The sequence below is a fragment of the Cinclus cinclus genome, chromosome 21 (genome assembly GCF_963662255.1).
Source record: "Cinclus cinclus chromosome 21, bCinCin1.1, whole genome shotgun sequence".
Lineage (NCBI taxonomy): Eukaryota > Metazoa > Chordata > Aves > Passeriformes > Cinclidae > Cinclus > Cinclus cinclus.
The window spans coordinates 4,504,205-4,645,162 of NC_085066.1; the positions used below are offsets into that span (position 1 = coordinate 4,504,205).

The 140,958-nt window shown below is 47.2% G+C and overlaps 4 protein-coding genes across 6 annotated transcripts in view; all 4 read left to right on the top strand.

Moving 5' to 3' along the window:
- The window catches only part of PCNT (pericentrin), a 69,433-nt gene extending 62,306 nt beyond the window's left edge, over positions 1 to 7,127 (top strand). Inside the window, exons 49-54 of the mRNA XM_062506669.1 lie at positions 1,512 to 1,676; positions 2,427 to 2,665; positions 3,775 to 3,863; positions 4,559 to 4,721; positions 5,228 to 5,355; positions 6,718 to 7,127. Coding sequence (XP_062362653.1) covers positions 1,512 to 1,676; positions 2,427 to 2,665; positions 3,775 to 3,863; positions 4,559 to 4,721; positions 5,228 to 5,355; positions 6,718 to 6,761 — 828 coding nt within the window. The 3' untranslated portion in view covers positions 6,762 to 7,127. The remainder of the gene's footprint in view (positions 1 to 1,511; positions 1,677 to 2,426; positions 2,666 to 3,774; positions 3,864 to 4,558; positions 4,722 to 5,227; positions 5,356 to 6,717) is intronic.
- Positions 7,128 to 10,232: 3,105 nt separating this feature from the next.
- Positions 10,233 to 83,281, top strand: DIP2A (disco interacting protein 2 homolog A). Of its 3 annotated transcripts, XM_062506592.1 has the most exons (39): positions 10,233 to 10,329; positions 28,925 to 28,996; positions 36,919 to 37,038; positions 42,190 to 42,309; positions 46,955 to 47,200; positions 50,622 to 50,750; positions 51,316 to 51,435; positions 52,319 to 52,516; positions 53,337 to 53,428; positions 53,709 to 53,819; positions 54,562 to 54,685; positions 54,940 to 55,049; positions 55,459 to 55,561; positions 56,494 to 56,558; positions 56,872 to 56,965; positions 57,390 to 57,509; positions 58,237 to 58,351; positions 59,263 to 59,402; positions 65,576 to 65,712; positions 66,168 to 66,248; positions 66,433 to 66,560; positions 67,548 to 67,662; positions 68,923 to 69,124; positions 69,250 to 69,359; positions 69,498 to 69,578; positions 70,619 to 70,742; positions 71,010 to 71,131; positions 71,448 to 71,559; positions 71,775 to 71,884; positions 72,000 to 72,130; positions 73,063 to 73,231; positions 74,436 to 74,606; positions 76,666 to 76,695; positions 77,114 to 77,175; positions 77,936 to 77,993; positions 78,685 to 78,759; positions 79,334 to 79,508; positions 80,831 to 80,954; positions 81,298 to 83,281. In XM_062506592.1, the coding sequence occupies exons 1-39, from the start codon at positions 10,233 to 10,235 to the stop codon at positions 81,548 to 81,550; spliced, it is 4,746 nt and encodes a 1,581-aa protein (XP_062362576.1). In that variant the 3' UTR covers positions 81,551 to 83,281. The 3 variants fall into 3 exon arrangements, with proteins under 3 accessions (XP_062362576.1, XP_062362575.1, XP_062362577.1); XM_062506591.1 differs by lacking the exon at positions 76,666 to 76,695; XM_062506593.1 differs by lacking the exons at positions 50,622 to 50,750; positions 67,548 to 67,662; positions 68,923 to 69,124; ... (14 more) ...; positions 80,831 to 80,954; positions 81,298 to 83,281 and having other exon boundaries at positions 66,433 to 66,564.
- Positions 83,282 to 89,239: 5,958 nt separating this feature from the next.
- S100B (S100 calcium binding protein B) lies at positions 89,240 to 89,998 on the top strand. Its single transcript, XM_062506720.1, has 2 exons — positions 89,240 to 89,380; positions 89,858 to 89,998. The coding sequence occupies exons 1-2, from the start codon at positions 89,243 to 89,245 to the stop codon at positions 89,996 to 89,998; spliced, it is 279 nt and encodes a 92-aa protein (XP_062362704.1). The 5' UTR covers positions 89,240 to 89,242.
- Positions 89,999 to 92,906: 2,908 nt separating this feature from the next.
- Positions 92,907 to 100,950, top strand: LSS (lanosterol synthase). Its single transcript, XM_062506721.1, is given in 21 exon segments — positions 92,907 to 92,985; positions 93,069 to 93,177; positions 93,574 to 93,695; positions 94,004 to 94,100; positions 94,835 to 94,994; positions 95,208 to 95,316; positions 95,631 to 95,749; positions 96,148 to 96,245; positions 96,354 to 96,381; positions 96,983 to 97,039; positions 97,228 to 97,299; positions 97,983 to 98,033; positions 98,193 to 98,342; positions 98,606 to 98,645; positions 98,648 to 98,773; positions 98,964 to 99,069; positions 99,295 to 99,360; positions 99,780 to 99,860; positions 100,118 to 100,288; positions 100,598 to 100,676; positions 100,759 to 100,950. Coding segments are annotated over 21 exon segments (2,112 nt in total).
- The last annotated feature ends 40,008 nt before the right edge of the window (positions 100,951 to 140,958 follow it).

The window sequence follows — 140,958 nt, forward strand, 5'->3', positions numbered from 1 at the left end:
TGCAGTTAGTTATATATCTAACTGCAGTTAGATAACTCTTGCAATAGACAGAGATCTATGACTGACTGATGGGTGAAAAGGTTTTTGTATCTTCTGTTCACAAGTCTGATGTGTGACAAGCTGCCTTGGCATGTTGCAAGCTTACAAAATGCAGTTAGTATTTTCCTTCTGTCACCTGTGCAGCCACACAAGTGGTTGTGAAATGGATCATCTCCAGCCTTGAGGAGGAGGATGCAACCTCTTCTCCACGGGATTATTGTGATTAAGCCTTCCTCTCACACACCTTTGGAGCTGTCAGCTGTAGACAAAACTGTGGTTGGAGCGGAATTCCCTCCTCTGGGGACTGTCCACAGAAAAATAAATGAGCTCAAGTTTACTGACTTAAATTTTGTTTAACAAAAAAAGCGTTCAGTTGAGAACTTTAAAGACACATGCCTTTCTAGAGTTTAGGAGCAAGAACTCTACCTCAATAGCTTTTCTTCTGTGGGCACAAACAATCCCTCCTCTCTGCTCTCTTTTCAGGCTTTGATTTTTCTAATTTCTCCTTCCTTTAAGTTACTGAACCAAATGCTCAGGAAACCAAAGGAATTTTCTGCTGTTCCCCCCTTGAATTGCAATAAACTGGAGAGTATCAGACAGGGAGCCTGGCAAAATGTCAGCATGGAAAATCTGTGTCTGGTCAATCAGCTGCCAAATGGTGCAGTGGAAGTCAAGGATGTAGATGAGTCATGTAGAACTCCTTCAGATACTACAGATTGTACTGAAATGAGTTCCTAGGAGAAACTGAGGTCAGTTGTTTGTACTGGCTTCCCTAATGTATAGATTTTATTTCAAGGGATAAAACATCGACTACCTTAAAAAAGCAACTTCTACTGCATCATGCACTGATGTAAGTGATGACCAGTAAATTTGTAGTTGATACAAAGAGGGTTACAAAGGCAGAACTTCTGTGAAGAATTGGAGCTGGAGTCCTGGGTGTCATTCCTATAAGGACGACTTAGCACAAAACTCAGTTTCACAGAACCACAGCATGGTTTGGGCTGGAAGGGACCTTAAATCCCATCTTGTTCCACTCCCTGCCATGAGTTGGGACACTTTCCACTATCCCAGGTTGCTCCAAGTCCTGTCCAACCTGACCTTGGACACTTCCAGGGATGTGCCAGCCACAGCTTTTCTGGATAGCAAGACTGTCAGAATTGAACATGTGATTTTTTTCAGAATTTTTCACAACTTGTTTTTGTTGTATGCATAACTTGTTTTTGCATGTACACAGGCACCTTCACTATTTCTGTGCTGCCTGTGGATGTAGATGAAAGTCAGAAGGGCTTTTTATGCATTTCAGTTTCCCATTGTGCTATTTAGTACCTGATTGCCATTGCTGGTTTTCAGGGTCATTGTTATTATGTTTTAATTTGTCATAAAGTTGGGTTATTACTCGGTTTGAGATGTTTGATTGTGAAAGTAATGTGCAAAACCCATTGTGGCTCACTTCCTTTAGGTTTTTGTTTTAGATGAGATCTACAGGTGATGTTGACCCTGTGCAAGAGCTGGAAAGAGAGGCTTGGCAACGAGAGAGGAACACACTGCAGAACATGGTGAAACAGGCAGAATCCCAGCTAGCTAAAGCCAATGCTGAAATTGAAAACAAACCAGTGACAGAAACTTCCAATCCTAAGGTAAAGTTGTGGGGAGACCCAACAAAGGAGCTCTCTGGAGCTTGGAGAGCCAGCAGAGTTACAGCCAGGGGGTATCATTTGAATCTGGTCTGCTGGGGTAAAAAGGATCTGTCAGATTATGGCATTCATCTTTCACTTACTGCTGTAATCTTCAGTTGCTGTTTTAAAAGGTTGATTTTTCTAGATGAACAGTTTGATAGATTATTTTAAATTAGAAAGTTTCCCTGTATGTACCTCATCAGAGACATTCCTTTGGAATTTTCTCAGTTTTAGACAGGAACTTGCATCAAAGGTAATCTGCATCTTTGGAATTTCTTTCCACTCTTAAATGAGAGGGAGACTTGGATTTCTTGTCTTAAGCATGAAAATAGAAAACACTGATTATTTTTAATCCTTCCTGACTAATCTTAAATACTTTTTATTTTTCTGGCAATTTGATTGTAATTAAATCTGATAGGCATCTCTCCCACCATGCTTTCTGGCTAATATTCTTTTTTATTAGATGTATTTTCTTTAATAAAGAGTTAAACTGTTCTGGAGTTTTGAGTATGACAATTTTGCTTGAAAACATTCAGGAGATCTAAAGAGTTCTGACACTCCAAATCTGAGTGGGTTTTAGCAGTGTACAGAATTGTTTTGGCTGTCCTTGTGTCCTCAGTCTGGACATCTGACCTGAAGACACCTTGTTTGTGGCTGGGTTTTTGCAACAGTAACTGTGAAAAAATTGAAATTTTTTTTTTCTTTCTGCAGTTGCAGAGATTATATCGAAAGTACATTCGAGCAGAGAGCTTTAGAAAGGCTCTGGTTTATCAGAAGAAATACCTCCTGCTGCTGCTTGGTGGGTTTCAGGACTGTGAGCAAGCAACTCTCTCTCTCATCGCCCGCATGGGAATCTATCCTTCTCCTGCAGACCTGCAGCTCTCTGGATCACATTCCCGGCCTTTCACCAAGTTCAGGTGTGCAGTCAGAGCCATCATTGCCATCTCAAGGTAAACCCAAAACACTTCCTGTCTCTTATATGTGGTATTTTCTTGGAAACTTAAAAAATGTCTAGTTCCTGTGGCTTATCCTGTGTTAATATTAAGCAGACGCCATCTCCAGAGCTGGTTCAAGCATGGCTTGTTAGCTGAGTTTGAGCTGTACTAAAGATTTGAAACAAGCATCTTTAAGATGAAAGAGGGTAGATTTAGATGGGATATTGGGAATAAATGTTTCCCTGTGAGGGTGGGGAGGCCCTGGCACAGGTTGCCCAGAGAAGCCGTGGTTGCCCCATCCCTGGAAGTGTCCAAGGCCAGGCTGGACGGGGCTTGGAGCAGCCTGGGATAGTGGAAGGTGTCCCTGCTCTTGGCAGGAGGATGGAACAAGGTGGGCTTCTTTAGGATCCCTTCCAGCCCAAACCATTCCATAATTCTGTAAAAAAGCTACTTGAGTGGTACCCAATATAGTGCAATGTATTTGCACAGCATTACAAACTGGATCCCTTTGGGGCTGACCCTTATCTCCTTGGTCTCACTGGGTATTCTGCCTTGTATCAGAATGTGATCTGTCAGGAATGGTTTTCTCTGGAATCCAGTAGCATGTTTCATTGAGTGTGATGTCACTATCAAATGGGTTTTGCTAGGTGTACATGGAACAACATGCCATGTCCCAGTGGCTTCAAGCCCATTTAATAAAAAACAGCTTTTTTAAATGTAATGGGTGGTAATTTCTGAGCAATTTTGTTGTCCAGTTAAAGTGATAACTAGCAAGTTTCTATCAGGAGATGACACAGAGTCTTTGACATGAACAGCATAATAGCAAAGGCTGCAGGACCTCCAAATTTGTGCAGTAACCTCTAAACTCCTCCTCTCAGGTAGGAAGAGCTCTCTGGAGAATAGGAGCAGAGCCAAAACATCCAAGTCTTTTCAGCAGTTCAAAGATCATTGCAGGGTAAAATGGGATAAGCCAGCATTCCAAAGACTGAATTTGAAGAATTCTCCTGTCATTCCCACAACAATTATTACTTATGTTGTTTAAAAGATTCTATACCAACTAATAACAAAATTTCATGTATTTCTACTTATTTTTAAGTCTTATACAAATTTGTTTTCTTACCAAGGTTAAAATTTTTGGTGAAGAAGTGGAACAGAGTTGGCAGGAAGAGCACACAGGGTGAAAGCATCTCTCACAGTATAGGAGGTAACACAGGTACATGTTTGGACATGTACATTGGTTTTTTTCTAATTTCTCTTCAGTGATATGCTTCATTTCAAAACAAAAGTGAAGTGGGAAAATCTGTTTATTTTGCCATTCTCCATCTATAGAGTAGATGGATAGATGGTCTGATGCAGGTCAATATGGGCTTGACTTAGTTGAGGAACACTTGAGTCTTCCTTTGAGTTACTGGTGTAAGAATTCCTTTGTAAGAATTCCAACAAACATATTAATGCAGCACCCAATACTGGGGAGCTGTTTCCCTTAATGTAAAATTCCATTACTAGTGCCTTTTCAATGCTAAACAAAATTCAGATTAAATAGTGTCTTTTTCATTACCTGGTACTATGTAATTTTCACTGTTTCTAAGTTACTGGAAATACTTTAAAAGAAACCACCACCTTTGTACATAAACCCACTGTGGTATGATTCCTAAGAAATTTGAATCCTCAGATGCTGAACTTTTTACCTCAATACAAAATAGCATCACAATTCTGTTAAATATGGTTAAAAAAAACCCCACACAAACCAAAAAAAGGAGTTAGCTGTAGAAAGTGTATTTACCTGCATTTGAAACCCAACTTAAGCATGCTCTGTTGTCATTTTCTTGGGTCTGTTTGATGTGTTTATGATAGCCTGCTCTCCGTGGTTTCTAGTGCATATTTTTTAATAATTCATGTTTACCACAGCCTCTGGTGCTAGAACAGAAGTCCTGAAAGAGCAGCAGCCCCCAGCTGTTCCTGTCAGCTCTCCCCCTACCCAGGACAAGGACACAGGGCTGTGCCACAGAACCAGCTGTGCTGCAAGATTCATCAGCATCTCCCCACAGTCCTCTTCCCGTTCACACAACAGGTCAGTGCAAAGATGGGAGATGCTTCAAATTATTGTGTTGTATTGTATTTTTTTAACTTTGCTGAATGGTTTGGGGGGGACAGACTGCTTGTCACAGACAGCTAGGTAGTCTTCTGGTTTGCATGGAATTTAGCAAAACATTTTGGAGAGTTTGAGACCTCCAGCACTTCGAAAAGACTTAATTCTACCCCACCCTATTCCTCTGTCGTGGCATGTGTCTGTTTCTGACAGCCTTGCTAAGAAAAGTCACCTGTGTGATATGGAGCAGGATATTAATAACAGCAGCCCTGACTGGTGCTCAGTTTGACTGCACTAGTGGTGGCTCAGGTCTGATGTAGATCCAAGGCAGGCTAAATGATGCCTGCTGCTGCTCTTGTTTCCAGGAACAGCTGTACAGATGGAAGGGGGGATTCTTTGCCCAGAATTCCTGACTATATGAATGTAATTTCTGGATATATTTGAGAGTATAGCATGAGAAGTAGAAAATGGTTTGTTTTCTTTTGAAGATTGCATCCGTCCCCAGGTTCAGCTCCAGGAAAGTCCCTTGTGCCACCTCAGGATCCTGACCAGTCACTCACAGAATATATCCATCGCTTGGAGGTGATTCAGCAAAGGCTGCAAGGGCTGCAGCCAGGTAAGAGCCACTTCCTTACCCCTCCCAGCTCCTGCAAGTCTGGACTGCTTTTCACAAGGTTTTTTGTACCCGTTGCCAATAAAGAGCATCATTTTAAGGAATAATTATCATTATTTGGGGGGTAACAACAGTCAGTGTCTGAAAGGAAGCCTTTCTGAATCTAAGACTACTCCAAGAGTGGCATTTCTGGAAGTTCATAGTGAAAGAGATAAGATTGGATAATTTCATGTGATTTCTGCCCCCCTCCTGTTCCCAAATCTAAACAAGCAAGTGTTGCAATTTAAATGAAGGTGTGTATAGAGTTAAATTTGCTTTAAATTCAAAGATAGCTGTTGCAATAGCTGAGCAGGGCTTTCTCTGCAGCACAAACTGTAATGCTTCCCTTATTTATCACTTCCTTATGTTCATAACAGATTTTAAAAAATAAATTTGGAGGCTGGTAAATACAGCCATCTAGTTCTAAGATTTATTAAAAGAGCACACGAAGTATTGTAGTGGCACTTAGCTTTGCTATTTAAAAGAGTTCCACCTAATTTCTAGACCAAATTTACTTAGTTTAATTAGTCTAATTACCTCCTCTTCTTACATGTTGGTTATAGCACAGAAACTCCTTGTCCTAAGGAGGAACTTGGAAATTGTCATCCTGAAATCCTGAAGAGTTTGGGAACTTTGACATTGTTCTCAGCAGGACTTGACCTAGAAACTTTTATTACCATGACTTTGTGGGTGTTTTTGTTTTGGGTTTTTTCCCCAAATACTGCAGCTGCATGGCTGATACAGATAGACAAACAGATTCTAGACTTGAAACCTGTCAGCCTTTATGGAAGTAACACATTTTGCTTGATTCCTAGTGTGGAGTAAGTACTCCACAGCTGGGACACCGTGAAAACAACACTTCTATGAAAAGTGCATATTGTTTCTGTCATTTCTTTCCATGTTACCAGGACAATAATGTCCAGGCATTACAGAATGATGCTGCAATCTTTAGAACAGTGCTGTCAGCCCAGTGATTTCCCAGTTCCTAATGAATTTTAGGACATCTAATCAGTGGCAAGACCTTTTCTAGCAAGGTCTAGGAAATAACCACAGGAGTGGCACAATTGAGCTGCCACTGGGGGTAAAGCAGGCCTGTGATGGAGCACTGGTCCCAGGATATGAAGGTTTGCTTTGGCAGATGTTTAGGCTTTCAAATCCTGTTTGGGATTGCTCCTAGGTGCCTCATGAAAATGGGAATTGCTTTCAGTGTTGCTCATATGAAGTGTTTTGAGGAAATAACATGCTGCTAATTGTGCACTGTTGCTTCATAATACAAGCAGTTTTCTAATACTGATCTGTTGTTTGTTTGTTTTTTTTTTAATTTAGGGCAAGTGTTAGGTTCACCTCATCAGAAAAACCTTAAAAAGTGATGGGAACACTTATGGAATCTGTCCTGCAAGTTCCTGCTTCTTCTGAGTTGGTCCTCACTCGACAGAGGCACTTGCCATCTCCCATGCAACTGAATAAAGGGCAGTGCTTTTACAGCAGATTTTTATATGACTCTTTTTATTATATTTTAGTACTTTAAGAGGGACTTACTTTTCACTAAGAGCAATATTTTACATTCTCATGTGAAATTAAGTCAACAGCTGAAGTGTGCCTGCATTGCTGTATTGTAAGCTGCAAAAAGTCTGTGGTGTTTATTTTTCTATAGTGTATAGATGGATTCCTTGTAAAAAAAAGTTATTAAAAAGGGCATTTTATTAGTGAATTCTTACATTGTGTAGTTGTTTATTTCTTCCATACTTATTTATTTCTTCTGCTGTTCCTAAAATTATTTGGGTTTTAATATTTCTGTAGGATCATTCCAATTGAAGGAATAGCTCAAATACTCTCAAAAATGTCAAAGATAATCTGTGAGTTTAGGTTTTTCAGTATGTAAGTCCTCCCTCAGTCTGTTCTATTTATTCTGGACACTTTCAGATTCATTGTTCTAGTTCAAAAGGTCCATAATTTTGTTTAACTCTGTGCATTTTTGGCAAACCAAACGAAACCTGTGAACTCCATCTGCTCTAAGTGATCCTGCCTCTGTCTGGTATCTTGTGCTGCAGCTACCTTCAGAGGGGCAGTTCCAAATGTGTATTAAGTTGCTGGTAGGAGAAGAGGAAAGAGGTGCTCTGGTGGTACACTCATTTCCAGTCACCATGTCTCAGTGCAAAAATGAGAGAGATCCTAGTATCATACTAAATAAGACCTTTCTGTCATATTTCTGTATTTCTTTAGAAAAGGCATAGGAAGAATTATACTACCAGAATATTTTAAACTTCTAGACACGTGAAATCTCCACCTTCAAAGCAGGTGTGGTGGTTAACTTTGGAGCGTGAGAAGAATCTCTTCTGGAGGCAACTTGTTCTGCTGCATCCTATTAAAACATTTTTCTCTGCTGGGTATTGAGAATTATATATTTGCTTTCATCTAAGATTGTTTTATTACTTATTTAACTGCTTTTGTCTTTAGGTGGACTCATCTGTCAGGTAGATCACCATTTGGTTCTCTGGAAAAAAAACTGTGGTAGAGGTAGATCTTGGCACATGCACAGATTTATTAACCCTTAACAGCTATAGGAGAGCCCTTGAATGATTTGGCATAAATTTAAGAGAGCTGTGAACAAACAATACTTGATTTGGTGTAAAAGCTTGGCAAAAGTAACTTAACTTGTCTAGAGTTCCAAACAAATTTGCACTAAGTATGAGCTGGCTCAGTGACTGTGTCGTATTTCTTTTAAAAATCAGATACTAAGAGTCCTAACACTCGAGCCAACATTGTCAGACTGCACCCACTGAATGGTGCTGGTGCTCTTTTTTGCTTAGCATAGAACAAGTTGATCCCCTTTTGGGAACAGTGTATTTCTAGAGCAGAGTTCAGAACTGGCACTAAATCCAATCTGTAATAGCACTCTCACAGCTGGATGTTCCATGTTGAGTGTAAGCAGGAGGGCTGTGAGGCCTGAGGGCCTGTGCTCAGAGTTAGCCAGTCAGTACTGACACTGCAAATGCAAATTCATGCCTAATTTTAAAATCTGGCCCTTCTAGGGTGGACAATTAAAACTACCCTTTAAAGGACAGTTGGCAGATCCTAGGGATCAGTTCTGTTTTAAGGGAATTTGGCTTTGCATTGGCACATTTTAACATCAATCTGCAAGGGCTTTTTTATGTCCCAGAATATGCAGGACTTTGCAGTCAGAGGAACTTTGCTGTGGCAGTCAGTGCTTCTCTGCCTCACCTCCCTATGTGCCCTTCCAAGAGTCTCCTTGGGCAGTCACTGTTTTCAGGAACAAAGGTGGGATATGGGGGTAAGAAGCAGATGCTGCAGCCTCCTATTCAGAAAAGAAATCTGCAGAGAACATGATGCCTTGAGAGACTACCTCGAGCAGAAGCCAGAGTTAAAGGAATAAAGTAGGTATTTATTAAAAATGCTTTCAAAGGATGCCCCTTGGGCAGTACAAGAGCCTGGCCAAGGCTACACCCAAGATGGACAATGGGTCAAGAGTTTTCACACTTTTATAAATCTTGGTGCATTTCCATACTGGGGTTAATTGTCCAGTTACAGCTCCAGGTTATGAAGTCCCATCCTCCCAGTTTGCACTCCTCAATTCACTGTTGTTTGCACTTTTTGGGCCTGAAGCTGTAATGGTGTCCTTGGGCTGGAAAAGGATTCTTTTGTCTGACTAAACTGTGAGAACTTGCTAACACTTCACATGAAATTCAGAGTTATATACTAATGCAGTACAGAATCTGGAAAATATGAAAGCTAAAACTTAAGGCATCAAAGGAATCCAACCCCATAGGATCTGAGCTGCAGGTAACATGTTCCTTTGTGCCTATGGTTGCCATCAGGAAACAGGAGTGTTTCTGGTGTAAAGGGATGACATTTTAAGCAGGATGGTTTTCCTAATGATGGTCTGGTGTGTCAGTGCCCTCGCAAGGGCAGCCACATGGGACACACTCTCCTGTGATATGTTGACCTCAGTAATGTGAGCAGAGAAATCAGAAGCCCCAATATGAACCCAATCATCCCGAACGAAAGCGGTATATTGGACAGAAGCAGTTGTCCGCAGAAGACTACTCCCCAGGTTTCCCTATTTTCTAGTTCTAGGAAAGTTGCTACTGCCAGAGCAGTTTGGGTGGTCAGGGCTGCTGGCAAGGTCCTGGATTTGCCTCTGCCCGAGCCTCTGGGAAGCTGCAGGAATGCCAGAACAGAACATCGGGCCCTGCCACACACTCACCCTGGAACCCATAGCTGAACAGGGGAAAGCTATTGCCTCAATACTGCCCTTCGAGAGGTGGCCGGCTTTAGAAAAGACACCCTTAATAATTTTTTTATTATTTTATGCAGTCCTGGACGCCACTTTACATCCAGGCTCTCACAGAGGAATCGTGTGCCATGGAAATGTCCATGCCCTATCCTGGGACTAACGGTGAGCTGGGTGGGCCCCGCGGGCTCAGGCTCGGCCACAGTTCCTATTTTCCGCTGGGAAGAAGAAGTGGGGAGTGAAAGAAAAGGCAGCGTCGGTGTTTTCAGGAAAGGGGCCTCAGCAGCACGGCAGGTGCCAAGGCAACGAGAAGCGTGAGGAGAGGGAAGGGAGCTGGAGCAGAGCAGCGCTCGGAGGAGGAGCGGGCGGGCCCCGCTGCGGCCCCTCCCCAACCCCGGGCTCGGCCCCGTCCCCGTCCCGGGCTGAGGCTGCGCGGGCCGGCGGGGCCGGCACCGCCTCGTCCCTCCTCCGCTGCCTGCCGGCCGGCCGGGCCCGCCGCTGCCCGCCCTCCGGCCCGCCCCCGGCCCCACCTGCGGCAGCGCTGGGCGGTGGCTCCGCCGGGCCCGCTCGCTGCTCGCCCACCCGCGCCATGGCGGCGGAGCGCGGGGGTTGCGCGCTGGAGGCCGTGCCGCTGCCGCCCGAGGTGCGCGAGAGCCTGGCCGAGCTGGAGCTGGAGCTGTCGGAGGGTGAGTGCGGCCGGGCTCGGGCCGCGGGCGGGTCTGTGGGGCCGGGCACGGCCGGCGGCGCGGCAGGAAGGCCGCGGGTGGCTGCAGAGGGCGCGGTGCCGCTCAGGAGTCTGAGGGCGGCGGTGTCTTCGCCCCTCGGCGCAGCTCTCGGCGGGCCCGGGCTGCGCTCCTGCCGGAGCCCCGAGCCGGGAGCGAGCGGCGGCGCCGGGGTCGGGCGGGCCTGCGCCGTCCCCGCGGCTGCACCGAGCGCCCGCGGCCCCTGCGACTGACGCCTGGTGGTGGCCCCTCAGGAACTCTTCCAAACGGACAGTTAGCGTGCAGATGGATGCTCTGGAGAAACTGTTTTGTTTCAGTTTTAATATCTGTTCCTAACTGTAGCTAAAACCTCAGGTCTCTCCCTCTGTATCTGTCGTTAATTTCCAACTTTTTTTGTGCTTCGCTGTATATACAGGCAGGAATATGATGATGCTCGCTCCGTTTTTATAAAACTACAGATTTATAGAATGGCTGGGGTTGGAATCTTAAAGCTCATCCAGTTCCATCCTCCTGCTAGGGGCAGAGACACCTTCACTAGTCCAGGTTGCTCCAAGCCCCATCCAGCCTGACCTTGGAACACTTCCAGGGATGGAGCAGCCACGGCTTCTCTGGGCAACCTGTGCCAGGGCCTCCCCACCCTCACAGGGAAACATTTATTCCCAATATCCCATTTAACCCTGCCCTCTTGCCAGTGGGAAGCTATTCTCCCTTCTCTTGTCACTCCAGGCCCTTGTCCAAAGTCCTTCCAGCTTTCTTGAAGCCCTTTAAGGCACTGGAAGGGGCCCTAAGGTCTCCTTAAAATTTTCTCCAGGCTGAGCTTCCCCAGCTCTCCTTGCCTTCTCCAGAGCAGAGGGGCTCCAGCCCTGTGCATTAAAGAGGTGACTAAATGTAGTCATATAATCAGGCAAAGGGTCACTGTGACCATGTGATGGATTTTCAGCCCCCAAAAGGAGACATCCCTTCCACCTGCAGGTCAGTGTTTGGTGATAACTGCCCTTCTGTGATCCCTGCGGGTGTTAGTCATGCTATCTCTGTTACAGAGCTGGGGAAGGATTTTCTGCATGCTGATTCTCTGACACAGCCTGTCCTGCAGACAGGCAGGTACAGGAGGGCATGCTGGGGTGGAGGTGACCCAGGCAGCATGTTCTGGGAGCAGCTGCTCCTTGCATTTTTTTCCCCAGTTACACGATCAAGCTGCACCCTTGCATAGAAGAACTACAAACCCATTAATACCACCTGTGGGTTTGGGATTAGGAGCATTCAGTGTCTTCCTCAGATACTGCAATTTTCAGATCAGCAGGTTCAGGTGGGCACAACTGGGGCTATTTCACCTAAACATTCTGCCTGTTTCAGGTGACGGTTTCAGAAGTTATTCAGAGGTCTGCTGTCGTCATCTCCAGTGTGGAAGCTTTGGTGCAGAGGCAGGGAAGAAGTGTAGGATGGGTGACTGTTGTCCAAGTGTAGCCTGTTGCTGCAAGTCTGCAGGCACAGTCAGAAGCAGTAGCTGGCATGCCCTGTTGCATGGGCATGCATTGCAAGATGAGTTTCCTGCGTGTGAGCTGGGACCGCGTGCCGTGCTGGGCGCAGTGGTTCTTCCTGTGTGCCTGCTGACACGTGCAGGGATATCCTGGGGCTGGCTTCTCTGCTGTGTGACCCGACTGTGTGTTTGTTTAACTGATAAAATACTTCTTCCATAGGTAGATCTGCAGTGGGTTGAACCCGTGAGATGCCTGAGGTGATTGCACACTGTCCTAGTGCTATGGGTCCGATGTGGAATGTGTATTGCTGTGTAGCTGCTGGACTAATGGAGCGAGCTTAAATTTCTTGATCGCTCTGAAGACTTAGTTTATGAGCTTAGATGTGACTCCTTTTTTGTCTTTCCTAAACTGGAAAACATTTGCAAGTAGTTCTTCAACATCTGGAAATACGTTACGTGCTCGTATCCTGCCATTGCTTGATGTTTGTATGGGCAGCTTTTAATGCAGCCCTCCATCATTAATGCTCAGAACTTGCTTACTTGGAGAGGAAGGAATAGCAGTCTAAGATTTCTTATGCTTAATATGCCTCAAGTTAGAGGAGGTCAGTACTTGGGCGGATGTTCCCATCATTGGAGGGGAAGTGTGAAGGGAGAAAGAGAAAAGGAGAAACATGAGATCAAGTTCCTTTCTACTTTGTGTGCTTTGAAATAATGTGTGTGTTACTATGAGGCAGGAGTAATGTCTGCTCTCTTTGATTTTGGTACTTTCACCTGTAAAAAATTAGTCAGGAAGATGATTAATCTCATTTGGTTTTGCTTCAGATGATCATAGCAAAAGTTGGGAAAAGTGTTTGTGTTGAGGTGTGGAGAAAAATGAAGACATTAGTACATTGGTGCTTTCTAAAGACATCTCAAAATTCTAAGTAGAGCATTCAGCTGAGAATTTTGGATGGGGATGGAATGCCAGTTCATACTACAATTCCAGTCATGTGCACTGTTAGGAATCCTTCAGCTTTACAAGATCCTAATCTCTTGCTTGACATTGTATTCTTTGTGTACTAGAAAAATAATCGTTTGGGATAAAAAGTGACCTTACTATGATGCTACTGTGTTGCTTTTTTATATCAACACTAATTTCTTTCTTGTTGAAAAAAAAAAATGTGAATCTTGTAAAGAAAACTAAGAGATCTTCCACAAACTTTTGGGGAGATAGGGACTTTTTTGAGACCATGCCTGGCACCTAAGCTGAGTTTCAGTTGATGGATCTGTGGACTAGGCTTGCTTATCTTAAGACTCTAAGATGCTGCAGCTTTCTAATATAATGGAAAGATGCAGAGTTCCCTAATCAGACTGGCAGGTTCTGTGTCAGAATATGATGGGGACACTGTGAAGCTCCAATACTTCAGATTGTTTATTAGCAACTATAAAACACTGGTGTTTTGGAGTTTGTTTTGGAGGTTTGGTGTGATTTTCTTCCTTGCTCTGAAAGAGAACTAAAGGTTATAAACAGTTCTTTAAAAAATTCTTATCTGCTGTGGAGATTCCATAGGAAAGGCATCAATGTGCATTTTAAAGCCTGTATTTGTTCTGTGATATTACATCATATATATGTGTATATTTTTATGTACCTAAATTTACCTGTACACCACTTTGAAATTGGGTTGTTTTTTGCTTCTTCTGGGTTATCTCTGCGGGAAGATACTTCACTTGTTCCTTGATCATCTAAGGACAAGACGTATAGAAGCAGTGAAAGATAAAATTGTGTGATGTATCAACGAGGACCTGGTGTCAGCTTGTCTTGGCTTTGTCTTCTAGGATTGGTGGTGGTGGCAGTGCCCTCAGCCAGCAGCTCAGGGACTTATAAGAACATACCACTACATTTGTTTCTTTTCTTGGGATTTTTAGGTGCTTGTTGCTATCTGGTTCCAGTTAGTCTGGGCCATTTGGGTGCACAACACTGGATTTGCGTTTAGCAAAAATCAGGAAAAAGAACTGCAGGAAGAAAAACACAGTTGTACCAACTTTGAGGTGGTGTTTGACCAGTGTGTGATGATACAACATTTTCTTGGTCTGGATTTCTGCAGCTTGAAACATTAAATATATGGATTTGGGTTTTCTTCTGTTTGCTAGGAATTTGTAGGTTGATCTTACTTTGGACTCAGTGATCTTGGAGGTCTATTCCAACTTTAATGATTCTGTGAACTAAGATGAAACTCAGAACAGAGGATAACTACAGTAAAGAGGCTGAAGAGATTTTTTTTGCTAGTTCAAATCTTCTGTTACTCCACCTATTGATAGAAGGAGAACACTGTTCTCAATGGCTTCTACCAAACAGGTTGTAGGATTAGTTCAGAGAGAGAAAAGTATTTCATGTAGCTTGCCATCTTAATTATAACCTCAGTTATTTCCCTGTTGATTTGGGGAGAAGCATTTTCTGCTTTCTGCCACATTGCTCGTAGGTTTCTTCTGAGCTTTAGTGGCAAAGGATGCAGTTTTTATGTGGAGTGGTCAGTGGTTCCCCTTCAGATGTTTACATCTGTCTAGACTGAAGCTGACCCTCATGTTATTTTTATCCCAATTTTTTATTTCCCTTTTAAGAAAGGCAGAAGTTGTCTGTATAACAAGGAAGCTTTCTCTGGGGTTTTATTGTTTTGGGGATTTTTTTTTGCAAGGGTTGGGTGTTTTTGGCACATTTTGAGGTACTGCAGGTAATTCCTGACTGGAGGAAGATACCAGCTATGAAGTATTTCCTGAAAAAAGTAAAGGTGTTTAATGTCTGACATCTTTGGCTACTGCAAATATTTCAGCAAATACTTTTTGTAATTAGTTTGATTGTTTTTTTAAAAAAATAAATTGACAACATAATACTTTTTGTCAGAACAATATAAAAATATTTTCTTTATAAAGAAAATATTATTTCTTTATTCTTTCTTATAAAACTTGTAGTGGTCAGAGCTGAAAAGTTCAGATCCTTTTGTTGCACCAACAGTTTTGATGTGGTATTAAATTTCTTCCTGTGAAATCGGGTGAGGAAAAAACAGACACACACACTTGTTCCTGTTTTTCTTGTGATAAATCATGATATTTAGGAGTTGCATTTTTTCTGGTCTTAAAATGTAGTTTTCTGTAACGGAAATCTTGGAAATACTTGGGAATAAATATGATTTGAGGCTGTCAGTGGGAAGAACTGTTGTGACTGGAGAGACAGATGGTGGTCTGTGAAACTTGACCTGCAGCATCTTCCTTGCTTTATTTCTGGGCTCTCCAACAGAAACTGTTAATTGTGCCATGGTACCTGGGGCTTGCCAAATGCCCAAGGGGACTGAGGAACTTTTCAAAGCTTGTTCTCACACGTTAACACCCGGCTTGTGCAGGTCTGGGCACCTGGCTGGCATCCTTCAGGCTGTCCCCTCTGATCCTGAGAGGATTGAGGAGCTGAGCCCAGCCAAAATCTCCTGCCCTTCCCAAGGGAAAGCCCCTCAGCTACAAGAGTGCAGCCAGCCGTACCCCTCCCTCTCCTCCTTAGCTACATCTTTTGTCTATTTTAAGTACAGGTCGTTGTCATCTCTTAGGCAGCAGATGGCAGAAAATTCCCTGAGAGGGGGGGAAAAAAATAAAATCCTAACCTCTATCCACCCTGTTTTTTTCCCATACCAACATTTTGCACCAAACTTAAACTTCTAAACTATATACACACGTGCATTACCCCAGTTATATACATATATACATCTAGATTTAGATACAGGCACAGTGTGACTAGAACCAGGTCACCCTAAAACAAGGTCCCCTTGAGGGATGCGTCATGTCTCTCCATCCTTTTGCACCACCACGTCCAACCTGGTCCCTGAGCAAAGACAGCCCCATGGATGGGTTTGTCTTTGCTTGAAGCAGAATTAATCCAGTTTTTCCCAGGATACCTGTGGTGTGTACCACTGGAGCCTGATCTCTGTTGTTCACAAGGCTTCAGATTGGGCAGGTCCAGCTCCCTTAGTGGAGTGAGGTGTTAACTAGCCAGGAGGTCTTTGCTAAATGCAGCTCCCAGTTTTTTAAATTCTCCCTGCCCAGTGCCTTCAAGGTGGTTTTAAGCAGCCCATTGCACCGTTCCACTTTCCCAGCCGCTGGTGCGTGATAAGGAATGTGGTACACCCACTCGATGCCATGTTCTCTGGCCCAGGTGCTTATGAGGCTGTTCTTGAAATGAGTCCCATTGTCTGACTCAATTCTCTCAGGGGTACCATGTCTCCAAAGGACTTGTTTTTCCAGGCCCAGGATGGTGTTGCGGGCAGTGGCATGAGGCATTGGATAGGTCTCCAGCCATCCCATGGTGGTTTTTACCATGGTCAGCACATAGGGCTTGCCTTGGTGGGTTTGAGGCAGTGTGATGTAAGCAATCTGCCAGGCCTCCCCATACTTAATTTGGATCATTGGTATGGGGCTTCACTCTCTTGGCTTGCTTGATGGCAGCACACGTCTCACAGTCATGGATAACCTGGGAAATGCTGTCCATGGTGAGATCCACCCCTCGGTCTCATGCCCACTTATAGGTAGCATCTCTGCCTTGGTGACCTGAGGCATCGTGGGCCCATCGAGCCAGGAACAACTCTCCCTTGTGTTGCCAGTCTAAGTCTATCTGTGACACCTCTATCCTTGCAGCCTGATCTACTTGCTCATTGTGTTGGTGCTCCTCATTAGCCCGACTCTTGGGGATGTGGGCATCTACATGATGGACTCTCACAGGTAGCTTCTTTACCTGAGTGGCAGTGTCTTGCCATTCGTCAGCAGCCCAGATTGGCCTTCTTCTATGCTGCCAGTTGGCCTTTTCCCCCCTTCCTTGAGCTAAAGCCATGTGCCAACCAAACCAGGCTAGGCTAGACCACATGGTGCTGCTTAGCAAGGCTTCTATATTCAGCACACAAAAAACAGGTTACCCAGGAACTGTTAATTCCTTTTTCTCCCTTTCCTCTCAATGCCCTCAGGCTTCACACTGGGTGCCAAGAGTCCTCTGAACCTTTATACACCGTGAAGGTAGAACAAATTGATGCATTTTATTTTTCTTGCCATGTCTGCTGTGGTAGATGATCAAGAGAAGATTTTTTTTTTTTTGTTCTCCTCTCTATTTTGGAAGGTAATAAGCTGGTTAAGAGGTTCTTGTTGAGTTGACCTAAAATATTAGCAGCCATGTTAGAAAGCACTGTTTTAGTAGTGCAACAGTATGGTAGGCAATGGTTTTCATCTGTAATGTGCCTTCCCTTTAGCTCTCCTTCCCACTCCCCCATCATACTTATTTTCCATCATTGTTATTCTGCTGTCCTGGCCTCCTCTTTTTTTTTTTTCCCTGCCTTCTGGAGCATAGGAGGATAAGCAAGGTATCTCATTTGAGGTGAGAGCATCCTTACACTTCTTAGCTTTAGCTGTTTCTAATGAAGTAATTTTGTGAGCGGTGAGGACACCCACTCTTATTTTGTTGACTCTGGCTTCCAGCTTAAGAATGATGGTGATGCACTTAAAGGCTTGCAGAAAAAAGGACTAAATGTACTATTCTGTTACCTTTATCACTGTGAGGAAACAGAAGATTCTGAACCACGAAAACTGGGTTTACCAGGTCATCAACTTCCTTTCCCATCAAAGCAGAATTTCAAACTCAACCAGTTAGGTGGTTGAGGCTTTTATTGGTTGTCTTCTGGATTTCTGCTGTAGTTAACCACTGTTTAAATTAATCTCTTCCTTGCGTTTGTGTAGAAATCTTGTTTTTTTAATACATTGCTTTGACAGGGAAGGTTAAAACATGGTGAGAAACAAAAGTATGATGGCAACCTGTACATTAAGAAAATTAAAGGAAGTACTTCTTCCAGGTGTTCTTGTGCAAAAATAAACTTCCCTTAAAATTATAAGTACACATTTATGAAGTAAATAGACCTTTATAAAATCAGCATTGAACACTGATATATATCTTCTACCATCCTATCCTTCATCTAAATTGAGCTCTGCCAATCTTGAGATCATGAAATGACTTTTTATTTTTCCATTTGCTAGTTAAAACGCTGTTGGGGTGATTTTTTTTTCCCTTTGGGTTAGTTTGTTTTTTTGAAAGTTTAGTTAGTTTGTTCTTCTGAAATGTGATTTCATTGAGGATGGGCTATGGCATCTCTTAGACTAAAGAAGGTGCCTGCTTGATGACATTTTATAGAGTTGGGTTATCATCCAGTTCTGTAACTGAAAGACAGACTTTAATATACCTGTATGCAAATGGGAGGGAAAACATATCAGTCTCTCTTGATTACATGACAGTCATTTGGTTGTTAAGAGCCTTGGTATTTACCTTGGAGTAAGTATCAAAGTATTTGACAGTTTCTTGGCACAAGGTTTGTAGCTCTCCAGGAAACATAAACTTGGTGCATTCGCCTGAGTTTTCTTGATGTGATGATTGCAGACCCAAATTCAAAGATCATAGATTTGTTTAGGCTGGAAAGACCTCAGAGGTCATGGAGTCCCAACTGTTAACCCACCATGATGTGCAGTAAAATACAATGTGTGATTTTCCTGTGCAGAGGTCTAACAAAGCAGTTCTGCAATGCAGAATTCAGGCGACCAGGTTGAAATGTATGACTGAATAATTAAAGCTTCCAAATCTAAGATCATCATATCCTCCTATCACTTTCTCACTGCTTTATTATGACCTTTTCTCTTTCTCACAGTGTTTCTCCAGCAGTGCTCCACAGCACACAAAGATTTTAAGCTTCTGTGGATTTTTGTTGTTGTTGTTGCTTCCCTGTGTTGAAGCTCGTGCCTTGTAGCGGGTGTCTGCAGTTTTCAATTCAGTGAAGAAAGAGGCAGCTGTTAACATTCTATGTCTGTTGTTCACCTTTTAAAGTCCAAGACATTTTTAGTTGATTATCTCTGTGTACATCCCTTTAAGAACTTGAAGAGAATTCCAGCACCTGGTGAATCCAGTTGGGCCTCATCCCTCAACCAGCAGGAAATTTTTGTTCAGTGTTCTGCTGGATGCCAGGGATATCTGACAAAAATCTGCCTCTTGTTGGATTTGCTATTTATACACACTGAAAAGACACTAATAGCTGGTGTTGTGTTATTATGAAGATAGATGCAAATAATTTTTCTGGCTTTTTGTTATAATTCACTGTGGCTCAAATTTTAATTTTTTTTTATTTTTTCCTTTTTCCTACTTACAGCCAGATGGCTTCAGAACTGGATTGGGTTGAGGGCAGAAGAGTGAAGGAGGGTGCCAGTACTTCATCTTAGCTTCAACATGAATCCATACCCAAAATAATTTTTTTCAGAGTCTGCCTGTATCTGTACGGCTGTTCCTTCAATCTGTTGAGGATCCAGCCTCAAATGAAATATAGGACTTTCTGATTGTAGCAGCATTTTGTTCTAGAACTTCAAATATGAAAGGTCCCATAAATCATAATCACTATGTTTGTGTTCCACAGATCTGGGATTCATCAGATAGAGGGAAAATATCAGCCAACTCAGCATTTTATCAAATAGTGTTTGAGAAATTATTTGCTTATGGAGAAATGAAAACTTCTTTTGGGAGGTAGGTTGGATATAACTGGAGGGGCTTCAGCTCCATGTGTACCAGCTGCCTGTGTATTAAGGCAGAATTCTGTCAAAGTCCCTCATTATGAGATTTCTGCCCTACATTGTCAGGAGAATGAAATGTTGACAAAAGGGTCAGAATGTGTGGATGCAAAGAGAGCAGATCAGACAGGCCATGTTGTGGAAGCACAAAGTTTGGTAGGGTTAAGGAAAACATGCTGCAACTACAAAACTTTTGTTGGCAGTTTTATGTTGTCAAACAAAATTACCGAAGTTTCTCATTTCAGATGTGTGGGTATAATTTTGTATTTGGTGGGAGTTACTTCAGCTTGCAAAGTTTTCAGAGATAGCAGCTCAGTAAAGACTTTTTTTCCTTTGTTTTTCTTTCAGAAACAGTATTCATAAAAGCAATTTTAGGTGTGAGCATCTTTTCTAATATATTTTTACCTAAGCTCTCATGTGCTAAGTAAAAATCACGAAGAAGCTTAAAATTTTATCAACCAGCTAGTTGAGGTTGTGTAGTACACCTTGTAGGAATTTAAATGGTTGTACCTGGGGATGCTTATTGTTGCTCTTTGCCTTTTTTCTACTGCCTCTGGGTTAGATGTCTGTGTAGTAAAATGCATGACCTTGAAACTTCTTAAACAGTCAAGCAGGTGACCCCGGAGTCACTCCTGGCAGGAGCCTGAGCTCTTTTTCCCCGCTTCCCACCCCCCAGCTTGGTCTAGTGCCAGCATGTTAAGAGCTTCATTCTGGAGGTCCTCCCAGTTTGACTCTGCAAAGAATATTCAGTTTTCAGAGATAGTAGCTCAGTCAGTAAAGATTTTTGCCCTCCTTTTGCTTTCAGAAACGCTATTCAAAAAAGCAAATTTGGGTGTGAGCGTTGTCTCAGTTGATTGTGTACACAGAAGCACCAGTGAGGTCAGGATTAGTTTGGCTGCTGTGAGTTTGTGTATTATATATATAGTTTTTTTTGCCATGTGTTTGTCTGCCTTGAGCAGTTTGGGAAACTGGGAAATAATATATTCTGTAGTGGTCAGATCCAGATCCGTGGCTGAACATACCAGTTTGAGCAATAGCACAGGAGTCAAGGCAATGGATACTGTTGTCCCTGTGCTCACTTTCCATCTATAGCCTCCTTGTTAGAGAGGATTTGGGTTACTTTCCATGAATAATTGAATAAACCAGTCTATTTAAAAGCATTATTTACACTAATCAACCAGTGTGATCGTGCTGCAGATGAAGGAATGTGTTAAGGAAATGGGTATTTTTAAACAGGAAACTCTTCTCATTAACTTAGTGGTTGGAACAAATTATTAGACTTTTCACAGTTGTGAAGCCAGCATTAGATGTATCAGCAGCTATTGCCTAAATAAATGCAAAGTCATAGTTTTCTTCAGATTTAGGTTTTAGCAGATATTGACAGGGCTCTGATTTCATTTGATTTCCACAGGACATCAATTTATCAGTGCCCAGGACTGACCGTTAGCAAATGAGGCTCTTCCATTCCTAGCAGAAGGTGTTTCAGAATGTTTAGATTTTGCTAATTGAAAGAAGAACTTCAGATGCAGGGAATATCTGTAACACAGGTGTTTACAGGAGACAGGGGCTGGGACAAAGATCTGCAAAAGGTATCACTATGGATATTGCCCTTTTCCAATTTTTCCAAATGATTTTTATTTGATTTTTAACTCATTGTTACTTACAATGTCAGCAACTTGTGGCACAGCCCCAACAAAACTACAAAAAAATCTTCTTTGACACACATATTCTGTATTTCTTTGTAGCTGTGGCTTGATATTCTAATCTTAAATTACTGTTAAGATTATAAATCATAATTTAAATTGTAAAATGTCTGTGTATAAAGCCTTCTATATGTTACTTTTATCCTAGCAAGTTATATGGGTCTTAAACTGAGAGGTAAGTTTGTGTTGCAGAGTTGTAGCATGGTAGTTGGGATGAGGTGCTTGCAGGCTGGTTTGAGGCACAGGAGGAGTAGCAGAATGCCTAGTGAAACCAGAAAATGGTAGATAGTAGTAGGAAATAAATAGTCCTATATTTTTGTTTAAAATGGAAGCCATATAAATTAGATTTGACAAACTCAGTGGCTGAGTATGTACTTACATAACTGCTATATTGCTGTTCCTTCTTCCTGGCAGGACCAGTGTTCCCTGGACTGCATCCAGAGTGGAAAAAGAAAAAGAAATTTAAACATACAAAATTTGTGAATAGCTAATAAGTGACAACTTGTTCTTGTGATCATTACATGTTTTCTGTGCCCTAGAGCACTGCATCTTCCAGGGGCAAGCTCTTGCATCAGGGTTGCTTGTACCATTTATTTTTGGCTTGTTCCCCTTTTGGGTTGGGGCCTTTTAAGCCACTGTTGTGCTTCAAACAGGTAGAATTTTCCTCACTGTGTAAAGAGCTTTTTCTTGGTTTTATGCACTTCTGCCCACAATAACCCACAAGGCTTTTAGGAGGATTTTCCTTTCTTCAGTGAATATTTGTAAATAGTGAACTGATGGCCACTTTATGCTTAACTTGGAGCTGTATTCTGTAGGGCTTCAGTCACATGTTGGTGCAGCTGGTGCAGTTTGGGAAGCCCAATAAACTGACTCGTGACAAGAGGTAGCCTTGCTGTGTTCAAACAAGCCATGTTTTGACACTGCAGAATAAAGAGAGATTCTGAATCGGTATGAGATAATTCCCTGGGGTGATTGAAGGGGACTGTGGGATAGATTGATGACTCATGCAGTACTGATGCTATCAAAATTGTGTTCATCACATGAAATAGGTTCTCAATGCCCTTTCATAAGGGAAGCTATGAGCTGCAGAACTTGAGAACTTTGTGGTCCTCATCAGTCACATTTGGGAGAATGATTGCAGTGAAATTGTTACCTGATGCTGTGTAAAGAACATTGCCTGATTTGGGGCTAGAAGGACAGTATGACCCTTCACTTGAAGATAATGTTGCTCTTTTGTAATTAGTAAAATTATCTTCAGCAAAACATGGTTCATATTAATTTAAATACAGTTATTTCTGTAAGCACAATGCTTTTACTTTGTGACCAGAAAAGGGTCACCTGCCCAACCATATCCCCCCCCACCCAAACCTCCAAAAAATCATGGTGACATACTACCTTCAGAGGATAAACCTGGTGATTGTGTAGTAACTTCTTCAGATTTGTTAGTTTGTAGACCTTTTAAAAGTGAAGTAATAAGTATTTCGTGGAATTAGCAATTGGTATTTTATGGTAAATGCAAGTGGGTTACATTTTGAGACTGAGGAAAACTTAGCTTTAAAGGAAATCCAGTTGCTGTCTTTATAGGAATTGGTGTTATGCCTTTGAGACTCATCTTCAGGTTTTTTTCTTTTAGGTGTTTCAAGAAAGTTTCTGATGTCTGGGCTTTCACATGACAATTCTGGAGAGTCATGAATACATGAGTTTATTAGCAAAGATCCTGAGCAGCAGGTCCTTGACTGAGGGCTATTGAAAGTGACCCATAAACATAGAATCTGAAACTAGATGAGCTGTAATGTCCCTTCTATCCAAGCCATTCTCTAATTTGATAAATGTGACCACCTCCAAAGTGACAGCATTTTTAGTGGATTTCTCAGGTTTGGTCCAGTGAAAGAAAGGTGCTTTATATTATTGATGTAATTGACAGTCAACTACTTTTTATCTTACAGTAGGATTAGTAAAGGCAAATAACCAAGTAGCTTGGTAAGGACATTTAGAGGCAATGCCATCAAATACATGGATACAGGTATCCAAAAGATACCTGATCTGCAAAAGATACGGACAGAATCCATATCCATATGCATATTTTGGGAAACAGCAATTGCATAGATTAGGCAAAATTGGTAAGAAAGAATAAGTGACTTAAGGTACTGCCAACCTGTCTCTTCCAGGTCATCATTAATGCTGGTAAGGATATTTTACTGCAAAAGAATATTTTTCATGCCTTTCACTGCATGGGACATTCAGGAGAATGTTTGGTATGTACTGGAGTTGGTTCACCTTTTCTCCCTAACATGCTTTGTTCTTAAGCAGCCAATTTAAAAATAATTCTTGTGTTCAGTACTTTGTTGTGATGAAGATGCATTTCACAAATAAGGTTTTAACAAGCCTTACTTCATAGAAAGTACTGCTGCTGAGTTCCTGCCTTGGCAGCAGCCTGGGATCAGCATGTTATATTCAATCTCAAACAGGTGCTGGCTGCAGGCTGGAGCATCTGAGACTGCAGATACCAATCCTGGCTTTCCTTTGGGTCTTTTTAACAGATAAACAAGGAAAAAGGTGCAGTTGGCAAAGTCACAGTATCACAGAATGGGCCAGGTGGGAAGGGATCACAATGGGTCATCTGGTCCAACATCCCTGCTCAACATTTTGTTGCCAAGCTTTGGTTCATGCTGTTCATGGAGAGTTCCATTTCATCAGAAAATACACCTAATAAGTAGTGTTGTAACTGGAAATAAATTGTAAATAAGTTTAGCCACCACAGGGATGCATGCTGGTCTTCCCAAGTGTGCAAGCTCTGAACTGATCTGGTGCTAATAGGGATTGATGGATTTTTTTTCCTTCCATGAGAGGATGTCTGTGTGCACCAGCTGGCTTACTTTGCTGCCTCCTTCTGTGAATAATTCAGCTGGTTTCTTTTTTCTTTTTTTTTTTTCACTTTATCATTCTGTAGTTCAGCCAGGATCTCTGAATCATTCATCTGATTCTTTGTGATCATGTCAGATGACTTCTGTGCACCAAATATATTCGTGAGGTCTGATTTCTTAGTAAAATTATATTGTATTATGTTCTTTATGTAGCTTTAACATCAGAACTGATAAAGTTTGTTTTTTTCTAATATGCCAGTGTTTTATTTTAAGAAGTCAAAGTGTCTGCATTCATCATAAAATTTTGTCCAGTAGCCACCCCACCTCATCCCAGTTATTTCAAAATTAACTGTAAATCTTTTCTTTAAAACCATGGTTTTACAGTGCATATGAGGGCATGGTAATGATGTGTCAGGAGACTAATCAAATCTGAAACTGAGACCTAGAAATCAATTGAAAAAGTTTTATAATTTACAAATTGAAATAACTTGTGTATGGAGGTTACAGACGTTCTCGTTGTATGTTTTTAACATACTTGGTGAATTTTGAGTATTGTGCTGCTGTTTGAGTGTTTTGGGGTTTGCTGGTGAGTTTTTTAATGATTTTCATGGTCTCATAAATGAATTGGATATTCCCATTGGTCATTTCCAACGTCTTTTGTTGGCTTTTGTGGAAGCAGACAGCACATTCCCTATGGGCTAGAGGATTCCTATTCCTTCCTCCCCACGTGTGTAGCTTTCCTCAAAGGGGATGGCAGCATCACTGATCTCCATCATAATGAGAACTGGAAATGGTTCCTGGTGTGATAGATGTTGTTCACCCACAGGTGTACATATAGCTGACATCTGTCACTCTGTGTCTGTATTCTGCAGGGAGCTCCAACAGCATAAAAGGGAAGTGGTGGAGTTGGAGCTTTTCCTGTCTCCCTGTGGACCAAGCTTAAGGAATTACTGCAGCAATGGAAGAACAATTCATTAATTTGGCTTAACTGAGCCTAGAAACTGCTGCTAAGGCTGCTTTTGTGATCTGGTTATTTACCCTTCTTTTTCACTGTCAAATGCTGACTCCTGGCAGATGAAGCAAATTAGTGTTTAAGCCAGGCACTTCCAGAGTTTAAAAGGAGCAGCTCTCTCTTCTCCCTAGGTGCACACACAGTTCACAAGTATGGGTTGTGTGGAACAGAATAACCTGGAATGCACTGACTTTGCACATCCTCTCTGAACTGCAGGATTCACCCACCTTGGCTTTTTGAAGTTGTAAAGTACGAGTAGTGCCTTTGTCCTGCAACTGCTTTGGAGCTTCAAGGTGAAGAGGTGATGTGTAAATGTGTCAGTATAGAATTTTCTTATTCTAATTTCAAATTTTCTAATTTGAAATAATACTTTGCATTACTTTGCCAATTGCAAAATTCCTAATGGCTTGATCAGACTAAATTTATTAGTTTTGATAACTCCTTCTATAATTAAGCAATTAATGGTATTGTAAAATATAGTCTCACTGTGTAATTGTGAACAGAGTGGAAGACCAAATCTTTTGCTATTAATATATTGGTCAAATTCCTTCCCTTTCTATCATTAAGATACATATAATTAGCTAGTCAGTATTTGCCTAGTGTCTAGAACTTGATGCTTCAGTGATGGTTGTATGTGCAAAGGTTTAATGCAATTCTGCATTTATACAGTTGTATATCTCCATGCTGTTGCTTTTATCCAACAAGTTTTGTACTTTGGTAACTTAAATTCCCTCACAGGGATGCAAGTCCTGCTGTAAATTAAGAATTACCAGTAACATATATTTTCAGTGAAGTCGTGCTAAATTTTAATACTGCTTCACAGGCATGGTGATGCTTTCAGGATGTTTCAAATAGGGTCTTTTAAATAGAATTTCTAATGGCTTAGTCAAATGCATCACCATATTAAATGATCAGGTGTCATTTCCATTTTAAAGAGATTCCTGTAATATGAAAGATTCCAATCAAGATGTTTTCACACTTCACTTAGCTCATCATATGCAAACTAAATTAAGGTATCAGTCAACCTACCAGATGTGGTAGGCACAGCCTTACCAGAGCCTGTATCTCAGGGATGGCAGCAAGTGTTGGCTGCTGTATAGTTTGGAGATCCAAAACTCTCTTTGATTGCAAGTAATGATTTTCATCTTTTAGTTCCTTTATTGCCTATTGGCTTTTGCCTGATTTACACAAGTGTAGTGTCTGGGAGAACATGTACCAGGTAACCACGTCTTGGCATGGGTACTAGTAGTAGGTTTGGAGGAGTTGTTCTGATTCCTGGATTTAGGTGGTGATAAAAGCTTGTGGGTTAAATAAAAATGATTGTGAACTGTCGTGGGCATAATCTTTTGGTGGCACACCTGTGTGTGTCTCAGCTTAAAGCTCACAGGTGTGCATATGGAGAAAATATGTCCCAAAGCACTTCCAATTTTCTTGAGACTGTTCAATTTCTGCCGTTGTTCCTTAACCTTCTCCCATCTTTTCCCATGTTTCTGTAGTTTATCTTAACGGTTTTGTATTTTGATCTTTGGTTCCTCTTCAGGGACTTTTTAAAAAAGGTTGTTGAAGATGTAGAATTAGCAATGAAGTCTGCTGAAATGATTCTTCCACTTCCACCAACTTTTCAAATACAGTGACAGCCTATCCCAGAAACGGGGTATGCTTTAAATACTTTTCCAGATGACATGTGAGTTATGTTTTAGACTGGCAAGTTGCCTGCCTTTCCAAAACCACCCAGGAGCCACCTCTGCAAGCAGAAGCCAATGTTCTTGCCCTTGACTTTATCCTGAAGGAACTGGCAAAGGTTTTTGCAGTCAAGGTGATGGACCTCTGGTTGTGGCTGTGCTCACCAATGGCCAAACAGTGCAGTTCTTAAAGGTTTCATCTTGCAGAGCTGATCCAGCTCATTGGGTTCATCCACGTTTAATGTACAGTCAGCTAATATAAAAATGTTTCTGCTCTTGACCTCTGCAAATTGAGCATTTCCCTATCTTTAGCAAGTGCCAAGCTCTCACAGGTCCATTCTCAGTTCTGTTTAGTGAATTTGACATTAAGATTCTGTTAGGTCTAGTGCTAACATGGTGGAATAGAACCATGCCTGGGCAGAATCAGGGTAGCTGCAGGACAGATCCTTGTGTGCCCTAATGAACAATATCTTTTAGAGGTCATTTTAAGAAATGCTAACACTTTCATTTCTCTCTAGATGCATTTTCTTGGTCCCTCTGACATATTTTAGATGTCAGGTATTTCAAGTAAAGATCTCTTCCATACAGAGCACTAACAGCTCAGCCCAGTGTCTGGCTTTATCCAGGCTTCCCAGCTGCTTTGCTGAGGTCGAGGAACCTCAGATTGCTTTTGTGTAATCCAGTAACTCAGGAGAAAGTGAGGCTAAATGACAGCAGCTGTGGCCCCGGTGTACCAGATGTGACAAAGTGGCTCTTTTTGGAAGAAATGAGGGATCACAAAAACCCCATATGATGGGTGAATCCCCCTGAGGCTCTGGGGGCAAGGGGGGAGCAGTTGTCAGGACGAGCCCCACCCCCAGGCTTTGGAGAAAGAACAAAGCCCAGCTTGGCTGGGCAGCACAGCTCGACCTGCCACAGCCCTGCAGAAAGCCACAGAGATGCTTTTGACTTCATCCTTTCCTTAACCTCATTCAAGGAAAGTGCTTCAAGTCAGCATTCCAGCAAAATCATAACAATTTCCAAGTGCAACAGGATGCCAGCGTGTGAAGTACTGTGGTTTAAATAGGACTCTGTCTGCAGCCCTGCCTTTTGATGAGTGCTTCCATGGCTTACCTGTGCAGGTGGGTGGTACCTGGCAGAGGCTGAGCTGCACAGAGGGTTGGGATAAGGATTACGTGGAGCGTTTAGGAAGCTGTGCAAATTTATGTCTTCACTGAGCTTACAGTGCAGCACGTTTGTGTAAGGTACAGTTTTGATCCTTAAAGAATTTGCTGAGCTTTAGTCTTCTAAATTATTTCTGGTTTAAGAAAAACTGGTGCTTCTTGTCTATTGGATTGGGTTGGTTTGGGTTTTTTTTCCTTCCAAAACTGAAAATGATGCATCTCCTCTGATATCCTTTTTCCTTTTTTCATAAAAAGTGTAGCTTTTCATTTTGACTGACTCTTCCCACGCAGACAACTCTGCTTGGACATTTGTGGTGTTTTGTTTTCGTTTGCTCTAATTTGCATTTTCATATAATAACACTATATAAACATAAAAATTATATTTCTGTGTATTTCTTCTGCTTGTTGTTTTTTCTGCTCAGCAAAAATGGTAATTTCTGTCTTGTGTCCAAATTTTATATCTAATATTTACATGGGTTTATGAAGAAAAACTGGCAGATTGTAGTTTGAAATACCTGAAATGATTGGAGCGCTCCAGGATGTGCATTTGTTTTTCTTACCTGTTTTGAACAATGTCTTTGAACTCCCATTGCCTTTTTTCTAGGGTGTCAAAACTTTAAATTATGCACATTCACTTGGATGGAGGCTGGGGATGGCAAAATGAAATTATTTTGTGTGTCTTAGTGTTCTCTGGTATAGGGATGAGGAGAATATTTGAGGAAATGTTAAGCAAAAAAATTAAACACAATCCTTATGGATTAAGGAAAGTATTTGAGAATAATTTTAAAATACAGAGTAAGAATACTTCTGTGTAAAATCTAACTGAGTAAAAGGGGTTCTACTTAGCCAGAGGTAGGCTTAATCCACAGACCCATATATATATCTATATCTATATAGATATAGATATATAATTGTCTTTCTTGTTGTTGGTTTTTTCCCTGCATAGTTTGCTTTGTTAAACTCCTTCTGCAATATGTTGCTGACAGAATGTGCTTGATGCAAAGATTTAAATGTAGAATTTCCAAATAATATGTATTTATTTCTTCTTTTCTTTAGGAGACATCACTCAGAAAGGATATGAAAAGAAGAGGGCAAAGCTGTTAGCACGGTACATACCACTAATTCAAGGTGAGAAACTGCAGATTTGTGCCTAATCTGTGAAAATATAAAATGGAGAAGTTCTCACTAAATAGACTGGATGAATTATAATAGTGTTTGATATGACATCTAACCAGCAGTGGGAAGTGACTGTCACAGAGCAAGGAAAAAGCCTGAAATATTTTTTAATAGTTTTATATGAAATGTTAAATGCTAACATTTTTGTCAGCAACCTTCAGTTTGACAACTACATCTGAGGCTTTTAAGATAACTTTAGAAATGAGTGAAGTTATTACAAAAAGCAAATTGGCTGCTTTCATTGGATGAAAATACTCAGTAGTCCTCACTATCATGCTTTAATGTGCTGGTTTTTGCATTTGCCCTGTGCCTCACCCCATTTCCACAGACTCCCTCACCCCCTCTGTTTCTTCAAAGTACTGACTTGTTTTATCATGAACTATTACTTCTGAAGCTGGTTATTATCAGACTTCATCGTCCACAGGCAAACCAAACCTAAGTGCCCAACTTTTTTTCAATTTATTTGATACTAGGACACTGAAATCACTGCCACTGAGCTTTGGTGTTCTATAATCCCCCAATTTCCCACAACTTGAGAGATTTTAAGATAAGGGAAAATGAGAAGAAAACCAAGGTGAGTGGAAGCACTGTAACTGTAAACTGAGACAGTGTTGAACAGTCAGGATGTCATCTGGTGTTTCATCATGGGGGTTCTTAGCAAAGGTTCCTTTTTTGTGGTTTTGTTTTTTATTTGGGTTTGGGGGTTTTTTTTTCAGAATAATAAAAAATTTGTAGTCACTGTATGCCAAGCAGAGCTAAACTCATCTCTTTAAAATGGCTTGTTCCTTGCAAAGAAGCAGTTTGGATTTTTAGGATGACTTTGACAGTCAGCAGCAAGCTTTAGCCTCATCTGCTAAAAAAGAAGCTCACAGCTTCTCCTCTTTACAGCATTTTTCTGGAAAGAACTGTCTCAGTTTTCTGTCCTCTAATCCTGTCCTCTAACTCTCATCCTAGTTGAAGATTTTAAGACCAGGTAAGGTATGGATTTTGACTGAGGATTTACAATTGATAGACTATTCTGTCAATGCCCTTTGTCTCCTAGAAAGTCATGTCTTTGGATTTCTGTCTCTTGTTTAATCTCTGATAACCTTTGATTTATTCTGCCTTCACTCCTTTCTATTGACATTGAGGGGTTTTACTTTATATTTTTTCCTTCTCAGCTCTCAAAAGACTGTTTGCACAAATACTCAAGTACTGAGCTCTCAAGCATAGCTTAGACAACTGCAGTACTTTGTCTGCCATACTTGTTAAAGTAAGTTGAGATTTTCAGCTGCTTAAAGATTTTTCTCCTCATTCAGCTCTATTTTCCCTAATCATCTTAAGCAGTAGTTTAATGAGTCAGCGAATACTTGATACCACATTTTCTAAGAAATACCAGATTACCTGATATTTTTTTACCATTTCTGCCTAGTTTAGCATTAAGCTGACAGGAATCTAGCTTTAATATACTAAGAAAAAATGAATAGACTGCCTGCCTCTGAGCACAAAGATGATGCTCTGGCAAAAAGATAAAATTTGCTTAAAACATGAAGCTAACTGCCTGTTTCAGTTTTCTGACATATGTTCCATTAACCCAGTTCTAACTTGAAATTTGCTTAATTGACACAGCTTCAGCATAGCTCAGAATAGTGTGTGGGAGTCCCAAAGGCTTTGAGCCTGCAGAAATTTTGTATCATTAACAATTTAATTGCAGCATTCCTGATAGAATTCATACGGTTCAGTATCCATCAAGTTTTTGCTGACTGATGAATGTCAGCATTTTACATTTGTTGAGTTTTTGCTCTGTGATTTGATGTCTCCAGAACCAGTAAATCATGTCTTAAAAGTGTGCTTGCGTGCCCATAGCTTTGAGTTCTGGAAGTTTAACTTCCCCTGTTACACCTCATCAGCTCTCACCTACAAACTAATCATGTTTGATTAGTGCAAACTCCTCTCATGTTTGAGAGAGCAAAACTCCTGCTCTCTCAATACCATGTAAAATGGATTGGAAAATGAGTTATGTTCTTCTGCACTGTGTGTCTGTATAGCTGAATCTGTGGGGAGCCAAGTAATTACCCAGACAGTGTTAACCCCACAGAGGGCTTGGTGAACAGAAAAAGACAGAAGTGGCTGCAAAGCACATTTTCAATTAACAGGAAAATTAAGCAGAACACCTCGTGATTCAGGAGTCTCGTTCCTGTAGATTGGTTTGTATTCTAAAATTCTAAGTCTGCAGTGATGAAGAGTTGGTGTAAATGTAAAGATTTTGCTTAGGAACCATAAAACTGTGTAGTTATATGGAAATATGAACTAGAATGAGTTATTTTTCACTGATCCAGCCAAGTGCACTGTGCAAAATCAAAAACAAGTGTTGAGTAATAGCAAGCATTAAAGAGTAATTAATTATTTTAATGAAGTAAAATTTAACAGTCAGTAATTGGCTTCCTCAGTCAACCTCTGCATGCAAATTACAGATAAAACTCTGAGGAAATAATTAATTGTATCTGTAGGCAATCTGGCATGCTGCATGGTGAAGCTTCTGAGTGATAGATAACATCAGATACATGGCAGAGGGTGATTTTGAATGAGGGTAGAGCTGGGGTGTAAAAACATTCAGAAATATCACAATAAAATAAGCAGCATTTACAGTGAGTATCCTGTCCTGGTGGGCAGGTGATGGTCTTAAGCTTCCTTTCTAACACCTCAAGTAAAACTTCTGCCTTGTGATGGCTGTCTCCTTATTATACTGGTTTCTTACTGATCTTTTTAGAGTCTTACTGGTTATTTTCAAGTTGCCTCTTTGGCTGCCTAAATGAGGTTGCAATTGTAGTTAGTGTCCTGGTGCTGCTTTACAGAGCAGTTCCTGGAAATTATTTCACTGGATTTTGTTAGTGCTAGATAAACACCTTGGTGAGTGACTTCATTTCTCCTCTGGTGTCAGAGTGATTCCACTCTCAAATTATTTTCTTTTATTATTTTCATTCTCTGTTCTTCCTTAGCACTTCTGCTCCAGCAAAATTGAAATGTTAACCATTTTCAAATTCTCATTTTAAGGGAAAATGGTGATGAAACCTCCTCTAATTTTGGTTGAGGCTGGCATGTCCCATACTGCTTTTCTTCTCAGTTTTCATGGTTTTATGTCTCTAAAAAATGTTTCTGCTGCTACCAGGAATACATATGCATTCTATTCCTGGCTGGACCAGGTATCTTCAAGGTCACTCCAACCTTGTTCTGTGATTCTGTTATAACTGTGAATTTTGTTTTTACCTCTTTGTGGGTAAGAAGTACCCACAAATCAGCTTCTCATTCAATTAGACTGAGATGAGTTTTACATACCCCTATAGCACTTAATACCCATAGTTCCATTTTTAAGGAGTGTGCAACTTACTCTGGTGTCTTGAAGTCTACAAAAACTATAATTGCTTATAATTTAAAGGAGAAACATGTACGTACCTCTGTTGGTGCTGTGGAGTTAAAATTCCTACTTTATGCTATGGGCATAATGGCTATGATCAAAGGATGTCCAAAATTTAATTGGCTAATTTGGTTGGATCTTGGTGTACCTGGTTTAAATGAGGTATGTGAAAATGCAACGTGTTTATATGGGCTAGTTGAAAAAGCAGTTTCATTGAGCTTCATTGCTCACAGTTTCTCAAAATATCAAGAGACTGCTATTCCTGTGTCTTTTTAATTCAGTGCACATTCTTTTACATTAGGAGTTCTGGGCTGTTTGAAGCATCTCCTGAACTGTTGCTTAAAATGGACTATTATTTTGAGAAATTAAAGTTCTGGCTAATGCTGTGTAGGTGTTCTGCTTACCAGTCTGCCATATTGTCTAAGTAAGTGTGCCTCTTGCTTGTGGCTATTTTCATTGAAATGGTTTAGTCAGTGTTTGAATTCTCTGAATTGAATCCAAATCCTGGCTTGTAGTTGGTTTCATTGAATTTATAACAAGTGTCTTTTATGCTTTTGTATTCTTTGCTGCTGTTTCATGCTTCCTTGAATGAAAGTGTTAATGCCCTTAAAATTCATAGGGTTAAGTGGAAGCTCATAAGCTTGAATTTACTTCCTTGAGTAGTGGAAAATGTTACAGAATCATGGAAGATTGTCAAACATAATGCATGTATACGATGCATTTTGTTATCATTATTGTTTCTAATCTCTTGAATTTCTAGTACTTTGTTCTGGATAATAAATTACATTGGGTTAACCCTTGTTCAGTCCCTCTAATCTGGAAGGTGTGAACACTTCAGTTTTGGATCTTGACTGAATCTAAGACAAAAAACCTGTGTACAGCAGGTAATATGTTCTGAGATGGAATATGACAGTAAAGGATGATAACACTGAACTGTGAACTTGAGTGAGGGCTGGATATTCAGTAACTGTCCCAGAGCCAGACCTCTGATTTTTTGGATTTTCTGCCTTGTCATACCTTTTCCTTTCTTTTTGCACTTTGAACCTGGCTGCTGTCATTTGTTCCTTTCTTATTTACAGACCCAGTTCCATAGCTGCAGAAAGATATGATAATGTACAAGGGGTCTGGAGTTTCCTCTTCAGCCTCCCTCTTCCCCTCTCCTCTCTACAGAGCTCTTTAATGTGTTATGTTTTGAAAATCTGATCTCTGCCTACCTGATGTCTTTAGCTGTGCATCCTGCCCAGTGATGCCAGCAGAGAATCTTCCTTGTCCTGAGAACTCTTCACTGCTCTTACAGTAAAATCATTTTTGCTTGTATAAATGAAAATTGCATGAAATGCCAGTATTAGTCTTGGTTCTCCAGTGCTTGTGAATGGACAAATACAGGAATAAATCAAGTATTAATTTAAATTTCATCCTGTAGAAGCAAATTGTTCGGTTAGTTGGAGCAAGCAGCCACTTTAAGGTGACTTCATTCTTGCTAGCTTTGGGCAAGTTAGAAATGGAGAAAATGCAGTGATAGTGGATCAAGTGCCTTTAGTCTATGTCTTTTCTGTAAAGGTGTTGGTGTGAGTGGAGAGACTTAGCCTAATTGCCCATCTGCTTTTGCTGAAGGCTAAGATAGTTATTTGCATAGTAGGAGAATAAATGAATATCCTCACCAGGCTTGTGGAACAGCATTTTACTGGCACATAGTTATGCAGCAAAGAGTCAGGTGTACTATCTTACTATTTTTACCAAAAAGTTACTTTTTTTGGATTCATTGTTGGTGTTTTTGCACTGTGGTATGAAACCTACTTGGAGAAAGCAAGAGGGGAAACTTAAACTGAACAAACTGAGTTGTAGTTTCTAACAGTGCCAAGGATTTTATGCCTCACCCTAATTTAAAAGGACCTTCTGAGATGTGCTGATACATACTTCATCGCAGTAACTCTGAATCACAAAAATCTGATCTTAGTCTGGAGAGGAGGAGAGTGTTCTGGTTTTGGAGCTGGTCATGCACTCCTGTTGTTATGTGTGACCATTCTTCCCTGCTCCTCCTGCCCCCAGTATTGGTGTGGCCAAACAGCAGTGCTCAGGTTGCACATGGCTCAGGACATCTCACATGCAGGTTGTCATCTGCTGATGGATTATACCAGTCAGCTCATTTTCCAGATTATTTTCCTCCGACAGGGGATCACAGAGTGGAAGAGGGGCTCTTATAAGTCCTGATTTCACAGCTCTGTAGTTACTAGAAGACTGCAAATGGGAAGAGTAAGGAATTAGGAAGAACATTCATCTCTTTTTCTGCTTACAACTAACAAACCTTCTGGAGGAAAAGAAATGGCACACCAAAAAGAAATTCTGGTTTTCTTTTGCTATCTTTATCACCCAAGGTCTCTTTTGACAAGATCACTCAAAAATGATGTAAATATGCTGTTTTCTGAAAATTTCCTAAGTAGTCTTAGTTGAGGGAGCCTCCCATCCCAGCTGCCTGTTCTCTTTTGTACCATTGTAGTTATCGTGTTGTCCCTTTGCCTTGGCTGTTTGCTTGGCTCAGGCTTAAGGAAATTACTTGCCTCCACCTCCTTAACAAAATCTAAAGTTGTTGATCTGGAAACAATAAACAACAAATCCCCCTGGACTCTTGACCTGTGGTTATGAAAAGCTTGTGTTCAAGTGAAATGTGGAATAGAATTCTGCAGTGTTTTCATTTCTGACTGTCAGATCTGTTGAATCAATTCAGTTGGCATTTGTTTTTCTCTTACAAACAGAATTCTGCCTAAGTGTTTCAAGGAGTGTTAGGTCTGTGTATTGGTAAACACACATTCCATCCTGCTCCATTAAGGGTTTCTTTGCTGGGCTGTCTCCCATTTATCCCATTGGCAACTGCAGTTGATGTTAGATACTCTGTCATCTGCTTAAAACAGGAAAAATTAGGTGAGAATGTGTTTGTTCTTTTTTAGAAATAGTAAAAGAGAGAAGCATATCTCTGGAGTTGGACTAATTTCTTAAAACTTAGATCTGTGTGAATTGTTAAATGTTCGTTAGTTTTTCTTTTATTTAGGCTCATTTTTTCCCATAAACCTCTCCCTGAACCCATATCTAGTTCAAGGTTGCCTCTTCAACATCCAGAGATGTTCACTGGGGGGGTGGGGAAGGGGTTATGGAGTGCATTCATCTTAACAGATACCCAAGAAAGCTGCAAGATAGTAATTTATCTTGTCATGAAGATGATAAAACACTTTCCCTGAGTATATTCTATTTAAGTAGAGTATTTGAAAGTTCTTTTTCATCCGTTGAGGTAGAAATGGGATACTTAATCCAATTACACTCCTAATGTAAAGACTATATCTTACTGAAAGGCCTTCATAAAAATGTCTTCTAATTCCTAGATTTGTTACTAATTACCAATTTCTTTCCTGATACTCACTTTGGAACAAAGGGAACAGAAACCCCATGAGAGAGAAAGGAACTTTTTGTTACTTGTTAAAGTCAGATCTTTCCTTGCAAAGGAACTGACCCAGATTCCTCTGGAATGATGTCTTCAGTTCATTGAGAGCTGCTTTTGGTAAATATTTGCATTTTGAAGATATGGTTTTCCAAATGCTTTGTTTCCAAATTGTATTATTTTCAAAAGCAGAAGCTCTTCAAGGGAAGGACGGAATGAAAGATACATTCAGCCCTGTGTGGTACAAGGGCTGAGTAAATACAGTGAGCTTGATGCAGCAGGTCTTACATGCTGTGTAAAACACAGCCCTAAGCTAGATTTATGTCAGGATTGTGCAAGAAACCTTCCAGCTGCATTGGAATTTTTACATTGCATTTTAAAGTGTAGATGTGTAATAAAATTGCAAATGGAAGTTCCTAGTCCAAATTTATATAGTCCTTGATGGATCAAGAGCCAACAGGGAGTCCCCTCCTTTTGGGGAACAGGAAGCAATAGTGGATATTTAATGATTACTGTCCACCCCTTTGATTTTTTTATTCCTGTTGTGCTACAGTTGAAAATTGTGATTCATTTTCCTGAATATTAGCCAGCCTAAATGTAAGCAACTGCTCTGGGTTAACTAGAGCCCTGTTCTAATAAGGTGCAGAGCATACAACTAGAATGGTTCAGTTCCTCTTATTTTTGTTACCTTGTGTGGGGCTGGGAAGGTCTGTCATTGTTCCAGGAGTACATGGAAGCACCCAGACATCCTAGATTACAGCAGGAGCTTTTCCACAGCTGAAGCTGACAGCAATTCTGCATTAATATCTGCAAAGGTTTTATTAGAGAATTGCAGCATTTTTGTAAAATGTGAACCTTCTGAGTATTTCTCCGTTAAATGGGTATAGATTAAATTGGATTAAAATGCAGGTAGAAGAGGAGTCCTTTTCACAGGTGCTGTCTTGCACCAGTTGAACTTGTAAGTCTTGAGGGTTGTGAAACAACATAGACACGGGAAGCATATATGATATTTGCAAAGCTTAGTTTGTACTAAAATAAACTGTGTTTCAGGTGTGGATCCATCCCTGCAAGCAGAGAACAGAGTCCCAGGTTCTTCCCAAGCCACTGCTGGGGTATCCAAACAGCAGAAATCCCGATCCACCAACTCGAGGGACGAGCGCTTCCGATCTGGTAAGGGACAGAAATACAGCTGAGACATCACACGTCCTAAGAGGATAAGTACACCTGCAAAATGGTACCTGCACCTGCACACAGAGCTGGGAGGGCTTTGGGAGAGGTGAAGAGATCATGAGTGCCTTTCAAGTGTCTTTTTGTTTTGATACACATGTGGTATTGTTTGAATCCGGCCTGGAGGAAATGCAAGCAGGGAAAGAAAGAGATTGTTGACCTGTCTTCTGAAGTGTTTCTTGTGAATTTTACCACGCTCAACAGTTTTTTCATATTTGCTGAAAAGACAAAATTGGGTTTCCATTCCATTGGGTAGCCATTCCAGCTGTAGAATGGTTACTTAAAAATTTTGAAGACTACATTGTGTGAATTTAAAGGGATTGTTTTGCTTGCTTGTTTGGATTATTTTGTTAAAGCGATGTTATGTATTTATTGTAGCATTCTTTCAAATATTTCCTGGTTTAAAGCAAGTGCACAAAAAAGGGAAATGTCACAATGGATATTCTACTTCATTTTTAAATGGACACCACAGTGACAAACCTGTTTTGGAAAATTGTGTGAAAATATTGATATCCTCATTGCATCCTGTTCCCATTGTTACTTTTCAGGAGGTTGAAGTGCACTGTTTCCCTGTGAAATTCCTTGTCACAATAGTGAGGAAAAACAGGTGTTTGGAAGCTCTTCTCTCCTAAATACTTTTAGACTTCTAGCTGGATATTTTTCTGTCCAGAGTAATTCCAGGTCTTAGGTTTGGGGATGAGAAGTGCAAGTGATGGCATGCACTGCACATCCTTAACAGGAGGTTGGTCTTGGGTCACCCTGTCTTGCCACTGCCTGGACAGAGTGCTTATTACATCATATTTGCCCTGCTGATATGTAAAACCTTGTTCCAGAGTTGGAGCAGATGTGCCTTGTACAGTCCTTAGGGCTAATTAAATGATGAATGAGACCTCTTAAATATTCTGTGGATATATGCAGACTCCTGGGGAAGATGCCTGTATTTAACTACCCAGAGAAGAAACTTCTGAATGCCAGGGAATATTGCATAGTGTCATAATTAGCTAAATGACATGTTTAAAAATATTTTTAAATTATTATTAAATTATAGAAATATGTTATAGAAAATTATATTATCAAAAATAATTAGAGTAAGATGTGGCATTGTTAAACTAACAGAAATAAAAATCTGCAAGGGCAGAACTACAGCAGGAAATCCTTGGGAGGTTCTCCTTGGTGAGGATTGCAATGTCCTTCTGTGGTTTTCTGTCACTGCTCCCCAGACTAATTTTTCATTAAATATCTTCGCTTAGAACAAATTCTTTACTTGGAAATTTGGAGAGTTCTTAGTTACAACACACAAAATAGGATTTCTTTCTCCCATGAGTGATATATGACAAGGCTTAATGTGCTTAGGTGGTATCAAAGCCAAATAGTGGCAGTTTTGTTTGACTTGGTTTAGGTTAAACTTATTTAGGTGTGTGCAAGGAAATGTAGATATGGCTTTCAGATTCCAATATCTATTCCCCTTTTTTTCCTCTGTAGTTTAAAAAAAATACTCTTCAGTTTCTTCATTTTTCTTTCCTTCCACTCTTTATTTCTTGTTTTTCTTTCTTCAAATCAGTTCTCCTATGTCTTTTTCAAGAGTAGTTGATGAGGGGAGAATGCACCTTTTCCTAGAACAGGATCTCTTTCTGGAGCAATTATAGGTACTTTAGAACCATCAACGTAGATTACTTAAAATAAGCAAGGAAATGAAACTATTTTGTCTTTTTATACAATTAGTCTGTCATTTACTCTCTGTAAGCATTTTTTTAATAGTTTCACAGAAGAGCTGTGTATTTAAATCAACTTTGTTTTTATCATCCCCAGATACTTGTCTCCATAAAGTATTATCCCAAAAGTTCCAGCAGTGAATACTATTGATAAATACAAGCCTGCTGTCCAGGCTTCAGCTGGAATAGTGTTGATTTTCTTCTTAGCTGGTACAGTGCTGTTTTTTGGATTTACAATGAGAAAAATGCTCGTATTTTATTATTACTGTTCTGAGTCTATTATTATTTTTATGATCATTATTATTACATTTTTATTTACTTCATATATTATTGTTCTTAACTCATGGATTTTACCTTTTTCCAGGTCTTCTCCCCATCCCACCTAGATAGTGCTTATTGCTTTACCTGTTGGTATTTTGAAACCTCTGAACAGCAGCAGGGACACTGGCCAGCCCATAAATGTCTTTTTTTTTTTTTTCTTTGACTGACTGTAGAAATTCTTCCTTCTCTGCCTAAGGCAGGGACAAGAATCATAGGCTGATAAATAAGCAGAGGCTACAAATGGGAAAGAAAAATGCTCTTCTAATAGCTGGCCAGTTTAGGAGGTATAAGAGTTTAGGTGATTTATAGTCCACAAACTATTTTAGTTTTCCTCCCTTATCCTTTTTTAAGGACACATGGAAAGAAAATGAGAATAGGTACAAAGAATGGGAGAGAAGATTATGTTCACTACAGCAGAAAGAGAAAGTGTTTATAATAAGTTATTAATTATTGATGGTTGCTTAATTAATTGCAGAAGCTTAGAAATACTTCTCCAAGACTTTTTATTCTGCTTTTGGATGGCCGCACCTATCTTTTTTTTCCTCATTTTGGTACATACATTCTTTGTGTTAATGAAATGCTAGGCTTGCTGTTCATCACTTCCAGTGATCACTGTTGAGCATTTGTGATCCCTGTTCTGAAAAATGTTACACATTTGATTATAAGTGTTTAATTCCCTGAAGAAAACTGAACTCCACAGTTCTTAAATGGTGAATCACTTTCACAGTAAATTTTGAAGAATTTAAGTGAGTGGTAGAGGGCTTCTTTTTGCAATTCCAATGTCCATTTAAAATTTAATTTATACTAATTTATGAATTTTTGTACCCTAAGCCTTCTTCTTCTTTAAAATAATTTCATTCCTTTTACTTCTTTTATCGAAGTGTGTTTCATCATGTAGAAAAGCTCTTAAAGTAAAAGTGGAATAGGAACAAAGTGTTCCAGGGAAGTGAAAGCAATTACTTCATTGATTTGGATGAGAGAGGATGTTCCTGCTCAGCTGATGTCCAAGGACAAGATATTATAAGAAAGATTTCAAGCCAGGAATAGATCTTAATGAGTATAGAGGGAATGATGAGTTAAATTGGTGCTGTAACATGGAACAGAATAAAAATTCATCCTGTTTCCTGGTTGCATTTTTTATCACTTAATCCAGTCTGTTCCAGGTTTTGGGGTGGGAGTTAGGACTAGAGGAGGAGGTGGTGGTGATTTTACCCTCTGGAAATGGAATAAAAAGTAGTTCCCATGCTTGCTCCCACAAATCTGTGTGATGTTATGACCTGCCCTGCTCTGCTTTGTTAAAAAGCCCCAGTACACCCTTGCCTCCAAAACAGGCCTTTCCATTCCCAAAATGCACAACTGTCTTAAGAATCCTTTCTTTTTATCTGCCACATTATTTAATGACTTAATGTATTTATATGCAGACTACAAATATGGTGGGTTATTTTGCTCTTTGGACGACCTTTTCTGGAGAAAAGCAGTTTATGTTCCCCTGCTTCCTATGAGATGTTAATGTAACAAAAATGTCTTCTAAATTGTATGTAGATGTAGGCATGGTGGATGTGACTGCATCTCACAGTTACTGTCTCTTTCTAGAAATATTCCAGTTTGGTTTTGACTGGAAGCTCTGCCAAGGAAATGTGTCTTGCAGAATGGGCATTTTGCCCCTACTTTTAAGGCTGCAAAAACAGCCTTTAATTGATGTTGAATCCTGCTTAAACTTTCTGGAGTTTGGGGATATGAAAGGTTTGTTTCTAGGTATTTGTGGGAATAAACATCATTGGTGGACAATTACAGCTAAAACTAAGGTTCAGGAGAAACCAAGACTTGACAAAAAGCCTAGATGTGGGAATGGAGAACAAGGCAGGTAGACATAAGAAAAGGGGAATTTTTAATTTATAAAACATCTGTTATTAAGTCCTTGGTGTGAAGGACAGCAGCAAAAATCTGACAGGAGGCTCAGGACAAAAAAAAAAAGGTAACTGTATTAAAGGGTAGAGATTTTACTGATTTTTTTTTTTCTTCTTAATATTTTTCTCCCATAACATCATCTTTGAACCTCCCATGTTGGTTGCACAAAAAATTCTTCTTTGAGATAAGCATCTCCTTAGTACATTCCTGAGTCTTGTAGGAACACACAGGTGGGATAGTGTATTTACATGTGTACATATTTTAAATATTGCTCTGAACAGATTATCTGCAGGGAGCTACAGACTGAAAAGTGACTTTATTGCTGTGAAGAACTGGTTGGTGTCTGGGGCCATATGCTCAGGGATTCTTGTGATTTTGTAGAATCCATTTGGCCAGACTGAAGGGCCTGTTCCTTAGGAAGGGCCTCGTGCTGAGCATGACCAAAGGGGGTTCAGGGTTAGCACAGAAATGGTACTTAAAGAAAAAAAAAAGACAGAAAAAGATGCTGAAAAATTACTGGAATACGTGAAATTTTCTCTGCAGTGAGATCTTGATTGAACACTGAATTCCTCTTTAATCTTAGTTTTGTCCTAAAACTTAGAAAAGTTAAAATACAGCCTTTGAGCCTCTTAGGGTACAAGTGTGTGTATTTTCTCATTCTTCACATAGAATCCCAGAATTTTTTTAGAATTGAAAACTGCCTCTAAAATCATTGAGTCCATTCGTTGCCTTTTTTTCTGGTTTTTATTACTTGCATTGTTTTGTGAGAACTTCAATTATGCATGTACTTGTACTCCTTTCCTTTCCTGGATTTTGAGGATGAAGAGTCAAATGCTGTTGCAAATTTACAGACTCTTCATTGAAATTTCCCTCCCCAAATGAAAATAACTGAGAGTTCAAAATTAACATTCTGGGTACTCTGTAACTGCAGTGTTTATTTCAGGGTGGTTTCTGAAATGCTGCTCACAGAGCATTTTCAGGCTGGTTTCTGAAGAAAATGTATCAGCTTGCCCCTGCTTATATTCTCCCTTGGCTTTGGAAACCATTGCTTGTGCACTGGATTGGAGCTGGAGGCAGTGGTGTTGATTCAGTCCTCCTGATAAACTGAAATTCTGACCTGGTTTTTTTGTTTGTTTGTTTGTTTTCTATACAGATGTCCACACTGAAGCAGTACAAGCAGCACTTGCAAAATACAAAGAGAGGAAGATGCCCATGCCCTCGAAGAGACGCTCTGTCCTGGTGCACTCTTCAGTAGAGACATACACCCCTCCAGGTATATGTCAGTGAACACAGAGAATTAACAGAAGCTGTGGCTCTCCATCCCAGAAAATGTCCAAAGCCAGGTTATACAGGGCAGCCTGGGAAAGCAGAAGGTGTCCCTGCCCTAAGTTGTTAGTAGGTTGTACTAAAGTTCTGTATCACGGATGTATTTCCCAATAATCAGGTCTTGGTTGGATTTATGCTGTGATGTTTTTCCTCGTGGTTTTTAAGTGTCTCATCTAGAGGTGGTGTAGTTGCTAAAGGTCCACATGAAAGCAGTCATAGAGTGAGCCAGCTGCCCTTTATGCATTAAGTATGTTCTCTTGTATCATATCTCACTCGGAGGAGATAATCTAGGCAACCATGTCAGAGCTGAAAAAACCTCATTTCACATTGCAGAACATTCTTTTAAAAGTTGAAGAAATACCAGAGCATTAAGTTGCTGCATTAATTGCAAAGCACTTGTCACATGGTTTCAACTATTCAGTGGTGAACAGATTGAAACAGTCAGAAAATCATACACTGTAATTCAGATTGGTTATGGCAGAATGCCTTCTTGAATTTTTAGGGGGAAAAGGTAATCTTCTGTTGTCTCACAATGAATTTTCTGGAGAATAAGAAAATCATACAACATACTGTGCTAGCAAGCCATGTGGTTTGATGCCAGTGTCTTGTATACAAAGAAGAGGGATTTCCTAAGATGTTTTAATTTCAAGAATGTGCATGTCTTTTGTAATGTGGCCCAGGAGCAGAAGCACTCTGACTTCTACTGCCCTTCTCCATCATTTTTAGTTCTTAACTGCCTTCTCTAAAAGAAGAGTTCAGGTATGCTGCCCTCCTCTATTCTGAGCTGTATTTCTCTTTGTTCTTCCTATTTAAAGAGAATTCCACTTTAGTTTGCTAGTCACGCACTTAAGTATTTTATTTTTGTGGGTTCTCCAATTATCTCATTAGTTAATAAACAATAATCCTCTGTGTTCCTGTATATGGTCTTTCTTGACCCTTAATGTTTTTGCTTAGAAGATATGCTAAATATTTTTATTAAAGTATCTTCTTTTTCTGAGCTACTACTGAAAAGAAGCTGAGATGCTGTGGAGAGAATGTTAGGTTGTGTGGTAAAAGCTGCCCTGCTTACCTGCAGAGAGGAGTGTGGGCCATGGCAGGTGGGGCAGCCCAAATAAGGCCCTTTCCCAGGAGCCACCAGCCTGACCCAGACCCATGTGCACAAGCCCAGAAGGGCACTGGGAACAGCAACAGGCAGGAAGGCAAGTTCAGGACTCTGAGAAGGATCACCCTGTCCAGCCCTGTCCCTGGAGAGCCTCAGCCCTCCTAGGCAGCTGGGAAGCCCATCAAGACCAGTGAGCACTAGAGCACCTTCTGGACTGGAGGGAGCACACAGAGGGGTGAGGGACACTGTGGAATGCAGGGCAGGAGTATTCCAGAGCTGCTTGTTACGGGATGTTAATGTGAGGAAGTGCAGACAGGCAAAGGGGCAGACTTAGGGAGGAGTGGGTGTGGGGAAAACAGCAGGATAAGAGGATCATGAGGGGCTGGTGGTGTGCAAATGGAACACATGCCTGGCCATGTCCCAGAGCCTGCACTCCATGCTGTAGGTGCGTGTACAGAGCAAGATGAGGCCATGGGATCTGCATGTTTTTTGTGTGTTTGTGCTGCTGGAGTGCCATCTAACATGCCTGGGCACGCCTTGGCAAAGAAGCCAAGTGTGCTCACACTGGGATTGAGCAGGGTGCAGTAGCACCTTAAATAATAGGAGCTGAAAGCTGGTGGTGTGACCACCACAGGGATGTGGTCATGACCACAGGCCTGCTGGAACTCATGAGCTATTTGGACAACACTCTTTGGCACGTGGTGTCATTCTTGGGGTGCTCCTCTGGAGGGCCTGGAGTTGGACTCAGTGTTCCTCAAGAGTCCCTCCCAACTCAGGATATTCTGTAAAGAGTTAAGTGCCTCTAGAATCTGTCAAGCTGTTTCTAAGAGAATGTGCTCTGAGATCCCCTTATCTCTGTAAGAGAATGGGCCACTGGATGAGTTCTGTATCATGGGGAGCCAGGACATTCAAAAATATTCTAGGTACTTTTTGCGGCTATATCAAATCATAAAAATAGTTGTCTTTTTATGGGCCTGCCTTTATTTGCAAAGTTAGTTCAGCAAGAAGGATCCAAAGTTACAAAAACCTGAGTAGTGCTGAGCATCTAATCCTGAGTCATTCACCCAGTGCCTTAAGTCCTTGTATTAGCAGGAATTAATGAAATTCAACCATGTTTCGATAGTAGTTGCTGAAACTTTGTTTTGAACAACTACTATCAGGTACCAGGAAGAAAGCATCAAATTCACTTTCTTTACACTGAGGGTGGTGAGCAGCTGTGACTGCTTCATCCCTGGAAGTGTCCAAGGCCAGGCTAGACAGGGCTTAGAGCAGCCTGGGATAGTACAAAGTGTCCTTGCCTATGGCAGGGGGTGGAATGAGGTGAGCTTTAGGGTCTCTTCCCACTCAAACCATTCTGTGAATCCATCGTTCTCAGCACAGCGTTAAATTGAAATCCAGCTCTTGACTGGCAGTAAAGGAGCTGCTTCTGTCAGTCATCCATCCAAAAATTTGATCTTACTTTTGGTTTTGTCGTGTTGAGTCTCTGATCCTGCCCACACAGATTTCCTGTGATCAGAACTGGAGCTGAGCCTTCCTGTAAGTCTGGCTCAAAGAGAGGGGTGGCTTCTGTGGCTGTCTTGGGTCAGCTCCCAGCCAGGAAGAGCTGGCAGCCAAGCACACAGTTTGCTGTCACTGTTCTGTCACCACGCTCCAGGATGCATGGATTAACCCATGCCACTGCCACAGGGCTACTGCTGGGGTGACCTTGCTACTTCATGGTGGATTTATGTTTTGGTATTGGAATGCTTTCACCATGGAGCCTCCATTTTTGTGCACACACTTCATTTGTTTTGAATCTGGGTAAGGAAATATTGTCAGAGTGTGTATTCTGTGAGAAACCTGCTTTTTCTGTAGTTTTATTTCTTACTCTGAAGTTATTATAAATTGCAGACGTAGTGATTTGGTTTTTTTGGTTTTTTTTTTTTTTTTGTTTTTTTTTTTTTTTCAATCCCAGGCTGTTCATAATCCTGTTTTGTTCCATATTCCTGGGATTGTTTATTTTTGCTTTCTGCCAAAATGAAAGGGAAGGTAGCAAGGAATATAGGATAAGTTTGGCTTCTCTCCAGGAGCAAATGAAGTCAGCTGCCAAAAGCTCCAAATGTAGTAGCAGACTGGAAGTAACACATGAGACATGGACCCAGGAACGGGGATGTACCACAGCTGAATCTCCTCAGAGATCTGTTTTTTGGGTATTTTCATTCAAAATTGTCCTGTTTGATAAGGGAGGTTAAATAATGAGATATCTACACTTTTAACTTTGAAAATGCCATCAAGATAATGGGATTTTTATGGAATGTTTGGGTTTTTTGGTTTTTGTGATTTTAGACTCTGAAGAGAAATTGTTCTGAAGCTGTTGGAAATACATGTATTCTTGAAAATCAGAAAATTAAAGAGCTGCTAACTGAAATGTGTTGCCCAAGATGAGGAGTAGCTTTTTTATGAAAAAAACCCACCTTTTTTATGAAACAAAATTATTTTTAAAAAATGTATATGGAATTGTATCTAGCTGAACAATTACGTGTCCAGAGTATTTGGAAAATAGCCCAAATTAAAATTACAGAATTCCTGATGTAACCCACCCCGGATTTCCATATCTGGGACTTTAAGAGTATAGTAACAGACACCCTACCTTATATAAAGCATGTAAAAGATCAAGTCATTAAAATTCAGCAATTACTTTATGAAGGTAAGATTTTTTTTCTGTAATAAGACTTTCTGTTTTTCACTCAAAATCACGAGGGACGCATTTTCTTGATATTTAGAATGACCTTTTTATTTTTTTTTTGATGTTTAATAAATAAGGCAAAGGTTGTATGCCAAAGAGAAATGTCTGAAAAGTTATAAGTAAGTGGATAGAAATTAAATTAGGATCCCTTTGTCAGACTTCTAACAGCAGAAAATATATGTCTAGAATGAAAATATGCTTTACTAAGCATTTCTGTGTATTACTCATTAATATCAGTTCATGTGGTTAAAATGCATGCTTTGTAACTACTCTTTCATTGAACTTCCGAGCACCGTGAGTTTTTTAGGAATCGGTTCAAAACAATTTGTCAGAGGAATCAGAAAGTGAAGAATTCCCTTCCCCTCAAAACTAGTAAAACAGGAAATAAACAGGGGGAGAAAAGGGTTTTATTCAGGTGTGATGGGATGAAATTTAGCTGTTCAGAACAGGAATATTTTTTCAGTGGAATAAGGACAGGATGGGATGCTCGCCGATCCTCTCCTGTAGATAGAAGCCTTTTTTAACTTTCACATCATTACAAATGTCAGAGATAAACTAAAACTTTGCTCCGAGTGCGTTCTGTCCCTAATGTGTAGAAGCTGTTAACCCAAAAACCGGCGGCGAGAGGGATTGATCTGTGTGTGTGACTATCCCATTCCTTCAGTAGCGCACGGAGCACGTGGGACACGGCCGAACGCCGTGTTCCCGGTGCTGGGTCATTCCCATTCCCACATTACAGGCCTCTCATCATTATTTTGACCACAGACACATCGTCAGCATCAGAAGATGAGGGCTCGTTGCGGCGGCAAGGGCGGATCGGCTCCACTCCGTTCCAGAGCCATTCCAACGTAGAGCCCTGGCTTAACCGGGTCATTCAGGGCTCCTCCACCTCATCCTCTGCATCCTCCACCTCATCTCATCCTGGAGGGAAACCTGCTGCTGCTTCCAATACCGCTCCTGCCACCACTGCTGCCACTGTGCTTGCAGATCTCATGGCACACACGCAGATAGGTCAGTAAACCTGCCGGTGTGGTTGGAATGAAATCAGATCACGAATCCCAAAGCAGGGCTAAACACAAAGGTCTTCACCAGGAGATACCTGTGAATAGCTTAACAAGTGCAATTCACAGACCAGGTAGGTATGATGTATGTGTATTTAACCCAAGCGAGTTGCTCATGAGATCTGAGCGTGCATTCTTCTTGGTAAAATGCTTGCTTTACCAAGAAACTGAGGTTCAGTTTTAGTGGATTCCAAGGCAGAATTTCAAACGATTCCTGGTTTTGGTGCATGCTTTCCAATCTGCATGTATTTACCCTAAACAATGTCAGATCGTGTATTTCAGACATGAGTCAGTTGGTAAGATCCTAAAAGGCAGAAAAACACACAGAATCTTTGGGAAAGTTATGAAATCAGAGGTATTAATCATTAGGGAAATTTTTTGCTGTTTGTACAAAACCTTTAAAGAAACCTGATTTTTCATATTTCCATTTCCAAGCTTATTGATAAAGAGAAATTTGGAATTTTGTTTGTCCTTGGATGTAAGAAAGAGGTAGTCTGTCACCACTTCACTTTGAGCCATTCTGGACTTCATATTATGAATTGATATTTATCTCCTTGAAATTGCAAAGTCTGTTATGGCTAACCTTTTAAGCTTAACTGGGATTGATGAAATTCTTAATATAGATGTAAAAATTTGCAAGATACATGAAATGTAGCACAGCATACATTGTCTTGTTATGTCTCATGACCCAGGCTAGGTAGACCTGTCTTTCAGGACTGTTTAATCAACAACACTGTATGCAAAATCCACCTTACTATGAGTTCAGAGTCCAGCATTTAAGCAGCTGAATGTTGGGCTATATGCAGGTTTAAAATTTCATTAATAGGAAATAATTATAGTATCTAGAAGGAAGGAAGCTCAAGGATCATCAAGAGCTGATCTGTTAAAAATATTTATAAAGATAAAATTTCCAGTGTCTTTGACAAATAAAAAGTAGATGCATTTTCACTTAAGAATGGTCTCCCTCATTTCTGCAATGCTTGCCATATCAGTTTTCATTCCTAGCTTGGTAACATTCATGCATGGCCAATATCAGTTCAGCTGGGACATTTTTCCTGTCTGCATGTACTTCTAGCTCACAAGGATATGAAAACTTACTCAGTTCTTACACTGCAGACTTTTATGATTCTTGATAAATACTCACATACGTTCTAAAAGGGGCTTTGATTTCTCATAGAGCATAGAAGAGTTTATTTATTTTTTCAGATAGTGCTGATACCAGCAATCTGAAAGGTATTTTACATATCCTAATTGTCATGCCCTACTGAAATACTCTGCATTTTGGTTGTGTACCGCATAGTTAATCACAGTTTTGAGATGTTGGAGAATATAAATTTAGCAGCTTGTTCCCTTGCAGATCATCTTCTCCAGCCTGCATTTTTAATGGTGAGCTCGAACTAGGTTCCCAGGCAATAAAACTGCAACCTTGGAAATGCAAGGTTACAGTATTTAATGGAGTCAGATAGGAATGTACATTATTTTTAAGAGGTTTGTTTTTCACTTAATAGCAGCGAGGGCAGCCCTTGTAGGAGGGCTTTTTTTCTTTTGTATAATTTTTATTATTTTTTTTCTTTTAACAAATAAGGCTGGTGGTATGTCTCAGTTTTTTTCAAGATCACCATATCAACTGTGGAGTGTTTCCCACCTAAGCTCTTAGAGCAGCTGGAAATGCAGATCATCATGGTGACTTTAAATTCTCTGTCATATCCCATTTGTTCTTTCTTTGGACACAGCTCTCTTTTATTTATCTCTGTCATGTCATCACTAATGGAAAGGTCCTTCAGTCTGAATCCAGTTAACTTTTCTTCCTGAAGTCAGGTCTGCTCACACTTTTTTTTTAAACTCCTCACCAGTTCTCTTACCTTGCTCTGCTGTGGTATTTCTGGATTATACAAACTAATAGCATGGGATCACATGGGCATTTATTAATAAAATGCTCAAATTATTAATTAAACTAATGTGTTTTTTTATCTGAGCATAAATCCTGAAAACTGAACCTATCCCTTCTCCATACTTAGTGAGATACTGCTAGTTCCTGCAGGGTTTGTCAGGTGGGAAGTGGGAATCAGGTACACTTGTCTCTGTGGCCAGGTTGTATGGTGCAGGAAGCCTATGGTTTGGGGCTTTGGGAAAGCCAAGGGAAAAAAAAAAACAAAAAAAACAAAACAAAACAAAAAAAAAAACCCACCAGAAAGCAGCTTCAAAAAGATATAGAACAGAGAGCATATACATGAGGCAGGTGTATACGTGGGCTCTCTATGGGTCCTGTGCAATGGTTGCATGGTCAGCTTTACACAGTTGTCATCTTTGTGGTTACTGATTCCAGGGCATTTTTCTGAGAGATGAAGTAACACTTCTTCCTTCATGTACCTCACTCACATGAAAGGAATTTAGTCTCTGCAAACATTGGCATTGCAGTGAGGTCCATTGGAAAGGATGGGAATGGATTTAAATTTTTCTTCTGGTGATCCCTCTAAAACCACTTGGATCTGGACTTGTGACTTGTGTGTCAGCTCTGGAAATGTGGGACCAGTGCAATAAGCACTTGCTGTCCTGGGGCTGATCACTGCTTCAGAGTGGGGTATAATGTATGTATTTCACAGCATTGCCCAGATCTCCCTCTGCTTGGAGTTTTTCTGGCAGGATTTGTAACATGCTGAGGTTCTCCAAGGGCTGTGTCTGTAGAGGCAGCTCCAGCCCCCAGCCCTGGGCAGCAGGGTTTTCTCCAGCTCTTCCCTGCTGCATTCCTATTTTTACTCATCAGGATTCTGAGTATTTCAGTCCTCCTATTGTTGTTGTCCATTGTTCAAACACTTCTCAAAAACACTGCCATTTCCTAACCCATTCCATTCAAAACCATTCTATAACCTCAGGTGCAGTTTTGGAATGATGATAGCAACTTCTGACAGGGGCAGTTAGTGATAGGACAAGGGGGAAAGGTTTTAAATCTTAAAAAAAAAAGAGTGACACAAATTAGGAAGAAATTCTTTCCTGTGAGAGTGGCGAGGCCCTGGCTGGCCCAGGGTGCCCAGAGAGGCTGTGGCTGCCCCATCCCTGGAGGTGTCCAAGGCCAGGTTGGATGGGGCTTGGAGCATCCTGGTCTGGTGGAAGGTGTCCTTGTCCATGGGAATAGGTGGGAACAAGATGAACTTTGAGGTCCCTTCCAACCCGAACCGCTCTGTGATTGTGACATTCCCCAAGCATTGTATTACAGCCAGGAAATGGGGCACAGCTCCCAGCAGCCTTGTGCCTCCTGGTTGTAAGGAGGTTCTCAAGGCCCTGTGAGGATTTGTGAAATAGCCTCATGTAAGAAGCAGTATTGATTCTTAAGGTGCCTGATGAGCTCCTCTACGTGTCTTGCGTTTCTTCAGAGAACCACTCTGCCCCCCCTGATGTGACCACTGGCCTGGTGGAATTCCTGCACCACGAGCACCCGCAGGTCGCATCCGTGCGAGGAGTGCCCAGAGGCTACAGCAGCAGCATTCTGGAAACTGCAGATGGTGATTGCATTACAGACCTCCTACCTTTCCATGTGTCCCCTTGTATATATATCTTCATATGCATCTTAGTCTTATACTGACTCAGAGCTTTACGTTTTGATAAATATAAAAACATGTATTTACTTTTCGTTTAGCATACGCAAATGAAAATCGGCATTGAACACGTTTTGTGTTGTGATTATTTTTACGCGCCCTGTAAAATATTGAAAGATTCACTCGTTTTTTTCCAAGCATTCTGATGCTTTCAGAATGGAATGAATGTTAAAGTGTAGTAAATACCTAGATTCCTGGAAAAAAGAACATTCTTCATGTTTCAGTTGAAATCTCATGAAGGGGTCAGTTTCTTGAAAAGCTAAAACAAAGTGTGAGAAGGTGTCTGCATCAACCAGGTAGGCAGGGAAGAGCATTGTTTGAAAGCAAATAAATCCATGGTGGAAACTTACTGATTAAAGCTGTTTTCTTCCAAACATGGTACTCATCCTGAATGACTTTTCCACCTGAAAATTGTGTCTTTTAGTGTATTTTGATAATACATCATAAATAATAAATCTTTTCCATTTGGCAGGTGTCCCAGTGAATAGCAGAGTGTCCTCTAAAATCCAGCAGCTGCTAAATACCTTGAAAAGACCGAAGCGCCCACCTTTGAAGGAGTTTTTTGTGGATGATTTTGAAGAGCTACTAGAAGGTTAATTTTCTTTCAGTTACCTTTTTTTACTCCTTGTGTAAATAGTTCATGACAGAACTGATACTTAGCAAGTGTCGGTTTATTTTTCTCTTCTTAATAGAAAACTAGTCATGGTAAAATTAATACAGTGGAGCAAGAAAGGGAATATATTACCACAAGTGGAAATCTTTCAACTCAACCCTCTGACTCAGTGTGACATTTCTGAGCAGCTACCACTAGAGTTCCCCTACTATTGGTGTGATACTTGTAAGATACAAGTTTTTGTGATTCTGCTCTTTTGGTGAAGTTTTGGTGAAGATTAACTTCCATTGAGGTGTATGTAATTGTGTGAAGTATCACTTAGAACCATTTATTTTGTTGGTTGTCTAAATGGAGTGTTTGCTAACTTCAACCAGGACTTTGCTAACTAAGATCAAGATACTTCACTTTCTGAAACAACTTGGAGCAGGATTTTAACAGAAGGCCTTTCTTTAAAAATACATTGTTAGACAGGCACAATGTCATTTTCATCACCTTTTGAGAATTCAGTGCAGCAAAAATCAGTGTCCAGATGTCACTGAAGCCACTGTCTCTGATAACCCTTGACTTGTTGGAGCCTTTCATTGAAATACATGTGGAGAACAAGCAGCAGAGAACAGCAGCTTTTCAAAGTAGAAAGAAGTGACTTAGAGATTCAAATTCTGGTCTTTCAGTAATGTGGAATCATAGCTCTGAAGTGATGGTCACTGCTTTTTGGGAAGCCAGCAGATGATTAGCATAGCATTCTCATAAAGTAGTGATAGCTGTGAGGAAGAGCTGAATGGTTCACAGAATAGCCTGTGAAGTGTGACTTACATGATTTGTACTGACTGACCATTCCCCTATTACTGTGCTCTGCTTTTAGTGCAACAGCCTGACCCAAATCAACCAAAGCCTGAAGGAAATCAAGTGAATGTACTTAAAGGGGAACCCTTGGGGGTTGTGACCAACTGGCCTCCCTCACTGCTGGCTGCCCTGCAGCGCTGGGGAACCACCCAGTGCAAAGCCCCTTGTCTGACAGCGTTGGATACCACTGGGAAAGCCATTTATACCCTGACCTATGGTACGTGGTGGAGCCAGCTCTGAGGGGCAGTTAGGTGTTCAGCATGAAACAACAGTTTGCCTTACTTCAGAACAACTGCCTGTGCTTGGAACACGTGGCTGGAGATTGCTGTAGGAATGTAAAATATTAATTTGTTGTATATGAAAAACGCTTCTTAAGAAATTAAGGAAGAGAAAATGCTTATTGCAAAATGTGTTGATTCTTCCCAAGTGGCTGTTTGTAAATCTCTTAGAATTGTGTGGTTTTTTCATAAAAGAACACTAAAAATAGCACAGTGTAAACTGGTAGGTAGAAATAGATGACTAATAATGCACTCTGCAGATTCCCAGAGGGGACATTCCATTTTAACATGTTCTTGCACAGCATTATAAAGAAGACTCATACCTCAGGAGCATACTCAGGATGTTAATGGTGGGGAGTGAAACTTGCCTGTATTAATGAACTAGAAGTATTATAGTAAATTGCATTTTTGGGGAAAATAAGTGTGTCCTGCAGGGTAGCTCACTGCAGTATTTCATTGTATAATATGTTAGAATGTTAAACTTCATTGTTTGCATTCTTACAGATGAAGGATGCAGGAAATATAGCTAAGCAGCTGCAGGAATTTACTCTGCAGTGAAGCTTTGAGTGTTGTTTAGAATATCATGTTTAATTTTACATTTAAAATTAAAAAAAAAAAGGTAAACCAAAAAGAAGCCAAGTTCTAAATTGTACTTGGACTCAGCCAGCTGTTCTGATACCGTCGTGCTTAGTGCATGTGTGAGGGACCAAGTGTTAAAATTTTAGTTTCTACTTCTTAATTTCTTCTTTTATTCTTTAGGCAAGCTGTGGAGTCGAAGCTTGAAGTTAGCCTATACCCTGCTAAACAAGCTAAGCACTAAGAATGAGCCCCTGCTGAAGCCTGGAGACCGGGTAGGCTGCTGTTAGAAGTGGTCCCTATGGATGAAATAGTGAGGAACAGCTTTAGCTGAAAAAAAAGCCTTGTAATAAAATATTGTAATAATATATTGTGAAATAATCATTACTGTGACTTATAATAATACATTGTCTCAGTACTTAGTATTTTTCTGCCTGGTTATCTGTGAACCTGGACATTGTGAAAATTTCATTCCACAAATTAAAAAGCAGTCCCCCCCTCTTTGCCAAATGGCAAAAAATATATTTTTTTTCTTATTTTACTATATTTTTGTAGGTAGCTCTCGTGTTTCCTAATAGTGATCCAGTTATGTTTATGGTGGCATTTTATGGATGTCTCCTGGCAGAACTTATTCCTGTCCCAATAGAAGTTCCACTGACAAGAAAGGTAGGCAGATACAGTCAACATTTTTATGGTTTGAGAAATAAATAAAGTGCTTGTTTGTGTGTGTTATATGTGTGTGTCTAAATCCTGCAGTCCTTACATGGGGTCTTTCAGAGCCTACCCTTTAGAAAGCATCAGGTGGACTTCCATGCTTAGAATGATACTCAATATTTAGTTAAAGAAAGAGGAAAATAATATTAAGCTAGTGATTTAAGTATTTTAGGATATGTAACTGTAGAAATTATTTTAATTCATTATTTTTGAAAAAATGTGTGGGTGTATTTTTCTGAGTATGTCAGAGAAAGGTTGTCTTTTCAGCTCTCATGCTGAGTAATGAGGCAGGCAGAGACACACCACAGTTACTGGAAATACAGGTATAATCCTACACACCTGGAGATTGTTAGGAAAGAGCTAAAAAAGCTACAGGCTCTGCTACTCAGTGTGTCAAAATCAGCATCAAACCAGTCTTTTGTTTTAGCAGAATTTATTTAAACATCCCTGTTGGTTAAGGAGGGATGTACAGCCATTGCTTCTGACACTGTTTTCTTTACTAGATCTGCTGCAAATTTTAGCTAGCACTAAGCAAAACTAAATTTTCTGAGTCATTTCAAGGTCTTATGGGATAGGCTTTTGTTTTTTCCTGTGATATAAATTGACCTAATGTTTTCTAAACATTAAGAAGTTACAACAAACTTTCCAAAAGCTTTGTTATTTGTAATTTTGCTATTTCTTTGTTTCTCTACAGGATGCTGGCAGTCAGCAGATTGGGTTTCTTTTGGGCAGCTGTGGAGTCACATTAGCTTTAACCACTGATGCCTGTCAGAAAGGCCTCCCAAAAGCTCAGACTGGCGAGGTGGTGACATTCAAAGGTGTGAAGGGGGATGAAAAGGGATGAAAAACAGACATATTCACTGTTGCTATCAAACTTCAACTTTTGGATTTGCTTGCATGGTTCTTACACATCAGGAGCTGCCTTGATTGTCATGGCAGTGCTTTGTGCTGTTTAGTCCTCTCCAGCAGGGGATTTTGCCTTTGCTTACCTCCTGTCATTATCCCTGAATACTGGGGAAAAAACTCTGATTTTGGGAATTGTGGTGACAGTAGCTTTTATTTTTCTTTGAAGGCTGGCCTCGTCTTATTTGGTTTGTGATTGATGGGAAGCATCTGGCAAAACCAGCCAAAGACTGGCACCCACAGGTCCGGGATGCCAGTGCTGAGACTGCTTACATTGAGGTGATCCAGTGTAATGTGAGAACTTCTGTGGATACTCTGTCATAGTTTATATGATGTTTTCTTCCTTTAAACTCTCGGTGCAGTAAAAGAGAGGGCTAGAATATTTTATTCTGTGAAACAAGAATGTTGCCATCAGGGTGCCAGGCAGACTGTCAGCTCAGTTACTGTGTGGAGTCAGGTTGGAGATCAGGGATAATCAGCATTTTGGGGTCCCCAGGACAATTTAATTGGACTAGAGAAATAGATTATTTTTTTTTTACTGTATTAGTGTATTCTCTGGACATAAATATATTTTTATGCTAGCTTTTTGAATTTAAAAGAGGTGGGGTTATGTAGTATGTTTTCAATTCACTACTATAAAGTTTCTTGGTTTTGTTGTTGATCTAATGCTTGCACTTTCTTTTCTCAGTACAAAACAAGTAAGGAGGGCAGCACAGTGGGCATTACTGTATCTCATGCCTCCATGCTGGCACACTGTCATGCACTGACCCAGGCATGTGGTTATTCAGAAGGTAAGTTAGATAAGTGTAACTTTAAAATTATGCTGATAGCTTGGCATCTTCAGACAATTTATGTTACGTAATAATGTCTGCTGTTTTCAGAGAACTTTAGATACAGAGTAGTAGCTTCAACTGCAAAGGGAAAGACAAACTCCTCCATTCATAAATGGTGTGATGTATGAAAGAGCGTTAAGCCACCTGAGAAATCATAATCAAAGAGGGGATCTTCCTCTTGCCTAATCATGTCTCACAAAAGAGCATTTCCCCAGGGATGTGACTATAGTGAGAGATCTGCTTGTTTGCAGTCATTCTTCCAAAGAACAGCCAAGAACTGCACTTGGTTTTGACCATCTGCATAGAGTTAATCTGTGCTACCATTTAACCAGGTACTTCCCTGCATACATACATCCTGCATCAGTGATAAACAAGTTTCACCTAATCAGTACAAGATAACCCTCAAAAATCAGGTTGAATCCTTGGTTTAAAATCTTTGATTCTTACTTGTTTTCTTGAATCACGTAAATTGCTCAGATTCCTCAGAGAAAATATTCAAGAAAATTTAGTAGATCCATGGTGATACTTCCTGCTGGGTCTAATTCAACTGCCTTTTAACTTCTTCATTTTAGCTGCAGAAGTTTGCTTGAAGACTAAATCTTCAGTCTGCCTAGTTCTTCGGCAGATGTTACAAACACACATGGAAGGGATATTATAATAAATCAAGGTCTTGAATACCTTGTAATATTATAGTGTAGTAATCATAATTCAGAGATGATTACAATAAGTAAAACAAGCACTTGGAGCTTAAGTGGCCTGTTACAGGCAACAGAGCTTTAGTTTCGTAGTAGTCATGGAAGTTTCAGGGTTGCTTTAACAAATATTTGTCGTTCTTAAGTATTTTTATAAATATGCTTTTTAAATTTGATATTTTTCTCCTTCACTTTCAGCTGAAACACTAACAAATGTCTTGGATTTCAAAAGAGAGGCTGGCCTTTGGCATGGAGTGTTAACGGTGAGTATTGCACGAAAAGCAAAAAACTGCAGCCATTTGCTTCTTTCATTGGTAGTGTACTGGTATCAGAATTAGGCTATAAACTCATCAGTTCTCTCAAATGGTTTTTGTTTCAATATTTATATTTTTCAGAATAAACTGTTGCTTTTTCAGTCATTTGAAAGGCATATTTTTAGAGAGTATACTCAGTTTTCACTACCAGTTAACTGCAAGAGTTATGCTGTAGCTGTGATGGTGGGGGGTTTATTTAAGCATTGTTACATGTTCTGTATTAAGCCACTTGGAAGTTTATTTTTGGATCTCTTTCTTGTAGAGTGTTATGAACAGGATGCATGTCATCAGTATTCCCTATGCATTAATGAAGGTTAATCCACTTTCCTGGATACAGAAAGTCTGCTCATACAAAGGTACCTTAAAGGTTGTTTTAATCCACCCGTATATTTTTTGATTTTTAAAAAAACTTAAATTGTTTGTGCAAAATGTCTTTGTACCCTACTGAGTACCCCATTTCAGTATTATGTGTGCTCACAGTTTCACTGATGGGTGACATTGATGGCTTCTTCTGAGAGACCTTTAAAGAAACTGTGTTTCTTAGTATTTGAATTTATAGCAAACATTCAAATTCTATGATCAAGTCCATCTGTAGACCTTGAGTATACACGTTACAGTCGTTGAATATTTGGCATTTGTATTTCTTTTCCACATTTGTGGTGCCAGCTTTTGTGTGTAGTTTCATAAATCTGTGTAAATACACAAGAACACTTACAGAATTATATAGTTGGTCTTTATTTTGTTCTGCACATGCAGTATAATTATTGTTTTGATTTCCAGCCCGTGTAGCAGTAGTAAAATCCCGTGATATGCACTGGTCACTTTTGGCTCAGAGGGATCAGAGAGATGTCAGCCTGAGCTCCCTAAGGATGTTAATAGTGGCAGATGGAGCCAATCCGTGTGAGTATGGATGTGATTGCTGAGTGTCAGTCTTGCCAAGGTTCTGTTTCTTGTAAACCCTGTGGCAGAACTGATGCCTGGGGAGTTAAGCAGTTTGTTCTGTAGTAAAATACTATTGTATGCCAGTGATGCCACTGCTTTTTCATTGCTGTTTGCATTTCTTGACTGTATTTACCAGTGTAAATTCATTTTTTGAACTACGTGCTTTCATTAGTGCTATACTCTTCCATGAATTGACTTGAACTGATACCTGTAAGATATAAATATAGATATAATCCACTTTGTGTCAAGTGCTAGAGGCCTGATAAAATTGTGAAAGTATGTCAGAAGCATTTGATAATTTAAGTGCTGTGACCTCTGTAAGAAACAATCAGATAGGAGCTGTATAAGAAGTTGACATAAAGTTACCCTTAGTTGACAAAGTATTCTGATCCCTGAAGGACTTTTCCATGGTACTGAGTGCTGGTGAGTGCTGCCAGAGGAAGAGTATGCAGCTGAGAATTTCATTCAATGTAGTTATTAAGCACTAGGAGTTCTTCATCCAAATCTACTCTCTTACAATAAACTGGAATGCCTTTCAGAGAGTTTGAAAGAATATTTGGTTTGTACATAAATGCAACAGTATTGATATAACTGAGCTGAGAGTGAGCACAGACTTTGAATTCCTGCAGCTCAAGCTTTCCTGCTCTTAGAAAAATGTTTCTAATTATGTGATGGTTCTTTCTAGGGTCAATATCTTCCTGTGATGCATTCCTGAATGTATTTCAATCCAGAGGTTTGAGACCAGAAGTAATCTGTCCCTGTGCTAGTTCTTCAGAGGCACTAACTGTTGCTATTCGCAGGTAATTCCCTTTCCTGAGAAATGAACTGAAGCTTTTCTTGACTGTTGAAATGTGTCACAGAATCACAAAATGCTTTGGGTTGGAAGGAGTTCAAACCCCCTGCCATGGGCAGGGACACCTTCCACTACACCATATTGCTCCAAGCCCCATTCAACCTGGCCTTAAACACTTCCAGGGATGGGGAATCTCATGTAAAGATGACAGTCAGAAAATAAACCATGACCCACAAAGAGATGCCCAAAGACCTAGGCAAAGGAAATAAGAAGCTCACAGTGTCTCCTTCAGTTAAGGATGGGTGATTTTTGTTTGGTTTCTTTTAAAAGTTTAATATTTTCTAAGAACAGTCTGGCAGAAGGTGTTTTTTTCATGTTTGGGAAAGCAAGGGCTCATTCTCACTGAAGTTATTGAAGGGCCTTTTAAAATGGCCCCAAAGCAAAACTTACTTTTTGGGAAGAAGAAGATGGTGACTCCTCAATAAATTGCTTATGCATGATGATTTGTAAACAGGGCCCTAAAATGAAAAAAATTATTTGTAACTGGTCTGAAAAATACTGTTGGATTTTGGAGATAGCAAGGGATGCTCTGAGAAAAAGAAATGTTTTAATTGTTAATAGACATACGGATGGGATATGCTGGAATTTTTTTATAGTGGTTCTGATCAAAATGTGCTTTTTCAGAAAGTCAGCTTCAAGAAAACTTGGGAAAAAAAAACTTTGCCATTTTGGAGAGTTTTGTTTCATCTCGTTCTTCGTTTAGTTATTGTATAAGTCTTGAACTTGTTTATTCAAAGTGAGAAAACCATTCTTTTTCTTGACCTTACCAAGCCTGAGAAACCAGCACAGTGTTTTTAGTGACCCTATCACCAGTATTGGTCTGTTGATTCATATCTAACTGGACTTTCTGTCTTGCAGACCTTCTGAATTGGGTGGGCCCCCTCCAGGAAAAGCAGTGTTATCCATGAATTGTCTGAGTTTCGGCGTGATCAGAGTGGATACAGAGGAGAAGTTGTCAGTGTTAACTGTGCAGGATGTTGGGCAGATTATGCCTGGAGGTAGGAAAGCATTTTGTGTAGGTTTCAGCATATTCCAAATAAGTAATTTTTTATTATTACACTTATGTGCATGGAATAAATAAAAATGTTAAATACCTTTTAGGTAGTATGAGTTATGTTTTGACACATTACCTAATAAACACATGATGGATTAGAGATTCAGGCACAATAAATCCAAATGACTGGAGATTTTGGCATGGGCAAATGCTTTTGGCTTGTTGCAGAATTGGTTTTGGAATAGGATGCAGTGGAGTGGAATAGAATAGAATACTTCAATTGAAAGGGAGCTCATCTCAAACCCTGCAAAGGTGATGGAACAACTAATTCTGTATTTTCTCATGCCCATGGAGAACAAGAAAGTGATCTGGAGTAACCTGAATTAACCTATTTCCTAATGACATTTGCTTGCAATACTGTGGTTCCTGAATTAGGTAGAGCTGAGTATTGTTCCTCAGCCCATTGAAGCAAAGAGACTTTGTCTAATCCTTGTTCTCATTTGAGACTTGGCTACATTTGGAGAGGAGAGCACTCTGAAGAAGGTTAGTAGAGAGCCAAACCAGACCTAAGACTGTGAACAGTGGGGTGAAGGACTGGACACTTGGTGCCATCTACTCCAGCTTTTAGGCTGGCAGCTCCATGGCACTGTCTGTACTTCTAGCTTCAGGCCCTGTCCTCACCTGCTCTGGTGTGCTTGGAGAGGATGAAATACAGATTTTTTTTTAGATATCAAACACCCTTCAGATTTATTATGTAGTTACCAAAGAACCTGATTGATTCTGGTCATGCCCTTTGGCTTTGCTGTTTTTGGTCTCCTTATGAACTTCCTGCTTTGCAGAGCTGTGGTTATAAAGCCCTGCTCTATGTAGAGCATCTGCTCAAGGTAAAGAAAAAATGGAGACTCAACTTGTGTGATTTCAGCAACAACCTCTTCTCTGTACACCAAAGCCCTTGATACAAATAAGAGGAGGTAGACAGCTTCCCACTCTGCTGATGAAAAATACAGCCATTGTGTGCAAGTCTCATTGGTCTTGTTCAATTGTCCTTATTGTCCCCAGAAGCCCTTTGCCACCCCTAAAGTCAGTGGTTCAGTTGTTATTGAACTTAAATGCAGTAGAGCTTCTTTCTGCTGAAGAGTGAGCAGAAGCTCTGCACTTCATACTGAAAGAAAGCAGGGAAGTCTCTTGGTTGTTGTGTAGCTTCTCTCAAGATTTTGTTTTGTATTAGGACCGTTTGAAGCTGTTTTGAAAGTCCATAATAAATTCTGAGAAAGGCAGTAGTAACTTCAGCCTCACAGCTGGACTTGATCTTAAAGGTCTTTTCCAGCCTAATCATTTCTCTGATTCTGGGACTGGCATCAGTGTCTCAAAAAAAAAATAGTGATTTTTGTGCTTTGACTGGAATACAGATGGCACATATTGCTACTGCTGTCTGTTTGGGGTGGCCACACTACTGCTGTCCCCCCTGAAACCTCACTGAAATTCAACTGTGCTCACAGTGTTTTCCTTAGATTATAGGTTGGACACGGGGACACTAAGGGAGTGAGTTTGCATGCCCTTCAGGTAGTCATGAATCATTTGATGAACTGACTGAGCTTAAACTCAGCTTAAATGTTGCTTCTGTTCCAGAAAGTGGTATTAGATGCAGGATCAATTGAAATCTTTCTTTGGATCAGTTTATCTCATGTGGCTCCCCCTCTATGGTCCCCCTGCTACCAAAAACCAGTCAATGCAAAACCAACACAGGGAGGCTCCTGGCTTTGCTGTAGGCTTGCTGTCACAGCAGAGTGTGCTTGACTACACTAGGGCACAAAGCTGCCTGCAGCTACTCTTCATATTCAGTTGTTGGAGCTGTAAGTCCCCTGGGTTAATTTTCCACAGAGCATCTGCTCAATGACAGGTTCAAGTCTGCCTTAGGATGTTGGAAAAGATCCCTGTATGCTTATGGCTAAGTAATTTCACCTCACTGTGAGTTGTGTAAAAATAGGTCTCTGTCCTTGTGAAATGCCTGATTGAGCAGTCAGAGAGATCTGTGAAAAAACCCTTCTCCTTTGTCAGAATTCCTTGGAGCATTGTCTAGGGGACCCTTCTGGATTAGGGGGCCACTGGCAGGTAGTGATAACACTACCATAACTTTCTACATGAGTAAGAAGTGTCAAGTGACTTGTCTGATTGAGGGAAGACCAGTTAAATGTGTACTATTAAGTGCCTCAGAGTGATATGACTTGTAATTGATGGCTGTTGCTGTTTGAAAATACAGTAGTAAGTGGTAAAACTACTTGAAGGTTAAGCAGAATTTGGGCAGCTTAAATCATTAACTCCTTTAAAACTAGCATTGCACTATCAGAATCTGGGTCAGATTTGCTTCAATTTATCCACATGTTAAGAACTGCAGCAGAAATTTCTCTGTACATTCCTTAAGTCAGAATATACATAATGGATTTCATTATAAAGGATAATTGATAGCTTTTGTCTCTTAAAAATCCTCTGGAGTATGAAGGAAGTCAAAAGACACTAGCAGCTACTTACAGGGGTGTGCTAAATGAAAAAAATTAACGACTTAATAAATTAACGACTTCATTTCAAATGGGTCTGCATGTACATTCTAACAGTGGAGATACTTGTGCCTTATTTGGTAAGATTTATGCTTTTTCCTGTGTAGTATTCATGGAGGGTGTGCCCTTGTCCATTCTGGCTTGATGTTTGGCATACAGGAGAGAACATACCACCACCTTTTCATTGCCCCTCTGCTGACTGATGAGTCCTGCTCTTGATTTGCTTTTGGTTTTGCATTTCTTTCTGAAGGCTTTGTTCCATATTCTGATCCCAACTGAACTTGGAAGTCTGCTCTAGCCTTTCATATACTTTCTGACGTAGGAGCTCACATTCCTGAATTTCATTTGGAAGTGGTCAAGCCAGGTGGTTTTGATCTCATTACCTGTGAAGATCTCCAGCATGCTTTGTTCTGGAACTACCTGGTTAAAAAGTCATGGATAAAATGTCTGCTTGCACCCTCCTTTTCTTCAGATCTTGCTTTTTTTTCTGGGATGCTGTGCCCACCTGTTCAGGGGGTGTTACTCAACAGGATCATTGGCACCAGGGTCATGTCATGTGTCACTGCTGTTTAACCCATGGGCCAGTGATGCCACATTCCCTTCACATTCATTACCTACCATGAATACCTATCACAAGACCCTCAAAGGAAGAGCCAGCATCCACAGAGAAATCTTCCCCTCAAAGATAGCGTGGGAATTCTTAAGAGAAAATCTGGTATGCATTCCCATGGAATCCTGTCCTGGAGGAATGATTTTTTTACCCCACCTGTTGACCACCTTGGGCTCTTTTGCGTAGTTTCTGTCTGGGACTGGCATTGTTAAATTTGGCTCCTCACAATATTCAGTTCATTTTTTCAAACTGGACTGGTAAAGATGGTAGGGAGAGTCCCAAACCTCTTCTGCCCACGCTCAGCCTCCAACTTTCACGTCAACTGGAATGTGATTGCTGTGTTATCTGTCATCTTGGAAGCACATTATACCTTAAGTTTGAGCCTGGATTTGTTGCTTAGTGGATATGTTAATTTTAGTTGAGTTTGTCTCCCTTCTACTTTCTAGCTAATCCTTTGCATTCCTTCACTGGGATCCTTCTCATGTTCTTTCTTTGACAAGAGCTGACACTCTTGAATCCCAAAGTTCTAAATCCCTATAACCTCTAATTAAGCCTTATATAGCCTTAAGGATGATGCTAGAAACCAAAGTGCTGCTGCAGCAGCTAATTTCTTACACTCAAGCAGAAGACTTCAGTTTGGCACCAAATCCTGGGCTTCTGCAAGAAGATCTGCCATGAAAGAATGATGTTCTGGATTGTGACTGCGTCCTGTATCTCTTCTGGAAGTTTAGGGAGATGGTTCCAATTTCCTGAATGTTGGGATGCTCATACTGTCTCCAGCCCATAGATGGCTTGTATTTCATTGTTTCTTCTGTCCATGTCTGAGCAAACATTTGCCTAGGTTCTGGTAGTTACCACAACACATCTTCACTGCAGAGGGATCTGGTTCCTTTACCTCAGTGGAAACAGTTGTTACAGAACAACTTGGTGAAACTTTGCTTTTTTTCCCTTAGATTGTGGGTTAACAGCACCTCTTCTCCACTCAGCCCTTAGAATTTATCATACTCATCAGTTCTGTGTTCCTCAGGGCTTCAGTCTGTCATACAGTGGCACAACAGCCACTGCAGAACAACTTCTCTTGGAGACCTGTGCCAGTGCACGCTTGGGATTAGATGTTTTCTTCCAATTTAAGTGTTACACTTTGGATGCCAATGTTCACTTCTAGAGTCTAGATTTATGTTCATCCTCATCTAGGAAGTTGGCTTGTTTTATGCCTATTGCTCTTTCCAGAGGAGCAGGGAGAGATTCAGGTCTGCATTTGCTATCCCCATATGCTGTTTTTCTCAAGGATGAGGTTTCTCTGGAAATCCTGGAATACCTTCCACCTCTGTGCTTCTAGAGGCATTTTATCCTGGCATTTTTCCTAAGGCTTCATGCTTCTAGAAGAGAAGTTGTTATTAAAGACTGTAATGCAAGAGTAGCCACTGTATATGGATCCACTATGAAATGGGAACAAGAGAGCACTTCCTGACCCTCATCAGTACCTTTGGTCACAGCCTTCTGCTGTGCAGGCCCCTGGCATTCTTACATTCCTGCTGTGCTAGTCTTGAAACATCCAGGGCTGAATCCAGTCTTTGGTAGGGCATCAGCATCGTCCTTTGAACAGCAGGATTCTCATCTCCTGCCAGGATGCTCCTTGGCAGGTTTGACTGCTGCGAGTCACCTTCTGTCAGAATGTACATGTGGACTCATTTGAAGAAAGAACGCTTTCTTAGCAGGAATCTGTGTTCTTCGTGACGTGCAGTCCACATGTACATTCCTATCCCATCTGCTTTTCCCTTCTCTTTAATTCTTTTTCAGATGCAATGCTGTTGAGAGAGACTGAAATGGTGGTAGATGCACTCTCTTGTATGTCACACATGAAGCAGGAAAAGAAGGAGAAGCAAGAGTAGAGGCTCCACAGATACTGCAGAAGGGCAACCTTGCAGTATAACCTGGCAGGACAGAACTGTGCCTGCTGTTAGAATGTACCTGTAGACTACCTGTACCATACATTGGTTACTGGTAAGTATTTTTTCTTTTACTTGATCAGGGTGATAGGATTGTCCTTTTGCTTCACAAGTGGAGCATCATTTAGGGACTGCAGGCTGATCCCTTGGTTTTTCCATGTTTGTGAATGCAGTGAGGGCTGTACATTTATTAATGCCCACAAACTGTGGTTTCTCCAGTTACTCACACTTCTCTTTGCATCATTGTTTAAGTGTTACATAGAGAGTTCTGATGTTTGCTCAAGTTCTTTCCTGTAGTGATAAACTATTTCATCAGTTCCAGTTTACCACTGAGTTTTATTTTTTTCCTCCTAAATTGCAAAATGTGAGGTTTAGCATGACGGATAGTTCATACTGTAGATTTTAATTCCAGACATCTAGTTGACATATAATATCCAGCAAGTGTACCAGAATTTGAGTAGCATCTCTTTACTTGGCCACCCAAAGTTATCATTGCATGGTTCCAAACAATTGCTAATAACTGCTAGTTGTTCTGATAGGTAATTTTTATGAAACCAAGACAATTTAGAGGTTGATCTATTGGTAGGGTGAATGATTGTCTCACCTGTTCAGACCTAAGATATTGGCAATTGGAAGGCCTCTCTCAATTGGAAGGTTTGAAAATGTACCCACAGATCTATTTTACCTGCAGTTCTTGGTCCATGCAGGCAGCAGAGTTGGCTTTGCCGTGTTTATTTTGTATTGACATGGGTAGATTTATTGATTTCCTTCTTGATCTTGAGTCTTAAACTCCCTTGTTCCATTGTGCCTTGGATTCAGCTGCAGCTGATGTGGAGGCTGTGAAGTGCTGTAAGAATAAAACATTGCATTTGTGAACTTAATCTTGGAGAACAGATTGCACAGTCTGTCAAGAAACTAAAGCAAGCTCTCTTACATGCTGTGTTTTTGCTGTAGCTGATGAATAATTGATACTAAAATCTTTTATCGGTCAGTGGCAGAGCTCCACATGTGTCAGCTGCTGGAGCAGACTAACACTGTGATTCTGTGTTCTTCCTCCATGCAGCCAGCATGTGTGTTGTAAAGGTGGATGGGACTCCTTATCTGTGTAAAGCTGATGAGGTTGGAGAAATATGTGTGAATTCAGGAGCAACTGGGACATCATATTTTGGCCTCCTCGGAATCACCAAGAATGTATTTGAGGTTTGGATTTCTTTGTAATTGTTATATTTCTAGTATTTCTTCTTGCAAATAGACTTATTTATGCCTTAAAGGTCCTTTTTGTGTGTGTGCCTGTGTGTTTTATTCTTTGGTTTGCTTTGCTGTTTTAGTTAGTTAGAAAAAAGCCCTGGCCACGAATACTTAGCTTCATTCATAGAATTTTAACAAGACATTCTGTCTCTTACAAGCAGAAATACCAAGTGTCATCTGCAGTCAGTCAGCTGCTTTTGTATTCCAGTCCAGTGCAGTGCCTGTGTGGGCATTTATCTTAGCACTGAATTAACACAGCAGTCTTATGTGTAGCTATGTGAAGGCATTTCAGTCTTTCTGCCCATATTTTTCTTTGCAGTGGTACCCTATTTCATGTATTCTAGCAGTAAAGGAATGAAAATCCTTATCAGTCCAGTGAGTGTCTGAATCCTTCTGTGTTCTTCCAGGCCATCCCAGTGACAGCAGGTGGCATGCCTGTATCAGACCAGCCCTTCACAAGAACAGGATTGCTTGGCTTTGTGGGTCCTGTAAGTGTGAACAAGCCCTCAGGGCCCTACTTTGTCCTGACTCCCAACTCTAAAGTGATGCCCCTGACTTCAGCAGGACTTTTTGTCAAGGCTTGACCTCCTATAGATCTCAAGAGTCAGGCATGCATTGCCAGTAGTGAGGAGTTCTTTTTCTGCTCTGTTTCTAATCCCTCCTTCTTTTCAGGACTATTTGGTGTTTGTGGTGGGAAAGTTGGATGGCTTGATGACAGTCAGTGGCCGCAGGCACAATGCAGATGATGTGGTAGCCACAGCGTTGGCAGTTGAGCCCATGAAGTTTGTCTATCGGGGAAGGTGAGTGCATTAAAAACTTCAGCACTGCTGGTTGGGCTTTGTTGCCTTTTTTTTTAAACTCACAGATGGTCATCAAGTGACACAGCATACAGGAGCAATGCACATGAACTTTTGCATGTGTGTTTTCTAGCAAAGTTGGCACTAGGTTGTTAATTTAGTTGTTCCTGCTAGCTTGAATGACAAATATTGACACCCTGCTTCATGCATTAGAGATTTTAAATTACTTTCACACACTGTAAAGGTGAATCTTAAAGTGTCTGTTTAAAACTTCTTTCAAAGCTTCTCTTAAGACACTCAAAAGAACGTCATATGCTGGATGTAAAACACTTCTGTCCCCTGAATCTTTTGGGTGGCTGAGGGAGGAGCTGTGCAGCCTGTTCTAAAGAACAAACTAGGCTGCTGAAGGACCCTCAAAGATAATGCGTTGTATCACCAGCCTGAGTGTTCTTCAGTGGTCCATGGCTCAATGTCCAGATGGAGATCAGTGACAAGTGGAGTCTCTCAAGGTTCAGACTGGGACCAGTCCAGGCTGAGGCATTATTAATATTTTATGCTAGAAGAGGTAAGCCTAAAAATAAGGTAATTCCCCAATGGGAGTTAAGTATTTTTCAGTGCAAGGATCTGGTGGTCAGTAATTTGGCATAGTTGTCTTCCAGAAGGGACACTGTATGTAGGGGCTACAAGTCTAATGTGCATGATGGAGTTCTGTTCTGTTTGCACAGCCCCTGCATATATGAAACTTGCCTGTCAGACACATGCTACATGGGTGACTGCAAATCCACCTGACCCACAGCAGAAATCAATTACAGCAAGGAACCCACACGCACTGTCAATTTTTCTGTGACTTTGTGATGATCTGGCACAAATAACACTTGTGTGTACAAAAACAGTGCCATGAGAGGTTGCAGCCATTCCCTTGTGATGGGAAGCCATGCTCTGTTCACCCTGTGATGCACATTGTCATTCTTCTGTCCTTTTGTGTTTTAGGATAGCAGTGTTTTCTGTGCCTGTTTTGCACGATGATCGGATAGTGCTGGTGGCAGAGCAGCGCCCTGATGCCTCAGAGGAGGATAGTTTTCAGTGGATGAGCAGGGTTCTACAGGTACTCAGTCTGACCTTTTCTCTTTCCAGGTGAATAAGGCTGATGCATGAAATGAGAATATTAGAGCCCCCCCCCCCCCCCCCCCCAAATAAACAAAATCTATCAGTGTAACCACATTGTATGTAATAAGATATTTTTTTCAGGGTTGAGAATTAACAGAATTTTGTAAAAAGTAAGACTTCCTTTCAGAATGTTTTTTTTAACTTCCTGCTACTGGGATTCTCAAAGTCCTAAGGGTGATGGGTTTTGTTTGGGATAATGCTACCTGTCTCTTCTGTTTTCATACTGAGAGATACCTCTGAAAATATTCACAAGTATACTGCCAAGTATCCAAACAGCCCCAAAAGCATTTTGTCACTAAGAACTTCACTCTAGATCAGCAACAAGAAGTATTAAATCGTTTTCCCTTAATTATTTTGATGTTTCTTTCTTGGGGATGAAGGGCAGGAGGAAAGGGAACTGTGGTAGATCTGCATTTGCAGATGTTAGAATTAATCAGTTCTCAGGAAGTGCAAATGGAGAGATAATTATGGAAGACTCTGGGGACTACTGAAGTGAAGGATCCAGAGAACAACTTAAAGGAAGTTTGCTCTTAAGAGTGAGGGAGCTGGATAATAATGGTTTCTGTCTAATTTCAGCTTGCTTATCTTTTTGGAGAGTTTCTCTGGTATTGGGAGAAAATATTTTTTTTCTTTTTAGAAGTTTCATAGCTAAAAGAGACACTTAAGATTTAGGCAGCAAAGATGCTTCCCTCCTAAATTTTGTGAGTTTTATGTTCTACTGTGCTTTTGTGATTGTGCCATACATGCTAAATTTGCTGTGATATAACTTTGGCTTTTGAAAATCTCTGCACTTTCTGCCCACTTTTAAGAGGCTTTCCTAATCCCTGATGTGCAGGTGGCATCCCCTTGGTAGAGGGCACAAGCAAAGTCCTGGGTCTGCTCTTGCTCCCATTGAAGTCATGGCACAGCTTCTATGAGTTCAGTGAGTGCAGAATTGGACCCTTTATTTGCAAATTGTGGTGCAAGTAAAAATGTTAATGTTATAAATGAATTGAATTCAAATTCTTGCTCTAGCTACATCCCAGTTGATAATGTGGAATGTTTTTGTTTGTTTGTTTGTTTGTTTGGGTTTTTCTCTTTTTTTTTTAATTTTGTTTTGTTTGTTTGGTTGGTTTTTTTGGTTTTTTGTGTTTTTTTGTTTGTTGTTTTGTTTGTTTGGTTGGTTTTTTTGTTGTTTTTTTTTTTAATTTCTGTGAAGGCAATTGATAGCATTCACCAAGTAGGTGTGTACTGCCTTGCCTTGGTGCCAGCCAACACTTTGCCAAAGGCTCCACTGGGAGGAATTCATATTTCAGAAACGAAGCAGCGCTTTTTGGAGGGTGCTCTGCATCCCTGTAATGTCTTGATGTGTCCCCACACCTGTGTCACCAACCTGCCCAAGCCTCGGCAGAAGCAGCCAGGTGAGGAAAGCAGAGCACGTGCTAGTTCTGCCAGATCTGTGTTATACAGGGCACTTGCAGGCTGGACTGTTGGTTGTTTCTTAGGTTGTTTTTCCTCACTTTGCACTGTTCTTTCCAAAATGCAGATGTTGGTCCTGCATCAATGATTGTAGGAAACCTCGTAGCTGGCAAGAGGATTGCACAAGCCTCGGGGAGAGATGTTAGCCAGCTGGAGGACAATGACCAGGCAAGAAAGGTGACACTGGGGTCTTGGTATTATTAAACATTTGAATTAGCTTATTCAGAATGAAAGAAGTTCAGATATGATATTCTGCTGAAAACAAACCTGAGCACTTTGAGTGAATTTGAGTGTCTCCTTTTTCTTCCCTTTCAGTTCCTGTATTTAGCAGATGTTCTTCAGTGGCGAGCTCAGACAACTCCAGATCATCCACTCTTCCTTCTGTTGAATTCCAAGGTAAGATGCACTTGAGGTCATACTTGGAGATAAAGACCAAAACAAAAGATGATTTAGGTTCTAAGAAAATTCCTTCTAGAAGTCTTTTCCTGAAATGCTGCAGATTATTTTAATAAAGCAGACAAAAACTGCTAGTTTAGTAAGCAGCATAAATTTTTCCACTTCTGGAATTTTGCATCATATGTTTTATTCTGCATCTGGAATTTGAGTATGCATTCTGCCTAGCTTAAAACATTGCAGTAATTGCATTTCCTGCAGGAACACAACTTTTGTCATATTAATGAAAGCCATGATTCTGTCTTCATTCCTGAGTACGAGGGTTGATTTTAAGTCTGAGGATTTCCTGATTAGAAGATCTAGAGCCTAAGTAGAGAGCCCTTGGGGAGACAGCTTTGGAGTCAAATTTTCCAGGAGCACTGTCACACCCTGCAAGGGATACTGATGCCTTGCCCTGGGCTGGGCTCTGCTCTCAGTAAAGATGGCACACAGAGTGATAGTAACAGCCTGGGGACAAATTGGATCTGCCCTGCACTGTGCTGTACTGCAGCCAGGAGTCTTCCAGAAAGTCTGGCAGCAGTCTTTGGAAAGTGAAGGATTTGTATGTCTCATTCAGAAGGGCGAAAGAGTTTAAGACATTGTTCAAACTTTCTAACTTTTCTTTTGAGACTGTGCTTTAGCAAAAGAAGTTGCAACATTGTTAGTGTTAAATTGGTTTATCCTCTCAGAGTAAAGAAGGCTTTGAGGAAAGTTTTTCTAGTATGAAGCAGCCCTTTCCCAGGTCACTTTGTTCAGGCAAGTTTTACCCTTGACATGGGAGACTCTGCAAAAGGAACCACTAAACTTGGGCACAAAGAATTACCTGTTGGTGAACACCTGTCTTAAATAGCTGGGGACTACTGAGCTACGGTGCTGTGTATTGGTGTGTTCACATGTCTGCAGGAGAAAACCCTTTTGGTTTACACCTTTTCATGTCAATACCCAAGGCCCTGAGCTGCTGCTGTTCCTTTCAAGGTTTCTGCTGTCTCTTGTCTCCTGGCCAGGGTACTGTAGCCAGCACTGCCTCGTGCATCCAGCTGCACAAGAGGGCAGAGAGAGTGGCAGTCGCACTGATGGAGAAGGGACGGCTGAACGTTGGTGACCACGTGGCCCTGGTTTACCCTCCAGGTAAAGCAACACACACAGCAAAAACCACAACCACATAGCACAAGAAAAGAAGTTCTGTCCATTAATTGGATTGGGATAATTTTTGCTAATTTTACGAGCTAATTCTAAACTAATTTTAAAACTAATTTTAGAAGTGCAGATTTGAAGAGACTTGTGACAAATCTTTGCATCTTAATAACATAAATCAGTGTGTATTTTGATTGTGGTGAAAGATTCAGCCTGTTGATCAGATTAAAATGGCTTTAATTTCACAAATGTCCTTTCCAGGAGTAGATTTGATAGCAACTTTCTATGGCTGTTTGTATGCTGGCTGTGTCCCCATCACTGTCCGCCCACCTCATCCACAGAACCTTGCTACCACTCTGCCCACTGTCAAAATGATTGTAGAGGTAGGTATGAGACATTCCTCTCCTTGTGCTTGTGGGGAGTGGTGCATGGTTGATGCAGCCTGATGAATTCCTTTGCCATGGTCAGTGAAAAATAAGCTCAAAAATAAATATTCAGTGTGCTGTGGGTGAGTCAGTAATGACTTCTTCAGAAACTCATTTAAAATGGTCTTTTGTTGTCGTGATTTATTGTGCTTTGTTTCCTATTATTTTCTTTATCTCTTCATCTCACTGGTTATCATATCTGGATGCATAGGACATGACTTTGAGCATGCACTCTCTGATTTTATCAATGATTTTAATGCTTTGCCTTTTGCAGGTCAGTAAGTCTGCGTGTATATTGACCACCCAAGCTATAATGAAACTGCTCAGATCCAAGGAGGCTGCAGCAGCTGTAGATATTAAAACATGGCCCACTATTTTGGATACAGGTACAGTAGCCAAAATGGAAATAGTTTGAAGAGTGATATTATTTTGAGTGCACCACAACTGCTTGATTGAGTGGATGTGTTGTGCATTGTGTTAAAAAAGCTGTTCAGAAACTATAGGGAGGATTTGATGATAATGCTGTAAAGATACATTTTTTGTCCTGTGCCTGTTTCCTAAAATAATAAGGTACTCTCCTCTACTTATGTATTTTAAATAGATGATATGCCTAAAAAGAAGCTGGCTAATGTTTTCAGACCTGCATCCCCAGATATGTTGGCATACTTGGACTTCAGTGTGTCTACTACTGGTATATTAGCAGGAGTAAAGGTACAGTAACAAGAGATGATCATGTTTTATTCCTTTACATTTGTAAAGAAATATGTAAAACCCTTTCTCTAGGAAAAGGGAAAGCTCCCTGAGAGGTCCTGTTTTCCTCTTGCAGATGTCACATGCAGCTACAAGTGCCTTATGTCGCTCGATAAAGCTCCAGTGTGAGCTGTACCCATCCAGACAGATTGCCATCTGCCTGGACCCCTACTGTGGCTTGGGCTTTGCACTCTGGTGCTTGTGCAGGTAAGGCTCTGGAGCTATGGGTCTCCTCATGTGTGCCTTGCCTTCTCTAGAACCCCAGGGTTTGGAATTTGGGGTTTTAGAATATAGTAATAGGTACGGGACAAGATGGAGGTTCTTGGGCATTGTCTCTTGTTCCTTCTTCTTCATGATTTTGGGTAATAGTTTTTGGATTGAATAGAAAATCCCGCAGTGTGGGTCACAGGTGTTTGGTTATTGGATCAAAAGTATAAATAATGTAGATGTTAGCTTTTAGTTGGATAGTTAGTCTTTAAAAGACCTTATAACTAGCTAGATACACCTCCATTTTCTCACTTTTGACTTGCTAGGTAGAAGTGCTGAAGAACTCTCTGTACTATAGATGAGAATTAATAAACAACCAAGTCCAAACAAGAAAATCCATCTCGAGTTTCAATCCTGACTCTGAGTGAAGGCAGAGGAAAAAAGAAGATAGTCACTAATATGTGGTGCCACTAATAGAAACTGTCAAAGAAACCCAAATTAACCTTTTTATCAGTAGTTCAGAAAATGCCTTTTGTGGTAAGAAAATCCATGTAAGTCAGTTGTTATTTGAGTAACTTCAGGTTTTTCAAGTAGAATTAATTGGATACTAAATTCAAGGAAGAAAAAAAAATGGGGGCTCCACTGTGTGTTTCACATTGATTAAGTAAATCCTTTTAAAGTCTTTTGAGATTAAACCATATGTTTTGACAAGACCTTTAAAGTGTTCACTGCAAGATTGGTATGCAGTAAGAAATACTGCTAAAGGAAGCAGCTAAATGTTTCTTAAAATGAGTGAGTTTTGACTCGATTCAACCAGGTACCTACTCTAATGCAGTTTATCTCACAAAGCTGCAGGTTTTTTCAGCCTTTTAAAACATGCCATATGCGTGAATTAATTGAATTTCCCTGTTCCTATTGCTTCCTCTCCCCAGTATATATTCAGGTCACCAGTCCATCCTGGTGCCTCCTCTGGAGCTGGAGAGTAACGTGTCTCTGTGGCTGTCTGCTGTCAGCCAGTACAAAGTACGTGTCACCTTCTGCTCCTACTCTGTGATGGAGATATGCACCAAAGGCCTTGGGACACAGACTGATGCTCTCCGGGTGAGTGGGCTTCATTTTTCCACATACTGACATAAACAGACCTGTATCTTTCTAAAAACTTCATTTTGGCTTGGAGAAGATGAGGTTTTGAGTGTTCCCGTGAGAGCCTTCCACCATTATGAATTTTGGGGTGTATTGAGACTGCTGGAAGATTTCAGCTTCCATGTTTTTAGTGGAGGAAAAAAAAAAAAGAAGTCTTGTATTTTCAGGTTTTGTTATTTGTGCCACCTCTGTGCTGCTGGCTGTTTTTGAGTTTTTGGGCAAAACACATAGCAAGGCTATCAACTTGTTTGTGCCTGAGACAAGAAAAAAACCCAATGCCAAACAAAAAAAAAAAATCCTAGATAAAACCCACACCAAGAGAAGGAAAAATCCCAAACCCCCACCAAACACAAAGAACCTCACCCAAAAACAGCCAAAAGAAAAAGCCCCCCAAAACTCAGCAAGTCTCACTTTCAGATATCACTTGATACCAAAAGTGTTGAGTTTTAAAATAGATGCAATCTTGCCCAGTCCTGGAGGTGTTCCAGGCTAGGCTGGATGGAGCTTGGAGCAGCCTGATTCTAGAGGAAGGTGTCCCTGAACATGCAGAAGGGTTGGAATGAGATGAGCTTTAAAATCCTTTCCTTCCCACTCAAAGCATATGCTGTATGATTCTTTGATTCCTAACAACATGAGTTACACTCTAATACATCTGTTTTTGAGGGAAGTCTCTCAACTCAGATTTAATTTCCTTAAAGAGAAAAGAACATTCCCACAGCTGAAGTAACTCATCTGCTCAGGACTTCCACTGGGCATGTGTGGCAGCTCCTTCACAAAAAAGTGGTTGTATTGTGTGCTGTCAATAGAGACAATAAAACTTGTGCCTGTGTTCCACTGGACCTCACCAAAGGGAATCCTGGCCCACAGCCAGGTACTCCAGGCTCACGTTCACGTAGAGAGGAGCTGATGATGTCTGGGACACCTGAACTGTGCAGTGCTGGCAGCCAGAAGGTCTCTGGCAAGCCCAGCCCTGTGGCAAAAATGACATTTTGTGAGTTTTTCAGCCCAAAATGCTGACTGTGTTGCAGCTGCACGATGTCTGTAGTGTTGATGCAGTCCATGTAGTGCTTTTAAAGCCGTTCTGTTGCACAATAAAACCATTTATTTCTAGAATTGCTGCCTCTGAAGTTACAGAGTTTGTTCTCTCCCCCTGCCCTCCCAGATGAAGGGGGTTAACCTGTCCTGCGTGCGCACCTGCATGGTGGTGGCAGAGGAGAGACCAAGGATCACCCTCACCCAGTCCTTCTCCAAGTTATTCAAAGACCTGGGCCTCTCTGCTCGTGCAGTGAGCACCACCTTTGGGTGCAGGGTCAACGTAGCAATTTGCTTACAGGTGAGATTCAGCTGCCTGTTTCTTACACAGACTCTCTGGGAACTTGGTAGAAAATCATGTTCAGCTGAATGGATTTCTTTCTCTAATGAGCTAGAGCTCCACTGCTTGCTTGTTTCATCACCTAGTTAAATTAAGCTTTTTAATAAGATGTTCAATATTATGTTGATTAGGTTAATTTCATTTCTCTGTACTCATTGACCAATTGATTTGCTTTTCTAATCCAGAAGGTCAGTACTAAGAAACTTGTTTCCTTCCTACTATGCAGAAGAAGTATTAAACAGCTTCCTGTTCTTAAATATTCCATGTTAAAAGCAGTGCTGTTTCAGCTTTTGTGTGATTCAGATCTTGTCGTGTTTTGTGTAATGTGGAATTAGAATTTCACAAATAAGACCCAGGAAAATTGACACAGTTGGCAGGGTTTTTTATTTTTAGCAATCTCAAATGAGTATTAGCAACATGCAGATATTTTTGTCTCACCTTTTGTGAGAGCTGGACTTTTTTTTTTTTTTTTTACTTAAAACTGTGAAATTGGAAGCTTTGAGAGGGAAGATACACCTATGATATGTCAGCCATGCTTCACAGTCTGGAGATAATGACATGCTGTGGGCCAGAACTACCTTTGATAATTTAGTATTTAGCTGATAATCTGTTACATGTAATTTAACCACTGGAAGTCTAAATTTTCATAATGAGGCATTTCTTTTCCAGTCAGGAGTTTAAAAAAATACATACATAATATATATGTATTCCAAAACTTACCTGAAAAATCAGGTATTAAGTAAGCATGGACTAGAAAATGGAAAAGCACACTGGAGTTTGGAGGATGCTCAAGTTAGTAAATAAAGTGCTCAGGTTTCAGATAAGTCTGTATAGTTTTGTATGTGGGGAATATTTTAGGGGAGGCATGGATTAAGTATGTGTAATTGTAAATTTAATTTCCAATTTTATTGGTATGGATCACAGTTAATAAATTAGGATTCTCTGAAAATTGCTACTGTACTTCTGCAAAACTTTGTCCTTTTTTTTTTCTTCCTGGTGCCCACTAGAAGAGGAAAAGCCTTTTTAGCTCTCAGAATATATTGCAGTGTTCAAAGTTTCCTACAAGAGAGATATTCTGGGACATGAGTTACTTAAATATGTTGCCATTCACAATTGTTTCCTTAGTTACTATAGTTTCTTTCACAATTAAACAAGAAATTATTTTTAACAAGGCCAAGCTAAATGGTTATAAAGAAATTATTTCAGAATGAATAGGTGGAAAAACAGGAAGGATACACATGAAATCAGGATGACTGCAAATTAAGAATTTAAATTCATTGAATTAAACATTTCAGCTGCCAAGTGTGAAAGAATAGCTTTCCAAACTGCCTGTGTGAATAAAAATTTCAAAAGACAGTTTGGGATAAAGGGGTGAGGAACAGTTTTTCTGCAGAATACTGAATGGCAATAAAAAGTACTCAAAAAAAACCAAAAAAAACCAAAAAAAAACCCAGGGAGGAATACAGGACTGCTGGGCAGTTAAGCTTCTCCTTCCTTTTGCCTTTTTTCATCTCTGTTTTCCATTCTTAAGCCCCTTTTTAGTGGGAGGGGTTTTCTACCCCTTTTCCCCCATTCTTTCAAAGTGATACCTCCATTAGACTTTTTTAATTGGATTTAAATGAATGACCAAACTTTTGATAGAAATTAGCAGGCAGATAAATGCACATCTTCCACCCCTGCTGAAATGGTTCACTGAGAAGGTGTTTCTGAAGCTGCAAACAGTCTTACAGAGGGAGAAAGGATTTATTATAAAACAGTGTATGAGTTGCCATAGCCCTCCTTTGTTCATGATCTGAGACTTGCATGTGTCCAAAAGAACTGCCTAAAAGTGCCAAGCTCTTAAAAAATCTGAAATGGAAATTTTCTTTTCATTCTAAAACTGTGAGTTTTGTTTTCTGTCTTACTGTGTGTATCTTATGTTTCCAGTGCCTCTTTGTTTGTATTTTCTTTTTTTCCCCTTTCTCTCTGTTTCCCACACTTTGATGGCCTCTGTTACTTCTGTTTGTGGTCCTGCTGTCAGCCAAACAGGCTGGGCAAGCTGGCTGAACAGGTATAGTGATGCATGTGTGCTTGTCACATCCTAAAGTCCATCTGGTTCTGCAGTGTTAGGGACCAGCCCCACATAGGTTTGTGCTTACATCCTTTTGCACTGGCTGTGTGGGCTTTAGAGCAGGTGCTTACTCAAATAAAATCCTAAAAGCTGAATTCTAAATGTAAAAATTTTGCAAACGTAGACTTAACCTGTACTACATACTTCACTTGTGCATTCATTGACTTAATTCCATAAAAAGCAAAGTCTCTACAGTACTCGCTGTAGAAAGGGGGGCTGCTTTGTTTCTTGTACATTAGGGAAGTGCTTTGTAACTGTCAGAAAAAAGGGAGAGAAATTTGTGAATTTATGTGGCTGTGAGGATGAAACCAGGGTGTTGTGGCTTCTGTTTAATTTGTTTCTTCCTCCTTATTCTTAGGGAACAGCAGGACCAGATCCAACAACAGTCTATGTAGATATGAGAGCACTTCGACACGACAGGTACGGTCTGTATTAAAGCACTGACTCTTCACTGCTGTGCAGAAGAAACTTCAGCCTCATTGCATTGGTTTGTTGAAACATCCTTGGCAGCAGCCACCTGACTCCCTGCCATATTCTATCCCTGTGCTGTGCAATTCCAAGAAATCTGCTCTCTAAAAATCCTTTAGGTAGTGGAAATAGCACAGTTAGAATCTCTCTTAGTCTTTTTATCTTTTCCCTTCAAATTAAAACAGCTCTGTTCCCTCAGCCTTCCCTGGGCTACACTGTGTCACTTAATGCCACTCAGTCTGCTTGCTCTTTACTGTTTGTAATTCCTACTGGTGCTCTGCATGACTCACTGTGACAAGTAGAGATCCAGGAGAATCCAGAAAAGGTGAATTAAAAATGCTGATGGGACTACAACTTTCAGGCTTTGTTGGGAAAAGTTACTCATTTTTCCAGAGAGCAGAGTTACAGATTCTTGAAAGAAAAGTGTTATATGGGAATGCTAATAGGGAAGTTTTGAAGACAGCTAGAAACTTGTAAGTTATGAATAAATGAGAATAACTGGGTGATTCATTGCAGCCAAGGATGGAGTAGCAGTGGATATACTAGAACACATCTGTTGCACCTCTGTTTAAGTTCTTGTCTTGGTTAAGTACAGTTATTATCATCTCTTAGGCAGCAGATTGGAGGAAAGAAAAAATTTAAAAAGGGAAAAATATCCTAACCTGCAACAGCTCTTAAAGCCTTGTTCAAATGTATCCTCTTATTTTCTCAGGGTGCGTTTGGTAGAGAGAGGTTCTCCACACAGTCTGCCACTTATGGAGTCTGGGAAGGTGAGAGACTGTGGTCCTTCCTCTTCACACAATCACAGAGTGGTTTGGCTTGAAAAGGACTTTAAAGCTCATCTCATTCCAGTCCCTGTCTGCCAAGAGCAGGGACACCTTCCACTCTCCTGGGTTGCTCCAAGCCCTGTCCAACCTGGCCTTGGACACTTCCAGGGGTGAGGCAACCATGGCTTCTCTGGACAACCAGGGCCTCAGCACCCTCACAGGGGAGAATTCCTTCCCAACATCTACTCTAAACCTCCTCTTTCAGTTTAAAGCCATTATGGCACTCATGTCCTCATGGCCCTCACCTGGGCAGGGAGCTGCATCACCTGGATCTCAGTAAAGAATATGTTGGACAAGCTTGGCTAGTCAGAACTTCCAGGAGAACAGGTTATGATTGAGTAGTTAAAGTGAAGCCAGGTGCATGACATGAAGCAATGGGATGAATTGCTACCACCAGAACAAATCTGAAGCCTTCATAATGGAAGGCATTTTCTAGATGTGAAACCAGCACTGGTGCTGCAAAACAATGCTCAGATTTAAAATTTTTTAACAAATTATACAACAGTGGTAGGAAGAGATGGTTGCTATCTGTGATGCAGAAAGGAGGAGTAAGGGAAACACAGACTGTTGACTTCTGATTAACTTTTCTTTTAAGGAATTCATTTTATTAACTTCTGTTTGCTTCTTATTCAAGATTCTTCCGGGAGTAAAGGTCATCATAGCACACACAGAAACCAAGGGACCTCTGGGAGACTCACATTTAGGAGAGGTAAAGGTTTGGTACTGTTGTACTGCGTTTATCAGCAGTGATGTGATACATGGATACCTCCTGTTAGATAAATGCCTCCTTCCCCTGAGTGGGACAGCAGGATAACCCTGGTGTGGCACGTGAATGAACCCCACAGAGAGCAGCACTGTGTGCATTCCTACACATGTGGCTGCACAGCACCAGGTGAGACCAGGGCACTAGTCTGTGTCTGCCCACAGCTAGAACAGATGTACTGATGTACTCCCAGCAGTGGGCAGCAATTTGCTGCTTGCTTTAACCTTTGTTTTATAGGCATCTTTTGTTGTGTTATAAGATGCCTAGCTAATAGGTTAGCAGGTGTTCCTTTCCAGTAAGCCAAATGCCTGATTCATATTTATGGCCTTTACCATCCCCCAATTACATGCATATAAAACTCCTTTGCTCTGGTTAGAAGTTAATGATTTCGATAAAGCTGGCATCTTGGAGTAGTCGGAATTATCAGTGAAAGGGATCTTTTAAAATCAATTAACAGTGCTTTCTGTGTCTGGCAAAATACCCCACGTTTACTGCAGTTTGGATTTGGTTTATCCTGCAGATCTGGGTGAGCAGCCCACACAATGCCACTGGTTACTACACGGTGTATGGAGAAGAAGCACTGCACGCTGATCACTTCACTGCTCACCTGAGTTTTGGGGACACCCAGACCGTGTGGGCTCGCACCGGGTACCTGGGATTCCTGCGCAGGACAGAGCTGACAGATGCCAGTGGAGGTGAGAGAGAACACCTGCACCCACAGGGACTCGTGTGAGGCTCCGTGGGGAAGCTGAGCCAGCAAAGATTGGGCTGTCCAGCAAGTTTATGCTGACTTACATCATAGAAGACTCCTGAATTAAGGAGGAGATGTTCTATCATTCAGCAGGTTCAGGACATGCACACACACACTAGTGATTTTGCAGTCTTTCAGAAGTTAAATGTCTAGAGGAGAAACTTTCCAGTATTAGAAAAGAAATTGTTAATCTTGGGGTTTTTTTGATCTAAGACAAGGTGTCTGAGTTTGGGAAAAGTTTATCTTCCATCTGCTCTGTTTTCTGTTGAGACAGAATACAAAGCAGATATAGCTCTTGATGATCATTTATTTAAAAAAATAAATCTCTGAACATTCTAAGGAAAGGAGTTTGAATGCTTGTAACTTAGTAACAAATGTATATTGCTGGTTTTCTGTGATACCTAAAGGAATGATGGTGTCTACATGAATAGTGTCAGTGTTCCAACTGCTGCCACTGAATAACAATAATAATAATAATAATAGCAAGTTTTTGTGCCTTGTAGCTTTCTGAAAAATCATGTATCACGGAGATTTGCATCACCATGGAACAATGGCTGTTGTCCTTTAGTTTTTAAGAGGCTTTGTGCAGTGAATTAACTCACAGTATACATGAAATAGAGCTTCCCAGCATGATTTTCACCTCCAGTGACTCAACTGAGCAAGACTATAAAATAGTTAACAAAGAAAAAGCAAAATTGAACTGAACAGAGTTACAAGGATGAATGTGGAGAGTGTGTCCTTCAGGTAGGGTCTAGGAGAGCTTTGCTTTTTTTACCTGTTAAAGCTAAGGCTGGGGAGAGGACTGAGTTGTTCTTACTGTGTAAACTGTGTGATCTTAAGAAGCTGAGTAGAATTTCGCTGGCATGAGGACAATTGTGTATAAGCTAGTGTTAAAAAGAAAAAAAAAAAAGTTAAATTTGGGAATTTGAAAAGTAGTTGTGTCGATCAGAGAAGTTCTCTGGTAAGAACAGTGGAACAAAAATGCTTAAATGGTGGATTTTGCTTGGGTTCATAAACCCAAGCATGTGAGAAAGGACAGAACTGGATGACCCAGAAATTATTTTCATTGTGGTTTCAGTTGCTTGGAGTCATAGGCAGAACTGCTACATGAGCTCTTGATTCTCTCCAAATGCTAGAGCTTGTGTTACAGAATCTTTCCCCTAGGAAGCACTGGGAGCATCTTAGAGCATCAGGAACAAGCAGATACAAGTGGCTGTGTTTGTGCTGCAGATGTGCTGATGTTGAAATGTGTGTGCTGTATTGCAGAGAGGCACGATGCCTTGTATGTGGTGGGCTCTCTGGATGAAACACTGGAGCTCAGAGGAATGAGGTACCACCCCATCGACATAGAAACCTCTGTGATCAGGGCACACAAGAGCATTGCAGAATGGTAAGAACCACAGCATCATTCTTCTGTGTCATTTTATTTCTTCTAAAGCAGAAGAACTTGTAACTGCCTTGGCTGTGTCGGAATGTACACGGGTGGGTGTGGTAAACACATCTCAAGGATTTCATGGATGATGTCTTTTCAGGCATATTATTCCCATTTGGCCCTAATGAGTTATGCATATCATTGGCTGTAGGTCCTCTCCAGCCTCAGAGCATTCAGGTCTAGTTGTAAGCTTTGGGAGATCTTGCCTTTCTTGTGATAATCTGTTTTAACAAGGTGATAAAAAGCACCTATTTTGTCCAGGTGTTCTTTCCTCCCCGTTAACACGTGTGTGTGCCCACAGCGCTGTGTTTACATGGACCAACCTGCTGGTGGTGGTGGTGGAGCTGGAAGGCTCAGAGCAGGAAGCACTGGACCTGGTGGCACTGGTGACAAATGTGGTGCTGGAAGAGCATTATCTCATTGTTGGTGTTGTGGTCATCGTGGATCCTGGGGTCATTCCCATCAACTCCCGTGGCGAGAAACAACGGATGCACTTGAGAGATGGATTTTTAGCTGATCAGTTGGATCCTATTTATGTTGCCTACAACATGTGAAAACAGCAAATCACATCAAGGCTAAAGCACCAAAATCTAAGGGGCTTTCCTCATAATAACATTGGAATCCGTGCTCTTGTTTTTAAAAGCTGTTGAAGACCTTAGGAAAATGGAGATATTTCTCTTTACGTACAGCCCTTCATCTCCCAGATTGTATATGCTTTCATAAACCCATTGTAACAGTCACAGCTGTCTTAGGATGGAGAGTTTACTGGAATTCCTGAAAGAAGCTTTTTAGAATTATCATGGACCAATTTTATTTTAGGGAGAGGGGCAGAGGGGGAGAGAATAATTATGAATGTCAGTACTTGATGCACTGCATAAAAGGACATAGAGTGGGGTGGGGAGAGAGCACCAGCTGTGAGAAGGACTCCTGGAAACAGCACCCAAAGTCTTGAGTAGCCATCCAGAGTTCACCCTCCACGTGACTGCAGTATATTGGCAGTATCAGGATTGGGGCATATCCTTCAACATTGCACACACCTCTACCACATTCTCCACTGAGAGGAATTTTGCACATGTTTGAGATTTAAAAATGCAGCCATTTTGTTTTAAATCACTGACTCATCCCTATTCAGAAGATGCCAATCCGTTCCAGTTATGGATTTAGTGTAAAAGTTATGCTGCTGTTCAGCTTTTTTGTACCAAGCAAAAACAAATACTGTAACAAGGTTACTTATGGTGCCATCCTGGACTCTGTAATGCTATAAACTTTATAATAAAATACAAAGTAATACCCACTTGTAAGTACTTGATGCAGGTGCCTTCAGTGCTCTTGCTCTTGTAACTCCATGTTGAAGTTGCTTGTTGTCCTACTGTTAGCTGTTACTTCTTGCCCTACATAATGCCAAGGATTTGAAAATCCATTCCAAAGCCACTCTGAATGATTTGTATAAATGTTTACAAAGCATAGAATTGCAAAATGTTTCCCCTGAATATTCTTTGCTAAAACTTGAATTAGTAATGTTTTGGGTTTTTTTCCCCCACCATGGAAAACCTATTCATTGTTAGTTAGCTTGAGCTGCTGTGGTACAAACTTCCTTTGTTTTCTTTGGAGTTGTATTTAAACTCTTTTGTTCAGGCTAAAATATCCAGTTGGTTGAGTCACAGTTGGACTAATTAAGGTTTTGAATTTTCTGCCTGATCTTATACTGCAGTGAAGCTAATGCAGAAAGAGAATATGAAGTTATTCAAATAATTCTGTGTTTGAAGGTGGGCACAAGACTAGCAAATAATTATTTTTATAGATTTGTTAAAGACTTGAGAGCTACATAAAATATTTTACTGATGCACAAGTTTGCAAAAGAGACAGTATTTTCTGCAAGGCAATTCTGCCTGGATCAGTGCCTAAGAAAGATGGATGTCAGTCCCATGATAGATCAGATTTATCCACGGTCAAATTCTGAAATCTTGAAGAAAAAGCTCTCTTTTGCAGTAGTTACAGGCCCTGATGGTGTTTATCTGTGGTGTATAATACAGCTGCATACTCTGTAATTATGTACAGAACTTGTGTAACTTATTGTTTGAGTCCAGCAGCCTCCAGCAGCAGGCTGTGGAACACCCCTCCTACCAAAACAGCTGGCAAAAGGAGACAAGTCCCTAACCCCCAGTTCCATGTTGTAGTTTTTTAGCAAATATAGCATTGTAAGACTTTTGTATTGAGATACTGATGAAAGTGATACAAGTTGCCTTGTAAAGTAAATCTTAAAACAAAAAGCTTATTAAACATTTCAAAACAGCTCTTGCCAATCTGACTTGATGAATGTTGAAACTGTTAGGTCAAAACCTTGGTTTAGCACTCATATTACAGACAGTTTAATGCATTAAGAGCTTCTCCTGCAAAGTTTCACTGGAGTTGCTTTGCAGGTAAAGCAGTTGTAAAGCCTGGATGGTCCTGAATTTCCTTTATTTTGAATCTCTGCCAAGCTGAAATGCTGACATCACTAATGATGCCCTCCAGCAGCTTCACCAGGCTGAGCCAGGGCAGCTGCTGCACTTCTGAAATTCTCCAGAACTGTCAGGGTGAAGAAGCTTCTCTCTCCAGGCTCTCCCCTTTTGGGCCAGTAAGTCCCATGGGCCCCTCTGTCCCCTGGGAAGGTGAGATGAGAATGAGAGGGAGTGTTGGGTGTGAGAAGGGCTGGGGAGGGTGAGGACCACACTCAGAAGATCCCCTCGAGGACCAAGGATGCCGTGGAAGACATCAGCTCAGGCCCCTTCCCTGTCCCTGCAGCTCCACACCACACGGCAGGCAGTGGCTCCCAGCACACCCACCCGAGTGACATGGGCAGCATTGCTCCTGGATGCCTGCACCTCCAGCTGGGTCACCTTCCCCACCTGCTCTGGCACTGTGGCACCGAGAAGGCCACTGTCACCCAGGCACTGTCAGGCAGGGGTTACCTCACCTGTCCATCCCGTGGCAGTGACAGGGCTGCCCTCACAGCCATCCGCAATGGCTGAGACACTGACAGTGTAGGCAGGTGATGGTGAAGGTGATGGCAGCAGGGAGGAAGTGAGGTTTCTTCAGACCTAAGAGATGGCTGAGATAGGAAGGGCTCCAGCACTGCTGCCACAGCATCCCACAGTCCATACACTCACCGTCGCTGCCTTGCCACGTCAGCAGGTAGCCCCTGGCACCTGGTAGCCCTCGCCAGGTGACCCGCAGGGACCGGCCTCCATCACCTGCAACTCCAAAGTGCTGCCCACTTCTGGGTACTCTGCACCAGCCCACAGCACCACAGTGTCACCCTGGGGAGTCCAAAGGGACCCCACCACCCGAAGGGGTTGCAGGGGGATAGAGGACAGATGCATGCCAGAGTGGGAACCTGCAGTACCAGGACTCCTGGCACCAAACCCTGATGTAGATTTACTGAGGCAGATGGTGAGTGTGGCAGCATTGCCCTCCTGACTGCCTGCTAGTGCCAAAACACGCTCCAGCTAGGGGATGGCCTGCTGGAGATCAAGCTCCAGCCCTGTCAGCTGGTAAGTATTGGTGCTGCTGTGGAGAGACTATGGCATCTTGGAGCCTTTCCTGTTTTTCTCACTTTCAATTCCAGCTGACCATTGTGCCTCACATCCAGAAAGTGCTGTGTGTGACATTTTTAAAGCACATTGGATTTCAATGCCAAAGCAACTTGCATTTCTTGAAACTAAGGAGGACAGGATTCAAAAATCTGTAGTTCACCTTAAACTGAATGAGTGTGACACTGAAATCCCGGCTCGTAGTAAAGGTATAAGGGCTGTTTTTAGGTTGGTTGGCTGGTGGACTTTTACCTGATTTGTGGGAGTATAAAATGTACTAAACCCTAAACCCTGTCTCCTGAACATGCTGCTGTCACTGGCTCACTGGGCCTCAGTGCACCAAGGGAATGCTGTTGAAACTTTCAGAGTCACCTGGTGTCCTTCCTACCACAGAGGTGACACCAGACCAAGCTAAACTGGCAGAAAAGCCCCTCCATGTCTCTGCACTGCCCAGGGACAAAAGAGCTGCTCACAAATGTGGCACCCATCAACACCCCAGGACAGAAAAATGCCTGTCTATTAATGCTTACATAAACATTAACACTGAGAGTATATAATGCATGCTATAAGATTAAAACACTCCTCTTCTAGCAAATAGCTCTTCACTCATGTCCAAAATAACGTCAGGGATTATTTGGAGAGAATACAGTTATTTAAGAATTAAAGGATTAATTTGGTATTTATTTCATAAACTAGGCTTAGGTCACTCACCAGTTCAGACCTGGCTGTGTTCAGTAAGAGCAAAATGATTTTTAGATGGTGCTGGATTTCTCCTGGAGGGAGAATGAATTGGGATAATATCTTAGACTTGTGTCTCTTCCCCCTGGTCCTCAGTAGGGAGAGCTGTGCTGCTTCTCTAGCTCAGTTTATATGAACAGAGGGAGCTCTCTAAGTTCACTGACGTGGATGCTGTATTTGAGGTTTAATAGTTTTTGTTTAAATAAAAAAATGTCATAATGAGTCTGCCTGAAATGAGGTTCATACAAGTATCCACTTGTCCGTGGATCCAAAGTCTTAACATAATTTATGGTAATATTTGCCTAAGGGGTGTGATGGAGGATGAACAACTTGGTTTTAATTTTCTGTCTCTATACAACTCACCTGCACCAGAAATTTTTAATAATCACCCAATTCCTGTTACTTAGACATTGTTTTCATCCATGTTTTTCTCTATATGAACCTCAGCTGGATTCAGCCAGGAACCAGCTTACCTCTGACTGCTGTGTTTGCAGGTGCCAGGGAACCTGCTCCCTGCAAAGCTGCTGTGTGTGCTGGCACTGTGTGAGTGTAGCTGTGCAGAGGCACAGGCAGTTTCTTCTCCCTCCCACCCAAATTCCTCTGCTTTCATGACTTTTTTTTTGTCCCAGTTCAATGACTGCTGGCGTTTGTTTCACGGCCTGGCAGAGCCTGGGGCCATACACACCAGAGAGACAAAGAAACAGGCTGGCTTTTCTCCCTGAGCCTGGTATAAGAGCACACATTGTGAGGGAGACAGGCAGAGGGCTGAAGTGTTTTTCTCAGCCTTGGGCACTGTAAAACCCCCTTGCTTCTTCAAACATATCGGCCCAAAGCTCTGGCAAGTAAAGCCTGACCCTGAGGAAAGGAGCCCCAAGGTTTCACCCCCCTGTTTGAAGATCAGAACAAGAATTTTAAAATAACAGAAGCAGCTTTTTGGGCAGCACTGAAATCACAGCCATCTCACAGCCCCACACTCACATCCAGACCTCCTGGACTGTCACAGGCTGGGTTAGGGATGATCCAGATCAGGAGAGCAGTCCTTGCAAAGGATATGAGCCTGGACAAGGATCAGGAAAGTCACTTGGAGCTGCTCATTAGCAGAGACAGAGGAGGGTCAAGGTTTCTGGTATTCACTCTGATGCTGCTGCTCCTTCCATCCTACCAGCACATCATTCCAGATCATCACCTGTGAAATACGGAAGTCAGAATGATTCGGGGTTAAATGGACAGCAAGAATGACCAGGAAAGAGAATTTAAAGACTGTTCAAGTTTTGATCTGTCAAATGTTACTTTTTCTGTTCCGTTTTAAGGAAAGGTCACTTTCTGGGATGACATCAGAAAATGGTTTAAGGAGATGAGCTAAGACCTTGTCTCTGACTAAAAAAGGTCTGCTTTAATGCATTTCTTGGCTGAGGACTGAGGTAGAGATCTACCAGATCAAATTGCTATCAACAAAAAAAATGCTCTTTCCTGCTGACAGAGAGCCCCATTTATAGCCTGCTCTTACAGGAATGCAAGTACTCTTGGAAAAAATCAAATAGTGCAAAATTGCTGACAAACTACCTTCATACCAGAAACACCACTGCCTAAAATCACCCCTGCTGTTCCCTGCTAGTCCCACCAGAGCACAGATAACTGGTGTAGTTTGCAATGCCCTAAATGCAAGAATTTCAGTGGTCAGGTAAATATTTAAAGTTGACATACTCAACCTTAATGCTGGGGAAATTATTTTTCCCCCAAACCAGTGTCTGAGCCCGAGTTAAAAAAGCTTTTGTGAGTTAATGTAAGGAAATGATCAATGTAGAGGAGTTTCTTTACACCAGTATGTGAAGAGGTTTTTTAAGTAACATGGTCAATGTTGTATCGGTAGATTTGGGAACACAGGGACTGCCAGGGAATGTGTCTGTCCAGCAACAGGGTTTAGATAAATGTGCATTTAATGCCAGATCATGGTGGCTGCTGGGGCTGGCAGGGGACTTGTGAACAAGTTTTGTATCAAGACCACATTTAAAAGTAAATAAACAATTTAAGTTTGAGATATCTTTTCAGTTTCTAAAAAAAGAATTTTTTCTAGTGTGACTCAACATACAAACAATAACTCATCTTTTTCTGAGTTTTGCATGTTGATTTACACCTTCCTTCTCAGAATTAGTTCAAAATATTCACAGTTTCACTTGTCTCTGGTGTTATGTGGGTATTTATTGAATGTTTCAACATTTTTTGAACAATACACAAAGTATAAGGCTTATTCTCACACTGACTGCAAAACGTATTTTCATGGATGCTTTTGCTCCTGTGATATAAATGCAGAAGCAATGCACAAGCAGCAATGGTGTCAGTCTGCCAAAGCATTTTGTTGGTGGTATGTTTGGTGAAGCTGAGTGAATTGAAATAACCTTATTTTCCCTGTCTGGCCTGACTCTACAATCTTAAAACAGTAGAAAGCAGAAAAAGTGTGTTCAATGTCAGTAGCGTGCTCCCAATGACTTCCTGTAAACATAGTGAAAAGATCAGGAGTACAAGGACTTGCTATTTTTGCACACTGACGGTTCAGAGCAGAGTAGAGGCTTTAAAGAAAGCATTCACATATCTGAATTGCAAGCTTGATTCAGAGAACATTCTGTGCATTGGAAGACCCATCCAATGAACAGTGAGTAGGCATTCTGTCTTTGAAAAATACGGACAAATAAATGGTATCATAATAGATTTATTTGTAATGTGTAACAACTGGGTCTGGAGATAATCCCCAAGTGCTTGTTAAAAAAAAAAAAAAGTTTACCGCAATAAATTTTGAAACGGGATATATCACTACGGACGTGTCACCTGTAAGAACCGGCTGATTGCAGCTACGTGTCCTTACCATCTTCAGAAAACAAGTAAAGCAGGCGGTGTTTTCCTCTCACAGGGGCGGTTTTCCAGCGGCTCCCACGCGGGCAGCAGCTCCAGTCCCAGCGAGCATCTCTGCGGTGCGGGCACCGCGCCCGGCTCGGACGCTCCTCCCCGGCTCCCCCCGCGGCCACAAGGAGCCAGAGGGTCCCGGGGTGCCCGGCCACGCCGCATCGCTGTGCCACCAGCCAGGAGGTGAGAGCACCCGGGGGATGCCGGGGGACAGGGGGACATCACCTCTGCGGAGCCCTGGAGAGCTGGAGCGCTCCTCAGCCTTGCGGAAGGCAAGCTGGAAGGGCTGGAGCGTGGAAAGGTGGTTTTTCCTAGGATATTTTCTAGCTTGTCCGGTAATAGTGTTTTCCGTTCGGACACTGATCCCAGAGCTGATGTCCACCCCCGCTCAGCAGTCAGATTCAGTACCTTGTGGTGGAGAAACAGGAGCCAGGAGACATTTCCCTAAGGGATATGAACGAACCGAGGGCAATAAGGTGTTTTTATTCTGCCGGCTTTTGGGGAGGTGGGTTGGCAGCTCTCCCTCTTTGATCGGAGTCTCTTTGGTTTGTCAAGTCTGCAGGGAACGCTGCAATATTATTATTATCGTTCCCAAGAGGGTCTCCAGATCAAGTGCTGGAGAGGGAGGTTCGAGAGGTGTTCATTTTGAGCTGCTGATTCCTTCCTACCCGGTTCTCCTGACTGCTGGGCTGGAGACGGGTCTGCAGCCAAAGGCACGGGCGAGGGGACCGGTGACAGCAAGGACTGCAAAACCTTTCTAAAGCTCCGGAGCTGACCCCCTGCCTGCCCCTCTCCTCGTCTTATGGCTCTGCTGTCTTCGAGAGCCCCTGGCAGCAGAGTTAGGGTCTCTCCTGGCCTTCCCCTGAAGCCAGAGCTGCTGCCAGAGCTTCCCAGCAGAATGCCTTGACCGCGGGTCCGACCTTGCTGATCCACGGGCGGAGCCCCGGGGTGGCCGTGCTTCCAAATCAATGGGAATTGCTGGAGATTGCCCAGGCCGGCGTTCCCAGCGTCCCCTCTGACCTCAGGGCCGCCACGACCATGTCTGAGCTGGAGAAGGCGATGATCGCCATCATCGATGCCTTCCACCAGTACTCCGGGAAGGAGGGAGACAAGCACAAGCTGAAGAAATCGGAACTGAAGGAGCTCATCAACAACGAGCTGCCCCACTTCCTCGGTGTAAGTACTGCCCTCCCGCAGCCTGCCTGGGCTCGGGGCCATCACACACACACCTGCACTCCCCTAGCTCCGTCTCACACGGGAAGCCAGCACAGGTGAAGAGGTTTTTTTACACAGCAGACCATTAAATCCTTTGCTGCAGCTCTATGGAGCAGCAGGATGAGGGGAACAGCCTGTATGGCAGACTGGGATGTGGGTGGGACACTAGGGACATTAGGTTCCCTGACACAGGGAGGGGAAACAGCCCTGCCCCAAGGGGCTCAAGACGTCCCTTCCAGCAGTGCAGCTGTGATTGCAATTCCCAGGGGCACAGGGCATAGACTGTGCCCCACCATAGACTGGGAACAACCACAAGGTATTTGGGGTGTGTCTGAACAGAGATTCAGCCATGAGAACACTTGAGAAACAGGCACGTGTTACTGTCTGGGTCTTGCTGTGGTCCTCCCCAGCTTTGGCTGCTTGTTTCCATCCCTTCAGGAAATCAAAGACCAGGAGACTGTGGACAAAGTCATGGAGGCACTGGACTGCGATGGGGATGCAGAGTGTGACTTCCAGGAGTTTGTGGCCTTCATTGCAATGGTCACTGCTGCTTGCCACGAGTTCTTTGAGCATGAGTGAACTGGTGAGAAGCAAGTGATCCCCTTCTGCTCATGCTGGAGAGAGGCAAGGCAGCATTGCTCCTCCAGGAAAAGGACTGGGTGTGATCACAGACACCTTAGAGCTCAGCTTGTGCTAGACTTAAGCAGCTTATTAAAAGTGCTGTGGCTTTGTGAGCACTAAACACTTGTGTGGCTCAGGAAAGGCTATAGTGCCAATCAGGCAGGATGCAGTGAGTGAATGCCTTGCCTCAAGCTCCTTCCCTGCTGTTTTAAGTCAGGAATGTGCATGGGGCTAGAAGCAGAGGGATGCTGTGATCCAAGCTTGCATGCAAAGGAAAAAGGGAAATTCAGGGGTTGAAGGAAGAGGTGATGCAGAGGGGCTGGTTATGGACACTTGCTGCTGAGCCTGCTGGCCTGAACTGGAAGACTCCCAGTGATTCCTGTGGGTTCTGTGCATGGCTTTGGAAACCACCTCCTGTCCGTCCCCTCACAGCTGCTCAGCAGAGCCCACCCATTTCTTGGTATGTTGTGACACCCCTGGCTTGTAAGGCAAAATGTAACAATCTAAAAAAGCATAACCACAGGACTGCTCAGGCTTTTCACTTGTTGATCAATCCTGCTTTTAGCAGCCTGCAGGACTGAAAGCAACAGCGTATGAGGCTCCTGCACTGGGGTCAGCTCCTGGGCCTGGGATATGCCTTGACAAGGTGTCCAGGCTCAGTCAGAAGGGAAGTGGGATTGGCCCAGTGTGACCACAGAGCGGGCACAGCCTCCTGAGTGTGTGGAAATGACAGGAATAAAATGTTGGTTTGGCCTCCGGTGAAAAGCATGTTCTTTTGTGCCAGGCTGCTCTTCACTGAGAGAGAAAGGCTGGGAGACCTGGCCTGAAGCACTCCTGCAGATCGTGCCCCTGGGTTTCTTGTTGGTCATCAACACCTCTTCTCTTCCCTGGTGTCATCGTGACTGGCCAGACAGCCCATAATTGTCACCAGCACCGTGTTCCACCTGGCTGCCCACATTGCCAGGTGTACCAGCCAAGACAAAGGAGCACAAGGGCCCTCTGCAGAGTGTGACTGCAGCTACCAGGCTCATCCAGGGGCTTGCAGTGGTGAGCCCTTGCACAGCTTCAGCTGAACCCAGGACAACCTCCCCAAAGCCTGTGCTCCTGCTTTTTCAGTCTGCACCTGCAATCCAGCTCAGCAATACCTGTGAGCTGGGCCTTCCTGGCCTGCAGTATCAATAGTGACAGATTCACAGCAAAGATGCTCTCAGATGGTACTGGTTTTACCTCATTCCAAATTTTATAATGATTTTATGCACAAAATGACATCTTTGGACAGGGGCCATCTTGCCATTCTCACCAGCCTCCCCAAGCTGTGCAAGGGGACACTCAGAGCCAGGCACACAGGGGACAGCATCTCGTACTCCACCCACCACAAAAAGCCATTTTGCCATCCCAGGGTAGTGCTCAGTTGACGAAAAGTAGTTTAGCAATCCATTTAAACAAGTCTATATTAAATTTCCACCCAGTCCTTCCAACAGCATAGCAGCAGCAATCTCTGGGATTTACAATCCTTGTGTGCCTTCTTTCGGGAAGCCTTCTTGAGCCAGGGGGCTTTGAAGGGCTGAAACAAACCCACTTGCTCCCTGGCCTTGGGAAGGCAGTGATGCTACATTGGGGGTGTTAGGAGAGAGATGGGGACATGTCAGTGGGACAGGACATGAGGAGCTCTGCCATCTCCTCATGGACTGCTGTCCCAACCTCCAGCTGTGCTGGAGGCACCAAGGCAGGGCTCACAGTGAGGATACCTGACTCACCTGCAGAGCACAACGCAGTGTTTTATAGGTGTCACCCCCGCCGGCCGCACCCCTCGGGCCCCGGTGTTGAACGAGTGCCCGACACCCCGGGAAGGCAGAGCTGAGGAGCCTGATCAAGGCTGGGAGCGCGGGCACACGAGGGTCGGGGTGTACTGTCCCCATGGCTGGCACTGCACACAGACAGTCCCTCGGGGCCCACGAGGACGTGAGCCGGGCACGCAGGCTGGGCCGGCGTTGTTATTTCCATCAGCGATGGAAACCACACGGCTGGACTTCGGGGGTACAAGGAGGTGGGGACAGTCGCTCTAGGGGCTGTCGGGGTCAGTCGGGAAGGTGGCACTCCCGAGGAAGCGATCGAGGTCGCCGTGCCGGGGGCAGACATGTGGGACGGAGCCGAGTCCCGGCAGCTGGCCGAGAGATGTTAGCCGGCGGGAGGGGACGGGAGGAGATGGGGCAGGACCGGGACAGCGCGGGGGCCGGGCCGGGCGGGACCGGGACAGCGAGGGGGCCGGGCCGGGCGGGACCGGGACAGCGAGGGGGCCGGGCCGGGCGGGACTGGGGCCGGCCTTGGTCCCGGCCCGCGGCCCCATTGGCTGCCGCCCGTGAGGCGATGTGGGCCCAGCCGGCGCTGCCAGCGGGAGCGGAGATGGCGGCGGGAACGCTGTGGGTCCCTGCGGTGGGCTCGGGCCGATGGCGGGGGGCAGAGGGTGGATGCCGGCTGTGGGAGCGGGAGCGGCAGCGGCGGGGTCCCGGCGGGGCGGCAGCGGGGTGATGGCCGCGGCTCACGGTGCCCGTGTCCTGCAGGGCGGTTCGGCGGCGTGGCGGACCTTGGCGTTCGGCGGCGGCCACGGAGCTACCGGCCTGGCGGCTGCGCTGCGAGGGTGGGCGGCAGCTGTGGCATTACCTGGGCGATGGCGATGACGGGGAGCGGCGAGCGCAGACGGCGCTGGAGCAGCACAGCCTCGGGCTGGACACGGTGCGGGGGTGCGGGCCGGGGTGGCGGGGCCGTGCCCGGGGCGCACCGCTGAGGTGCCGCTGTCTCCCCGCAGGGCGGGACGCTGCGGACGCTGCCGGCGGCCGGCTCGGCCCGGGAGGCTGCCCGCAATGGGATGCGGTTCTACGCAGCGCTGCAGGCCGAGGATGGGCACTGGGCGGGCGACTACGGCGGGCCGCTGTTCCTGCTGCCGGGTAAGCTTGGGCACCTGCTCAGGGGTGAGTGCCCTGGGGTTCGGCTCTCTATCTCTACAGTGCCGGCCTGTCTGGTCCTCCAGGTCTCCTCATCACCTGCCACACGGCCAAAATCCAGCTGCCCGAGGGGTTCAGGAAGGAGATGATACGCTACCTGCGCTCTGTGCAGCTCCCGGATGGAGGCTGGGGCTTGTGAGTAGCAAAGATGCTTCTTTGAGTGATGGCAGCTCCATGGTCCAGGACTGGGAGCTGCTGTCACATTTGCCCAGGTTTGGGGAGGGGGACTCAGCACCTGTGATAACTGTGGGTGGCTGGACTTGCTTGTGCAGCACTCCGGTACACTGTCATAGCAGTGGCTGTAGCACCAAGTCTGGCCACATCTCTTCTGGGGTGCTATATCCCAAAGCATCGTGTGGCATGATAGTAGTATGCACAGCAATGTTTCTGGTATTAGTGAGGTCCCTCTTTTCCGAAGTCACCCTGGCATCCCACTTCACCCTAACAAAGACAGCCTTGTGCAGTGGCTTGTGTCTAGCTAATGGCAATAGCTGACTAATGGATGTGGTGTTCTGTATATGCTCCTGACAGACATGTAGAAGACAAATCAACAGTGTTTGGTACAGCCCTCAACTATGTAGCCTTGAGGATCCTGGGGGTTGGACCAGATGACCCTGACATTGTACGGGCCCGTGTCAACCTGCACAGCAAAGGTCAGCCATGGGGCTGGTACACTGGTGAGAGAGGTCTGGCCAGACCTGAGGCCTGCAGGGAACACTGTGGGCTGCCAGGTAGTGGAAGAACTGTTGTTCTTTCCTTTCATGGCAACTCCATTTTCAGTTAAAGGTGGGAAGGTATGTTGCATTTTTATACCATTGCCTGCTTGCCCTGTTTTGGGCTATGTATCCCAGCCTGAGTAGTGTGCTCCCAAACATGGGGAGAAGTGGGCCCTGTGATGGGGAAGAAAGTTGGGAGCTGGCATGGCTGTGTTAACCCTGAAAGCTGATACTGTTCTGTGCAGGAGGTGCTGTGGGGATCCCTTCCTGGGGCAAGTTTTGGCTGGCTGTCTTGAACGTTTACAGCTGGGAGGGAATGAACACGCTTCTCCCAGAGATGTGGTACGTGCCCTCCTCACTGTGGAGACAGGAGCTAGTGTCAGTCGTGCCACCAGCCTTGACCCAAAACTGTCCCAGGCACTGGTGATTGCTGGGACAACCCCAGCTACAGCCAGGAACTGGAGGTGCTCAGGCTGCTTGTCAGCTGGGAGCCAGCAGCAGGCCAGCCAGTAGGTGGATAGCACTGAACACTGCATCCAAGGGAGATGACAGAGTGCAGCCCTATTAGCATTTCCCACAGGGTCCCTAACACATCCATGTGCTCCCTGCCTGCCACCAATATCTTCCAGCAGCCAGAACTGGACCCTAGCAGGAAGGGACAGCCACATGTAAGACTGCTAGCCCTAAACCCTTGCTTCTGCTCTCTGAATACTCAGTGGGCTGCTGGATGTCAGAGAGGGAAAGTGTCTGACACTATCCCTGGAGGAAATTGGGGACTGCTGGTGCTTTGTTAGCAAATGCCATTAACTGTCAGTCCAGGGTCCCTGCTTTCAATGTCCCATGTGACTGAACTGGCTTCTCTTCTTCCTCTTTGAGCTTGAGGTCCTCCCTGCCCTCTGTCAGCTGGGCGTGGAGTGGTGTCAGGAGGGAGTGAGTATCCCTGTTGGAGGGGGAATCTCAGCAGGGCCAGGCTCTGTGTATATCCCCTAGTGCAGGGGACAGGGAAAGGCCTGCCTTGCTCTGAGCATTCTGCACAACATCTCTCAGTGGCTCTTGGCCTTCACTGTTCCACCCAGCAGCACTTTCTCTGTTGCAACCAGGCTGCTTCCCACATGGTTTCCAGCCCATCCGTCACGGCTCTGGTGTCACTGCCGCCAGGTTTACCTTCCCATGAGTTACTGCTACGCTAAGCGTTTGTCAGCAGAAGAGGATGAGCTTATACGGAGCTTGCGGCAGGTAAGGAAGGAGCTGATCCTGCCGGACAAGGACACGTGGCCCCATGGCCACCTGCTGTGCTGGCCATGCTCTTGTGAGCCAGCCTCTGGCTTGCCAAGTGGCAGCTCTCATAACCTGCACAGTCTGTGTCAGACGGCAGAGCCAGCTCCTGGCAGTAACTGGCCCAGGTGCTTGCTCTGGCTGGCCAGGCTGCCCTTTGCTGTCTCTTGCCAGGAGCTCTATGTGCAAGACTATGCCAGCATAGACTGGCCAGCACAGAGGAACAACGTGGCTGCCTGTGATGTGTACACCCCACACAGCTGGCTGCTGGGTGCTGCCTACGGTGAGTGCAGAGCTGCTGCAAGGAATACTGAAGCTGCCTTGTACCCTCAGAGCTCTCTAGGGTCTACTACCGGCTACTGGGGTATGCCCTGCAGCTGGGATGGAGACTGGAATTATGTGATCCATGTGTTTCTCCCTCTCTGAGAGCAGCAGGGCCTTGTGCCCATGTCCTCAGGCCACTCTGGGGCAGAGCTTTGCTTTGTGCTGATGCCTTATCAGTTGTTGTGTGAGTTGGGGTGCAGCCTGCCACAGCAAGTGAATCTGGCTGCACAGGGTGGGGTTTGTTTCATTGCATGTCCCTTTCTTTTTCTGTAGCCATCATGAACGTGTACGAAGCTCACCACAGCACTCACCTGCGGCAGCGAGCTGTCACAGAGCTGTACGACCACATCAAGGCTGATGATAGATTCACCAAGTGCATCAGCATCGGCCCAGTAGGACACTTGCTGTTAATCCTTTCAGATCTCACCCTTTGTTCTTTAAGGACCAGCTTGTGCAATTGTGGCATGTAATAATCACTAGATCTTGCTCTGCTCCTGATGCTTAAGCTTAAGGCTAACAGGGCACGGGAGGTGCAGAGGGCGTGGGGGCAGCTGTGGCCCTGGTGAGGATTATCTCTCCTTGAGGTCCAGAGAGATGATCTGAGAGGAAGCTCTGGAGTAATCTCATGGCACCTGCCCTACTAACTCAGCTATGGGTGATGCCACAGGTGCAGCCATTGGGATCAAGGCCGAGACAACCTCTGGATGGCTTTGTGTTAAGTGAGGGAGATGTATGTCTCTGGGGCTGGAAGAAGCTCTAGCCAAAGCAGTGACAGTGCTCCTCTTGGCAGATCTCCAAGACAATCAACATGTTGGTTCGATGGTTTGTGGAAGGGAAGGACTCCCCAGCTTTTCAGGAGCATGTTTCCAGGATCCCTGACTATCTTTGGTAAGGGCTGAGTGTGTCCCATCTGGCACAGCACACCATGGCTCCTGACTTGCCTCCCAGTGCTCCCACTGTGCCTGTGCTGCAGCACTGTGCTCTCTTCTCCCACAGGCTGGGCCTTGATGGCATGAAGATGCAGGTAAAATGCTGTAGGAGTTCACCTGTGACTGAGGGGACCCTGGTGTGCTGGGGCAGCCTGTGGAGTAGTGGGATAGTGTGCTCATCCCAGGCTTGAGCTCCTGGCATCTCACCTCTGGTGCTTGGTGGCCTTCTTACTGCCAGTTCCTCCAGCTGTGCCAGGAGGGAGTACTGTCTGTTCTGCTAGTTTGCCTCCCTATGGCTGGGAGCTGAGAGGCCTCTGGTCCCTCCATCCTCAGGAGTCCTGGGAGAAGGGCAGGAGAAACCCTGATCCTGCTTGTGGGTTGAGCTATGCTTCTCTCAGAGTGATTGTGTCCTGCTGTTCTGTGTTCACTGTGTCCTGTCCTGTTAATGCTAGCCACCTCTCCTGCCTTGGCTGTGCACAGAGCAGACTGAAGCAGCTGTCTTATTTTGTGTTCCCTTGCTGTCCCTTGCCCTGCTGTGTCTGTCCTCTCTGTCCCAGCATGTCAGCTGTGATACAGGGTGACACAGGAGGAAGCTACAGGGGGTAATGTGGGAGGGCTGTGCTGTCCCATAGTCCCCACAGCTGGGTCAGGCTGCTGCTAGCACCTGCCTCTCACTATCTATTTTCTCTCCTTCAGGGCACAAATGGATCTCAGCTCTGGGATACTGCTTTTGCCATCCAAGCTTTCTTGGAGGTAATACACCCCTCAGTGCTACATGCTGCCTTGGGAAAATGATCTCTGCTCATGAGTCCCCAAATACCAGGGCTCCTGCTGTGCACCCCCTTGGAGCATTGTTCTGGTCTGGCATCCTGTGACTGAGCTGGAAAACGTGTCTGGCTACAGCCCCTTGCTGATTGCTTACTGTGCATCTCTGTTTCTAGGCAGAAGCCCAGGAGATGCCCGAATTCACCTCCTGCCTCCAGAATGCCCATGGGTTCCTCCAGTTCTCCCAGGTGAGCAGAGCTGGTCACTGGTGTCTCACACACTGGCTGTGCAGGCTTGGCTGTTGCTCAGAACCCTGTTGGATGCATCTGTTGCCTTCTGAAGAGAGCTTCTAAAGGGCTGACTAGCAAAGTCCCAGGCTCAGCCTCCTGTTCTCTACTCCCTGTTTTCAGGGAACCATCTTTGAATCTTGGAGAGGACCTTGGCAAGGCCCAGGGACACTTGGGTTGTCTGCCTGTGCTTAGAGAGGCTGGAAAACTTAAAGCTTAGGTTTATTTGCCCTTCATCTTGTCTGGTACAGACACATTTGAGGCACCGTTCTGGGAAATCCAGGATCATTGGATAGTGACTGTAGGAGCTCAGCTTCTGCTGGCCAGGCAAGCAGTGGCTCAAGCAGCTTGGTGCATATTCAGTCACAGGTCTTGTTCATGGTGCTGCCAATGGGAGCACTGAAAGCAGATGGTTCCCTGGCAGGCAAGCTCCCAAATGGGACTTTAGCAACACTTGCTGAAAACAGGTCAAAAGATGATTTCTCCCTGCTCCAGAGGTGACCTCTTTCCTGTCTACTTCCCTCAGTGGAAGGCAGATACTGTCTGCTTCTACATGGTTCTGCACCTGCAGTGGTTTCAGCCCATGGTCCTGCAGCCAGGTACCTGCAGGCTGCAGGCCCTCACTTGTTTCTTGTTTCCTGCAGATCCCAGAGAACCCACCTGACTACCAGAAATACTATCGCCATATGAGCAAGGTATGATGATGGCTGGCTCTGGTCTCTCAAGGACACGTAACTGGGGAAGGGATTTGGGCAGAGGGAAGAGGAACCAGGGGCAGCACCTGATCTCTTCTAAGAATAGAGTGGGTGAGGGAAAGTGATCCTGCTCCCTAAACCCACCTGATCCTTTTCCAGGGTGGTTTCCCCTTCAGCACGCGGGACTGCGGCTGGATTGTGGCAGATTGCACAGCAGAGGGGCTGAAGGCCGTTATGCTGCTGCAGGAGAAGTGTCCCTTTATAGCCAAGCCTGTGCCTGCTGAACGCCTCTTTGATGCTGTGAATGTGGTAAGAACTGCAAAAGTCAGGCCAAGGGACATTCAGGACTGTAAGAGAACCCAAGGCCCAAGGAATTGTTAGATCTTGTATTAGATCTGGCTGGATCTGAGCTAGTATGAGGCCTGATGTGGCAACACTCCACTGTGATTCAGAGCTGCCTGTGTGACCTAATGTCATGTGATGGCTCAGATTTGGCTTGCCTGTCACAGTGGTTTGGGACCTGAGTTTTCTGCCAGCCCCATAGACCTGTAGGTCTGAGTTTGTCCTCACAGCTGGCTTTGGGCCAGATTGAAATAGTACTGCCCATGAGGTTTTCCCACTGCCTCTCTGCTTGTCTGGGCAGTTGCTGAGCATGAGGAACTCAGATGGAGGCTTTGCCACTTACGAAACCAAGCGAGGAGGCCACTTACTGGAGCTGCTGAACCCCTCGGAGGTGTTTGGTAAGGGGAGCTGTGGGGGTTGGTTGTCCTGCCCACTGTGAAGGGACAAAGTGACCTGGGCTCACCATGCCCAGTGGGTGCCAGACAGGGGATCAGTGTGCCCTGAGTCTGAGGGACAGGCTGGCAGCAGCTGGCCTGGAGGCTTGCCCTCACAGGGGCTGTGGCACTGATACCCATTGCCTGCTGGCAGGTGACATCATGATTGACTACACGTACGTGGAATGCACATCAGCTGTCATGCAGGCACTGAGACACTTCCAGAGCCAGTTCCCTGAGCACCGAACCCTGGAGATCAGGTGAGGCACTGAGATAAGAGCTGGGCAGGGGAGAAGACACGCTCACTGTTCCAAGCTGCTTGCCATGGCCTCCTGAACAATGCAGTTGCCTGTCTGCATGATCTTGTTTCTTGGGCTCTCCAATAATGGTACCCATCAAAGCTTCAGAGGGGCTGATGGAGCCCCCAATGAAGCAGACACTGAGTTTGAGCTGCGTCTGAAGTGGATGACTTCTTTCCTGTCCAGGGAGACTCTGCAGAAGGGCCTGGATTTCTGTCGCAAGAAGCAGCGAGCGGATGGGTCCTGGGAAGGGTAAGCAGTGTTCCCAGCACTCAATTTTCTTCTGGCTGCCTCCTCCTGAGAGGGATCATCATGGCAAACGTTCCTGGCTGGCAGGATCTGTGGGAGGGAAAGCAGGGGCTGATCCTTCTTAGCTGTTGTGCTTTGCTCTCAGTTACTCTCCCTCCAACCCAGATAGAATAGGTACCTTGTGTGTTGCACAACACCCAGAGAAGTCTGGGGTGGCTCCAGCTCCTGTGGTCCCAGTTGTGCTGACACTTGAGTTAGCTGGGATCAGGTGCTGGTGGGACTGGGCATGGTTGGGCCATAAGGGAAGGCAGGCTGCAGACTTGTGCCTGGCTCTGCTCTTCTGTGAACACAGCTGTGTTGCAGCCTGCCTCTCCCTGGGGCCTTGCACCCCTGACTGAGTGCTGCTCTTCCCTTCTTCCTAGGAGTTGGGGGGTTTGTTTCACCTATGGCACCTGGTTTGGTCTGGAGGCGTTTGCCAGCATGCAGCACACATACCACAGCGGGTGAGAAGGGAATGTCTGGGTGCCCTGCCCGTGCTGACCTCTTGGGCCAGGGTAGGACCCCGTGGTGGGGCTGGATGGATACCGAGGCTGTGCATGGACTGTCCTGCCTCAGGGACTGCTCCTCCCAAGTCCCTGACCCTCAAACTCTCGGGGCAGTCCTGGCCACGGGCACTGAATCTCTTTGCAGCTGCGAACTGTGTGCATCCAAACACTCTCTGTTCCCAGTCCTGTCTTGATTCTGGCCCCTATCCCTGCAGGACTGTCTGCCGAGAAGTGGCCCAGGCCTGCCAATTCCTCATCTCCAAGCAGATGACAGATGGAGGGTGGGGAGAGGATTTTGAGTCCTGCGAGCAGCGCGCCTATGTGCAGAGTGCTGAGTCACAGATCCACAACACCTGTTGGGCCCTGCTTGGCCTCATGGCTGTCAGGTAAGAGCAGCCCCACCTGACCCCAGTGCTCAGGGAGAAGAGATGCAAGCTGTGTTGGGTGGCCTTGGGCCTGGCTGGTGTGACCCAGTGCAAAGCTTTTGATCATGACTGCAGGCCTCCAGCCTGGGAAAACGGTGCCATATTCATAATATCTAGTGTCTTGGGGTTATGGGGAGCCCTTCCCAAAGCACTCAGCATGCCTGGGGCAAGCTTGGGGCAGCGTGGAGGTGACTGAGTTCCCCAGGTATGTGGATGAGGGTTTGCAAATGGTTTGGATAAAGATGCTTACACTTCCTGTGTGCTTTGTAGGTACCCTGACATCAGTGTGCTGGAAAGGGGCATTAAACTGTTGATGGATAAGCAGCTGCCCAACGGAGACTGGCCTCAGGTATATCTTTACTCTTTCCAAGGTGTTCCTGAATATGCAACAGTCCCGTCACTCACCATTCTGCTCTCTGCTTGTTTCCCAGGAGAACATTGCTGGGGTGTTCAACAAGTCATGTGCCATCAGTTACACTGCGTACCGCAACATCTTCCCCATCTGGACACTGGGGCGGTTCTGCCGGCTGTATCCCAACAGCCCTCTGGCTGGGCAGCTGCCAGCCAGAGCCAGGCCTTCAGCTGAGGCAGGGCAGGAGGAGCAGAGAGCCCTGTCTGCTTGAAGCTGGGACAGTAGGGATGCCATGGCCCTGGACTCATCTTGGATCCCAGTGTCTGCGTGGGGCCGTGGTGGTGTGTGCTGTATGGGATATCTCAATGCTGACTTTATCATGTGGAGTGCTGCCTCTGCCAGGGAGAGGTGCTGCGCCAGTGCTGTAGACCCTCTGCTTGCTGTTGAACCTCTTCTAAACATTCCCTTTCTAAGGTTTTTTCCAGGTATATTCTCCATCCCCAAATGGGGAGCGAAGTGCCTTTTCAGACCATTTTGAAGATGTGACCAAGCTGCCAAGCTGTGTTGTACTCCACATCTGGACAGAGTCTCATCCTGGGTTGCAAGGCTGCCTTTATCGTCACAGGCTGTCTGTCTATACCAAGAGTGTGGGATTTGGGGTCTCCCCTGTACCCACCACTGGGGGTAGGGGTGTCCACTGCACAATCCCTGCTGAGCTGACCTCTATACTGTGGGTGCCAGTGATGGCCTTTGAATTGCTCGCTCTGCTCTGGAGCCCGTACTGGGAGGGGAACCTGTCCTCCCCAGATGTGTGGGAAAAGGAGCACTTTGCTTAATTTTGTTACTGTTCTGTCCCCCAGCTGGTGGCACCTAGCTTCTGCAGGTGAAGTCACCACCAGTCCTTGGAAAAGGGGCAGCTGAAGCAGTAAGCATTAACAGGTCATTGTCAGAGCTGGAAGTCGAATGGGATAATAAATTGCTAAGGGTAATGCAAGAGGAACTTCACTGTGTTCTCCTTTCTGTCTGCTAGTGTGTGTCCCAGGCAAAGGGGAGCTGGAACAGCAGCCTCATGTCACGTGGCTTGGGTTGCTTGTTCCCACATGTATGAGCACCATATCTACTTGTGCTGGTTTTGCATTAATTTATTTTTGGTGAGGAGGGAAAGAGCCAGCCATGGAAGTGATTTTCTAGGAGAAGTTGCTAAGAGAGGCTTTTCTAAGGAGAAGCTGCTTCCTCTGCCTGGTAAAACCAATTGCTGGCTGGCTCTGAGAATAGGCATGCTGATAAGCCAGTTGAAGAGCTGAACACGCCTCTGTGAGATTCACATTTTAAGCCAAACAAGCCCAGGAAAAAGCTCTCTTGCTTCTAGTTTTTTTTTTATTGCCTGAAATCATTGCAGTTTAATCTCAGAGCACTACCATGAAAATGACAAGCTGAGCATCTCTTACTTCCACTGGTGCACTGTGTAAATGGAAAGTTGCACTGGCTCAACCACCATCATCCAGACCAGATGTCACTGTCACCATCACAGGCCTGGAAGCATTTTGGATGACAGCTGAAATGCAATTAACAACACAGAGAGATCTGGGAAATTAAAATGAAACCCCCAAAAGCATGCTTTGAAATGTTTGACAAGTAATGAAAATGTCCAAGAAAGCAATGACTCTACATTTAAAAGCAAACAAGTAGCTAAAGCTTGTTGATTTTTAAAAGTGATGATTGAAGCGAAGCAAGGTGTAGGTAGGTGTAAATATGGGGGGGGGGGGGTGTGAAGTGATTGTAGCTGAGCAGAAAAGCAGTAATGGTGTTGTATGTTTGGTTTGGGTTTATGTGTGTTTGTTTGACACAGAGTTGTGTGAAGCAAAATGAGATGTTTGGTCAGTACTTATAGTGTTGGGTTTTGGTGTCCATCTCAGCCTGTGTGTTGCTGAGGAAAGTGCCCCTCAAGTACTTGTATTTTCTATGTGCCCAGGCAAGTCACAGAGCAGCTGAGGTCTGTCATCTATGATATGGCCTCTGGTCAGTTCCCTCAAGCAGTGGCATCTGTAAAGTCACCAGGACTAAACTTCACCATGGGGGGAATCTTCAGGATTGAACTGCGCAGGAACTTAACATCTCTGGTGTTCATCAGCTGAGTTGGAAGTGAGGGAGACACAAGGAGGGTTCACCTTCCTGGTTCTCCCCCTACTGGCTACCTTCACCAAAAGGCACAAGCACACTTAAGTTTGAGGGCTAAACTTCACGCTGGGATGACTGTCATTCTGTACAGGGCTCAAATTTGCGACTGCTCCACTCCTTAACACCGTGCTTGAAGCAGCTGAGTGACTGTGAACAGTGACTCATCCTTTGATTCCCCGCTGGGTATCCTGAAAGAAAGACCTCCAGCACATGACTGGCATCTATCCAGGGCACTCTCACACCCCGAGGCCACAGGGACCCTGTGGCGGACACGGGGCCAGCCCAGGCACATTGATGTTCCTGCCCTGGCAGGGGCACCGGCCATCCCCTGACCCTGGGCACAACCTGTAGCCCACACTGCAAGCTCCCCTAGAGGAATGCAACAAAGCACAGATGCCTCTCATAGGTATGAAAAGTAATACATCAATCACTATCAAGATATCAATCTGCATACAGCCTGATGAATGTCAGTTTTGCCACCTCCTGACCTAAAATGCTATCTGACAGAGATCAAGTGTTGCCACCAATTGCTGCTCCAGAGGCTCCTGCCAGCAGTCACCTGCAGAAAAGAGCACAGACACCAATACACGTTGGCTTGGGGTGTCCTCTGGCAGAGGAGTCCCCCGGGGGCACAGGTTTCTGAGGCAGGAGCAGGCACCAGCATGGGCAGGGCTTGGGGGTGGCAGGTCTGCTTTGGCAGGGACTCTGCCACAACTGGTGATTTCAGTGCTCTCTGGGTCCCAGGGCTCAGAGAGAGCATTTGTGACCTGGGCCACACGGCCCTGTCTGTGTCTGTTGTAGTTTGGAGGCTGTTGAGATGCTGTTGAGGTAAAGAAGCACAAAGGGCCTTTGCAGGGGTTCCACAGAGATGTTTATTTCAGCCCCATGTGTGGACAGTCCAGGGTCAGAGGCAAAGGGCAAAGGCCTGTGCTGAGGGTCCAGGTTAAGTACCTGGGATCAGGGGGGCAGGGGAAGAGGTATCAGGGATATATTACCAGGGGCCACAGGGGCAGAACACGGGTGGGGTGAGGGCATGAGAACCAACAGGGGAACAGGGTGGCAGTGACCAAACAACTGAGGGACAGGGAGAGGGCACCAAGCTGGCCCAGGAACACAACAGGGCACATTGGCCTGACTGAACAGGGTTCACTGTTCGGAGGGGACAGCTGACAGAGGCCTCTTGTGTCTCCCTAACTGGGAATGCCTTGTAGGGTGTCCAGATGTGTCACCCCCTGCTTGTGTCTGATGGCCACCCAGCACCGGGTCTTGTCCCCGAGAGGCCCTGGCAGCTCCTGTGGAAGGCCCCGGTGCCTTTCCTGCTGCAGCTGCGTTGGCAACCGTGGGGGCTCCTTCTGCTGCCCTGAGCAGGCAGAGCAGAGAAGCATCTGCTTGTTGTTTGGGTCCTTCCTAAAATTCCTCTTGGGACGTCCTCAACCCTCAGGGGAACGTCTTCCTTGCCAGGTGGGGCAATTTGGGGGAGGGGGGCCTGGGGTGTCCCCTGGGCCAGTGGAGGTGGGTCCTAGGGCTCTTTGTGACACAGTGCACCGTGGTCACTGTGGCATAGAAAGGGACAGCGTGTGCTGGGGGGACCCTTTGTGACATGTCGTGACATAGGTGCTGGAGGGACACAGCCACACCACAGTGCTTGGTGCACGCGACGGGACAGGACGGAGAGAGTGGTGCTGTGAGGAGCTCCCACACAGCCAGCTCGTTCCTTGCTGACCCGGAGCTTTCCCAAAGCGTTAGCAGTGCAGGTGACCTCGAGGCCAGACTGCGGGACTCGGCGACCCGGAGCATTTCCGAAGCATCTGCCATCTCCGCGGCCGGTGCCCTCGAGGCCAGACTGCAGGACTTACTGTCCTGTAGCCTTCCCAAGGCTTTTCCGTTGCAGGTGTCTTCTAGGCACAACTGCAGCACTTGCTCATCTGGCGCTTTTCCAAGGCATCTCTTCTACAGCCAGTCCTAACTCCAAACAGGGACATGGAGCCGACACCTCCCATTGTACCCAAGCTGGCCTGGGTGGAAGAGAAAGAGGAGGCTGCAGCTACCTCAGCACAGCAGCCTGAAGAGCTGGAGCAGCTCCAGCTGCTGCAGGAGGGTGAGTGTCAGTGCTGGGTCACAGGGCTGGTACCAGCTTGGCCCCATCTCATCCCATCCCATCGGACATGCCCGTGGATAGGTCCGAGGAGGGGCTGGGACTGAACCCCCTGGCAGCCATACTCCATCCCTGGGGCATCCCGGGGCTGTCCCTGCCTGGGGGAGCACAGGGCTGGGCTCTGTTCTCCAGCCTCTCCCACAGCCCCTCAGCTCTGGCTGCGCTGGCTCTTTGCCAGGTGCAGCCATGGACTGGAAAAAAGAGCAGGACCCCGCCCTCGGTCGCTTCCGCAGAACAGCGCAGGTACTGCAGCCATCCCCACCTGGGCTGGGCCTGCTGTCGCTGCTCAGCCCAGCACCGGGCTTGGAGCGCTCCATGGATTCTCGCTCTCTTCCTGCCCTTCTCCCACAGATGATCTGTGAATTCATCATGTGCATTTGGCGGGAAGAGACCACCGGAGCGGGCACTGGGCTCTTGGCAAACTTTCACGCGTTCGATTCCGAGACCAGTGCTGCCATGCTGGATTTGCTTGTGGAGAAGGGTGTCTCCAATCCAAAGCAAGTAAGCAGCCTGTGGCCAGGGCTTGATCACCCCAGGAATTGTGTGGCGCCAGAAGCTGGCTCAGCTGGGTCCCCTCAGCCTTGGAGGCCCAGCCCAATGTGGTGGGAAGGGAAGCACTTGTCAGGGGAAGCAGGGGGAGTTGCTGCTCTGGCGGGTCTCCAAATCTCCCCGTGCCTTCTGCAGGTGCCAGCCATGGTGAGGTACATCCACAGGTGGCTCACGGCCAATGAGTCTGCTGGTCACAGGCTGGACAAAGCCCTTCTGGAGCTGACCAAGGAATATCCCGGTGATGTGCTGGTGACTCTCTTGCGCTGGGCCCCATCGGGTGACAGGTACGGCAGCCCCACCTGCCTTGAGGGCTTAGGGTTCACCAGCTCGCTGCCCTGGAGGGCCTGTCCCTGACAGTTCCAGGAGCCTCTGGCTCCTCTGTTTGCCAGCGCTAGCATGTCAGCCCCTGGGTGTGCTGCCATGCTGCCTCCCTCAAGGGGCCTGCACCCACGTGGGCTGGCTGGGTGCTGCCAGCGAGGGCCAGTGGGCAGAGGCAGGGCTGGCGGCCAGCGCGGGCCGCTGCAGCAGCCCATGCCCCAGGGCTGTGGGCGAGACTGCCCTGACACAGAGCTCTGACCCCACAGAGCTGCTGCGGCCATGTGGGCGGTGATCATGTCCTCGACTGGGACTGCGGAGCCGGCGCTGCAGATACTCCTCGATGTGCTGAGCGCCTGGCCAGTATACAGTGTGTACACCTCCGATGGGGACAGCACAGGAGTCTTTGCTCTGACTGTGAGTTCCTGCAAAAGACCTTTGCTTGCCCCTAGGCCACCTCTTGAGCAGCTAGCTCTCTGTCTTCCCCCCCGCTGCATCTCCCTGCCTCAGACACTGGGCTTAAACCTGGCTTAGGGGCAAGGTTCAGGGGCGCCAGGCCGGGTACTCCCCCGGTGCCTGTCCCGGCCTCTCCCTCGCATGCTCGGGCCCTGCCACATGGAAGTCTTGGCACTGAGTGTTGTCTCTGTGTGGTTCATTTTTTGCAGGCAACCATGATACTGTGGAGGGTCTTCAACCTGATCTGGTGCCCACCTATAGTGCTGGAATATTTCCCCCATCTCCTTCTGCGTCTGCTCTTCCAAGCTTACATCAGCACACTGGATACGCCACAGGAGGTTGATACCTTCTGGAAGGGATGCCAGGAGCAACTCGGCCTTGCCACCAACCCCCAAAGGTGCTCCATCCCAGTCCTCCCAGTTTCCCCATCCCTGCCATGCCGCCAAGGCAGGAGCCAGGGCTGCCAGCGTGACCTGGGCGTGCTCTGCACACAGGTTTGCAGTGCAGACCCTGAAGGTGCTGCTCTGCCGAGTGGAGTGTGAGCATGTGATGGTAGCCATGGATCGCAAAGGTGGCTGGGACACGCTGCTCTGTGCCGACACCCACCACTATGCAGTGGGTCTGCTGGCCAGGTGAGACCCCCTTCTCCCCGCTGCCCCCAGCATTTGTGCCCAGGGTGCCCCACACAGTTCCCGTGGTCATGGGTGAGAGGGCCTGGTCACAAAGAGATGGATGGGCAGTCTGGAAAAGGCTGGGAGAGGAGGGTGCCCGGGAACAGCCGCCTCCCAACGCGCCCGCAGCTTGCTTGGGAAAAGACCAGACCTCTGTGAGTCAGTCCTGGGAGATCTTTGCCCATTCAGCTCAGGGGCAATGGTGCCCTTTCCCCCCTGCCAGGGAGATGCGCGGAGTCCCCATGGTCTGGTTTCTCAGCATCATATGCTGCCTCTTGAAGCTACTGAGATGCAACATTTCAGACTGGGAACTACCCGCCATGGCGTTCCTTGTGGAGGTGAGCCCAATGGCCAGCGCTGCCCCGCTGAGCAACCTCCCAGTTCTCTGCCCTCTCACAGCCGCCGCTGCCTGGGATGGTGCCCTCACCCTGTGCTGCTGCCTTGGCTCAGCCCTGTGCAGTTCTCAGCTCCTGCCAGATGGGCACCGTGGTCACTGCTTTGTGCCTTTCAGGTCCTGGAGTTCCTGGACTTCAACGAATGGGGTGAGAGCATCCTGGAGATCATGGCAAGGCACCTGCAGAGTGAACGCAGGGAGATGCGTCACTTGTCGCTCAGAGGCCTCGTGGCACTCAGCAAGGAGCCCTGCATGGTGAGGAGGAGGCAGTGCTTGAATCTGTGCTGGCAGCACGGGGCTGGGGAAAGCAGTCCCTTGGGCTTGGCTGGGCTTTGGGAGCTGTGGCAGCTGCTCCCAGCTCTCCTGCGTTGCTGCTCAGATGTCCAAGTGCTTCAGGACTGGCTTTTGGCCCCTGGGCTCCAGGGCAGCAGCTGTGTGGGATTGCTCAGCCTTGTGCTCCCTGCAGAGCAAAAGAATGTGCAGCCTGACTGATAGCCTGGTGGATCTACTGGGGGATGCAGATGGAGAAATTGTTGAGATGGCCGTCGTCGTGCTCAACGCTCTGCTCTGGCACAGAGAGCTCACAATAGACAGCCCCATCACCCTGCGGCTGGCTGGCACGCTCTGGCCACTCTTGGACAACGTAAGGCTCTGTGCCCCCAAGCCACAGCCACTGCGAGCTGCCCCCAAGTGTGGTGCCCCATGGATTTTGGGGCCTGTGCACAGAGGGGCCTGGAGCAGCTGATGTGGAGGGGGTTTGCTTGCTTTCCAACAGGACAACCACCATGTGCAGCTGCTCTCCATTCGCCTCTACAAAGAGGTGATGGAATCAGTAGTGGGAAAGGGTAAAAAGCACCTGAAGACGCTTGTGAGCAAGAGCCTGCTCCCACTCTTCTTCCACTGCCAGGATGAGAACATGCATGTGGCAGAGGTGAGGACTTCTGGGCACTGGTGTCCCCCTGGGGCTGGGGGCTCAGCTGTCTCCCTGCACCCTGGCACCTCATGGGCTACAGCCTGCTCCTGGCCTTGGCACAGGGAGGCAGGTCCTGTGCCCTGGGCTGCGGTGCCATCTCTGGGTCTCTGCTGCTCTGCAGGCCTCTCGGGAAATGCTGCTTTGTGCAGTAAGATTCCTGAAGAGGAGGGATCTAAAGCACTTGGTGATGACAGATCAGATGTGGAGCTTTGCCGAGTGCTTGGTAAGGACAGCCTGCAAGCCCCAACCCCAGTGTGGAGAAGCCCCCTGCCCACGGTGCCCAGTCTGTGGGGCTGGCAGCTGTGGCCCCTGCCCAGTGCTGCACCCAGGGGCACTGGTCTGCAGCCCAGACGCTGTTCCCTTCCCTGGGCTGTGCACGCAATCTCTTCTCCAGGCTCTTTTGGCCCCAAGGCAGGAGCTGATGGGGCCCCAGGCCAGCTGGGCTCTGTTGTGAGGCAGCATCGCAGCTTGCTGGGCCCTCTGCCCCCGTCAGGGCTGTGTGGGCAGGGGAGGCTGGGGCGAAGGGGCAGAGCCCGTGCCAACCCTTCCCTCCGTGCCCCGTTGCTCTCCCCAGCTGGCAAAGGACAGGACCCAAGTGGCTGAGCACCTGCGCCAGGCCCTGCCGTACCTGCGGAGCCCCCAGGAGCCCCTGCGAGAGGCGGCCGTCAGGTTCATCGGTGAGCCACGAGCCCGGGTCCCTCCTTGCCCCGCCCCGGCTCGGCCCCAGCCCCGGCTGCTGCCCCGGCAGCGCCGTCTGTGCCGGGGCTGTGGAGCCCGTGGGGCGTCAGGTTGAGCCAAGGGCCCGTGCTGAGCCCTGCCAGGGAAGGAGCTCCTGTGGCCACAGGGCTGGGAGCACTGCTGTGGGGCAGCTGTGCCGCTGGGCACTGCCGTGACAGGTTCCCTGTTTCCAGGGATGGCCGGGCGGTTCCTGAGAGAGCAGCAGCCAGAGTTCCAGATCATGTGCAGGGGTGAGTGAGGCCAGCGGGCTGTCAGCGGGGGCTGGCGCTGGCAGCTGCGTTCCCTGCCCCGGCTGTGGGGGGCTCTGCTCCCTGCGCGCACGAGGGGCGGCGGGGGCAGAGCACCGAGACCTTGCAGGGGTCTGTGGGAAGCAGATTCGTGGCCAGCATCTTCCAGCTGATCCTTGCTGTCTCCTGCTTCCTCCAGGCCATGGCAAGAGCTGCGTGGGATGGATGGGTCACGAGGGTCTCCCAAGGTCCCCCCACAGATCCTGGCTCTGACTGTGGCTCTGTTCCTCTCTCTTGCAGCCCTTCAGGACATGACAGATGACATCAGCCCCGCCATCTCATGTCTGGCACTTCAAACTCTGTACATCAGCACAGCAGTACAGAGCATTCCCTCCTCCCGACTGCAGCAGATGGGAGATCGATTCCGCCGGCTCTGGAAGTCACGGCCTTCCCTGTGTCGCGGTGGCTGCTTGTCCTTCTGGAGCACGGTGGACAACTGACCCAGGAGGCTGCCTCTGCTGGGACCACCTGAGCCTGCAGGGAACACCTCTCCTGTGGGAGAGCTTGCTTTTACCCCAACGTAGGATTATTAAATTGCTGTTTTCATACAGAGGTCCAGGAGCTTTTTTTTTGGTATCCCGAGTGTTCAGGCCAACGGGGAAGAGGGCAAAAAGGGTGCTTGTGCTTGGCAAGTTGGCCGAGCGGGCGGTGTGGAAGGGAAAGTGACCACAAGCCCCTTGGCCTTCGGTGCCGCTACCGAAGCCTTCAGGCTTCCGACAGAGAGGGCGGGCAGAGGCCAGAGCTGCTGTGGGGATCCCCAAGAGACTGGTCCCAGGAGATGGCCAGCGTCCCCCTTCCAGCCAGGAAGCCCCATCTGCTTCCTGCCTGTGTGCTGGTGGCTGGATTGCTGAGGGCTCTGAGATGCCTCTTGACCCAACTCCTCTGGAGCTCCTTCAGCAGCCAGGCAGGCCTGGGGGAGGCCTAGAGGGCATTGCTTGGCAGAGGCCTGGAGGCCATGGGATACTGGGAGGCCATGCAGGGATACGCTGCTGCCAAGGAGGCAGCAAGCTCCACCTGCGGCAGGAGCATTTGAGGCCTGGCCACAGCAGGACGGTGAGGACAGCCCCTAGGTGCCCAGGCTGGTTTGGCTTGGGACAACGAGGCCAAGCACGCCCTGGTGGAGCATGACCTCTGGCTAGTCCTAGTGAGGCGCAGTGGGCAGAGTCCAGGGAGAAGTGTCGCCTGGTGCTCAGAGGCCTCGTGGCGCTCAGCAAGGAGCCCTGCATGGTGAGGAGGAGGCAGCAGCTGAATCTGTGCTGGCAGCACAGGGCTGGGGAAAGCAGTCCCTTGGGCTTGGCTGGGCTTTGGGAGCTGTGGCAGCTGCTCCCAGCTCTCCTGCATTGCTGCTCAGCTGCCCAATTGATTCAGGACAGGCCTTTGGCCCCTAGGCTCCAGGGCAGCAGCAGCCTTGGGTCGCCTTGTGTTCCATGCTGAACAAAAGAATGTACGGCCTGACTGAGCGCCTTGTGGTCCACCTGTGGTATGCAGATGAAGGCATTGTTGATATGGCTGTCATTGTGCTCACCACTCTGCTCTGGCACAGAGAGCTCACAATAGACAGCCCCATCACCCTGCGGCTGGCTGGCGCGCTCTGGCCACTCTTGGACAACGTAAGGCTCTGTGCCCTCAAGCCACAGCCACTGCGAGCTGCCCCCAAGTGTGGTGCCCCATGGATTTTGGGGCCTGTGCACAGAGGGGCCTGGAGCAGCTGATGTGGAGGGGGTTTGCTTGCTTTCCAACAGGACAACCACCATGTGCAGCTGCTCTCCATTCGCCTCTACAAAGAGGTGATGGAATCAGTAGTGGGAAAGGGTAAAAAGCACCTGAAGACGCTTGTGAGCAAGAGCCTGCTCCCACTCTTCTTCCACTGCCAGGATGAGAACATGCATGTGGCAGAGGTGAGGACTTCTGGGCACTGGTGTCCCCCTGGGGCTGGGGGCTCAGCTGTCTCCCTGCACCCTGGCACCTCATGGGCTACAGCCTGCTCCTGGCCTTGGCACAGGGAGGCAGGTCCTGTGCCCTGGGCTGCGGTGCCATCTCTGGGTCTCTGCTGCTCTGCAGGCCTCTCGGGAAATGCTGCTTTGTGCAGTAAGATTCCTGAAGAGGAGGGATCTAAAGCACATGGTGATGACAGATCAGATGTGGAGCTTTGCCGAGTGCTTGGTAAGGACAGCCTGCAAGCCCCTGCCCACTGTGCCCAGTCTGTGGGGCTGGCAGCTGTGGCCCCTGCCCAGTGCTGCACCCAGGGGCACTGGTCTGCAGCCCACAAGCTGCTCCCTTCATGGAATCAGTGGGACAGGGGAAGAGGTATCAGGGATATATTACCAGGGGCCACAGGGGCAGAACACGGGTGGGGTGAGGGCATGAGAACCAACAGGGGAACAGGGTGGCAGTGACCAAACAACTGAGGGACAGGGAGAGGGCACCGAGCTGGCCCAGGAACACAACAGGGCACATTGGCCTGACTGAACAGGGTTCACTGTTCGGAGAGGACAGCTGACAGAGGCCTCTTGTGTCTCCCTAACTGGGAATGCCTTGTAAGCTCTGCACAATTCCCCCTTTTTTATTAGTTAAGAAGGTTTCTTTTAAAGATTTTAAAATTAATTGTTCATCGTAACTGAATGAACAGAAAATGACAAAAACACTCAAAAGCACTCATAAAGTAATTGTCAAATGCAAGCCAACCCCCGAGTTCCCAATGTCCAAACAGGTTTTTTGAAGTGTCTTCCATCTGGTAGGAAGGAGGCAAGATTTTCTTGGTATGGCTTATCAAGGAAACTGAGTCAGGAAAGGGATTTTTCAGCAAGGACTGGTATTCTGGTGGATTTTAGCTGTGTGTTTGGCTGTGATTGAGTCTGTACCAGACAGAATGGGGGAGGTCTACCTGTTGGAACTCCAAATAGAGACTGTAGATTGTGAAGAAAAAGATTCTGACCTTAGAAGACTTTCTTTTCCTTTCTTTCCACCCCACCTCGTATCTTCTCCACCCCCTCCCCCTGCCTTGTATTAATAAAGAACTTTAGGAATAGGGATCAGTAGCTGAGTAGCAAAGGTAGGGAGATGATGGAGAGGAAAGGGAGGGAGGTAGAATTTGAGAGAACATAAAGAAGGGGTGGTAGTATCTGGGGAAATTCCAAAAGGAGTTGGACTTATTTTGTGGATGGGAAAAGGGGAAAGTAGGAGGGAGGCAGGGAGGCAATAGGGACTGGGGGAAGGCACTTGAAGGAACGTGATTTGTCCGAGAGGCCCTGCAAAGACAAGAAGGGGCTTTTGGTTGCAAGACAGCTGTTTGGTGTTTTGTGCTGTCCCTGCTTTTGGCTTGTTGCTGAGGCTTGATGGCTCTTGGCTTGAGGCTCCATCTCTTTGGCACTTCTGTGTGGGGGACATCATCTTCTAGGAAGTCTGTGCGTGTTTGTTGCCTTGCATGGGAACTCCAGCAGGTCCTGTGACGTTGGCTGCTTGGGGGCCTTTTTTTCCCCCCTTACTCTATCAAATTCCACAGTCTCTCCATCTCCTACACTGCGGAGATACTTCCTGGGATTATTCTTCTCGATAGCAGTGTGATGAACAAACCTTCCTCAGTACCATTTCTGGTGATGAACCCGTACCTATTTTCCACAGTAAACCACTTCACCGTCCCTAAAACTTTCGTGGCTACGACTCTTTTACTTTTGCCAGCGAGTTTGTGTTGGGGGCTGTGCTGTTGCTGGACGTGCTGCTGCTGGCAAGGCGGTCGCCGCCTGCGGTGCTGATGCTGAGGTTGCGGGCAGGAGGCGGCGGGCACGGAGGGCTTCCCCCGCTCCCCCTCCGGCGGCACAGGCGAGGGGGCAGCGCGGCTGCTGCGCAGGGGATGCGGCGCTCCGGCGGGGCGCTGCAGGTGCCCCTGTGAGCTACGCGGAAGCTCCCGGGCCAGACCCCTGCTCCCGGCTCCCGTTTCGCCGCCTGGCCTGGAGCCGGCGGGGTTGCCGAGGGCGGGTTTTCGGCGGCGGCTGCCGTTCGGCACGGACGTGCCTGCGGAGGGCGGCGGTCGCCGGCCGCGCCGTGTCTCGCGGCAGCCGCGGTGAACACGTTCGCTACGTCGGTTACAGACTTGACCGGCTTCGCTGAGCTTCCCAAGCTGTGCGACAACAGCGGTTTCCCTAAAGGGGTTTCTTTCCCTTTGGCTGTACGTGACTGATGCAGCTGTAATTTGCCAGTCGAGGGCTGCGCCTCCCACCTCAGCACCTTTTCCTGAGGGACTGGCACCATGGGAAGCGGAGGGCGGGCCGTGCCTGAGGGCAGGGTCCCGAACAGGAGCGGAGGGACCCGAGGCGGGAAGGGGCTGAGCGGGAGACCCCGTGCCTGCAGCCACGCGGTCTCCGCCATCTTGGGCGCACGAGGGCGGCCACGCGGTGGGAGCCATCTTGTGCAGCAGGGCTAAGGACGGCAGAACTTGGGAGAATGTGATAATTGATAAAAGATTCGTGTTAATCATAAAAGTATTGGGGTTAGGATAAATTAGAATACTTAGGTCTGAAATGAAGCATGGGCGTTAGATACAGAAAAATATGTATTATTAAACAATTCTGTTTAAATCCCCCTGTTATGAATATTGTGGGTTTTAGTAAATTGTGTTCAATACCAGTTTGCAAAATGTGGTTTTCCCACAGCCTGAAAGATTTTGCAAAATCAGATTTCCTGCCTTTGTGTAATCAATTACAGCCTATCTGCTAAGACCAGATTCCCACTTCTGACGTTCTTTATCTACCAAAATCAGATGGTCACTTGACAAATTGTCCGGAGATTTCACACAAGCGGTCCCATGGATGTTTTTTTGACCACCACTGCCTACCTGGCAGAATTATGACAACAAAAATATAATAATTATTGATTACTACAAGGAAAAGCATACTATAAAAAGCAGCTGCAAACCAAAGTTTGACAGAGAGTGGAGAGGGCGGTGACCCCTCATGTTCCCCAGCGCTGCTTGCTGTGTCTATATCAAATAAAGCAATCTAAATTTTGATAAATATAGAGACTTTTTTCTCATTTATAAAATGAAGAAAACTTATCCTGCAACAGGAGAGGGGGTCGAGGAGGGGAACACAGAGGAGAGGTTTTGACGGGGTTTTAGCATTTCCTGAACACACATCAGGACTCTGAACACATGAAGCAATCATATGAAACAAAGGACAAAACTGCAGCACAGCTAAGTCCTCCCCAGTCTGTAGCTTTCTCCAAACGATTCCCAAAAAATCATTTCCAAATGAGTCCTGTGAAACATAAGGAAAGTGTTCAATACAACCAGTGTAAAAAACACTTCAAATACCCCATTGAAAAATAAGAATTTTTGTGATGAGCCATTTTAAGTTGGAGGTAGACTTCCTGGTGTGGGTAGATGATTCCTGCTTGCATCTCAACCCTAGTTTCTTCCTGGCAGTAGAGAGTAAAAGGAGAAAAAAGCAAAGAGTGACCCAGAATTTCAGCTCACCATATCAGGGTCAGAAATCTCTCAGGGGGTGACTGGATGCTTTCAAGGAGTAAAGTCCCCATGCTACGCACCGTTTGTTTTTGGAGGCTGTTGAGATGCTGTTGAGGTAAAGAAGCACAAAGGGCCTTTGCAGGGGTTCCACAGAGATGTTTATTTCAGCCCCATGTGTGGACAGTCCAGGGTCAGAGGCAAAGGACAAAGGCCTGTGCTGAGGGTCCAGGTTAAGTACCTGGGATCAGGGGGGCAGGGGAAGAGGTATCAGGGATAAATTACCAGGGGCCACAGGGGCAGAACACGGGTGGGGTGAGGGCATGAGAACCAACAGGGGAACAGGGTGGCAGTGACCAAACAACTGAGGGACAGGGAGAGGGCACCAAGCTGGCCCAGGAACACAACAGGGCACATTGGCCTGACTGAACAGGGTTCACTGTTCGGAGGGGACAGCTGACAGAGGCCTCTTGTGTCTCCCAAACTGGGAATGCCTTGTAGGGTGTCCAGATGTGTCACCCCCTGCTTGTGTCTGATGGCCACCCAGCACCGGGTCTTGTCCCCGAGAGGCCCTGGCAGCTCCTGTGGAAGGCCCCGGTGCCTTTCCTGCTGCAGCTGCGTTGGCAACCGTGGGGGCTCCTTCTGCTGCCCTGAGCAGGCAGAGCAGAGAAGCATCTGCTTGTTGTTTGGGTCCTGCCTAAAATTCCTCTTGGGACGTCCTCAACCCTCCGGGGAACGTCTTCCTTGCCAGGTGGGGCAATTTGGGGGAGGGGGGCCTGGGGTGTCCCCTGGGCCAGCGGAGGTGGGTCCTAGGGCTCTTTGTGACACAGTGCACCGTGGTCACTGTGGCATAGAAAGGGACAGCGTGTGCTGGGGGGACCCTTTGTGACATGTCGTGACATAGGTGCTGGAGGGACACAGCCACACCACAGTGCTTGGTGCACGCGACGGGACAGGACGGAGAGAGTGGTGCTGTGAGGAGCTCCCACACAGCCAGCTCGTTCCTTGCTGACCCGGAGCTTTCCCAAAGCGTTAGCAGTGCAGGTGACCTCGAGGCCAGACTGCGGGACTCGGCGACCCGGAGCATTTCCGAAGCATCTGCCATCTCCGCGGCCGGTGCCCTCGAGGCCAGACTGCAGGACTTACTGTCCTGTAGCCTTCCCAAGGCTTTTCCGTTGCAGGTGTCTTCTAGGCACAACTGCAGCACTTGCTCATCTGGCGCTTTTCCAAGGCATCTCTTCTACAGCCAGTCCTAACTCCAAACAGGGACATGGAGCCGACACCTCCCATTGTACCCAAGCTGGCCTGGGTGGAAGAGAAAGAGGAGGCTGCAGCTACCTCAGCACAGCAGCCTGAAGAGCTGGAGCAGCTCCAGCTGCTGCAGGAGGGTGAGTGTCAGTGCTGGGTCACAGGGCTGGTACCAGCTTGGCCCCATCTCATCCCATCCCATCGGACATGCCCGTGGATAGGTCCGAGGAGGGGCTGGGACTGAACCCCCTGGCAGCCATACTCCATCCCTGGGGCATCCCGGGGCTGTCCCTGCCTGGGGGAGCACAGGGCTGGGCTCTGTTCTCCAGCCTCTCCCACAGCCCCTCAGCTCTGGCTGCGCTGGCTCTTTGCCAGGTGCAGCCATGGACTGGAAAAAAGAGCAGGACCCCGCCCTCGGTCGCTTCCGCAGAACAGCGCAGGTACTGCAGCCATCCCCACCTGGGCTGGGCCTGCTGTCGCTGCTCAGCCCAGCACCGGGCTTGGAGCGCTCCATGGATTCTCGCTCTCTTCCTGCCCTTCTCCCACAGATGATCTGTGAATTCATCATGTGCATTTGGCGGGAAGAGACCACCGGAGCGGGCACTGGGCTCTTGGCAAACTTTCACGCGTTCGATTCCGAGACCAGTGCTGCCATGCTGGATTTGCTTGTGGAGAAGGGTGTCTCCAATCCAAAGCAAGTAAGCAGCCTGTGGCCAGGGCTTGATCACCCCAGGAATTGCGTGGCGCCAGAAGCTGGCTCAGCTGGGTCCCCTCAGCCTTGGAGGCCCAGCCCAATGTGGTGGGAAGGGAAGCACTTGTCAGGGGCAGCAGGGGGAGTTGCTGCTCTGGCGGGTCTCCAAATCTCCCCGTGCCTTCTGCAGGTGCCAGCCATGGTGAGGTACATCCACAGGTGGCTCACGGCCAATGAGTCTGCTGGTCACAGGCTGGACAAAGCCCTTCTGGAGCTGACCAAGGAATACCCCGGTGATGTGCTGGTGACTCTCTTGCGCTGGGCCCCATCGGGTGACAGGTACGGCAGCCCCACCTGCCTTGAGGGCTTAGGGTTCACCAGCTCGCTGCCCTGGAGGGCCTGTCCCTGACAGTTCCAGGAGCCTCTGGCTCCTCTGTTTGCCAGCGCTAGCATGTCAGCCCCTGGGTGTGCTGCCATGCTGCCTCCCTCAAGGGGCCTGCACCCACGTGGTCTGGCTGGGTGCTGCCAGCGAGGGCCAGTGGGCAGAGGCAGGGCTGGCGGCCAGCGCGGGCCGCTGCAGCAGCCCATGCCCCAGGGCTGTGGGCGAGACTGCCCTGACACAGAGCTCTGACCCCACAGAGCTGCTGCGGCCATGTGGGCGGTGATCATGTCCTCGACTGGGACTGCGGAGCCGGCGCTGCAGATACTCCTCGATGTGCTGAGCGCCTGGCCAGTATACAGTGTGTACACCTCCGATGGGGACAGCACAGGAGTCTTTGCTCTGACTGTGAGTTCCTGCAAAAGACCTTTGCTTGCCCCTAGGCCACCTCTTGAGCAGCTAGCTCTCTGTCTTCCCCCCCGCTGCATCTCCCTGCCTCAGACACTGGGCTGAAACCTGGCTTAGGGGCAAGGTTCAGGGGCGCCAGGCCGGGTACTCCCCCGGTGCCTGTCCCGGCCTCTCCCTCGCATGCTCGGGCCCTGCCACATGGAAGTCTTGGCACTGAGTGTTGTCTCTGTGTGGTTCATTTTTTGCAGGCAACCATGATACTGTGGAGGGTCTTCAACCTGATCTGGTGCCCACCTATAGTGCTGGAATATTTCCCCCATCTCCTTCTGCGTCTGCTCTTCCAAGCTTACATCAGCACACTGGATACGCCACAGGAGGTTGATACCTTCTGGAAGGGATGCCAGGAGCAACTCGGCCTTGCCACCAACCCCCAAAGGTGCTCCATCCCAGTCCTCCCAGTTTCCCCATCCCTGCCATGCCGCCAAGGCAGGAGCCAGGGCTGCCAGCGTGACCTGGGCGTGCTCTGCACACAGGTTTGCAGTGCAGACCCTGAAGGTGCTGCTCTGCCGAGTGGAGTGTGAGCATGTGATGGTAGCCATGGATCGCAAAGGTGGCTGGGACACGCTGCTCTGTGCCGACACCCACCACTATGCAGTGGGTCTGCTGGCCAGGTGAGACCCCCTTCTCCCCGCTGCCCCCAGCATTTGTGCCCAGGGTGCCCCACACAGTTCCCGTGGTCATGGGTGAGAGGGCCTGGTCACAAAGAGATGGATGGGCAGTCTGGAAAAGGCTGGGAGAGGAGGGTGCCCGGGAACAGCCGCCTCCCAACGCGCCCGCAGCTTGCTTGGGAAAAAGACCAGACCTCTGTGAGTCAGTCCTGGGAGATCTTTGCCCATTCAGCTCAGGGGCAATGGTGCCCTTTCCCCCCTGCCAGGGAGATGCGCGGAGTCCCCATGGTCTGGTTTCTCAGCATCATATGCTGCCTCTTGAAGCTACTGAGATGCAACATTTCAGACTGGGAACTACCCGCCATGGCGTTCCTTGTGGAGGTGAGCCCAATGGCCAGCACTGCCCCGCTGAGCAACCTCCCAGTTCTCTGCCCTCTCATAGCCGCCGCTGCCTGGGATGGTGCCCTCACCCTGTGCTGCTGCCTTGGCTCAGCCCTGTGCAGTTCTCAGCTCCTGCCAGATGGGCACCGTGGTCACTGCTTTGTGCCTTTTCAGGTCCTGGAGTTCCTGGACTTCAACGAATGGGGTGAGAGCATCCTGGAGATCATGGCAAGGCACCTGCAGAGTGAACGCAGAGAGATGCGTCACTTGTCGCTCAGAGGCCTCGTGGCGCTCAGCAAGGAGCCCTGCATGGTGAGGAGGAGGCAGTGCTTGAATCTGTGCTGGCAGCACAGGGCTGGGGAAAGCAGTCCCTTGGGCTTGGCTGGGCTTTGGGAGCTGTGGCAGCTGCTCCCAGCTCTCCTGCGTTGCTGCTCAGCTGTCCAAGTGCTTCGGGACTGGCTTCTGGGCCCTGGGCTCCAGGGCAGCAGCTGTGTGGGATTGCTCAGCCTTGTGCTCCCTGCAGAGCAAAAGAATGTGCAGCCTGACTGATAGCCTGGTGGATCTACTGGGGGATGCAGATGGAGAAATTGTTGAGATGGCCGTCGTCGTGCTCAACGCTCTGCTCTGGCACAGAGAGCTCACAATAGACAGCCCCATCACCCTGCGGCTGGCTGGCACACTCTGGCCACTCTTGGACAACGTAAGGCTCTGTGCCCCCAAGCCACAGCCACTGCGAGCTGCCCCCAAGTGTGGTGCCCCATGGATTTTGGGGCCTGTGCACAGAGGGGCCTGGAGCAGCTGATGTGGAGGGGGTTTGCTTGCTTTCCAACAGGACAACCACCATGTGCAGCTGCTCTCCATTCGCCTCTACAAAGAGGTGATGGAATCAGTAGTGGGAAAGGGTAAAAAGCACCTGAAGACGCTTGTGAGCAAGAGCCTGCTCCCACTCTTCTTCCACTGCCAGGATGAGAACATGCATGTGGCAGAGGTGAGGACTTCTGGGCACTGGTGTCCCCCTGGAGCTGGGGGCTCAGCTGTCTCCCTGCACCCTGGCACCTCATGGGCTACAGCCTGCTCCTGGCCTTGGCACAGGGAGGCAGGTCCTGTGCCCTGGGCTGCGGTGCCATCTCTGGGTCTCTGCTGCTCTGCAGGCCTCTCGGGAAATGCTGCTTTGTGCAGTAAGATTCCTGAAGAGGAGGGATCTAAAGCACTTGGTGATGACAGATCAGATGTGGAGCTTTGCCGAGTGCTTGGTAAGGACAGCCTGCAAGCCCCAACCCCAGTGTGGAGAAGCCCCCTGCCCACGGTGCCCAGTCTGTGGGGCTGGCAGCTGTGGCCCCTGCCCAGTGCTGCACCCAGGGGCACTGGTCTGCAGCCCAGACGCTGTTCCCTTCCCTGGGCTGCCCACGCAATCTCTTCTCCAGGCTCTTTTGGCCCCAAGGCAGGAGCTGATGGGGCCCCAGGCCAGCTGGGCTCTGTTGTGAGGCAGCATCGCAGCTTGCTGGGCCCTCTGCCCCCGTCAGGGCTGTGTGGGCAGGGGAGGCTGGGGCGAAGGGGCAGAGCCCGTGCCAACCCTTCCCTCCGTGCCCCGTTGCTCTCCCCAGCTGGCAAAGGACAGGACCCAAGTGGCTGAGCACCTGCGCCAGGCCCTGCCGTACCTGCGGAGCCCCCAGGAGCCCCTGCGAGAGGCGGCCGTCAGGTTCATCGGTGAGCCACGAGCCCGGGTCCCTCCTTGCCCCGCCCCGGCTCGGCCCCAGCCCCGGCTGCTGCCCCGGCAGCGCCGTCTGTGCCGGGGCTGTGGAGCCCGTGGGGCGTCAGGTTGAGCCAAGGGCCCGTGCTGAGCCCTGCCAGGGAAGGAGCTCCTGTGGCCACAGGGCTGGGAGCACTGCTGTGGGGCAGCTGTGCCGCTGGGCACTGCCGTGACAGGTTCCCTGTTTCCAGGGATGGCCGGGCGGTTCCTGAGAGAGCAGCAGCCAGAGTTCCAGATCATGTGCAGGGGTGAGTGAGGCCAGCGGGCTGTCAGCGGGGGCTGGCGCTGGCAGCTGCGTTCCCTGCCCCGGCTGTGGGGGGCTCTGCTCCCTGCGCGCACGAGGGGCGGCGGGGGCAGAGCACCGAGACCTTGCAGGGGTCTGTGGGAAGCAGATTCGTGGCCAGCATCTTCCAGCTGATCCTTGCTGTCTCCTGCTTCCTCCAGGCCATGGCAAGAGCTGCGTGGGATGGATGGGTCACGAGGGTCTCCCAAGGTCCCCCCACAGATCCTGGCTCTGACTGTGGCTCTGTTCCTCTCTCTTGCAGCCCTTCAGGACATGACAGATGACATCAGCCCCGCCATCTCATGTCTGGCACTTCAAACTCTGTACATCAGCACAGCAGTACAGAGCATTCCCTCCTCCCGACTGCAGCAGATGGGAGATCGATTCCGCCGGCTCTGGAAGTCACGGCCTTCCCTGTGTCGCGGTGGCTGCTTGTCCTTCTGGAGCACGGTGGACAACTGACCCAGGAGGCTGCCTCTGCTGGGACCACCTGAGCCTGCAGGGAACACCTCTCCTGTGGGAGAGCTTGCTTTTACCCCAACGTAGGATTATTAAATTGCTGTTTTCATACAGAGGTCCAGGAGCTTTTTTTTTGGTATCCCGAGTGTTCAGGCCAACGGGGAAGAGGGCAAAAAGGGTGCTTGTGCTTGGCAAGTTGGCCGAGCGGGCGGTGTGGAAGGGAAAGTGACCACAAGCCCCTTGGCCTTCGGTGCCGCTACCGAAGCCTTCAGGCTTCCGACAGAGAGGGCGGGCAGAGGCCAGAGCTGCTGTGGGGATCCCCAAGAGACTGGTCCCAGGAGATGGCCAGCGTCCCCCTTCCAGCCAGGAAGCCCCATCTGCTTCCTGCCTGTGTGCTGGTGGCTGGATTGCTGAGGGCTCTGAGATGCCTCTTGACCCAACTCCTCTGGAGCTCCTTCAGCAGCCAGGCAGGCCTGGGGGAGGCCTAGAGGGCATTGCTTGGCAGAGGCCTGGAGGCCATGGGATACTGGGAGGCCATGCAGGGATACGCTGCTGCCAAGGAGGCAGCAAGCTCCACCTGCGGCAGGAGCATTTGAGGCCTGGCCACAGCAGGACGGTGAGGACAGCCCCTAGGTGCCCAGGCTGGTTTGGCTTGGGACAACGAGGCCAAGCACGCCCTGGTGGAGCATGACCTCTGGCTAGTCCTAGTGAGGCGCAGTGGGCAGAGTCCAGGGAGAAGTGTCGCCTGGTGCTCAGAGGCCTCGTGGCGCTCAGCAAGGAGCCCTGCATGGTGAGGAGGAGGCAGCAGCTGAATCTGTGCTGGCAGCACAGGGCTGGGGAAAGCAGTCCCTTGGGCTTGGCTGGGCTTTGGGAGCTGTGGCAGCTGCTCCCAGCTCTCCTGCATTGCTGCTCAGCTGCCCAATTGATTCAGGACAGGCCTTTGGCCCCTAGGCTCCAGGGCAGCAGCAGCCTTGGGTCGCCTTGTGTTCCATGCTGAACAAAAGAATGTACGGCCTGACTGAGCGCCTTGTGGTCCACCTGTGGTATGCAGATGAAGGCATTGTTGATATGGCTGTCATTGTGCTCACCGCTCTGCTCTGGCACAGAGAGCTCACAATAGACAGCCCCATCACCCTGCGGCTGGCTGGCGCGCTCTGGCCACTCTTGGACAACGTAAGGCTCTGTGCCCTCAAGCCACAGCCACTGCGAGCTGCCCCCAAGTGTGGTGCCCCATGGATTTTGGGGCCTGTGCACAGAGGGGCCTGGAGCAGCTGATGTGGAGGGGGTTTGCTTGCTTTCCAACAGGACAACCACCATGTGCAGCTGCTCTCCATTCGCCTCTACAAAGAGGTGATGGAATCAGTAGTGGGAAAGGGTAAAAAGCACCTGAAGACGCTTGTGAGCAAGAGCCTGCTCCCACTCTTCTTCCACTGCCAGGATGAGAACATGCATGTGGCAGAGGTGAGGACTTCTGGGCACTGGTGTCCCCCTGGAGCTGGGGGCTCAGCTGTCTCCCTGCACCCTGGCACCTCATGGGCTACAGCCTGCTCCTGGCCTTGGCACAGGGAGGCAGGTCCTGTGCCCTGGGCTGCGGTGCCATCTCTGGGTCTCTGCTGCTCTGCAGGCCTCTCGGGAAATGCTGCTTTGTGCAGTAAGATTCCTGAAGAGGAGGGATCTAAAGCACATGGTGATGACAGATCAGATGTGGAGCTTTGCCGAGTGCTTGGTAAGGACAGCCTGCAAGCCCCTGCCCACTGTGCCCAGTCTGTGGGGCTGGCAGCTGTGGCCCCTGCCCAGTGCTGCACCCAGGGGCACCGGCCTGCAGCCCACAAGCTGCTCCCTTCATGGAATCAGTGGGACAGGGGAAGAGGTATCAGGGATATATTACCAGGGGCCACAGGGGCAGAACACGGGTGGGGTGAGGGCATGAGAACCAACAGGGGAACAGGGTGGCAGTGACCAAACAACTGAGGGACAGGGAGAGGGCACCGAGCTGGCCCAGGAACACAACAGGGCACATTGGCCTGACTGAACAGGGTTCACTGTTCGGAGAGGACAGCTGACAGAGGCCTCTTGTGTCTCCCTATCTGGGAATGCCTTGTAAGCTCTGCACAATTCCCCCTTTTTTATTAGTTAAGAAGGTTTCTTTTAAAGATTTTAAAATTAATTGTTCATCGTAACTGAATGAACAGAAAATGACAAAAACACTCAAAAGCACTCATAAAGTAATTGTCAAATGCAAGCCAACCCCCGAGTTCCCAATGTCCAAACAGGTTTTTTGAAGTGTCTTCCATCTGGTAGGAAGGAGGCAAGATTTTCTTGGTATGGCTTATCAAGGAAACTGAGTCAGGAAAGGGATTTTTCAGCAAGGACTGGTATTCTGGTGGATTTTAGCTGTGTGTTTGGCTGTGATTGAGTCTGTACCAGACAGAATGGGGGAGGTCTACCTGTTGGAACTCCAAATAGAGACTGTAGATTGTGAAGAAAAAGATTCTGACCTTAGAAGACTTTCTTTTCCTTTCTTTCCACCCCACCTCGTATCTTCTCCACCCCCTCCCCCTGCCTTGTATTAATAAAGAACTTTAGGAATAGGGATCAGTAGCTGAGTAGCAAAGGTAGGGAGATGATGGAGAGGAAAGGGAGGGAGGTAGAATTTGAGAGAACATAAAGAAGGGGTGGTAGTATCTGGGGAAATTCCAAAAGGAGTTGGACTTATTTTGTGGATGGGAAAAGGGGAAAGTAGGAGGGAGGCAGGGAGGCAATAGGGACTGGGGGAAGGCACTTGAAGGAACGTGATTTGTCCGAGAGGCCCTGCAAAGACAAGAAGGGGCTTTTGGTTGCAAGACAGCTGTTTGGTGTTTTGTGCTGTCCCTGCTTTTGGCTTGTTGCTGAGGCTTGATGGCTCTTGGCTTGAGGCTCCATCTCTTTGGCACTTCTGTGTGGGGGACATCATCTTCTAGGAAGTCTGTGCGTGTTTGTTGCCTTGCATGGGAACTCCAGCAGGTCCTGTGACGTTGGCTGCTTGGGGGCCTTTTTTTCCCCCCTTACTCTATCAAATTCCACAGTCTCTCCATCTCCTACACTGCGGAGATACTTCCTGGGATTATTCTTCTCGATAGCAGTGTGATGAACAAACCTTCCTCAGTACCATTTCTGGTGATGAACCCGTACCTATTTTCCACAGTAAACCACTTCACCGTCCCTAAAACTTTCGTGGCTACGACTCTTTTACTTTTGCCAGCGAGTTTGTGTTGGGGGCTGTGCTGTTGCTGGACGTGCTGCTGCTGGCAAGGCGGTCGCCGCCTGCGGTGCTGATGCTGAGGTTGCGGGCAGGAGGCGGCGGGCACGGAGGGCTTCCCCCGCTCCCCCTCCGGCGGCACAGGCGAGGGGGCAGCGTGGCTGCTGCGCAGGGGATGCGGCGCTCCGGCGGGGCGCTGCAGGTGCCCCTGTGAGCTACGCGGAAGCTCCCGGGCCAGACCCCTGCTCCCGGCTCCCGTTTCGCCGCCTGGCCTGGAGCCGGCGGGGTTGCCGAGGGCGGGTTTTCGGCGGCGGCTGCCGTTCGGCACGGACGTGCCTGCGGAGGGCGGCGGTCGCCGGCCGCGCCGTGTCTCGCGGCAGCCGCGGTGAACACGTTCGCTACGTCGGTTACAGACTTGACCGGCTTCGCTGAGCTTCCCAAGCTGTGCGACAACAGCGGTTTCCCTAAAGGGGTTTCTTTCCCTTTGGCTGTACGTGACTGATGCAGCTGTAATTTGCCAGTCGAGAGCTGCGCCTCCCACCTCAGCACCTTTTCCTGAGGGACTGGCACCATGGGAAGCGGAGGGCGGGCCGTGCCTGAGGGCAGGGTCCCGAACAGGAGCGGAGGGACCCGAGGCGGGAAGGGGCTGAGCGGGAGACCCCGTGCCTGCAGCCACGCGGTCTCCGCCATCTTGGGCGCACGAGGGCGGCCACGCGGTGGGAGCCATCTTGTGCAGCAGGGCTAAGGACGGCAGAACTTGGGAGAATGTGATAATTGATAAAAGATTCGTGTTAATCATAAAAGTATTGGGGTTAGGATAAATTAGAATACTTAGGTCTGAAATGAAGCATGGGCGTTAGATACAGAAAAATATGTATTATTAAACAATTCTGTTTAAATCCCCCTGTTATGAATATTGTGGGTTTTAGTAAATTGTGTTCAATACCAGTTTGCAAAATGTGGTTTTCCCACAGCCTGAAAGATTTTGCAAAATCAGATTTCCTGCCTTTGTGTAATCAATTACAGCCTATCTGCTAAGACCAGATTCCCACTTCTGACGTTCTTTATCTACCAAAATCAGATGGTCACTTGACAAATTGTCCGGAGATTTCACACAAGCGGTCCCATGGATGTTTTTTTGACCACCACTGCCTACCTGGCAGAATTATGACAACAAAAATATAATAATTATTGATTACTACAAGGAAAAGCATACTATAAAAAGCAGCTGCAAACCAAAGTTTGACAGAGAGTGGAGAGGGCGGTGACCCCTCATGTTCCCCAGCGCTGCTTGCTGTGTCTATATCAAATAAAGCAATCTAAATTTTGATAAATATAGAGACTTTTTTCTCATTTATAAAACGAAGAAAACTTATCCTGCAACAGGAGAGGGGGTCGAGGAGGGGAACACAGAGGAGAGGTTTTGACGGGGTTTTAGCATTTCCTGAACACACATCAGGACTCTGAACACATGAAGCAATCATATGAAACAAAGGACAAAACTGCAGCACAGCTAAGTCCTCCCCAGTCTGTAGCTTTCTCCAAACGATTCCCAAAAAATCATTTCCAAATGAGTCCTGTGAAACATAAGGAAAGTGTTCAAACAACCAGTGTAAAAAACACTTCAAATACCCCATTGAAAAATAAGAATTTTTGTGATGAGCCATTTTAAGTTGGAGGTAGACTTCCTGGTGTGGGTAGATGATTCCTGCTTGCATCTCAACCCTAGTTTCTTCCTGGCAGTAGAGAGTAAAAGGAGAAAAAAGCAAAGAGTGACCCAGAATTTCAGCTCACCATATCAGGGTCAGAAATCTCTCAGGGGGTGACTGGATGCTTTCAAGGAGTAAAGTCCCCATGCTACGCACCGTTTGTTTTTGGAGGCTGTTGAGATGCTGTTGAGGTAAAGAAGCACAAAGGGCCTTTGCAGGGGTTCCACAGAGATGTTTATTTCAGCCCCATGTGTGGACAGTCCAGGGTCAGAGGCAAAGGGCAAAGGCCTGTGCTGAGGGTCCAGGTTAAGTACCTGGGATCAGGGGGGCAGGGGAAGAGGTATCAGGGATATATTACCAGGGGCCACAGGGGCAGAACACGGGTGGGGTGAGGGCATGAGAACCAACAGGGGAACAGGGTGGCAGTGACCAAACAACTGAGGGACAGGGAGAGGGCACCAAGCTGGCCCAGGAACACAACAGGGCACATTGGCCTGACTGAACAGGGTTCACTGTTCGGAGGGGACAGCTGACAGAGGCCTCTTGTGTCTCCCAAACTGGGAATGCCTTGTAGGGTGTCCAGATGTGTCACCCCCTGCTTGTGTCTGATGGCCACCCAGCACCGGGTCTTGTCCCCGAGAGGCCCTGGCAGCTCCTGTGGAAGGCCCCGGTGCCTTTCCTGCTGCAGCTGCGTTGGCAACCGTGGGGGCTCCTTCTGCTGCCCTGAGCAGGCAGAGCAGAGAAGCATCTGCTTGTTGTTTGGGTCCTTCCTAAAATTCCTCTTGGGACGTCCTCAACCCTCGGGGGAATGTCTTCCTTGCCAGGTGGGGCAATTTGGGGGAGGGGGGCCTGGGGTGTCCCCTGGGCCAGCGGAGGTGGGTCCTAGGGCTCTTTGTGACACAGTGCACCGTGGTCACTGTGGCATAGAAAGGGACAGCGTGTGCTGGGGGGACCCTTTGTGACATGTCGTGACATAGGTGCTGGAGGGACACAGCCACACCACAGTGCTTGGTGCACGCGACGGGACAGGACGGAGAGAGTGGTGCTGTGAGGAGCTCCCACACAGCCAGCTCGTTCCTTGCTGACCCGGAGCTTTCCCAAAGCGTTAGCAGTGCAGGTGACCTCGAGGCCAGACTGCGGGACTCGGCGACCCGGAGCATTTCCGAAGCATCTGCCATCTCCGCGGCCGGTGCCCTCGAGGCCAGACTGCAGGACTTACTGTCCTGTAGCCTTCCCAAGGCTTTTCCGTTGCAGGTGTCTTCTAGGCACAACTGCAGCACTTGCTCATCTGGCGCTTTTCCAAGGCATCTCTTCTACAGCCAGTCCTAACTCCAAACAGGGACATGGAGCCGACACCTCCCATTGTACCCAAGCTGGCCTGGGTGGAAGAGAAAGAGGAGGCTGCAGCTACCTCAGCACAGCAGCCTGAAGAGCTGGAGCAGCTCCAGCTGCTGCAGGAGGGTGAGTGTCAGTGCTGGGTCACAGGGCTGGTACCAGCTTGGCCCCATCTCATCCCATCCCATCGGACATGCCCGTGGATAGGTCCGAGGAGGGGCTGGGACTGAACCCCCTGGCAGCCATACTCCATCCCTGGGGCATCCCGGGGCTGTCCCTGCCTGGGGGAGCACAGGGCTGGGCTCTGTTCTCCAGCCTCTCCCACAGCCCCTCAGCTCTGGCTGCGCTGGCTCTTTGCCAGGTGCAGCCATGGACTGGAAAAAAGAGCAGGACCCCGCCCTCGGTCGCTTCCGCAGAACAGCGCAGGTACTGCAGCCATCCCCACCTGGGCTGGGCCTGCTGTCACTGCTCAGCCCAGCACCGGGCTTGGAGCGCTCCATGGATTCTCGCTCTCTTCCTGCCCTTCTCCCACAGATGATCTGTGAATTCATCATGTGCATTTGGCGGGAAGAGACCACCGGAGCGGGCACTGGGCTCTTGGCAAACTTTCACGCGTTCGATTCCGAGACCAGTGCTGCCATGCTGGATTTGCTTGTGGAGAAGGGTGTCTCCAATCCAAAGCAAGTAAGCAGCCTGTGGCCAGGGCTTGATCACCCCAGGAATTGTGTGGCGCCAGAAGCTGGCTCAGCTGGGTCCCCTCAGCCTTGGAGGCCCAGCCCAATGTGGTGGGAAGGGAAGCACTTGTCAGGGGCAGCAGGGGGAGTTGCTGCTCTGGCGGGTCTCCAAATCTCCCCGTGCCTTCTGCAGGTGCCAGCCATGGTGAGGTACATCCACAGGTGGCTCACGGCCAATGAGTCTGCTGGTCACAGGCTGGACAAAGCCCTTCTGGAGCTGACCAAGGAATATCCCGGTGATGTGCTGGTGACTCTCTTGCGCTGGGCCCCATCGGGTGACAGGTACGGCAGCCCCACCTGCCTTGAGGGCTTAGGGTTCACCAGCTCGCTGCCCTGGAGGGCCTGTCCCTGACAGTTCCAGGAGCCTCTGGCTCCTCTGTTTGCCAGCGCTAGCATGTCAGCCCCTGGGTGTGCTGCCATGCTGCCTCCCTCAAGGGGCCTGCACCCACGTGGGCTGGCTGGGTGCTGCCAGCGAGGGCCAGTGGGCAGAGGCAGGGCTGGCGGCCAGCGCGGGCCGCTGCAGCAGCCCATGCCCCAGGGCTGTGGGCGAGACTGCCCTGACACAGAGCTCTGACCCCACAGAGCTGCTGCGGCCATGTGGGCGGTGATCATGTCCTCGACTGGGACTGCGGAGCCGGCGCTGCAGATACTCCTCGATGTGCTGAGCGCCTGGCCAGTATACAGTGTGTACACCTCCGATGGGGACAGCACAGGAGTCTTTGCTCTGACTGTGAGTTCCTGCAAAAGACCTTTGCTTGCCCCTAGGCCACCTCTTGAGCAGCTAGCTCTCTGTCTTCCCCCCCGCTGCATCTCCCTGCCTCAGACACTGGGCTGAAACCTGGCTTAGGGGCAAGGTTCAGGGGCGCCAGGCCGGGTACTCCCCCGGTGCCTGTCCCGGCCTCTCCCTCGCATGCTCGGGCCCTGCCACATGGAAGTCTTGGCACTGAGTGTTGTCTCTGTGTGGTTCATTTTTTGCAGGCAACCATGATACTGTGGAGGGTCTTCAACCTGATCTGGTGCCCACCTATAGTGCTGGAATATTTCCCCCATCTCCTTCTGCGTCTGCTCTTCCAAGCTTACATCAGCACACTGGATACGCCACAGGAGGTTGATACCTTCTGGAAGGGATGCCAGGAGCAACTCGGCCTTGCCACCAACCCCCAAAGGTGCTCCATCCCAGTCCTCCCAGTTTCCCCATCCCTGCCATGCCGCCAAGGCAGGAGCCAGGGCTGCCAGCGTGACCTGGGCGTGCTCTGCACACAGGTTTGCAGTGCAGACCCTGAAGGTGCTGCTCTGCCGAGTGGAGTGTGAGCATGTGATGGTAGCCATGGATCGCAAAGGTGGCTGGGACACGCTGCTCTGTGCCAACACCCACCACTATGCAGTGGGTCTGCTGGCCAGGTGAGACCCCCTTCTCCCCGCTGCCCCCAGCATTTGTGCCCAGGGTGCCCCACACAGTTCCCGTGGTCATGGGTGAGAGGGCCTGGTCACAAAGAGATGGATGGGCAGTCTGGAAAAGGCTGGGAGAGGAGGGTGCCCGGGAACAGCCGCCTCCCAACGCGCCCGCAGCTTGCTTGGGAAAAGACCAGACCTCTGTGAGTCAGTCCTGGGAGATCTTTGCCCATTCAGCTCAGGGGCAATGGTGCCCTTTCCCCCCTGCCAGGGAGATGCGCGGAGTCCCCATGGTCTGGTTTCTCAGCATCATATGCTGCCTCTTGAAGCTACTGAGATGCAACATTTCAAACTGGGAACTACCCGCCATGGCGTTCCTTGTGGAGGTGAGCCCAATGGCCAGCGCTGCCCCGCTGAGCAACCTCCCAGTTCTCTGCCCTCTCATAGCCGCCGCTGCCTGGGATGGTGCCCTCACCCTGTGCTGCTGCCTTGGCTCAGCCCTGTGCAGTTCTCAGCTCCTGCCAGATGGGCACCGTGGTCACTGCTTTGTGCCTTTTCAGGTCCTGGAGTTCCTGGACTTCAACGAATGGGGTGAGAGCATTCTGGAGATCATGGCAAGGCACCTGCAGAGTGAACGCAGGGAGATGCGTCACTTGTCGCTCAGAGGCCTCGTGGCGCTCAGCAAGGAGCCCTGCATGGTGAGGAGGAGGCAGTGCTTGAATCTGTGCTGGCAGCACAGGGCTGGGGAAAGCAGTCCCTTGGGCTTGGCTGGGCTTTGGGAGCTGTGGCAGCTGCTCCCAGCTCTCCTGCGTTGCTGCTCAGCTGTCCAAGTGCTTCGGGACTGGCTTCTGGGCCCTGGGCTCCAGGGCAGCAGCTGTGTGGGATTGCTCAGCCTTGTGCTCCCTGCAGAGCAAAAGAATGTGCAGCCTGACTGATAGCCTGGTGGATCTACTGGGGGATGCAGATGGAGAAATTGTTGAGATGGCCGTCGTCGTGCTCAACGCTCTGCTCTGGCACAGAGAGCTCACAATAGACAGCCCCATCACCCTGCGGCTGGCTGGCACACTCTGGCCACTCTTGGACAACGTAAGGCTCTGTGCCCCCAAGCCACAGCCACTGCGAGCTGCCCCCAAGTGTGGTGCCCCATGGATTTTGGGGCCTGTGCACAGAGGGGCCTGGAGCAGCTGATGTGGAGGGGGTTTGCTTGCTTTCCAACAGGACAACCACCATGTGCAGCTGCTCTCCATTCGCCTCTACAAAGAGGTGATGGAATCAGTAGTGGGAAAGGGTAAAAAGCACCTGAAGACGCTTGTGAGCAAGAGCCTGCTCCCACTCTTCTTCCACTGCCAGGATGAGAACATGCATGTGGCAGAGGTGAGGACTTCTGGGCACTGGTGTCCCCCTGGAGCTGGGGGCTCAGCTGTCTCCCTGCACCCTGGCACCTCATGGGCTACAGCCTGCTCCTGGCCTTGGCACAGGGAGGCAGGTCCTGTGCCCTGGGCTGCGGTGCCATCTCTGGGTCTCTGCTGCTCTGCAGGCCTCTCGGGAAATGCTGCTTTGTGCAGTAAGATTCCTGAAGAGGAGGGATCTAAAGCACTTGGTGATGACAGATCAGATGTGGAGCTTTGCCGAGTGCTTGGTAAGGACAGCCTGCAAGCCCCAACCCCAGTGTGGAGAAGCCCCCTGCCCACGGTGCCCAGTCTGTGGGGCTGGCAGCTGTGGCCCCTGCCCAGTGCTGCACCCAGGGGCACTGGTCTGCAGCCCAGACGCTGTTCCCTTCCCTGGGCTGCCCACGCAATCTCTTCTCCAGGCTCTTTTGGCCCCAAGGCAGGAGCTGATGGGGCCCCAGGCCAGCTGGGCTCTGTTGTGAGGCAGCATCGCAGCTTGCTGGGCCCTCTGCCCCCGTCAGGGCTGTGTGGGCAGGGGAGGCTGGGGCGAAGGGGCAGAGCCCGTGCCAACCCTTCCCTCCGTGCCCCGTTGCTCTCCCCAGCTGGCAAAGGACAGGACCCAAGTGGCTGAGCACCTGCGCCAGGCCCTGCCGTACCTGCGGAGCCCCCAGGAGCCCCTGCGAGAGGCGGCCGTCAGGTTCATCGGTGAGCCACGAGCCCGGGTCCCTCCTTGCCCCGCCCCGGCTCGGCCCCAGCCCCGGCTGCTGCCCCGGCAGCGCCGTCTGTGCCGGGGCTGTGGAGCCCGTGGGGCGTCAGGTTGAGCCAAGGGCCCGTGCTGAGCCCTGCCAGGGAAGGAGCTCCTGTGGCCACAGGGCTGGGAGCACTGCTGTGGGGCAGCTGTGCCGCTGGGCACTGCCGTGACAGGTTCCCTGTTTCCAGGGATGGCCGGGCGGTTCCTGAGAGAGCAGCAGCCAGAGTTCCAGATCATGTGCAGGGGTGAGTGAGGCCAGCGGGCTGTCAGCGGGGGCTGGCGCTGGCAGCTGCGTTCCCTGCCCCGGCTGTGGGGGGCTCTGCTCCCTGCGCGCACGAGGGGCGGCGGGGGCAGAGCACCGAGACCTTGCAGGGGTCTGTGGGAAGCAGATTCGTGGCCAGCATCTTCCAGCTGATCCTTGCTGTCTCCTGCTTCCTCCAGGCCATGGCAAGAGCTGCGTGGGATGGATGGGTCACGAGGGTCTCCCAAGGTCCCCCCACAGATCCTGGCTCTGACTGTGGCTCTGTTCCTCTCTCTTGCAGCCCTTCAGGACATGACAGATGACATCAGCCCCGCCATCTCATGTCTGGCACTTCAAACTCTGTACATCAGCACAGCAGTACAGAGCATTCCCTCCTCCCGACTGCAGCAGATGGGAGATCGATTCCGCCGGCTCTGGAAGTCACGGCCTTCCCTGTGTCGCGGTGGCTGCTTGTCCTTCTGGAGCACGGTGGACAACTGACCCAGGAGGCTGCCTCTGCTGGGACCACCTGAGCCTGCAGGGAACACCTCTCCTGTGGGAGAGCTTGCTTTCACCCCAACGTAGGATTATTAAATTGCTGTTTTCATACAGAGGTCCAGGAGCTTTTTTTTTGGTATCCCGAGTGTTCAGGCCAACGGGGAAGAGGGCAAAAAGGGTGCTTGTGCTTGGCAAGTTGGCCAAGCGGGCGGTGTGGAAGGGAAAGTGACCACAAGCCCCTTGGCCTTCGGTGCCGCTACCGAAGCCTTCAGGCTTCCGACAGAGAGGGCGGGCAGAGGCCAGAGCTGCTGTGGGGATCCCCAAGAGACTGGTCCCAGGAGATGGCCAGCGTCCCCCTTCCAGCCAGGAAGCCCCATCTGCTTCCTGCCTGTGTGCTGGTGGCTGGATTGCTGAGGGCTCTGAGATGCCTCTTGACCCAACTCCTCTGGGGCTCCTACAGCAGCCAGGCAGGCCTGGGGGAGGCCTAGAGGGCATTGCTTGGCAGAGGCCTGGAGGCCATGGGATACTGGGAGGCCATGCAGGGATACGCTGCTGCCAAGGAGGCAGCAAGCTCCACCTGCGGCAGGAGCATTTGAGGCCTGGCCACAGCAGGACGGTGAGGACAGCCCCTAGGTGCCCAGGCTGGTTTGGCTTGGGACAACGAGGCCAAGCACGCCCTGGTGGAGCATGACCTCTGGCTAGTCCTAGTGAGGCGCAGTGGGCAGAGTCCAGGGAGAAGTGTCGCCTGGTGCTCAGAGGCCTCGTGGTGCTCAGCAAGGAGCCCTCGATGGTGAGGAGGAGGCAGCAGCTGAATCTGTGCTGGCAGCACAGGGCTGGGGAAAGCAGTCCCTTGGGCTTGGCTGGGCTTTGGGAGCTGTGGCAGCTGCTCCCAGCTCTCCTGCATTGCTGCTCAGCTGCCCAATTGATTCAGGACAGGCCTTTGGCCCCTAGGCTCCAGGGCAGCAGCAGCCTTGGGTCGCCTTGTGTTCCATGCTGAACAAAAGAATGTACGGCCTGACTGAGCGCCTTGTGGTCCACCTGTGGTATGCAGATGAAGGCATTGTTGATATGGCTGTCATTGTGCTCACCGCTCTGCTCTGGCACAGAGAGCTCACAATAGACAGCCCCATCACCCTGCGGCTGGCTGGCGCGCTCTGGCCACTCTTGGACAACGTAAGGCTCTGTGCCCCCAAGCCACAGCCACTGCGAGCTGCCCCCAAGTGTGGTGCCCCATGGATTTTGGGGCCTGTGCACAGAGGGGCCTGGAGCAGCTGATGTGGAGGGGGTTTGCTTGCTTTCCAACAGGACAACCACCATGTGCAGCTGCTCTCCATTCGCCTCTACAAAGAGGTGATGGAATCAGTAGTGGGAAAGGGTAAAAAGCACCTGAAGACGCTTGTGAGCAAGAGCCTGCTCCCACTCTTCTTCCACTGCCAGGATGAGAACATGCATGTGGCAGAGGTGAGGACTTCTGGGCACTGGTGTCCCCCTGGGGCTGGGGGCTCAGCTGTCTCCCTGCACCCTGGCACCTCATGGGCTACAGCCTGCTCCTGGCCTTGGCACAGGGAGGCAGGTCCTGTGCCCTGGGCTGCGGTGCCATCTCTGGGTCTCTGCTGCTCTGCAGGCCTCTCGGGAAATGCTGCTTTGTGCAGTAAGATTCCTGAAGAGGAGGGATCTAAAGCACATGGTGATGACAGATCAGATGTGGAGCTTTGCCGAGTGCTTGGTAAGGACAGCCTGCAAGCCCCTGCCCACTGTGCCCAGTCTGTGGGGCTGGCAGCTGTGGCCCCTGCCCAGTGCTGCACCCAGGGGCACCGGCCTGCAGCCCACAAGCTGCTCCCTTCATGGAATCAGTGGGACAGGGGAAGAGGTATCAGGGATATATTACCAGGGGCCACAGGGGCAGAACACGGGTGGGGTGAGGGCATGAGAACCAACAGGGGAACAGGGTGGCAGTGACCAAACAACTGAGGGACAGGGAGAGGGCACCGAGCTGGCCCAGGAACACAACAGGGCACATTGGCCTGACTGAACAGGGTTCACTGTTCGGAGAGGACAGCTGACAGAGGCCTCTTGTGTCTCCCAAACTGGGAATGCCTTGTAGGGTGTCCAGATGTGTCACCCCCTGCTTGTGTCTGATGGCCACCCAGCACCGGGTCTTGTCCCCGAGAGGCCCTGGCAGCTCCTGTGGAAGGCCCCGGTGCCTTTCCTGCTGCAGCTGCGTTGGCAACCGTGGGGGCTCCTTCTGCTGCCCTGAGCAGGCAGAGCAGAGAAGCATCTGCTTGTTGTTTGGGTCCTTCCTAAAATTCCTCTTGGGACGTCCTCAACCCTCGGGGGAACGTCTTCCTTGCCAGGTGGGGCATTTTGGGGGAGGGGAGCCTGGGGTGTCCCCTGGGCCAGCGGAGGTGGGTCCTAGGGCTCTTTGTGACACAGTGCACCGTGGTCACTGTGGCATAGAAAGGGACAGCGTGTGCTGGGGGGACCCTTTGTGACATGTCGTGACATAGGTGCTGGAGGGACACAGCCACACCACAGTGCTTGGTGCACGCGACGGGACAGGACGGAGAGAGTGGTGCTGTGAGGAGCTCCCACACAGCCAGCTCGTTCCTTGCTGACCCGGAGCTTTCCCAAAGCGTTAGCAGTGCAGGTGACCTCGAGGCCAGACTGTGGGACTTGGTGTCCTTTAGTCTTCCCGAGGTTTCTCTTTTGCAGGTTCTCTGAGGTGCCGTCCATAGGACTTGCTGACTCAGAGCCTTTACAAAATGTCTCCTGTCGCTGTGGCCAGAGGCCTTGAGAGCAGTCTGCATGACTTAGTGTCCTGTAGCCTTCCCAAGATTTTTCTATTGTAGGTCTCTTCGAGGCACGGGTGCAGCACTTGGTGACCTGGAGCTTTTCTGTGGCATCTCTCCTGCCACTAGCCATAAATCCAAACATTGACATGGCAGAGAGACCTCCCAACCTACCTAAGAATGTGGAAAAATGTCCTTGTGGTGCCCCTCCACGGGAACGTAATGAGATGGAGCAGTTCCAGCTGTTGCAGAAGGGTGAGTGGTAGAGCTGGGCCACAGGGCTGGTGCCTGCAGCCAGCTTGGCTCCATGCCATGCCATGCCATGCCATGCCATGCCATGCCATGCCATGCCATGCCATGCCATGCCATGCCATGCCTGTGGATAGGTCCGAGGAGGGGCTGGGACAGAACCCCCTGGCAGCCATACTCCATCCCTGGGGCACCCCGGGGCTGTCCCTGCCTGGGGGAACACAGGGCTGGGCTCTGTTCTCCAGCCTCTCTAGCAGCCCCTCAGCTCCGGCATTCTTTGCTCTTTTCCACATGCAGGGAGAGACCAGACACAGGAGCAGGACTCTGCCCGTAGCTGCTGGCGCTCCATAGGCCAGGTACTGCAGCCATCCTCACCTTGTCAGCTGAACATCACCACTGGAGTGCTCATTGGATCATCCTTCTTTATTGTTCCTTCTTTTCCAGACTTTTACAAACATCACGGGCACTTGGTGTCGAGAGATGATCACCATGTTGACCAAAGGTGCGGCAGAGCCTGGCCCCAAACTCCCTCAGAGCATAGCTTCTGCTCCCAGCCTGGATCATTTTGGGGAGAGAGTTGTCTCCAGTCCAAGTCAAGTAAGTGACCTGTGGCCAGGACTGTGTGTCCCTAGGAATTCCATGGTGCCTCAAGGTGGTTCTACTGGGCCTCCTTAGCTTTTGAGTTCAGCCCAGTGTGGTAGGAAGGGAAGCACTTCTCTAGGGAAGCTGGGAATCTGTGCCTTCTGGCAGCTGTCCAAGTCTCCCTGTACTTTCTCCAGGTGCCAGGCTTTGTTAGGAACATGCACCAGAGGCTAGCGTCCAATGGACCTCCAGATGACAGGCTGTTCATGGACATCCTGAGGCTGACTGATGCACACCCCACTGATGTTGCAGTGACCCTCCTGCGCTGTGCCCCATCATGTGATAGGTACAGGGCTCACCTGCCTTGAGGGCTCAGGTCTAACCAACCTGTAGGACCCATCACCCTGTGCAGATAGTCCAATGGGGTCTGCTAGATAGGCAGAGAGTTCCAGGAGCCACTGGACCCTTTGCTTCCAGGCTTCTCAGCCCCTCAACCTCCTGCCATTCTCCCTTCCTACCCTTCAGAGCACTGTGGCTCTGTCATCTGGGCCCCTGTGGTTGCCCAGGCCATGGTGCTCTAGCTAAGACTCCCCTGACATACAGCTCTTGTCCTGCAGAGGTTCTGCAATCATGTGGAAGACCATAGCCTCATCAGGAACAACAATGGAAAAGGTGCTACCAACTCTGCTCTGTGTGCTGGAGGACTGGCCAGTGCGCAGAATGTACACCTCTGATGGGGACAATAAGGATGTAATTTCCCTGGCTGTGAGTTTCTGGAACTGACCTTTGCTTGCACCCAGGTTTCCTCTCCATCCTCTCCCTAACTGCACCTCCCTGCCTCAGACACTGGGCTGAAACCTGGCTTAGGGGCAAGGTTAAGGGGGCACCAGGCTGGGTGCTCCCCTGGTGCCTGCCCCGGCCTCTCCCTCACATGCTCGGGATGGATGTCTTGGCATTGAGTATTATCTCTGGGTGGTGTATTTTTTGCAGGCAACCAGGGTGATTTGGGAGATTCTCCGCCTGCCATGGTGCCCAGAGCCATTTATGGAATATTCCCCCCATCTCCTTGTGGCTCTGCTCTACCAAGTTTTCATCAGTACAGAGGAGATGACAGAGGAGATGGCAGAGGAAATCAACACTTTCTGGAGTAGATGTCAGGCAGAACACAAACTTCCCACCAATGTAAACAGGTGCTCCATCCCAGTCCTCCTGGCATTCCCAAACCCCAGGGCTGAGGCCTGGATTCCCAGCATGACCTGGGCTTTGCTCTGCACACAGGTTTGCTATGCAGACCATGAGGGCACTGCTCCACCATCTGCAGTGTCTGGATATACTGATGGCAATGGAACGCAAGGGTGGCTGGGACACGCTGCTCTGTGCCGACACCCACCACTATGCAGTGGGTCTGCTGGCCAGGTGAGACCCCCTTCTCCCCGCTGCCCCCAGCATTTGTGCCCAGGGTGCCCCACACAGTTCCCGTGGTCATGGGTGAGAGGGCCTGGTCACAAAGAGATGGATGGGCAGTCTGGAAAAGGCTGGGAGAGGAGGGTGCCCGGGAACAGCCGCCTCCCAACGCGCCCGCAGCTTGCTTGGGAAAAAGACCAGACCTCTGTGAGTCAGTCCTGGGAGAGCTTTGCCCATTCGGCTCAGGGGCAATGGTGCCCTTTCCCCCCTGCCAGGGAGATGGCCCATGTCTCCATACCCATGTGTTCCTGCATTGCACTCCGCCTGGTCAGGCGGCTCAGCAGGGAGGAGCCACTCTGGGATCTTGCTGCCATGGCATTCCTTGTGGAGGTGAGCCCAATGGCCAGCGCTGCCCCGCTGAGCAACCTCCCAGTTCTCTGCCCTCTCACAGCCGCCGCTGCCTGGGATGGTGCCCTCACCCTGTGCTGCTGCCTTGGCTCAGCCCTGTGCAGTTCTCAGCTCCTGCCAGATGGGCACCGTGGTCACTGCTTTGTGCCTTTCAGGTCCTGGAGTTCCTGGACATCAGTGAATGGGGTGAGAGCATCCTGGAGATCATGGCAAGGCACCTGCAGAGTGAGTCCAGGGACAGGTGTCACCTGGCACTCAGAGGCCTCGTGGCGCTCAGCAAGGAGCCCTGCATGGTGAGGAGGCAGTGCTTGAATCTGTGCTGGCAGCACGGGGCTGGGGAAAGCAGTCCCTTGGGCTTGGCTGGGCTTTGGGAGCTGTGGCAGCTGCTCCCAGCTCTCCTGCATTGCTGCTCAGCTGTCCAAGTGCTTCAGGACTGGCTTTTGGGCCCTGGGCTCCAGGGCAGCAGCTGTGTGGGTTTGCACTACTGGAGTGGTGTTGATGGTACAGCTGGTCCTGCATTCTTAGCACAGCCTTGTATTCTACACAGGCAAAAAAAATGTGCAGCCTGTCTGGAAGGCTTGTGGAGTTACTAAGGCATGAAGACATAGATGTGGTCAGGATGACTCTCTCTGTGTTAAGGAACGTACTCCTCAAGAAAGACGTCCTAGTATCCAGCCCCACAGCTCCAAAACTGGCTGAGGTGCTCCAGCATCTCTTTGACCATGTAAGGCTCTGTACCCCCAGCCGCTGCGAGCTGCCCACAAGTGTGGTGCCCCATGGATTTTGGGGCCTGTGCACAGAGGGGCCTGGAGAATCCAGTGCTGAATTTTTTTCTTTCCAACAGGACAACCACCATGTGCAGCTGCTCTCCATTCGCCTCTACAAAGAGGTGATGGAATCAGTAGTGGGAAAGGGTAAAAAACATCTCAAGATGCTTGTGAGCAAGAGCCTGCTCCCACTCTTCTTCCACTGCCATGATGAGAACATGCATGTGGCAGAGGTGAGGACTTCTGGGCACTGGTGTCCCCCTGGGGCTGGGGGCTCAGCTGTCTCCCTGCACCCTGGCACCTCATGGGCTACAGCCTGCTCCTGGCCTTGGCACAGGGAGGCAGGTCCTGTGCCCTGGGCTGCGGTGCCATCTCTGGGTCTCTGCTGCTCTGCAGGCCTCTCGGGAAACGCTGCTTTGTGCAGTGAAGTTTCTGAAGAGGAGGGATCTTAAGCAGCTGCTGAAGATAGAAGACCCGTGGAGTTTTGGCGAGCGTGTGGTAAGGACAGCCTGCAAGCCCCAACCCCAGTGTGGAGAAGCCCCCTGCCCACGGTGCCCAGTCTGTGGGGCTGGCAGCTGTGGCCCCTGCCCAGTGCTGCACCCAGGGGCACTGGTCTGCAGCCCAGACGCTGTTCCCTTCCCTGGGCTGCCCACGCAATCTCTTCTCCAGGCTCTTTTGGCCCCAAGGCAGGAGCTGATGGGGCCCCAGGCCAGCTGGGCTCTGTTGTGAGGCAGCATCGCAGCTTGCTGGGCCCTCTGCCCCCGTCAGGGCTGTGTGGGCAGGGGAGGCTGGGGCGAAGGGGCAGAGCCCGTGCCAACCCTTCCCTCCATGCCCCGTTGCTCTCCCCAGCTGGCAGAGGACAGGACCCAAGCGTCCGAGCACCTGCGCCAGGCTCTGCCCTACCTGGAGAGCCCCCATGAACCCATGCGAGAGGCGGCTGTCCGGTCCATTGGTGAGCTGCACGTCTGGTGTCTTGGTCCCTCCCTGCCCCATTGCAGCAGGATCTGGCCCAGGGCCATGACGTGCTTTGTGTTCCCAGGGGTCGCTGGGATGCTCATGAGGGGGCAGCCAGAAGAGCTGCAGCTCATTTGTGAGGGTGAGTGATGCCAGCGAGGTTTCAGTGGAAGCGGGCAGGGAAAGCTGCGTTCCCTGCCCCGGCTGTGGGGGGCTCTGCTCCCTGCGCGCACGAGGGGCGGCGGGGGCAGAGCACCGAGACCTTGCAGGGGTCTGTGGGAAGCAGATTTGTGGCCAGCATCTTCCAGCTGATCTTTGCTGTCTCCTGCTTCCTCCAGGCCATGGCAAGAGCTGTGTGCGTTGGTCCTTTCAGCGGGTTTCCTCATTCTGACCATGGGTTTGTTCTCTGCTTTAGCCCTTCAAGCGCTTAACACAGATGACAGCCCCTCCAACACAAACCTGATAGTTCAAGTCATGTTTGATGAAAGAGCTGCAACACTAAATTCATCTTCTGGATGGAGACAGCCAGGACAGTACCAGATCTCATGCAGGAGGAGACCACCTGGAGATCAGAGACCAGCTGGAGCTCCAAGAGCCACTGATGCTGGGCACACCTGAGCTTTCCTGGAAGCACACTTGGTTCCTGGCCTCTCCTTCCCTCTTTGCTGGTTTGTCCCTGCAGCCCTCAGACCCTTCCTGTTCCCTTTTCCTACTCCCAGCTCATCCCTCTGCTTTGCTTTCCATTAATAAAAATTTCGGCTTCTTCACTTTGTGTCTTTGTGGAGCTGAAGTGGACCAAAACCTGAGTGCTGGAGTGCACAGGCCCTGTCCTGCCATTCTTTTCTGTGCTGTGTTTTGTGCAGAGAGGAACACGGGCAGATCATGCTGGAAAGGTGCCTGCCCTGAGGGTCCCGTTTCTCAACAGTGTGGAGTTAGAGGTCTTGCTGAGTACACTGAAAGCCAGCAGTAGGACAAAGACCCTGGATTTCAGAAGAGCCAACTTCAGTATTTTCTGAATCCAGCTGAGAGGGATTCCATGGCAAACATCCACTGAGGGCAAAGGAGCTTGGAATACTGGAAGTTGTTCAAGAATAGCTTCCTGAAAGCACAACAGTGGTGCTTCCCGTCACAAGAAGAGGAAGAGGGCAGAGCCAGAGACCACCCTGATTTACAGGGAGCTTTGGGTGTACTAAAAATGAAGCAAATTAAGCAGCAGCAGCAGAGGGGTGAGGCTCAGACCTGTGACCATCCCACAGTACTGAGCGCTCTCAGGCAGTTCTGGTCCCCACAACTGAGGAATCACAACTCCTGCCTCATACACCGTCAGAAACCAAACAAAGTGAGGCCAGCTGGAGGACACCCTTCCAGTCTGTCTTGGGCATGGCTGCAGAACAGCCCC

Coding starts and splice junctions, on each gene's coding strand:
- DIP2A (XM_062506592.1), top strand. CDS start 10,233: ATGGCGGCGGAGCGCGGGGGTTGCGCGCTGGAGGCCGTGCCGCTGCCG. Junction 37,039..42,189: donor GGACGAGCGCTTCCGATCTG/GTAAGGGACAGA, acceptor TTTTCTATACAG/ATGTCCACACTGAAGCAGTA. Junction 50,751..51,315: donor CATTCTGGAAACTGCAGATG/GTGATTGCATTA, acceptor TCCATTTGGCAG/GTGTCCCAGTGAATAGCAGA.
- S100B (XM_062506720.1), top strand. CDS start 89,243: ATGTCTGAGCTGGAGAAGGCGATGATCGCCATCATCGATGCCTTCCAC. Junction 89,381..89,857: donor AGCTGCCCCACTTCCTCGGT/GTAAGTACTGCC, acceptor CCATCCCTTCAG/GAAATCAAAGACCAGGAGAC.